Source organism: Lutjanus erythropterus, chromosome 8 (genome assembly GCF_056507025.1).
Source record: "Lutjanus erythropterus isolate fLutEry1 chromosome 8, fLutEry1.hap2, whole genome shotgun sequence".
In the NCBI taxonomy this organism is placed as follows: Eukaryota; Metazoa; Chordata; class Actinopteri; order Lutjaniformes; family Lutjanidae; genus Lutjanus; species Lutjanus erythropterus.
Window position 1 is genome coordinate 6,657,784 of NC_139324.1, and position 144,179 is coordinate 6,801,962.

The 144,179-nt window shown below is 38.8% G+C and overlaps 4 protein-coding genes across 6 annotated transcripts; 2 read left to right on the forward strand and 2 right to left on the reverse strand.

Annotated features, from left to right (window-relative positions):
- Positions 1–460: 460 nt before the first annotated feature.
- Positions 461–25,847, reverse strand: efhc2 (EF-hand domain (C-terminal) containing 2). Its single transcript, XM_084723959.1, has 15 exons — positions 25,725–25,847; positions 23,074–23,262; positions 21,283–21,433; positions 20,868–21,091; positions 19,124–19,375; positions 16,223–16,330; positions 14,296–14,434; positions 12,206–12,371; positions 11,965–12,107; positions 9,540–9,736; positions 9,170–9,303; positions 7,338–7,532; positions 4,230–4,322; positions 3,821–3,920; positions 461–645 (listed from the first exon to the last, which is right to left on the reverse strand). The coding sequence occupies exons 1-15, from the start codon at positions 25,764–25,766 to the stop codon at positions 517–519; spliced, it is 2,262 nt and encodes a 753-aa protein (XP_084580085.1). The 5' UTR covers positions 25,767–25,847; the 3' UTR covers positions 461–516.
- A 798-nt stretch (positions 25,848–26,645) lies between these two features.
- fundc1 (FUN14 domain containing 1) lies at positions 26,646–30,403 on the reverse strand. Its single transcript, XM_084724351.1, has 5 exons — positions 30,248–30,403; positions 29,601–29,754; positions 28,465–28,540; positions 28,224–28,352; positions 26,646–27,426 (listed from the first exon to the last, which is right to left on the reverse strand). The coding sequence occupies exons 1-5, from the start codon at positions 30,264–30,266 to the stop codon at positions 27,349–27,351; spliced, it is 456 nt and encodes a 151-aa protein (XP_084580477.1). The 5' UTR covers positions 30,267–30,403; the 3' UTR covers positions 26,646–27,348.
- Positions 30,404–31,757: 1,354 nt separating this feature from the next.
- On the forward strand, positions 31,758–103,169 carry kdm6a (lysine (K)-specific demethylase 6A). 3 transcript variants are annotated; one of them, XM_084724352.1, is made up of 30 exons: positions 31,758–32,411; positions 32,561–32,624; positions 41,878–41,986; positions 42,793–42,842; positions 46,498–46,556; positions 58,366–58,486; positions 65,908–65,962; positions 66,396–66,430; positions 71,086–71,179; positions 74,568–74,694; positions 78,020–78,118; positions 79,653–79,872; positions 80,245–80,385; positions 82,283–82,375; positions 82,455–82,532; positions 84,468–84,575; positions 84,711–85,097; positions 87,331–88,223; positions 90,821–90,950; positions 91,145–91,250; positions 93,541–93,746; positions 94,076–94,128; positions 94,232–94,306; positions 95,275–95,423; positions 97,725–97,839; positions 97,942–98,129; positions 100,786–100,927; positions 101,025–101,151; positions 101,247–101,417; positions 102,594–103,169. In XM_084724352.1, exons 1-30 carry the CDS (start codon positions 32,242–32,244, stop codon positions 102,618–102,620), a joined length of 4,392 nt encoding a protein of 1,463 aa, XP_084580478.1. In that variant the 5' UTR covers positions 31,758–32,241; the 3' UTR covers positions 102,621–103,169. The 3 variants fall into 3 exon arrangements, with proteins under 3 accessions (XP_084580478.1, XP_084580479.1, XP_084580480.1); XM_084724353.1 differs by lacking the exon at positions 80,245–80,385 and having other exon boundaries at positions 31,759–32,411; XM_084724354.1 differs by lacking the exons at positions 31,758–32,411; positions 32,561–32,624; positions 41,878–41,986; ... (1 more) ...; positions 46,498–46,556; positions 58,366–58,486 and adding an exon at positions 63,879–63,994.
- A 6,998-nt stretch (positions 103,170–110,167) lies between these two features.
- Positions 110,168–111,928, forward strand: LOC146322377 (uncharacterized). The gene has a single exon (XM_084725299.1). The coding sequence runs from the start codon at positions 110,336–110,338 to the stop codon at positions 111,926–111,928; it is 1,593 nt and encodes a 530-aa protein (XP_084581425.1). The 5' UTR covers positions 110,168–110,335.
- Positions 111,929–144,179: the final 32,251 nt, after the last annotated feature.

Genomic DNA, 144,179 nt, shown 5'->3' on the forward strand with positions numbered 1-144,179 from the left:
TATAGTCAACATACAGCACACATCATTCATTCCAGGGACAATTTCTCCCTTTATCAACTTAGCACAGTGCTGGAGGATACAGTGTAATACCCTGTAATCAGAATGTGTGTGTGAGCGCATGCTGCCCACAGCTGAAATATAGTTCTGCTTTAATGCCTCATGCCTTTACCATGTCTCAGAGGGATTCATACCAACTCATGTAAACACACACACACATACACAGGCACATCAAAAAGCATCTGTGTTCTCAGAACTTTTGCCCCCTAAAGCATCAATTTTCCACTTAAGTGGATTGTGTTAGCTTATACTTGAACACACCGTTAGCGCCAGATTATTCATGTACAAGAAAACAAACAAATTGTGCACACACATCACACCCCCTGTAGTTTTACCCACCCCCATCATAACACACAATGAAAACACAGATGCTGGTTAGCTAATGTACCATCTTCTTTAATTGAGGAACAAGTGTGCATGTGTTTGTGAAGCAAAACTGTTTCAGCTCTCACTTTGTGTCTATGTTGAGGCGGCAGCTGCTGGGTCACTGTTGTTGGAGGTAAAGCCGAATACATCCCCCAGAAGGGAAGAGTAGTTGACGTCTTTCACTGTGGTTCCACTGGCGCCAAACCTCACATTCAAATCAAACTGGAGACGACAGGAATACACAAGTAACTACACAACTCTGACAGCATTGAAACACTTTACTGTTCAGTGTTGCCAAAAAGTGATTATTTTAGTCTCCATGTTGGTTTTACAATTTGTTGCTGTCCTTTAAATAGTTTCACTTTGTTATTGCTTCTCTGTGATAGATCTCTCCTCAGTTGTCTTACTCCGTTCTGTACTTTATACAACTTAAAAAGCACCTTAGGATAGTTTGGATTTTCTGAAATGGGTTTGCATGAGGTACTTATCCACAGCCAGTGTATTACCTACAGTAGATGGTCAGCATGCCCCAAGCTTGGAGAAGCAGCAGGAGTAAAACTGTATGAAGCTAAGTAATGTACTACTGTGGACAGGGTCAACAGCTAAATGTATTTTAGCTGCCTAAAAAAAAAAAAAAAAGGACAGTTCACCCCAAAATCAAAAATACATATTTTTCCTGGCCTATAGTGCTGTTTATCCACCTACATTTTTTTGGTGTGAGTTGCAGAGGATATAGAGGATATTTGGGGATATCAGCCATCAAGATATCTGCCATCTTTCCAATATAATGGGACTTAATGACACTTTTTGCAGCTCAAAACACCAAAAAATAAAAATTCTTTCCAAAAATCACAACCTTATTTCTCAAGATAATCCACAGACCTTGTTGTGAGCAGTTTCATGTAGGAAATACTTTCTTTCTACTTGAAAGAAAATAGTTCTGGTAGACTGTAGAAAAAAGAAGTTGAATTTTTCAAATGTATATTTTTGTTGCTTTTAGCACCACAAGCCAAATGCCATTTAGTGTCATTATATTGGAGAGGAGGCAGACATCTCTATGACCAATATCTCCAAAACTTTGGAACTCACACCAACAATATCTAGATGGATAAACAGCACTACAGACCAGGGGAAAAATATGTGTTTTTGATTTTGGAGTGAATTGTCCCTAGAAGGGTACGCTATATGTAGAATATTTTCAGCTCTTCACCTTGCTGTCAGACAGCCTCTTCTGATGTGAAAAGCAGATTGCTAACTCCAAAGAAAGCAGACTCCTTTGGGGAAAAAACATAATTTTACCTCGCAAGAGTCTAGTTGCTTTGAAGAGAGCGATGGTTTACGTCCATTAGTACTCCAGCTTCTTTTTCAAACTGGGTGTTTGCCAACTGCCATCTACTGTTCGTGACTATTGATAAGTACCTCACACAGCCCCACTTCAAAAAATACGAACTATTCCTTTAACCTTGCAGCGAGTATTGAAAGTGCTAAAATTAGTGTTGTCCGTAACCTCCATTAGACTGATTAAACCTTGTACACAGAAAAACAAAGAACCTCTTTTTAACAATAGAGGACAAATGCAATTTAGCTATTTCTATAAAGCAGGCTTTTTTGAATTAGTCCCAAGATTGTTAAGTATAATGAATAGAAAGAAAGACAGGAAGAAAGAAAGAAAGAAAGTAAGCAAGCACAGAGGTAATAAGAAAACTGGCAGTACTACACAGCATCTGGATTGCAGCAAAGTCCAAAAAGGCATCTACAAGGTAGATAATCAATCTGGTCTGTTAACATGATGTTTCTGTTGTGTCCTCACTACGAGACACAATACCTGTGACACCTTCAAAGATACACCAGGATCATTCAGTGGCTATTTTCAGTCTTTACGAGCTGTGACAGTGTGTGGCTGGTCTTGTTTTTAGCCCCATTCAGACATGCAGCCTTTTCCAGAAATGTTCCAGCATTTTCCCTGGAAGGGGTCATGTATGAATGAGAGCCAGAATTGATTTTCTGGGAAATCTGCACTGGCAGTCATGGTAAAAATGAAGGCAGAGGTGGAAGACGGGTGTGGTTCAAGCACGGGTTTAAGTTGCAGATCACTGCATCTTAGTCTCAATCATTCCTGTCCACTGTGGGACATTAGATATAATGCCATCTTGTGACTGTGTGTCTCTGTGTGTCATCATGGCAAAATGGGGTCCTGGAGACATCTATCAAAGAGGCTGTTTTCATTACAGGTGTTAATATGTCTTGACTCATTCTGATTGGTCAAGCGCAGCATTGTAAGGTCTGTTATTTATGTATAACAGACCACTGGTATGGACACAGTTCTGTAGACTCTGGAGGGGCAATAAAATCATTTCAGAATTAATATTTTGTGTCAAATTATTGATTTATTTTGGTAAGTAATCATGTAAAGTTAGATAATGTACAGTGAACAGGTCATTATCGGGAAATAAACCCGATTCAAGACCCCTCTGCTTTTTGTCATCCTATCATGGTTTATTTTGCAATAATGACTTGCTCACTTTACATTATCCCTTGCTTGTCAATATGATAGTGTCACAACCATACAAAATGCAGTCATGAAACTTCACAGGTGTATGGCTGAGATCAAAATGAAGGTACCGAGTACTGAGTACTCATGTAATGCGGTACTACTAATGGGTCAGAATGTCAGCATGTTGCAGCTGGTGTGATACCCTTTGCAAGATGGTTTCTAGTTGTGCAGAGTAGCTGAGCTGAGATTGAGCAACTAGTTTGGGCGTAGAACCTGGCGAGGCAAAGAGCAGCTGGAAACCGTGACAGAGGAAAACAGAGAATTAAGGGAGCACTGTGTCGGCATACACACACTTACACACACACATACACATACAGATTCAGACCACTCTCATTCTGTCCATACAAGCCTTGGTTGTCATGCCGCGGTGTATATCTCTCCTGCTCACCTGTTTCTGCTTAGATCTGGCTGTGGCGAGGCATGCTAAATCACCATTACACAGAAAAGAAAAGATAGAAAAGATACAAATGCAAGAGAGAAGAACAAAGGAGCTACTTCCTCTCCGTTTGACCACCTCTGTGTTTGTGTGCGTTTCTCTCTCTTTCAAGTCATTTTCCGTGCACAATAAATTGTCCTCCAGTCCATTTGACCATTCCTTCCCATCCAGTTGATTCTGCTTTTGGCTCACTTCTCCACTGAGTCATCACAGGTAGGGGCAAAATGTAGATTGATTTTCAATTACAACTATTTAAGAATCTGTGCACACGCTGTGAAATCACTTACTGTGCTTTTCTGATTCACTCTCATTTAAAAACTTTCCCCTTTCCTCTCCCCACTTTCTGCTGTTTTTGGTCCATATATCACATACCATATATATATCCTGCTGTTGTTCCTCTATCTTACCTTTAAGGTGTCTTCGGGCAGTACAGACGGAGTGAGGTGCTCCACCCAGTTAATGCCAGCCAGGAAGGCATGGTAGTCAATCTCATCCCCATCTGCAAACCTACAGCAGACATACATCCAGATTACAAACAGCTATATACTATTTAAAAACTCCAAACTTCAAATAATGACAGCCATCGCTTGATTTAAATGAAGCTATTTTGCCCCGCTTCCAATGCATCATTTTTAGTGGTCTTCAGTCTAAATGCTGCCTCACAGATTTTTCAACCATGCCAAGAAAGATTTCTGGGGAAAGGAATGGGCTAGACTTTGCAATGAATGAAATGAATCATTCAAAACCACTCTGAAAATGCAGTGCGACCTTGGAACTGTTCTACCCTGAACTGCGCAGTGATTAGTGGGCTCTTACTTGCTGAGCAGACCTCCCAGCAGCTTCTCAGGCAGGGGAAGCTGGAAGGCCTTACAGATGGTCCTTGTCTTTTTGGTGGAGAGACGTCCGGTCCTGGAGACACAAAGAAAAGCAGAAACACAGGTATCCAACGTAAGAAAAAAAACCCAAGAGGTCCTAGACTGTGAAACTATGGCCACCTTCACGCTGCAAGTCTCACTGCTCAATTTGGATTTATTGCTTCAGTCTGATGTTTTCTTTTTGGCTGTTCATGTTAGTTTTTAGTTGAAGCATAGATTCATGAGCAGATGATAATGAAGACATGGACAAAGAGAGACTCATTTTTAATTATGGCTTTTTGTGGAATGCTGCTATTTCTGTATAGAGGTGTATGTGGATGTAGAGTTGGAAGCAGGAGTGGTGGAATTGTTACATAAATGGCTTCACAGTAACAGATTTTATCCAAAACTTCAAGATGTCAAGGGCTGCCTTTAACGACATCTGACAACTCCTCTCCACAAGAGTCTTGTGGCAAGACATCTCAGATGACATATTTCCCTGAGAAAGCATGTAGCAGTTGGGTTCTCTTGGCTGCTAACAGGAGTGGGTTACCACACGCTGTCCAGAATGGACCACAATTAAAAGTGTCCCAAATAAGAATTGAAAAGATCAGATTCAGTGTGCTGTTCACTCTGTGTAGATCAGGGGTCACAAACTCAAATTGTCTTGGTGCCACTGACAGTATTATCATATCATAAACAAGGCGCTTTAACGCTCATGCACTGCAAGAAAGTGCAATATTTCGGTAAATGTACTTCTTTTTGTTTCCATTGCTAACATATTTTTGTCACAAAAAATGCAAACAGCTGTTTCTATACATTTCTGTGTACATTAATCAGCCTTGTATTGGATACAAAATTAGCATCTCTTCTGTCCCTGCGCATTAAACAAATGCTAGACAGTGTGCACTGAAAACTGTAGTTTTGTCATGTAACTGATTAGAAATGTCACTTGGTAACTGACTTATCTGCACTGCCACTGTGTATGCTGATAGGGAAATACTGTCAAACAAGCTTTTCTTTTCTGGACATACAGGGTGTCCACAAAGTCTCTTTACAATTAAAAAAAAATCATTACAAAAGCAATTGATGAGATATGTTAATCAGATTTGTTCTATGAACTCAATGTGCTTCGTGCAACTAATGGTGCCCATATAGAGGTGTATTAACTAAGGCAAAAAAACTTCAATATCTGCTTTTCATTTTGTAATAATTTTTATAGATTTGTCTATTCATTTGCTTTTGTAATAAATTGATTGAATTGTAAAGAGACTTTATGAACACCCTGTAAAATATCAGCCAATTGCAACATGCAATCCCTCAGAATACACAATATATTGTTTGTTTGTTTTTTAAACTAGAATTGTGTTTTTAATTTCAGTTGTATGCTGTCGGGTAATTTAAATCAGTATGAATAAAACTAGAAAAAAATGAATTAAGTAATAATTTTGTGGGCTGTATTATATAATATTTTCATGTTGCAGGCTAAAGGCCTCTGGTATAAAGAATACTACACAGGCTCAGGAACATTTTGGAAAACTGTCAGTAAACACAGTTTATAGCTGCATCTACAAATGCAACCGTCCAGAATATCACTTCAAGAGCCAGCGTGATGGTATGGGGGTGTATTAATAACCATAGTATCATGGGTGATTGTCACATCTGTGAAGGACCTTGTAATGCTGAAAGATACGTACAGGTGTTGGAACGACATGCTGCCGTCCAGACAACGTCTTTTCAGAGACGTCCCTGCTTATTTCAGCAGGACACATTCTGCACTTGTTCCAGCATTGCGGCTTCATAGTAAAAGAGTTCAGATATTAGACTGACCTGCCTGCAGTCCAGACCTGTCACCCATTGAAAATGCCATGAAGCAAAAAATACAACAACAGAGACCTCAGACTGTTGAGCACCTGAAGTCAAATATCAAGCAAGAATGAGAAAGAATTTCACTTTCAAAACTTCAACAATTAGTGTCCTCTGTTCCCAAACGAGTGTTGTTAAAAGAAACATTGATGTATCACAGCGGTAAACATGCTCCCGTCCAATATTTTTTGAACATGTTAGATATCAAATTTAGAATGAGACCCCTGATCTAGAAAAAAGCAGATCTAAGTCTCATATCAGCAAAAACCATCAGATTTGAACCACTTTTGCCTGCAGTCTGAATGTAGTAGGCGTCTGGACCCACATCGTGAGGCTTGTGCATTTTTGTTGGGTTATTTGGATGAAGCTCAAAGAAAAAACACATGCTCCTTTGAAGCTAGAATCTACTCAAAATAATCCACACTTCAGGATATTTTTAGAACTTTATAAGAGCCACGGAGCAGGATCTCAAAAGTCAGTGCTGATAACTTGAACGCATAAAATCAGAGCAAAGATGACATCAGCAGCACGGCCTTTGTTTATATTTTAAAAAGCTACTCGTATCGAAGTTATTTACAGAAAAATGTCTCAAACTATATTTGTATGAGGACAGTGTGTGTGTTTGTGTTTGTGTGTATGTGTATGTGAGAGAGAAACAGAGGATGACCACAGTTGTTTTCCACAGTGATTCCAGACGGTCCAGAGGCCCATTCTTGTCATTCCATCTTCATTACAGGGATGCTGATGAACAGTCTGACACTAACTGAGTGTGTCAACACAGCCACATCAACAGCTTAACCTCATGGCTCTGTTGACCATCCATTTCAGCTGATCCACCTCATGTTAAAGGTCTACTACATGTGGATGGGTGAGTCTTTGTAGTGCACATGCATTAGACATGCAATTGTATGCACAAAAAGAGAAAGAAGGTGACAAGCGGGGAGAAAGACACAGAGACAGAAACAGACCAAGTGTGTGTGTGTGTCTGTGTCTTCTGGCCAGCAGAGCTACATGCCATACAGGTCTTCAGGATCCATCTGGTTCCAATGCTCCACTCTCACCCTGCTGGAACTAATTGTTGCTCTGAGATGTGGGGCCACTGGCTGCACGATTGATGTCTTGTTGTGACGCTATCTGCCTGTTTGTGTTTCTGCTGCAACAGTGTTTTGTTTTAAGCAAAACATCTGTGTTTATGTGTGCCTACTTGTGTCGATCCTGGTGTGCAAAGGCTCTGGCCATGTCAGGGAGCTCTTCAAAGTGTTTCTTCTTCAGGAAGTCCTGGGCCACAGCCAGCATCAGGCCCACGTCCACCTCCGGCTGCTCACGCTCTGAGAAACACCGGCCCAGCACCAGCACCTCATGCTCCGACAGATCGCAGTCCAGGCCTGTCAAAAGGCCCCTGTGGTGCGCACACACACACACAAAGAACACACAAAAACTGATTAGACATACTATGCGTTCACCACATCTCATGGTCCTGACATTAAAGCTAGTATGTATGGAATTTCTCTTTGCTTCCTTTTGTCACGTTTTACTTTTGTAATATTTACATTAGCCATCAGCCCAATTTGAAATGTAGAAATCTGCTGTGGCCCACCCAAATCTTTAATCACAACTCTGATCAACACATGAGATTAATCATACCAATGACAGGATATAAGATCTGTTCTGGTGTTAAAGTGGCAGGTCACCAAATACAGTGTAACAACTGTTAAACTAGGTCAAGTAAATGAAGAACAGCACATATTTTAAAGGCAGAGTCAGTAGGATTTGTCCGTGCTGTTTGTGAACACATCAGGTCGTCAAATATTAATGCTGACCTTGTATGAATGCAAGATCACTGCAGATACAGACACTAACACACACTTCGACTGGGTCATAAACAGGCATGGAGAGTAACAGATTACATCTAACGGGATTATGTAATCTGGATACAAAAAAAGTAACTGTATTCCAGTACAGTTATAGATTAAAAAAAAGATGTTATCAGATTAAGGAGGAGGACACAGCTGACAATCCATTATCATGACCTCTAGTGAAAAAATGCTTCACTGGGTTTCATAATTTTTTGTCTTCAAATCAATCAATCAATCAATCAATCAATTGCACACAACAAATGTAGGAACAGCAGAACAAACTAATAAACCTAACAACCAACTTAGAACACTTAGAGCTGCAACCATTAATCATTTTTTAACTAAAAATATCCAAATTTCTCTGATTTCAGCTTCTTAAATGTGAATATTTTTCATCTCTGACAGTAAACTGAATATTTTTGAGTTATGGACAAAACACAACATTTGAGGACGTCACCTTGAGCTTCTTTGGATCAAAGGTCATACAGTGTATATATGTTGAGTTTTAGTGTGCTTCTCCTATAGACTTCAATAGAACTGATACCAAAGTTTGACAGCAAGCAGAACATTGAATGTTCTACAGTGATCTCATGTCCCTTCCTTCTTGTTTAGTTCACTTGGTTGTCCACATGTAAAATTGATCATTATAACTGTTAACAAAAGTAACTGAAAAAAAATAACTGTGCAGTACACTCACATTTATCTTTATGACAGTTGTCAGCATACAGTTTTTGGTGTGCACTTGAAATGCCTCACTGGACTGTGATGACATATATGATGGCCGCTACTCAACTTGCGGCCCGTGGGCCAAATCTGGCCGCTGATAGGGTGCCAGGTGTCCCTCCAACCATTTTCTAATTCACAGTAAAAATAAATTGATTTACACTGTTTTGCCCAGGAAGGAAGGAGGGACACATACAACAATTTTGTGTGACAGCCTGTGCAAAGTGCATTAAAATCAGACGGCGAGTTCTGCTGGAGAAGACAACTATTGGCTGAAGAGAAGCAGAAGTTACACAGAAATTAAGATCATTCTGATCCCATATATTTCATACCATATAGCTTTAATATGCTCTTGATTCTGTCCCTGGTAAGAGCAGTTTTCTGAATCTACATATTATTGCAGGCAGGGACATACTGAACAGATTGAAGTATGCTTAATTTTACAGTATTACTGTACCTGAATGATTCAAAAGGGGTGAATCCAGTGTTGCTGGGGTCACTGAGAGCCAGAAACTTCCTGACCTCACTCTTCTTCTCCTCCGGGACTGAACGTAGTTTACTGAGGATGTTGCCCAAGTTGGCTTTGGGAAACTTTAAAAAATTACACATAAACATTCAGCCATTAATCATATATAGCAATACGTGACACAAAGAAAACATGAGTCTGTCAGAAATGCTTCAGAGTAACACACAGCTAACAGCTGAGAGACCCTGAGCCAGTCTATGTGACTATGTTTGCTCCAAAGACCACCACTGAAAACTTATGATACTATAACCTCCTATAAATAAATGTCAGAAAACCACAGGCAACAGATATTCCTCCCCACCTCCTCAGCATGCTGCTCCATGTAGTTGAGGGTGTATTCATCAGCAGCCAGAAGTTGGAAGAGCTTATTGTTGAAGCAGACAGTCGCTCCAACGAACAGATCCTGAGCGGTGAAGTACTCAGACAGCTCGCTCTTAAACAACTTCTGGCCTGGTTTCTTCACACGACCACGCTCCAGAAACTTCCCTCCGAGCACACCTGGTGCAGCATGTGTGAGAGAGCAACGGATGAGAGGGTGGGTTATTCTTAAATTGACTCATCCTCCTCAAACATTCAGACTTTTTCATTTCACTGAAAATCAACATTGGGGCAGCTGTGTCTCAGTGGTAGAGTAGGTTCATCCACTAATCAGATAATCGGTGGTTTAATCCCTGGCTCCTTCAAATCTACGTGTTGAACTATCCTTCGACAAGATATTGAACCCCAGATTGCCCCTGAAGGCATAGCCCTCAGTGCGTGTCTGTGTCAGGAGACTAGAAAAGTACTTGAGAAATACAGTCCATTTACCATTTTTGAGAAGTAACTTGGTCCTTGGATCACAGTTTAAAAGTCGTGGCATTTATTTTTATATCATGCTCACAATTTGTTTTAATTGTTTAATTAAATACAAATCTAAATTGAATTTAAGACGAGGCACTACCGGCAAAAACATTTTTTTTCATGCGCTGGTAAAATTTGAAATTTTGGGCAAATCTACTTTCAGGCTAGTGGGAAAAAATGTCACATTTAGATGTTTGTTTCAGTTCAGATTTCTGTTCTGGAAATTAGGACTGCAACTAACGAGTATTTTCATAGTTGATTAACTGGTCAATTATTTTCTCGATTAATTGATTAATAGTTGTTGGGTTCATAAAATGTCAGAAAATGGTGAAAAATGTTCTCAGAGTCCAAGACGACGTCCTCAAATGTCTTGTTTTGCCCCCAACCCAAAGATATTTACTTTACTGTCCTAGAGGAGTTAAGGAACAAAAAAATATTCACATTTAAGAAGCTGAAATCAGAGAATTTTGACTTTTTTCCCTTACAAGATTACTTAAGCTGATTAATCGATTATCAAAAATATCTGCCAATTAATTTAATAATTGATTAATCACTGCAGCTCTACTGAAAATGTATGCAAATTTATTAATGTTAAAATAGATGATGCAGTATTTCAATAATTAAAATTTCAGAAAACCTGTAATACAAAAAAAGTCTCAATATAAGAAATCAGCTGGGGAAGTTTCATGGTGATATCAGTTAAATCTTCACTTTAGTTGCATTTGCATACACCACCCCTTACAATTTTATATTCTATATATCTATATTCTGAAAATATTTACAGCAAGGTTTGTTCATATATTATTCATAGCTTAATTTATATTTCTAAACATGGCAAAATGGATCTTTTATGGCAGTTTTTTCTAACTCTAATACACCACAAAATTAGATCGTTTTGAATCTGGCTTTATGCAATATTCAGATTTCTGTTCTGGAGTTTTTAGCAAATTAGAACATATTCAAGTACATAATATACCATTTGCTCCTTTAAACACAGCATTTCAGAAAACTTCTGTTACTCAACTGAGGAAGTTTCATTGTAGTATCACTTTAAACTTCTTTCTTTTCTAAAACAAAATTCTAAAATATATACTGTATATGGAATATTACACAACATATCTAGCTGTTTTCTTAAAATTAGTTTTTTGTCTCATAATATGAGACAGAAATCTTCACCTTTAGTAGCACTTACATACTTCAGCCTTTCTGTTTTATTACTATCTATATTCTGAAAGTTTGTACACAGGGGTTTGTTCATATATACTCAGCCTGATTTATATTCCTAAAAGCTCCACAAAATGGATATTTTATAGCTGTTTTTCCTTTTTTATGGCTGTGATCCCCCTGTAAAAGCATCCTCTCTGATACACCACAAAATGAGACCATTTTGAACCTGATATTATATATATATTCAGATTTCTGTTCTGGAAATTTAAGCAAATTAGCTCATACCTAACTAGATAATCCATCATTTGCATACAGGATTTCAAAAAAACTGATTTCAGTAATCAGCTGGGGAAGCTTTATTATGTAATCTACTTCATATTAGTTAAAAATTTTCACCTTATCCACCTATAGTGTCCTGCTTTAATTCACTGCTCATACTGTTTTACACCATGTCATGTTTGCCATGTTGAACAGTCCATGAACTCATGGCAAACTATCCATCTTGCAATGTAAAAAAATACTGTCAAGTACTGATTTACACTGATGGGAACATCTTAATCCCTGAAAGAGTAGGGCTATGCTCTTAACGTCCTGTTTCATCTGTTTTTGGAAGATGCTGGACGTGGAAAGTGAATTTGATAAACCTGATGTTTACCATGAGACTCATAGATTTGTAACTGGGAGCAGTTCAGGTGCAGCTATGGTCTGACTGCTCTCACCTGAGTTCCTCTGCGGGCGTTCAAACACACTGATGGAGTCATCGCAGAGGTAGAAGGAGATGACGAACACCCTGTCTCTGTCGACCGGGTCGGTGGTCACCATCTTGGCATGAAAATTCAGCACATTACTGTTCAGGCCACATCTGAGGGGACATTTTCACAGCAGAGTTGGTTTCTCTCCTGAACATACAAACCTTTCAGTGTCTAATTTGATTGTGACTGTGACTACAACTCATATGACCTGTCTTTCTCCATAAATTTGCGGAAATCTTTCTGCGGGGGCTTGGGCAGCAGGCCCTTGCAGGAGCTTAGTGAGTCCTCCTCTGAGCCGAAGCCGTTGTAGGGGGGCACAGCACTTGGGGGCTTAGGGGCCGGGGGAGCTTTGTACTGCACCGGGGTGAAGTTCTCTGAGGGGAGGAAGGAGAAGGAGAAGACAAAACACTTAAAAGAAGAAAGAGAGCCAGGAGGAGAGCTGAAACGATCAGAGGGCAGCAGGTAATCCATCCAGCCCGGGTCTGGCAGTAACCCTGAGCTGACCTCTGACTGCTCCGAGTCAGACAGGACCCTCCATCAAAGTGGCCTGTCATGAGGGCCTCTGCCTGCTTTACTGCTGTGACTAATGCAGCGAGCCCCCAAACCTGCCCAGGGTGGCAGACACATACAGGAGTAGCTTGGGTTTCTCCTGCCAGGGTGCTGTGGTGTGCCTCCTGTGGTCCCTGGTGCCTTTAACTGAGGAGGCACAGAGAAACAGCAGTGCTGGAAGGCCTCAGGATCTCAGGATCTCATGAACTCTTATCATTTCTTATATCCATTGACCAAAAAGTAACCGAGAGAACATTTTATGGTCTTGTGAGTAACCTCAGTCCAGTTTTTTATGAAATCATCACTCAGAACATTTCAGTTATTCTAACTATACAAATAAAATAAGGTATCTTGTGCCATCAGTCAGAGAGATCACTTTTGTATGAAGGCAGTAGCTTTTACTGGTGCTTGCTCTTACTGCCACCAAGTGTTCATATTAATGTACTGCAGGCATGAGCAGGTAACAGTTCTTGATTACTAAGATACGCTTAATGAAATTGGGATCTACTTGATCTTCACTATCATCGTCTTTGCAGAGTAGAAGTCTTGTCTTGCACATGTGTTCGCACTTTTTCAGCAGCCAACTTTGCTTTTGCTTTTTGCTTTTGAGTAATGGATTGCATGTAATGGGATCTGGGTACAAAACAAGGTAACTGTAATCCATTACAGTTACAGATATATATAAAAAAATCAGATTAGAGTTACATTTAGCAAAAATGGGGATTATTAGTAGGATTACAATCTTAAAATAAAGAATGATATTCTACCATGCACAGTGCACACACAGCTGTCAATTCATTATCGTGACCTCTAGTGAAAAAATGACTACATTTTTTAACAAGTAATTAGTAACTGTATCAGAATAAATTTTTAAAGTAACTCTCCCAACCCTGAATGTGACATGGTGTACAGCAGGGATGCTCAACTTCCTTTGGCCAATTTTGCAAAAAAACAGGCAGAAAATAAATAAACAAATAATATTTATAAGGCAAAATTAAATAAAAGAAATTTGAAATTTGCTTTTAAATTAACTGATTTATTAACTAATTAAATTAAGAATGTTACCTTGAGAGGCAGCTGGATCATCAAACAAAAGTTTTTTTTTAATTGTTATATTGTTTGTTTTTGCATGAATGTAATTTTGTAGCAAATTTTCTGTTCACTATATATGCAGTTAAAAGAGAGATCAAAAATGAATTTTCTGGTTACAGTGCATGTAACATATTGCTACAAATAAATGTACTACTATTGTACAGTGCCGACTTGTTCCAGTGAACGTTTACTCTCTGGTGAAATCTGAATCTAAAAAGCTCAGCGCCAAACACAACAGCATGCAGCTAAAACTGAAGTTCTTGTATTGTACAGTAAGCAGTCAAAAGAAAAATAGAACAAAACAGAAATTTGTGTATAAAAAAAACATTTCCAGTGTTGACTGTCACTCAGTTGTGACAACTGCACTGAAGAATATTGCAGGCTGTTTAAAAAAAATAAGACAAAATGACTGAGAAAAAACTGTAAATCCATGGAAATATGTGACTTGGAAAAGGAAAAAAGCTGCTGTGAATGTACATATTAGTCAATTAAATTTAGTACATAAAATCAGTTTTTTCTTGCACGGACAAAACACTTTTGAAATCACATTACTGTAAATCAATGTATAATTTCTACAATTTAGTCTATAACACATCTAAACATCTTTGTAGCAATACTGAAATGAAAGCAAATCAATAAGACAATAGTTCTGGTTACCTATGCCATATTTGGAGCGGTAGTAGTCTTTGGTGAAGTCGTCACAGTCAGTGATGATCACTCTCCTGCCCCACACATTGATCTCTGCACCCACAGTCAGATCACAGTCTGTAATAAACTCTTCATGGACAGCTCCTGTCTGCAGGACAGAGACAGGAGAAAGACAGGAGGGTGACGTGAATGACAGAGCACATCTGATTTTATAAAATTAAGGTACATGAATTCTACATTTAGACTGCATTGTTGTGAATGAACCTGGTGAGGTTAAACTTGCAACTGTTTAGTTTTAGTCGAAATGCTGTTCAGGTTCAAGCACTATGTATATGTGACTGTTGATACAAACTATGAGCATTAATATGTTGCTTTGACGGCCTCCAGGCTTTTGGAAAGACTTTCCATGAGATTGTGGTAACTTGGTTGCAGGGGTTTTACTCCTTTCAGCCACAAGAGCATGAGTGAGGTCAGATACTGAGGTTGGGTGTGAGGTCGAGCTCACAGTAAGTGTTGCAGGTCATCCCAAAGGTGTTTGATGGTGTGAAGGTCAGGAAAGTCAAGTTCTTCCACAGCAAACTCAGAATACCATCACTTTATGTATTCATGATTTTGTACAGCAATGTGTTGAAACAGGAAGAGAGCTTTCCTCAAACTGTTATCACTCAGTTAGAAGCACATTATTGTCTAAAATGCCATTTTATGCTGCAGCATTAAAAGCATAGTTCACCCAAAAATGAAAATTCAGTCATTATCTACCTGCCCTCATGCCAACTGAATGTCTGCTTTAGTTTCTTAGTCCACAAAACACTGCTACTGCTCAACTGCATTGAATGGTGACCAGTTTTCGCAAAAAAATAACTGAAAAAGAAAAGGGGGTGTCCAGCTCAGCTGGTAGAGCTGTTGGTCCTCTGCAGCAGCCGTCAGTTTGACTCCCGCCTGCGGACCATTTGCTGCATGTTATCCCCTCACTCTCTACCCCTTCTCTGTCATATCTACAGCTGTCACTAACAAAAATAAAGACAAAAGCTCACAAAATAATCTTTAAATAAATAAATAAATAAATAATAGTGTAATTCAAGTCTCCTAAAGTCCCAACACTCAGTTCACTTGTGTGCACACACTGTCACACCACACACATTCAGTTCAAACAGTGTGCAAACACACATGAATGGGGCTCCAAGCTAAGGATCTACAGTGAAGATTCAGGTTAAAAACATGGAGTAAATGATGTCTTTGAAGTCAACTTGGCATGTTGGGGCTTTAGGAGATGTGGTTTACACCAAATGAGCAGTATGAACTGTATCTTTAAGATTTTGCAACTGGACTTGGACTCCAGCGACTTCTGGTCCTTTAATCAGACATGGAGATAAAGAACGCCACTCACTTCAATTATATATGTATATATAAAAGTAGGTCCACTGGAGGAGGCGTGACCTAGGGTCTGTATTGAAATGTGCCAAATGTCCCATTGAAATGTACCATTTGTTTTTGATTCTAAAATAAAAATTATTGTTGACACTGAATTTTAATTTGACTGATTTTGGGGGGGATTTTGTCAAAGGGTCCAATAACAAAAACACTTTCATTTAAAAAAAAGTGCATTTTTCAGCAATTACTTGATATGACAGACTTTACAGGGTTAACCTAACGTGACCTGGGACTGGTTGGTCTTGTCATGTGAAACTTGACTGTCTCTGCTCAGCAATTGAATAAAAAATTTTACATTTTCTTGTGACTGGCAAAACAAGGACTCAGTTCCACCTCTGCCATGTAGAATAGCTTGTTTTAGGTCAGGGGTCAGCAACCTGTGTTCAGACTGTCTCCCTCACTGCCAGGTCACTTTCTGACCTCTCAGCACTTCATCTTTCATTTGTATTCCTCTTGTTGTCATGTTCAGCATGTTTGTAGCGAGTGTGGCTCAGACAGGACGTACTTTGAGGCTGTCCAGTATGTAGCGGTTTCCCTGATTTGCTGAGGTAAACACATTGAGCACTGTGCGGTCCGTGATCTGTCCAGGCTGCTTCATTTGGGCTGGAATGCACTACAGACAAATAACAGACAACCACGGGTGGGAGAAGGCAGAAACTGTTACACAAAACACATTAAACAAGATCTGAACAGAACTGAATGCCATTCTGCATACAGACACCTGCAGAGAGATAGTGAATTACAAAATTAAGAGACAGCGTGAAGAGGTGATCTGTCCTTAAGGAAAGTTAAGGAATAGTATTATGTGAAGTGGGGTTGTATGAAGTACTTATCCATAGTCAGTGTATTACCTACAGCAGATGACGGTCAACACGTCCACAGTTCAGGGAAGCAGAAGAAGTACTGGTGTGGAAAGTGAAGCAATGTAATGTGGTAGACAGTGTCAGCAGCAAAACATATTTTAGGGCATTTTCACAACTACCTAATTTGGTTCAGACGTTTGGACTTTTCTGGACCAGAATTACAGGAGTGAAACCTCCCTTGGACCAAAAAGAAGAAAAGGCGAAAAGAGGTGGTCTCAGCCCAGATCAAAGTGAACCATCATTCAGTTTGTTTCTGGTGTGGAAATATTTTATGCATGGTTTGGACTTTTGGACCAATTCCAGGAAATTACGACAAGATATCATCAGAGCTGGAAGAAGGAAAAACACTACACCAAAACAAAATGAGCCACGGAAGCAGATGGGGACAGGAGGAGACCAGATGTTTAATTGACATCTGGTTTGATGACTTCATCAGATCAGATCAACTGAAAAAAAACTTTGGGGTTGCTGGTAGTAGTACAATAATAATAATATTATGGTGATGATGATGTAGATGTGTTCATTCATCTCTCTCCATAAAGGGCCCCTGAAGTCAGGCTACCACTATGTAAGGCAGATATCGCCCTCTGCAAACCAACCACACTCTGTAGGTGTAATGAGTAGTTTCACCCTGCAGAACACCAGAGTTTCTGTTCTACTGCTGACTCAAACTCACCCTTCATAACCCTAAGTCAAACAATCACACAAACAAACTAACAGATCGACGGCTGCTCCTGTCCTCTGCAAGATAAAATGAAAAAATTGAGACATTTTGCTGCAGACTCTGTGCACAGCAGTACATTGCTTAGCTTCCTACACCAGTATTGCTGTTTCTCCAGACTGGGACCTCCTGTAGGTAATACACTGTGTTTCATAAAACCCCATTTCAAATACTCTGAACTATCCCTTTAAGAGTATGGTGATTTCCCATTAGATGGTGGATTCTGGTCAACCTTTAGGGCTGACATTTAATAAAAGGCATCAGATGAAACGAAATTACTGGAGTGAAAACATATACACACACACACACACACACACACACACACACACACACACACACACACACACACACACGATTAAGACCCGGCTGTCTTTCAGGATGAATCAAACTGCAGTGAGTAACTAGAGAAGAAAGCTAAAATGCTTGAGGGAGGCTGGATGCTACAGCAGTCCTGTCAGACTGAATGAGGTCTTGGTGAGGACGGGGATGGTGGGAGAGAGATGAAAAGCAGCCACCCAACCAGAAGGAGAGGTATACTTGCAAATCTTGAGACCTCAAAAATAGGGAGGATTTTGATACAAAAAAAAAAAATCAGTTTCAGAGGCTTTGTTTTGGTGACTTTTACAGAATAAAATGACAAAATAAGTACACTGCAACAGCATTTTTATGTTGAATACTCTTAATTTTACTAATAATTCTCAGCAAAGAATAAAGAATAATGTGTCTGTCTTGTGTGAACTTTTGTGAATCCCTGGCATTAACTAATCATCAGTTTTCTTTCATTCTTTTATGTTTTGCCCCTAAAAGAAAATTCATGCAGAGGATTTGACAACATGCATGTCCTTAACTTTCTGTAAGAAATGGGAATTCTTCTTAGGAAATCTGGTTTAGTGCAGCTGTATTGTTCTGTGGGTGGAAACAGTTGACTTTTGGAATAGTACAGAGCTTATACACGCTGCACATTGTCAGAAACAATCTGTGATAATGAAAAGGAAAAAAGGTTTGAAAATTTGTCTGAAACTGTGAGACATACAGGAGAATTGTTATCACGGGAGGAAATAGGGAGGGGACAATGAAAATCAGGAGGGCTGGCAAGTATGAGGAGAGGTATATACTTTATACATAAGAAAAACTAAAAAGAATTTTGTCAACCTTTAATCTTTAGTCAGCATAATTTACTTTTCTACCTTATATAAACTTGAATCTTTGAGGTTTAGCAACTGTGAATGCTATGAACCTGATCTCTCATTATTTGAGTGGTTGAAAATGAAATGGTTTTTAATTGAAAATATTAAAATATCAACCATTATTCAGTTCCACTTCAAAAAGTTTACTCAGTTGTTTTTGAAATACAATTTCTGTTGAGTTTTTCAAAGTCAAAGATTCAAGTTTATCTAAAGATGAAAAGTTGGTTGGTAAAACTTTTTTAAAACGTAAGAGTCTGAGCTGGGCTCAAATTCTATTAAAGTAAGTGGCCTTTAAATTTGGAGTGTTTTCAGCTTTTTCATTTATACAGTGTAGGACATTTTAGTCTATTTCATAATAAACAAAATAGGTACATTTGGTGGAATTAACAGGCTCTTGTTTTTTCCTCTGATCAGTAACACATTTTAAATGCTGTATAAAAGCTGTACTGTAGATATAAATCTTAAACTTGCAGAATTTCTTCCATCGTCTTTTATTTACTATCTACTTATTTAGTGACACCTCCTGTGATCCACCTGTGACCCAGTCTCTGGGAATGACTGGTTTGAAGGACTGGGGAACTACTCTCCACTCACTTAGCCCTAAAACACCTTTTTTTAACAGAACAGCGCCTCACCTTGGGTAGTTTGCTGCGGCGCAGGAATTTGGCCACGTTATCTCTCCCAGAGTTTGGCAAGATAAGCTCCCGTATCTCTATAGTGTCATCAGCCAGGAAGTAGTGCAGTATGAGGTCCCGGGGGTCCCCGAACATGGTCTCCGTGTCATCCCAGAAGCAGTAGAAGCGCAGGACTTTTTGGTCGTTGTCCAGGAACTGTTTCAGTGTGTCGTGCCTCTCATACGGCCGAAGTGGCTTCATACTTTTCTCAATCTGGATGAGGGATCAAGTGACATTAGAAGAATCAATACATCTGATGACATACACATAAAAGACTTAAAATCTTTGTTTTGCCAATTAATTTAAAGCAGTGGTTCCCAAACTTTTTCTGACAAGCAATTGATAAAAAATGGATTGAAAAAAGGATTCCAGTTGAACTTTAGTGAAATAAAGGTCAACATAATAGCATCAGAAAACTCTTGTTTTTTTTATTTTCCTTTCATAAATCATATTCATTTAACTTATTTCACTTCTGATCATCCCATTATTAGAGATTTGGCCATTATTAGGAATTTATAGATTAGATTATTATATTATATTAGATAATTTGTGTTTGGCTGGCAACCTGATCAGTTTTTTCCTGAATCCCTCCATTAACATTTTGCTCATTTTAACAATTCTAAATACGTATCTACTCTTTCTACAAGATTGCTAATGATTTCTTATGACTAATAACTCACTCACTCACTCAGTGAACACTCAACATTAATTTGAACTCTAATTAATGTTAAACAGGCAAACCGTACAGTAAATATACTACAGATTTCTCCTGTAAAGTGAAGGAAATCTTGAATTATTACTGCTAGTTTAAAGACTAAATCATTAATAAATTAATTAAAAAGATAATTTACACATTGATTTACTGTGAAAAAAATATTGTTGTATCTATGATCAGAAAAAAATTTGTATTTAATTACTTCTGAGTATTTTGTATTTTGCTAGGCAGAAGAAACGGCAACAAAATACTTTAAGAGTGTGTATTTTTGTTCTTATACATTATTGAACATGTCACAGATGTACGTCCAAGTCTTTCCTGTAATGTTTATTTTAATTATTGATTAATCTGTCGATCATTTTCTCCACTAATCCATTAGTTCTTTGGTCCATAAAATGTCAGAATGTTAATAAGTGTTTCCCAAAGTCCAAGATGACGTCCTCAAATGTCTTGTTTTGTCCAAAACCCAAAAATATTCAGTTTACTGTCAGAGAGGAGTAAAGAAACCAGAAAATATTCACATTTAAGAAGATGAAACCAGAGAATTAGACTTTTTAAATTACAAAAATGACTCAAATTGATTAATCAATTAACAAAATAGATGGAAACTAATTTAATAATCAATTAGTAATCATTTAATTGCTTAATTGTTGCAGCTGTAAGATCCAGCATATTTTTATAGTTTCAAATTACATATTACTTGTAAATTAAATAAATAAAATTTTCTCTTAGGAGTATTTTGTATTTTATTGTGATACATTTCACAAGTAAATATGTTGTATTTGTAATTTATAGCAAGTTACTTTTTTGATACATCTGTTTCCATCTCTGCCTGTTTCTTGTTTTGTTGATTATTTTTGCTGTTCTACTTTAATTTGAAATGATCTAAGATGGAATATTTGATTCTAATATGATTATTATTATGAGAATGGCTAGGAAACAAAAATCCCAAAACAAGACAATAAAAAAAGCTCTGACTCTGATACCTACCTGTTCCCGCAGGTTGCTGTAGGGGTCATCAGGTACAGTGGCAGGGTCATTTACAATCACCCCAAGTTTTGTGAGAAAGTTCCGTGTATAAGAGTCACAGCTGGTCACAGTGAACGTGCGGGAGTACAGCACCATCTGTTGGTTGATGTTGAAATGGAAAATGTTGTAGAACTGGTCATCATCTGGGGAAGGCAGAGGGATACGCTGTCTGCAAATAAGTGTTCCTGCAACAAGGAAGAACCAACACAGCAGTGGTGAGCTGCAGGCACTAAACTGCTCGCCATGACTCAGTTAGGTGTTTTGTCTGTTTATTGTTAGTAATGGATCATTTAGCCAGCTGGAATCTTGAACGCAGAAAAAGAACAAAAGTAAAACATTTTCACTTGAGGGACATTTGCTGTGACATCACAGACACCTTGAGGGATGCCGCTGTTCTTGAACTCTGGCTCCACCACCTGCATCGTATCATCCTCCAGGTAGAAGTAGATCTTACACTTCCTGATTCTGTACGTCTCATCTCGTGCCTCAGGAACCGCCTCCTTGAAGTACGCTTCAAAACACAGAGCCTGGGGGGATGAACGGGCATTTTGTCAAATTATGGCTTTTAACCACATAAATGTCTATGGTTTAACAGAAATATACAGTTATTATAAACTACCGCACACTGAACTGAGCCACTGTGATTTTATTAAGTTAGTGGTATCAGGTTAAAACATATTATTCTGGAAACACTTGTAACTCTTTATGAATCTTGCTTTATTTTTTGGTGATTTGAAGAAGAAAAACTGTAGAAAAGATGTTGAGAAAGAAAAGTGACATAAGTGTGATAATGCGTCATGTGACCGAGGTATATTTAGCACACCTGTGAGTACTCTTGTGCTTCTGTTGAGCGAACCTCAAGAAGCCACAGGCGAAATGCATTGCTTGCTCCTAATAAAATCAACCGCTTATCCTGATGGGTCACTGGGGTCCGGAGCCTATCCCAGCTGACGTTGGGTGAGAGGCGAGTTACACCCTGGACAAGTCACCAGGTCTATGACTCAGCTTGTGGTGATCAAAGCACCCAAAAAGATACATTTAATCTTTAATCTATTTTTGTTCTATTACTCTGATCTATTTCCTCCATTAATCGATTAATTGTTGAATTGTCAGAAAATGGTGAAAAATGTTGATCAGTGTTTCCCAAAGCACAAGATAACATCCAAATATCTTGTTTTGTCCATAAGTCAAAGATATTCAGTTAACTGTCAGAGAGGAGTAAAGAAACCAGAAAAAAAACACATTTAAGAAGCTGAAATAAGAGAATTTGGACATTTTTATTTAAAAAAATCTGACCTGGTTACTCAAGATAATCCACAGACCTTGTTGTGAACAGTTTCAAGTAGGAACTACTTTCTCTCTGCAGCAGAATATACTGGAACTACTTTAGAATCTGTCAGAACTACTTTCATTTCTACTAGAAAGAAAGTAGCTCTTATGTGAAACTGCTCACGACAAACTCTGTGGATTATCTTGAGTAACAAGGACATCCTTTTTGTAAAGAGACACAGGTTGTGAGTTTTTCAAATGTTTGTTTGTGGCACTTTGAGCACCACAAGCAGATATCTCCAAAACTCGGCAACTCACACCAAAAAAACATCAAGATTGATAAACTGCACTGCAGGCCAGGGGGAAAGATGTATTTTTGATTTGGGGGTGAACTGTCCCTTTAAAATGAATAGCTCAATAACTTAACTGAGTGGAAGGGTACTATACTAAGTGACATAATAAATAGGACATTCACTGTACTGTAAGTAACTTATTAACTTTAAGAGCCAATGCTAAACATTAGCTGGAAATTATTTAAATTATACATGGTATCAGTTTATTCAATATACAACTGATATGGGCAAAAACACAGCTGCAAATTAATCAAAATATTACTGACATCAATTGCAATATCCACACAGAAGTTCACATTTTTTTGATAAAGGAAAAATGCATGAAAAAACAGCACTATAATAAAGTACTGTAGTGCTGCGATGATGAGATGCCCTGATCTACACATGTTGTTCTCCAGAAAGAGAACATGTTTGTTCGGTACAGACCCCGACAAATGTCACACCAGTATGATTTTAATCAGAATCTTCACAATATGACTTTTTACATCACTCCATGCAGTCCTAGGCAAAAAGTTGTGTGTGTATAACTGGGAGAGTCATTTCACCTGTTTGTCAAAGACAACCCATGATGGTAAATCACCGGCCTGTCCTTTTGGGTAGACAGAATACTTTGGTTTACTCTTCTGGCCGACTCGGAGCTCTCCTCCGATACCTGGCTTCTCAGGTCGCACCACCAAAGGGACTCCGTTGGAGTAGTCAAAATGTTTGGATTTGTGAAATCTCTCCTTCCCCAGCTGTAGCAAAGAAGAGAGAAAGTGGCTTTATTCAACTGTCAACCTTGATAGAATTATCACTTTCTACTAAAAACATACTGTAACTAAAGCTTACTACCAGTTTATTTGGATTACCTTTTTGTTTTATGAGTTGCATAAACTTGCATTTCATTACTCAACCCTGTGCTGTAGATAATGAACCTTGTACCTTGTGTACATTCATGACATGAACCTTTTTAGACATGAAACAGTGGAGTAAACACAGGTGTTACCAATGATACTAATTAAGCTTCCATTGTAGAGTCAGGGTGCTGCTGTTGAGCATGTTGACTCACTCTGCTACACTAAATGGATCAGGCCCTTAATTAGTATCATTGGTAACACCTGTGTTTACCCTGCTACTCCATGTCAATATGGCTGCCATGAAAAAAAAATCATTTACGTGTAATTAGTGCATACAAAGCAAGCAGCCATGGAATGACAATTTAAAAGTGATTTACTGCTGCCAGCTATCAGAAACAATACTACTAGAAAGACATATAAACTCACAAATGACATCTCTGATTTTACATTCAGTATTATTAATCTCATCAAAACTTTTAAGAGCTTATCTCCTCACAGAGGCAGGAAACGTACACACATTCTTTACTCAAGTAAAAGCACAGATACTTAAGTACAAGAAAAAGACTGATAAAAGCAGAAGTACTGATTCAACTTCTTTACTCAAGTAGAAGTGAAAAAGTACAGGCTTTCAAATGTACTCAAAGTATAAAAGTAAAAAGTAGCTGTCTTTTACGTTGTTTTCAGTTTTGTCATGTCTTTTATGTTGTTTTTCATCTTGTTACATCTTTTTCATCATTTTTCATCTTACTACATCCTCTTTAGTCCTGTTACATCCATTTTGTCTTTGGAATGCTTCTCATCTCGTTTCAATATTTTTAGTCTTATGTCTGTTACATTGTTTTTCATTTTGTTACTTTTTTGGTCTCTTTGTGTATTTTTTTTTTCTTGTTATGTCTATCATGTGTGATATACACTGATGGATACAACAAAGAATCATCTGTTCTATGTGTTAGTTTTCCATCCATTGAGATTGAAATCAGTCTTGATGTTGGGAAAGTGGCATGCAAGGCAACACATTTAAAGTAATCAATTATTCCACTCAAACACATTCAAACTGGAGCAACAAGCCTGTTTTGAAAATATAAGGCATAGAAAGTACAGATACTTGTGTTCAAATGTAGGGGGTTACAATAAAAAGTTGTCAGAAAAATAAATACTCAAGTAAATACCACATACCTGAAAAATCAAAAGTATCTGTACTTAGTTACTTCCCCCCTCTGTGTCCACTAAAGCCAAATCCATCATTGCAAGTTGTTTCATGGTTTAACTAAGTTAATACCAGGTGTCTGTAAAGTCACCACAAGATCAATAAAAGTAGTGGTGGAAGTAGCTCTCAGATCCTTTACTTCAGTAAAAGTACTAATACCACACTTCACTACAAGTAAAAGTCCTGCATTCTGCAAAATTTACTTAAAGTATCAAAAGTAAAAGTAGCTATTCATCCAAGGTGGTTTTATTAGTTTCTTTGTTCTTCCTTTAAATATTTAAACCGTCACCAAATATGGAGATGTGGTTTTCATTGGGCAGAGAGCATATGAAAAATTGTAATCTGAAAGGCAAATAGTAACTTGAGGTGTCAGACAAATGTAGTGGAGTAAAAAGTACAATACTTGCCTCTGGGATGTATGCTGCATTACTGAGCTATTTTTTTAAAATAATTTATACACTTTTGGGTAGTTTAATCTACAGCACTGCATCCTGTTCTATAAGATCACCATGTTTGGAACCTACCTGTCATGTGAGAACCACATCTTTCTACAAAAATCAAGAAAAACAGTCCTGTTTTCAGCTTTGTGACAATGCATTTTCCAGCTGGTCCAAGGGGTTTTAATTATTAGTTTGTTTCTTTTTTAAACAGTCACCAAATATATGTTTTCATTGGCCAGAAAGTATATAAAAATATTGTAATCTGAAAAATAACAAGTAACTAAAGCTGTCAGACAAATGCAGTGGAGTGAAAAGTACAATATTTCCCTCTGAGGTGTTGTGGAAGTAGAAGTATGAAGTTGCATAAAATAGAAAACACTCAAGTAAAGTACCTCAAATTCGTACTTAAGTACAGTACTTGAGTAAAAGTACTTAGTTACATTCCACCACTGAATAAAACAGTTAGAGCTACCCTTATCTTAGTTAACAGGTTGTTTGTTTTCTTCCACTTGTATCTACAAGACGTTTGTACTTTTTGTATCCGTGTATTATTTTCTACACTAGACACATTATTAGCAGGAGCTAGTCTGCTAGCTAGTCTAACTAGCATAGCCAACTGTGACGTTAGCTACCTACCTTGTATTCACTGCTGAGCTGAGACAAAGTTAAAAGAAAAGTAATAATATGAAATAAACCTACTGAGTGAACCTTACCTGTCTGTTGGTAGAATTCCCGGGTAGAAATGGTAAAGCCATGGCTGTAATATTTAAAACAGTTGATTCGTTTCTTCATACAACTCTGCTGCTGTTAATTTCCATCGGTTTGTTACTAGTCACCATGGAAACGTTTTTGTTTGGGGCGCCTCTTGGCAACATACGAGACAGGAGGAAATATTAAAATATTAATATGTGGATGCACAACATAAGAGAAAAGAAATAAACCCTTCGGGATACTTCAAAATATAAACTATTACAAAATATATCAACATGTTTTATATCATTACAAATTCTGGTCTTTGTTTTCTTATCATACCTGGAAACAAAAGAAGCACTTCCTGGGGACACTGTAAGTGAAAGTAAAACCAAGCTCAGATAATAAACACATACTGTCCAATAACCTGAAGCATCCAAGACTCAAGGTCAGGGAAACTTAACTTGTTTTGCCCAGGGGCCATTTTTAGCAAAATGAAAGGAGGCCAGGGGTCAGGGTTAGTATACAGTAAATATCAATAATAATCAGATAAAAATGAACTGGCCACTGAAATTATGTCTATCAAATTAACTGACATATTAACTAAATTAACTTGGTGCAAAGACAGACACTTGCGTTAGTTACACTTTTAATATACATGCATTTATACAACATTAAACACAGCTCAAACTTCTTCCATCATGTAGTCACTCAAATACTGGAATGATTGATATACTATAAACTGTTCCTGCCATGGACAGAGGAGATAGGATATTTAAGCTCTTTTAGTGTGTTTAGGTTAACAACTTCCCAAGTAACAGTCAAGGGAGATCATTTACATTTTACTAATTGGTATAAACAAGCCAAAAAATAAATACACAAAACATTCCGGCCCACAGGCCATAAATTCTGTACTGCTGCTGCATAAAATAAATGAGAAACAATTCAAATAAGTGTTATTTTTATTTGTTCAAACTTATATAGAACACAAACCACAACCTTCATCACTTAAAGCATCATTTGACTGCTAGACATAACACAATAAAAAAGAGATGCAGGGGAGGCTGAGAAACCCATCAAACATGTAGCTCCTGTACAAAAGGCATTAACAATCACACATCCATCAGCACTCTAACCCTGGAGATGAATGATTACATATCTGGAAAGGAAAAATCCAACACTGGCACTGGTAGAGTCCTATGGGCACCACCTTCCATGTGAGGTCCAATTTAAATCCACTTGACTTGGCTTAATTGTGCACACAAGGCAGCAATAACAGTGCATACTCTTTCATTGTTGTACAATGCCAGTTTGGTAATAAATAAATAAAAATGAAAACATTCTGATGGCCTTTGCATTTTTTTCAATTAATTTAGCATGATATGTATCATTATTTGGCCTTGAGAGTGGAGTATTTTAAGAGGGACATTCTGGTCTAACCAAGAAGCCCATGACAGTGCTCATCACATGGCGTTACAGTATTTAAGTAGACAAAAGGATGTGCAGCTTATGTAGAAACACATAGCTACAAACTAATCTGAAATTGGTTGCTCAACACTTAAAAACAATCCAGCAATTATTGATATTTTTTCCCTAGAGTTTTTCAGTTAGATCCAAGAAACACAGACTCTTGTCATTTGGCAGACCCTAAGATGCCAGGCCGAGCAGGAACCCTCCAATGAAACCACTTGTGACAACAATGTTTTTCTTCACAAACTCTGTGGTCTGAAAAAGACAGAAAATATGGTTCGACATAAAAAGTAGTTACCTTCTTGACTGACATTGAAGAGAAAGTCAGTCATTATCTACTCAGCCTCATGCTGATTGAAGGCTGAGCTTAGTTTTTTAGTCCACAAGACTCTGCTGGAGTTTCACAGGAAAACAGTGTTGCGCAATCTTCCAGACAATTTAAGTGAATCGTGACCAGTTTTCAAACAGAAAACAAAACCAAAAAAAAAAAACTAAAGTGTTTTGTTTTTTTCAGTTGTTTCACACATTTGAAAACAGGTCACCATTCACCAGAGATTCTGCAATGCTGTCTTCCTGTGAAACTCCAGCAGAGTTTTGTAGACTAAAAAACTGAACTTGACCTTCAATCAGCATGAGGCTGAGTAGATAATGACTGGATTTTGATTTCTGGGTGAACTTTCCTTTTAATTCACATTAACATGTTATATAGTTGGTTATTAAGCATTTTTTGTGACTCTATAAGAAATTTTCAAACGCAGGGCTGGCCTCAGTTACACAAAGAAAATAGTGCTGTATTATTAGACTTTTGTGAGCAGATATGGTTGCACAGTGATTACAGTTAGCTTCTTCTTTAGCATGTTGGTACTGATGGTTGTTATTATTTCAACTGAAGCTCTATGAGATAATAATGGATAGTCAGTGTATTACATACTGTACAGTTAAGTTTTCAAAATCAAACCATGGATGTTGCAGTCATCTGGTTAGCTTTCTGACCACAAGGCAAAATATTCTTCATGTGACAATCAAAACTAAACAACACCCAATAATCTTACCTTCTCAACAAATGTGTTGAGCTCTGGGCCTGCCTGGTTGGTGCCCTTCTTTAACTGCTTCTTAGCTTTGTTGACATCCTTCTCTACTCTCTTCCAGTCCACTTGGATGTAGCCACTGTGGTTAGCTATCTGGAGAAAGAGTCAAGCAAATGAAACATGAAGTAGAGGCAGATCCACCTAAATATTTACTTTGTTGAGAGGCATAATGTGTTCACGTTTATGCTGACTGATAAAAGAATACCTGCAACAGCAGAAGACCTCCGCCTACAGATGTAGCAGCAACTTTTCCAACCTTCTGGAAGAGATATCCTACACACCTACAATTAATCAAGACAGAGTATTAAGGTTCACCCTATATAAATAACTGCTTTTAAAATTACTACTATAACCTTTGGTATGATATGCCAAATGCACAATTGACTGGTTAGAGAGCATGGAATTTGTTTTCATGGATCAGTGCTCAAAATTAAGGATGTCACATTGTCCGGGGACAATAAAAATAGTGACTGGGACACAAAGATCTGAACAAAGTAACAATAGTTATTATGTAAATAAAAACAGCTTCAATTTTGTACCATCATTGTCAACTCTTACATTTTCTAAAGTAGAATTCAGGACAGTTGCAGAACAAAAGGATCAATAAAGTTCATTTTTAGCCCTTTTAAATGATGACAAAAGGAGATTTGTCTGCCTAAGACATGGCTCAAGAACAGGGGCTGTTTTGCATTGCACTGTTTGGGTTAAAATTTGGCTATCAAATCTGTATAATCATTATAACAGAAACCCATTGTAACATTGCAATATCACTGTTTGTGTGGCTGTTTGATAGCATGGGACTGTGTGTACTTCTCTCTCTTCCTCTTTATGTGTGTGTGGAGGCATGCTGTCATGGCTCATTGCAGTTGACCAAGTTAGATAAAAACATATTATTTTATGTTTTTCACGCTGTCCCTTTACTTCTTCTTGATATTTCAGGCAGGGAGCAGAAAAAGAAAAAAAGTTTTGCAGTTGCATTGTAGCATCCTATTTGCATTCTAGCCCACTTGTGAATACTTAAATAGTTGTCGGTTATTAAGCTGTATTGAAAAAATGTAACAAACCACAATAATATTACTATTCTTTAAGAATTCATTTACAAAAAAAAAAACACTAAACCAATCTGGCAAAACCGGTCAAGAAGCAAGAAAGGTAGACCAGGAAAAAAAAAATCATTGAGTGATTAAACTAATTTAGGAACTCGAGAATGGACTATGGGACTGAACTATCTCTGAGCCATTCAAAATGTTTTCTGTTATAGCTATCCATAGAAAACTAAATGGGGCCGCTGATGAGCAGCACCTGAAGGCAGCACAATGCATTTCCAAAGAGAATATTTACCATCCACTCACTCCACCTATGGCTATCTGTGTGGCCACAGAGTATTTCTCTGCTACGGGTCCAGAGTTCTTCCCGAAGAGGCGATTCCACCATCGCTGACGTTTGGCATATTCTGTCAGGTCTACAACTTTGTCGTAGATCTCCTCTTCCAGCTCTTTACATACATGGAAAAATAAGGAAAAACAGTCTGCATATATAACGAAGAGATGTCCTGCAGTGGTGACAGGCTACAAGGGCAGTACTAGTAACATTAAGTTAATCTGCCTACAGTTACTAACTTAACATTTTAATTCGCTATACTGCTATCACTTAGTGATGAGCCGTGTCAGTTCATACATTTACCTTACACGAGTTTAACATAGCGTAACAAACGACAACTTCATTAACTGCTACACTGGGAAGTTGTTAAAGTTCTTAGGCCAGACAGTAAGTTAGCATGATAAGATAAGTGAGGCTAAGAGACAGTTGAAAAGTTAGCTATTAACGCTACGTCTGAAGACACCGCCGTTTAAGCGGGACGGAGACACTTATAAGGGCACCCAAATGTAAGTTTACACTTTGAAAACATGTCTCGTGTGCGAGTCATGCTGACAATAGCCGGTATCCCAGTTCAGACAGAGATGTTATGAGTTAACAGGCCTGCTTACCCTTGTCGCGGTTCGCCATTTTGGAGTGAGTTGCTCTGTCCTCAGCCGCCTGTCTGCCTGTGCGCGCGGCGTCATATGCATAATTTTGACCGTCAAAGTAAAACAGAAACCAACACTGGGACAAGTCTGAATATAAATGAATGAATGAATAAATGAAATCTTCACACACTCATAACACTTATAATAATAATAATAACAATAATAATAATAATAACTCATCAATATGCGTTTTAATTTTATGACTTAATTATTCATTCACCCATTTTCCTGCATACAGAAAAATAAAAAATAAGATTAAGCAAAACTGTACATCTGCTGCTACAACTATTAAACAAAATAACTAATTAAAATGTATTTTAATTATATAACTGATTATTCTCTTACCCTTTCTTGATTATATTTCTTATTTTATCATATGCAGTAAAAACTGTAACGTGATTTAATAATAATAATGATATAACAATAATGATAATAACTAATGAAAAATAGTTTTATAAGTATAACCGAGGTATAGATTTTGTTGTTGATTTGACTTTGTTTCCAACATATATTGTGCTGATGTGTGGTGGATGTCTTGGGTGATTTGGTTATTTTGTAGTGTATTTTTCTATGATTGCTGATAACTGAACCAAAGCAGTCATGGGACATTATGTGGAGGAGCCACAGGGAAGTTTGATAACTGGTCTTCTTCAGAAGTGAAATCTGTGGTGTTAATCTTTTACAAACATTTAAGTAGTGCTTTATTCTGCAGAAAAGTTGGCAACACTTCTTGAAGTAGGTACTTTATATGAACATTTAACCAAAGAGTCACTGAGAATTTCTTAGAGACTTTATTTAAATTTTAAGCCACAAGATGGCAATTTTCAAATTTTATTTTTATACTTAAATTTTGTTGTTTTCAAATAGGTTTTAGTGTGTTTATAATTTTCTTCTATTGTCTGAAGGTTTGTGTTATCAGATTTCTTGCATACTTATTGAGATATGTTTTGCTTACTTTAGTCCCTCAGTATAACAAATTGTAGCAGATAGAAAAGATAATTACAATAAAGGATTTGCACTGATTGAAGTACCTTAACTTACCTTAACTAAGCAAGCTTCATTAGGCTATAAAAATGCTCATTCAGTTCAACAAATAAAAATAAAGGCCTTTTTGTGTATCAAAATACACTGGTGGGATACCTAACAACACAATTCCCTGCTTTGCGATATTAATATTGAAATCATCGCACTGTCTCCCATATGTATTTATATGTAATGGAAAGTGTGCAGAACTTATTTGCTAATATATAATATGATAATTCAGTTTCACAAAGTAGCAAACAAACTAAACAAAATGGTAAATTTACCATAAGAACACATAAAATCTATCTATCTATATATATTTCAAAAAGTACTGTGTATGTGCAACGTTGCAACAAACATCCTTGACAGCTGCCCCCCCATAGACAAAAATGACAGCTACTTTGACCAATAAGCTGCTTTAAAACGCAGTTACGTAATCATAATATAGCGTGAGGAACCAATGGCAGCATTCGAGGCGGGTCTTGGATGCCCACTTGATGTGTGCGTGAGCGTGTTCGTCCGCGTGTTCGCAACACATCAACTGGAGACAGTCACGTGACGGCACACGCCAGCCGCCGATTGGTCGGGGCGAGCGGAGGGCGTGCCGACGGTGGCGGCGTGCGTTTGCCTATGTGACACAATTACAACAACTTTGAGCCGATGGTTGGGGAAGTTTGCGATATTATCAAGTAACACTCACTCCTAAAACCCAACATTACATCAACTTCATGCATATATTGGCGCTGGAATACATGCAGTGTTTCGATGTACAATGAGGAGTGTGGAAGGTAACTTGAAGGGATCATTTCCTTGAGGATTTGGCAAGAATTACGCTACGCCCCGTTTTAGTCCTGGATAGGTGTGCAACACTTTCGTTGTCATTGCGTTTTGCCGGAGTTGCTCGGTCCCGTCGATCTTCCCAGTTCTTTTCCATGAAATCGTGCGGAGTGTCGCTCACAGCCGCTGCCTCTGCTGCTGCCCGGAGTCTCGGCGTTGCTGGTAATGACGAGGAGAAAATGGCGTCGGGAACAGCGACTGAAATCGAAGAGGACTTTCCGAAGCTAACAGCGCAAGAAAAAGATAGCTTGGTCGGGACTGACAGGTTAGACGATCTGTTGTGTGAACACTCGCACCCGCTTCTTTTCTGCACTATATTTTTCTCTTCACTCAGTTTGAAACAACAAATATGATTACGATTGCCCCCCCAAGTAACACGGAACCGCCTGTGTGTTGTCTGTCCTCTACTTGCAGTTCACTGTTTGGATTTCATAGGCTTCAAGAAGATGGCGCCAGAACGAAGGCCTTGCTGTTAAAGGTATGCCACAGAATAGGATCACAGTCGCCTCTGTCGGTTATCTCCTCTGATTAGTGCAGATCCCACCTGAAATAAGTGGTACAGACCTCCCAACGCCACTCTCGCTACACGGCTAGTCGCCACATACACAAGCCTCAATTTTCACAACTTTGAATCTGAACCAGTGTCTGGTTAGAACAGCAGCTTTGAGTTATATGGACGAGATTACTGCATTTACTAAGTAACATTTGCACCACTGAGCACAGGACAAGACCACTCCTTTAGCTACCTTTCTATACTTACTATCAATAATAAACAGGCCCAAATGAGCAAACACAACCACAGTGGAACTGCAGGACGATCTGAATCTCCACCCTTGTTGAGATAAAAGGTACCATGCTACATAATAGCATTGTACCGACTGTTGTAAACGTGTTTGTCAGAGCATGACTGTTAGGTACTAGCACGTTTCTTAAAGAGAGACAGGCATGTGTGAAAAAAGCACATTCTAGCTGCTGATACTGTTGTGCTGTATAGTCAAGGGGCTCGAAGGTGAGGTTAACACCTTGCTACCAAGCTAACTGTTGTTACTTGCAAAAGTATGACAACAGACGTGAGAAGAGGGGTGCATATGCACTATTTTAATGTTTCCGGACAGAAGAGACATTAAGTTGACATTTATCTCACTAACTAAACCGTCCGTCCCGTCCTCAATAACGGCAGCCTTTTTGGCTCGTGCGTCAGCTCGCGCTGTTAGCATGTAGCGGCTAACTGTCCAGCGGGTTTCTCCCTCCCTCCCTCGCACATATAGCGAGCATTACAACGGCTGCAGTTGACTGACACTGTCGAGGGAGAAACAAACACATAGCGGTAGTTTAGCTTTGCAAAATAATGGCTGCTTGAATTGGCCCAAGATGGCGGGGATAGGAAGAAAATATCTAGCAAACGTTTGCTAGCTAACATAAGTAGCAGCAGTGGCTAAGCTAATCAGTATCCGCAGAAACCCCACATCACGACGGAGGCGTCCAGTGTTTGGAACAAAGCTGAGTGATTATAAGTCAGGGGCTCCCTCTGAACTCACGGTGTAATAATGCTTGATGCACACATCAAACGGCAGCTGTGTCCATGCAGTCTGTGTTACCACCGTTAACGCTGCTTGTGTGTCTTCAACATGTGGCTTCTGGGCTTCTTGTTCAAGCTTTGCCTGTTAAGTGTGTTGTTAGCGTGTACTTTTCAGATTAGGTCTAGCAATGCACTCAGTTGTTGCCATTTTAGTATTGTTGTCTGGTTTTATTTAGTTCATTTAGAGAGGGGCAGTGCAAATTAATAAACACACAGTCACAAAGATATTTTAGATGAGTCTGTAGTGTTAGACTAGTCTTAGTATTTCTCATAGATTAGATTGTTGCAAGTAAAACCATTCCATAAAAATAAACGTCTTACCTCCTGGCGGACTTAGGTTTAAGACCCATGTTACCATGTTAACAATCAGTGCCATCAACTGATCAATACCCCCTAACAACAAAAAAAGGGGAAAACATGGCTCATAATTTGTGGTTTGCTAAGATTGTTATGGAGAGAGCAATGATTGGCATCTTGTACCATATTTTTCTATCATTTGGAACGTCTTTAATGCTCCTCTCAATGGTGGGATTAAGCCTGTTTACTGTCACTGCAATTGTTTTCTGATATCATATATATATATTAATATATTGTAACAGTCTTGGCTAAACTTTTCTAGTAAAATGTCCTTGTAACTTTTGAATTTCTCCAAAAGACATGTTTTCTGCTGGGGTAAATGAAGCTGGGCAGTTGGATGCAGTCACTCTGAGGACCATTTTTTTTTATTAAGAAAAGGGTAAAATTCATTGTGCCATAGTCCTACTTAAGATAGTCAAGAACTAAACTGCTCCGTGCAATAGATGAATTTAGGCGTCTAACTGAATCTGATTATCTTTTCTCTCTAAGCCATAGTTAGTCAGTCTGTGTGAAACATGCCTATGGCAATAAAATGGCAAAAGAACGTCCCTTATTAGTGTGTTTTTCACTCGATTGTTAATTATTTTACACATGCAGTTTTGTGGTATAGTGATGGATGCTGCCCAGAAACAGTGAAGCAGTTGCATGTTCGGTGCCTTGCTGAAGGGCATTCTGACAGTGCCCAGGAGGTGACCTGACACCTCTCCCGCTACCAGTCCACTCTGTACTTTTTGGTCCAAACTGGACTTGAACTGGCCACCCTCCAGTTCCCAAGCCAAGTCCTTACAGACTGAGCTACTGCAACCCTTGAGAATTTTAACTGTTGTCCCTGGCCAAGGTGTTAAAAGGCTTCCTAAACTACAGAAAAGCAAACAGGACATACAGTTTAAAGATAGGTAAAGGACACGCAATTGTTAGACACAGTAAAAGCAGTAGTGGCATGCAAACAAACAAAGTTTGGTCTTAACATGCATGTATAAATCATCCAGTGTTTTCAATTGGTTACTGAAAGATGTGTAAGTGTTGGTGTGATTTGGAATTGGACTTTGGACTCCACAACAGCTTTCATCAAATGACACACTAAAAATGAGCAACCTGTTTTAATTAGATTAATACTGGTTGTCTGCTCTAATATAAAAGTCCTACCTGACAGAAATATCTACTTCTGTTTACAACATGTTTGTGCTCTTGCTTGTCAGTTTGGTAAAACTGAATTCTGTGGCATTTTAAAGAATGGATCAGGCTACTTTTCATAAACGCAAATTAATCCTGTTGACCCATTTTTATTTGACAGAACAATGTAAGTTTTGTTTAAGAGTTTGAAGCCAATTTGACTTTGTTTCCAACATATATTGTGCTGATGTACGATGGATGTCTGGGGCTGTTTGGTTCTTCAGCATTGTATTTTTCTGTGGTTGCTATAATGCGGAGACAGTTTCAGAGGTGTCACACTGGAGTTTGACAACTAATTTTCTCCAGAAGTGAAGTTACAACAGATGAATGTTGAAATCATTGCATCACCTCCTAGGGGTACGACGATACTTCAATCTGGATCGATAGATCGACTCAGTGTTTATCAATCCAATACAATCTATATCGTTATCTTTAAGATATGCCTTTATTTTGAAATCCCTATGGCATTTCTGTGTCACAAATGTCTGGAAGAGTTCAGTCATAAAATTGTCAATTCATAATTTAGTTGCTTCTCATGAATGTAACTGAATGTGTTAAATGGAGACGTGATATTGTTTGAGATCGATCACAGGCCTCTGAATTGAATCAAATTAAAATCATATCACGGCAGACTTCGTGATATCTGCAAATAAAATTTTTTTTGCCTAAAGAATCTGTATGATATTGTGTTGTGATGAAACCTGTGATTTACAACCCTACCACCCCCCATATGTAATGACTGTGTACAGAACTGCAGCTGGGCATAGAGGGGTCATGAAAAATAAATAAAATGTTTAAAGTTTTAATTCCATAAGTTTGAAATGGCCATAAAATATTGATGATTGATTAATTTTAAATAAAAGTAATCAGAACTAATAAAATTAAGCCAGGGGATTTAAATCATGTTATTACTTGTTACTTTTCAGTTATCTGATTTAGATAAACAGGTGTTGCACTAAATTTGGTGACGTGTCACATTAACACTGGAATGGAGCCTGTCGTTGGTCTGATTAGTCTCATGTGTTGACCAGAGTTGTGATTAAAGGTTTGGGTGGACTGCAGAAGATTTTCAGAGGCATTCTTAAGTTTGGGAATTGCTTATCTATCCATCTATCAATCTATTTTATCAATTGTATCTATACGGTAGCAATCATGTTGATACAGTCCATATTACCACTGTTGGTGGTACCTGTGCTTCATCTGTGTCTTGAGCATGTGGCCTCTGGGTTTATGGTTTAAGTTTTGTCCTGTTAAAGGGATAGCTCACCCAGAAATGAAAATCCAGTCATTATCTGCTCACCCTCATGCTGAGTGAGGGTCAGGTTTAGTTTTTCAGTCCACAAAACACTGCTGGAGTTTCACAGGAAAACAGTGTTGCAGCATCTCCCAAACCAAGAAAACTCCATAAAACACTGCTCATCTGGTGTAATTCAAGTCGCCTAAAGCCCCAACACGTCAAGTTGACTTGAAAGATGTCATTTACACCATTGCTTTAGCCTAAACCTTCACTGTAGATCCTTAGCTTGGAGCCGTGTTCCCGTGCACACTGTCTGAACTGGGTGTGTGTGATATGACGATACACGCAAGTGATTGGCATGTCAGGGCTTTAGGAGACTTGGATTACACCAGACGCGCAGTATTTTTTTGGTAGGGGAGATTCTGCAGTGCTGTCTTCTTGTGAAACTCCAGCAGTGTTTTGTGGACTAAAACACTAAACCTGACCCTCAGTTGGCATGAGGGTGAGTAGATAATGGCTGAATTTTCATTTTTGTGTGAACTATCCCTTTTAACATTGTTTGTTTGGGGTGGCCTAGCCATGCCCACAGTTATTGCCATTTTGTTGTTGCTACCCTTCATATTGTGCTGGATACCTGAACAGCCAGGCAGACCTCTCCACAGCATGTCATTAATGTTCCAGCTCTTCATCGTAAGATCACATGTATGAGTCACATTAAATATGTTTGTGTTACTGTGGTGGAATAAATCTCTATTGATACCAGGTTCCCTTTTATATCCTCTTTCTGGACTCTACCATTTTAAAATGTGGGGGAAGGGAGGGTATTAGTTCAGCATGAGGCACTGAGTCAACACAGCTAAATGTAAGAAACATAGATTCATTGTGGTCCCCTCGCAGTACCTATAGTTTTCACAGTTGGAGGATGTGTGTGTAAGCGTGTTGTTTTGCATGCTGAATCACTCTGTCTCTGCAGGGTGCTCTGTGGGGCCTTAGCTAACCTCTGTGGCACACATTCATAAGTAAAAGAATAGCTTGGCATTGTCCCAACACTTCCAAAGTGTGTGTCATAATTAATTTTTTTTATTTGCTGTTTGATATGGAAGTGTGAGGAATTGTTATGGTAAATGTTCATATAAAGCCACTTGCAGCTTTAGAGTCAAATTTTAAAAAAGTGCACCTGCATTTTTTGCTGTGTGATGTTTCTTCAAATGAAGCAGTTTGTTAAATAAAAGACACTTTTTATTGTCAGCCACTCAGATTTGTAGATATGAAGAGTTATCGAAGCAAATGTGTGACATGTGCCTGCTGGTCCAAGGAGAAGTTGCCAAACAACTTTTGTGATTTTTTTTCCCTCAGAAGAGAACATTTTTTGCATATTTGTACTCCCATTTTTGCTTAGTACTCATTTATTATCAAACTTAAAGTGATCAGAGCTGTCAATAAGACATTTGTTAGAATATTATATTAAGAAGAGAATGTTGTTGCTCTTAAAATCAAAATGAGTGTTTACCTGAGAGCAAACAGACCACACGCTGCATCAGAACAATAGCTGCTTAATGTGGTTTAATGCAATGACATGAAGCGTGATAAGCATGGATAATTTATACATTTCTGTGCTGTATATATCATTATGCTGTTAAATAGCCAATAAATGTGCAAATGTGCATTTTTACTTGGTGGGCTTAAAGGGGGCATAAGCTAAAGAGCTAAGAAATTACAAATTTGAATAGAACAAGTTTGTATTAAGATTTTTAAAAATATATTTTTATTTATTAGTATGATGTGTGAGATGTTTAAGTGCCAGACTTATGACATATTTAGACAAATTTAATTATAAAAACATTAGAGATGGGTGTAAATGAATTATTGACACTTCAAATGAGAGATTCAAGTTTAATTTTAACTAAAAAGTTTTAATTTAAATTGGGGCGTTATATATTAAAAATGTCTGAAAAGCAGATTTGGTGAACTTAACAGGGCCATTGACTCCATATATGTTATTTATTCCTCCTGTGGATGTGAGCATAGATGATTATTCTGATCAGAATCAGTGTTTCCCAAAGCCTTAGATGATGTCCTCAAATGTTTTGTTTTGCCTGCAACCCAAAAATTTTCAGTTTACTGTCAGAGAGGGGTGAAGAAACTGGAAAATATTCACATTTAAGGAGGTGAAATCAGAGGCATTCTTAAGTTTTTTTCTCAAGAGATTTTTGACTTTTTTCTTAAAAAAAACAAAAAAAAAAAACGAATAATCGATTATGAAAATAGTAATTTAATTATCAATTAATTGTTGCAGCTCTAGTTAGTGATATATAGAGATGTTCCTGGCAACCCTGATGATTAAACAGGAATTTTAAAATAAGGAAACACTTCTAAAACAGTAGAAACACAATTTAATAATCACATTCTTCAATAACCAAGTCACGTTGTAAATGCAGCTAACATGTGTGGCACTTTGTACTGTCCATCATGAACATTGCACATTATCCTACAAAAGCAGTTAATGCATTATCCTTCCAGACTGAGCAGGATCACAGTGTCTGTGGGTAATTTTCATTTACTTGAAGCTGACATTAGCTGCTTCACAATGTGGCTAACATTAGCAATGCTAGCAGCAGCAGCAGTCTGCTCTGCTTGCAGGTTAACGCCCACATGTCTGTGCTGAATGTGGTTACTCATTGCTTCAGCCGAGTGGTTATATACCAGTTTATTCTGCCACAGCCTACATACCTTATTTTAATTTTCTAGATCAGAACACTGCCAAACCACACTGGTTACTTGTGATCTGTTCCACTTTGCTGATGTTGACACCCAGGCCATCGGGGCATTAGCACAGGGAGAGAGAGGGGCTGCTGTGTGCCAGAGCTGCAGCACCACTAGTAGCCGGTGACAGTTTAGAGGCAACACTCAACCATCACTCTACGTAAAACAAAACAATGAAGTTAGACACACTCTTTTAGTAAGTATACATGTATTGATATATTTAAATGCCACATCATTAATGAAGATTCAGCAAAAGAGATGATACTCATTAAGCTAGCTAATAAAATTCTCTTCTCTCATATGGGGTTGTCCAGAGAGGGATGTGACTTACTAGTTGTTTTACTAAAAAAAAACCCAAAAGAATTGTTTAGTGGAAAAAATGTGTAAGGAATTTGTGTGGAATCGTGTGATAAGAGCCAGAATCAATTTTCTGAAAATATGGCTTAGTAAAGTGTGTATTTGCTCTATTGTGAACAAATATTCCACTTACTTTGGTGGCATACTTACAGTACTTGCTGCTGTGTGCTGTAAATCAGTGCCACCAATATTATGCTCACTGAGTGTATTTAATGGTTTCTGTAGCTGAGTAGATGGTAAAAACATTTGATTCAAAAGCATCAGATGGTTCTTTTAAGTTCCTAAAAACATAGAAGCAAATACAGGCTGACTATGAGCCTATAACCAGGAGCCGAGTGCACCAGCTGGGTTTCAGTAAGAAGCTCTTAACTTTTAAGCCAGACTTAAGTATGTCTGACTTTGTGATTGGAATTTACACCGAGTGCACCAAGCCTGACTGACAACGGTCATAGCTGCGCCTGGTCTTACAATGCAGCACACTTCAACAAAAGAAATTCATGCATTTGTCATGTCTCTCATAGTATTTTGAAAGGCTCCATTGACATAAAACTGAGTGCTGTCAGTGCCACGTTTCTGTCCAACAGATGCTGCAGTTAAGGGGAGAGCACTTTAATTAACTCAAACAGTGCTCGTCTGCTAAAATGAAACCTCTCTATCACTTTCTGAATATATTGAGCAGATTTGTCCTGTCATGGATGACTGTTTCTCTTCTGAATGCCCTCTTGTTAATCATCCTGTAAACAAGATGAGCTGCTATCCTTGTTTCTCTTTTCTGGCTGTGTGATTCCCTTAAAATTACCGTGGATACAAGTCTGAGTTTCTAACTGCGCCTGCTCCACACTAGGTGTAAAAGTTACACCCAGGCGGAACACACACAGAACTTAGGTCTAACTTGTCCATTCATCTTAACCTTAAACTGGTCTTAACTTTCTGTTTGTTCTAAGTTGGACATCCAAATAACGCCCAGGCGTACGCCCAGCTGGTGCACTCGGCTCCAGATATCTAAATGTGTGTGAGAGAGATCCTCAGCTTCTTTTGTAATACTGAATACTTGAGTGCATCACTTATCATTTTACAAATGGAAGCATGACATTGTTAAAGGGCGGGTGCATTATTTTTGTTGTTAGTAGTATTATTTTCAGGTCTCTATGTCATTCTCTAGTTTCCCCAGTTGTGTTCCTTATGTATTCAAGTCCAAACATTCAGATTTTGGTCCGAGTACATATGTTTTAGAATCAAAATGCTGTTCTAAAAACAATATTGATAATCAGTTAATTGGTTTGAGTTTATTTTTTTCTTTAAGTCAGAATTCTCTGATTTCAGCTTCTTACATTTAAAAAAAAAATTACTTGTGAACTGAAAATTTTTGGGTTGTGAGTACAAGATGTTTTAGGACGTCATCTTAGGCTTTGGGAAACACTGATAGACATTTTCCGCCATTTTCTGACAACTTAAAACTTGAGAAAGTAATCTTGACTATGAAAAGAAATCGTTAGCTGCAGCTCTACTACTTCTAAACCCCTAGGTTAGGGAGGGAAAGCCATCAGCACTGTAACCTACATCACTGCTGTTTTTGCTAACGGCTTGGCGTGAAAAGCTTGAAAAAATGGTTGAAAAGCCTAAAAAAGAACACAGATGGAGTCACCCTTTTTTTTTTAGACAAATGGGATGTAGAAACAGAATGGATGCTTCCCATTGAACCCTGCAAGATCGTACCGTACTGTACCAGTGATTTCATGTCTTAGGACAAATAGATTGCTGAGTCATTTGATGTTAGAAACTTGTAGTTGGTATCGGTTTTAATTTTTGTGATGGCAAAGCTCAACATTAACTTGCATTGAAGGTGATGCTCTGTTCAACACAAAGTGACCCATTTTTATTAATCTAAATAGTAATTCTATTAACACACATTGCATCCAATGTAATTGTTTTGTTGATTCACACACAGATGTACACACACATGGCCGCACACACTAAGGATGCCTCTTCATGGTTGCAGTTTGGGTTATCAAGAGTCATTTGTTTAGCTGTTGTTCAAATACCAACCGACGAGGTCCATATTTGGGCATACAGCTGGTATCATGCAAATCAGGCCTGGAAGGCTGGAAAAATGCACAGCCAGCTGTGTCATCACCTCTAATAAACCTGAGCTACTGGCCTCAGCATTAAGGTCAAGCTAACACTTGTCTTCATTTTAACTCTGTTCTTCTTTGCAGCTATGTAGCAGCCCTGTAACCCTAACCCTGCTGCTGTTCTGTCCTTTAGGCTGTTAGCTGCTATGATGCCCTCATCCTGAAAGCAGAGGGGAAAGTGGACCCTGACATTTTCTGTCAGCTGGGCCACTTCAACCTGCTGCTGGAGGACTATCCAAAAGGTGAGAGTCTCTGTCTCCATGTGGACATTTATTTTCTCCCTCTCCAAATCTGTGTCTCAGGATCAGTTGATTATTTTCTGATTTTTATGTTGGGCTTGTTTTTTCTTCTTTTGTTTTATTGATATGGTGTGATTTTAAATTCTTTATTTTATTGTTATTTTGATGTGGACTGAACTGATAGCTAGTTTTTCATGGGGAGTAATTTGATGTGTGCTGTTGTTGCTTTGATTTTATGAACTCAATTTTTAGTTTAACACTGCCAAAACTAGCACGGAAAAGTGGTTGCTGTTATTTATTATTATTGAGATTAGGGGTGTGACGATAACTGCATCGCCACATTAATGGGATGCAGACAAATGAGACTTTTCTTAGTGTTGAGAAGCCCCAGTGTTTATTAGCTGACACACTGTAACCTGAACTGTACATTTACTGCCACACTGACAACTGTGAACATTATTGTCACTCGCCTGCTGCTCACACTCCCTCAGTTGCACACCGCACACACTTACCAACTGCCCTGTTCCTTACAGGACACACTACACTAATGACAGTATGCTTCCATAAATTCCAATAAAACATAATTATTACGGCAGTTGTAGTAAACCACCATTGTGCAGTAATACAAGGCTTTGTCACTGTGTTAAGAAAGAATACATACCATCACAGAGATTGAGACTAGACATTTTGTGCTTGTCATGAAAACTTTCACAATAGGAAGTGTTGAAAATGCTGCTGAGTTGTATATCTTGGGCATTTAACATTGTCACTAACTGTTCATTATGTTCTGTGTCTCTCCCTCATCTCAGCATTATCTGCATACCAGAGGTACTTCAGTTTACAGTCGGACTACTGGAAGGTGAGTTGGAGCAATGCTCCATTTTGGTGTCAAAGATCCGATATTAAATCTTCTCAGATAACAAGTCCTGGGTTGCCACTATTTTTTCCGGCCATCTTAACTATTGTTTCCGCGGCCCAGTGATACCCTGATAGAGTGCTGTGTGGCCCCCAGACCATTTTCTAATTATCAGTTAAAATAAACTGATGCACAGAAGAGACGGAAAAGTCTGGTTTATATGGGGACATCCCCTCAAAAATAGTGGTCAGGGATACACTGACGTGGAAATTAGAAATTCCAGTATCTGTCATTAGCTGTAGCTGTTGCACAGCTCCTTTAGCTCCTGACACAGCCAGATATTAAACCTGCTTGACTTCTCTGTGGGCGTCGGTGAGGCATCAGTGAGCTCTCTGAGCCATGTTTCTGAACAGTTCACACGTAATGATTCTCATTGACAGGGGTGAAAACCCATTTGCCTCTGTTCTGGGGGCTTTTGTTTCCAAAATCTGTGAAGGAGTGGACAGTGAGGGTAAAATCATGTTGTGTGAACTCTGCTTTGTTCATTCGCAGCAGTGTGTCTCTCTATCATGGCATATAAATTAATATTGCAAAAATCCATATTTAATTTAGTTGGTAGTTTTTTATTTTTTTTTGGTTTGGCTTTTTCAGCCTTTATTAAGAGGATAGCTTAAGAGTGTGAGAGGAAAGAGTCTCACTGAGCTCCAGCACATGGGCTCACGCTCAACCAAGCAAGCCACAGGGATGCCCCGTTAAATTATCTGTTTTTTTTTTCAGATCATCCAAGCTATGATTTGAATGATCTGGCTGCTAAATAAAATAATGGTCTTGTTTTGGCCCTGATTCGTATCCAGTTTCGATCATGTTTGCTTTTGCTTAACTTAGCTAATATTTTGCTGCTCAGACAAGCTTAGCTGCTTAGGATTTTCATGGGTGTGATGTGATTTTATAAGGAAATAAGAGTGTTTTGTCATTATATCCAGAAGTATTTGCCTCAGTTTAGATTGTCTACAGTTCATGCTCATGGCCTGGATTTAAATTGTCCAATCAGCTGTGATATGATGGCATCCAGCCTGTCCTCTCTCCATGCTCTGTGTGGATGAATAGGCCCGTTTGGTTTGATGTTTCACTGTTTGGAGTGCCCATTAAACAGAGGTGCTGAGGGTTCGATCGTGATCAGACCTGACAGCTCTGGGCTCCTCGGGATTACACACAGTGCAGTGAGGGTGTGAGATCCCACCCTCTGTTCCATCATGGTGTGGACCAGACTTCTCTTGGTAACAGCAGTGATGCAAATAGCAGAGTTTGGAGCCCAGAAGCGGGGCTCCTTGGCCAGAATGTGGCGTGGTTGTCAAAATAGGCCTGGTCTAACTGGTCTTTAAGTGGGAAGGGGATACTTTTAGGGCAGAAAAGAAGTGACAACATAATTATGTTGATGAAGAAAATGCATTGATTTATGCTCATTGAGTCTGTATGACTCACTGACTTGAGTGCAGCTGTGTAACTCGACTCACTCTAATTCTAATATGATGTGTTTTGTCTTTTACCTGGTTATACACTTGAATGAAAGAAAAGTGAATATAGACATTTGGAAAATGGACTGGGAGAAACAAATGTACTCTATACACCGATCAGGCATAACATTATGACCATTGACAGGTGAAGTGAATAACACTGATTATCTCTTCATCATGGTACCTGTTAGTGGGTGTTATATATTAGGCAGCAAATGAACATTTTGTCCTCAAAGTTGATGTGTTAGGAGCAGGACAAATGGGTGAGTGTAAGGGTTTGAGTGAGTTTGACAAGGGCTGAATTGTGATGCTAGACGACTGGGTCAGAGCATCTCCAAAACTGCAGCTCTTGTGGGGTGTTCCTGGTCTGCAGTGGTCAGTATCTATCAAACGTGGTCCAAGGAAGGAAAAGTGGTGAACTAGTGACAGGGTCATGGGCGGCCAAGGCTCATTGATATACGTGGGGAGTGAAGGCTGGCCCGTGTGGTCCGATCCAACAGACAAGCTACTGTTGCTCAAATTGCTGAAGAAGTTAATACTGGTTCTGATAGAAAGGTGTCAGAATACACAGTGCATCACAGTTTGTTGTGTATGGGTCTGCATAGCTGCAAGCACCAACAATGGGCACATGAGCATCAGAACTGGACCACAGAGCAATGGAGGAAGGACTGATGAATCAAGTTTTCTTTTATATCACATGGATAGCCAGGTGTGTGTGCGTCGCTTACCTGGGGAACACATGGCACCAGGATGCACTATGGGAAGAAGGCCAGCTGCTTTGGTCAATGTTCTGCTGGGAAACCTTGGGTCCTGCCATCCATGTGGATGTTACATTGACACGTACCACCTACCTAAGCATTGTTGTAGACCATGTACACTTGTTGTAGACCATGTACACAGTATTCCCTGATGGCTGTGGCCTCTTTCAGCAGGATAATGCATCGTGCCACAAAGTAAAAATGGTTCAGGAATGGTTTGAGGGGCACAACAACAACAAGTTTGAGGTGTTGACTTGGCCTCCAAATTCCCCAGATCTCAATCCAATCAACCATCTGTGGGATGTGCTGGACAAACAAGTCAGATCCATGGAGGCCCCACCTCACAACTTACAGGACTTAAAGGATCTGCTGCTAACATCTTGGTACCAGATACCACAGCACACCTTCAGGGGTCTAGTAGAGTCCATGTCTCGACGGGTCAGGGCTGTTTTGGCAGCAAAAGGGGGACCAACACAATATTAGGCTGGTGGTCATAATGTTATGCCTGATTGGTGTATATAAAGAGTTAACTATCCACATCTGTTAGCAAGCTATCAAGGCTATAATTAGCTAGCTTTTAGTTGTGGACAGTAATCATTACAGTGTGATAGACAGAGTTGTCATGATATCAGATTTCTAAACTTGGTACAATTCTAGTAGGGATGAATGATTTTAAAATTATATCCAATTGCAATTATTTTGGCTGTTATTGAAATTGCAATATGATTTGGGAATTTTTACATGATTATTCTCATTTTAATTGAAAAACATAAAAATTATTAAACTAAACCTGATTTTTTGCTCTAGTTGACTATTTTAAATCCCTCTTCATTAACGTAAATGAAATAAAAAACAGTAAAAGTCAATTTTCAGAAATATTGTGCTTTCTTGTAGCAAGAATGATTCAAAGTGCTTTACAGCAGCACATAAATACATTAAAATGAAATGTTAAAAGAACATTTAAAAAAATGCCTTTAAGAGACCATAAAAATGAGACCTCCATTGGGATGACAACATCAGCTGTGGCCCCAAACCAGTTTGAGTTTGAGACCCCTGGTAAAAGAGAAACAACACTCAATACCTCTTTTGATGCCACAGCATGAAGAAAAAAGTCCTAGGAACACAAAGTAGGATCATATTTATTTACTTTTATTAAACTGCACACAGTGGTGGTACAGAAAATGTCCCTGAGCACTGTCAGGCAGGAAAATAAAGACTGACCTGAACTTAAATGTTGAATGAGCACTAAGATCACTTTTTATAGCTTCAGCTAACAGACATTTTATCATTTTAAACAAGCAAAATTGAAAAAATATGGATACTTGGTGCCAAAGAACTTCAGTGTTGCTGTAATAACAATTTTCCATCACTCTTTTTGTTTTTCAGAATGCTGCCTTTTTATATGGCCTTGGCATGGTGTACTTCCATTACAACGCATTTCAGTGGTAAGTGCTTTTTGAAAAAAATCTTTTTCATTGCATGCATGGTTTCAGCAAATGTTATAATGCCTATGGTGTTTGCTGTTGATTTGAAACTGTGGTGGTCAAACAGTCTTGAAGAGAAACTTTTATGCTCATTTACAGCTCTACGTTTTCATGCTGGGATGCCACGAGAGTAGCTTTGCATGATTCACAGTTCAAAAACATCTTTATCTTACACTGTCCCTTTATGCAGCCCCTCTTTTCACCCCTCTGGTTTGAAACAAGCTGTTTTAGCTCCTTTCTCTCTAAGTGCGCTTTCCTCTGGCCAACTTCTCAGAAGCCTGCTGAAGGGCTTGACCTGTACTCATGTTGGCTGCTGGACGAAACTGATTACGATATTATTAACTGAATTTGGTGAAACCAGATTATATTTCGTAGAGGAAACATTTTCTGGTCTTCACTGTAATGTCCTCTGGCTGCTCTGCCCATCCTGAAACTTAATGAATCCCTTAAAGTTGAGGCAAAGGTTTACTTGATGTTAGCGGTTGTCTACTTTAGCCGCTAACTGCTAGTTAGCTCCATGCAGCTGACTCTGCCTGGGCTGAGAGATCAAACACCAGAGGAGTGCACTCTTTGGCTACATCAGCAACAACTAGAGACACCTACCCATCAGACACTGTAAATCACGGAGAGTTGAGCATCAGCAGGACAACAGAGAAAATCAGAAAATATCAAACTCTTCATCAAGTGAGTGATTAACGAGGCGCATCACTTTCTTTGCTCTTGTTAACCACACTTATCTGGATTAATGTGGCTTATTTGGTGGTATTCATCATAACAGGCAAAGCACAGGTGTAATCAATACAGTAATGAGTGAGCTACGTCCATTTGTACCAGAAAACCAGCAAGGCCTTGGATTTTGAACACTTAAATGAAATGCAGCCTTTTCCACCTGTCAAAAGATGTGCTCTTCACCAACATCTGTAACAGCAGCACTGGCTCTCCATGCGTGTGTCAAATGTATGAATCAATATCCTGGTGGAGTGAAATCATTTCTGATTAATGTGGATGGTGTAATAAACCACATGTAGCAGACACAATTAGAAAGTTTTCTCTGTTTCTGTATCTTAATGACTTTTCAGTACAGATACAGTGTTAGTCTGTGTGTTGTATTGCTTGAATGGCCTTGAGATGCCTTCTCTGCGTGACTGTAGGGGGTGGGGCAGATCTCTTTGTAAGCATCACACATACAGAAGTGTCCTCAAATGAACCTTATTGTCAGAGTAGTGGAACAGAGGAGGCGGCTTTCCAATATGTAGGGCTATAGCAGGTGGCCTGGCAATATCTGTCTTCGCCTGCTACCTCTGGGCCTGTTGAGCATGTCTGTTTTAGTAGGCTACCACACTGGAAAATTACTTCAGTCTGTTTTTAGAATTAGTCCAAGCCAAATCTTTTAAGCTTTAAAACCATACCACTCATTTAAAGTTAACTTTAAATTGATCAACTTATGAAAGTTTTTCCACACTAGAGATTTGCCATGATGTAAGTTTTGCAATACAGTCATTACTATGGTTAAAGTTTTGGCTTATTAAAAGTAATGTGCTTTACTGCAGAAGCTAATGCTACAAGTTTAATAATTGCAAGAACCAACACAAAAGTCCTCCTCTACTCCCACTATCTGGGGGCATGAAGACCGAGTGGATTAACTTCATTTTCAATGGAAATGTCCCCAAAACCACTGGAAAACTCTTATGTGTGCGTTAAGTTTACCTTTTACTTCAAACTGCTTTCTTAACAAGGGCCAGTACAAAGTAAGTTTTGAATTGATCAGTTGTGATACTCCAGACTTTGAAGCTGTAAGTTTCACTTTTTTTTAAATGCTGCTTTACTGTTTCATGTTGCGTTTACTATTTTGCTGGTTCACCTGATAAACTTGGTGTTAGCATGTTGAGGTGGCTAGCACCTCCCACAGGCCGGAATGATGAACTCATTTTGTAATATTAAAGGACAGTCAAGAGAAATTGTATGAATGTTGAGCCTCATTTAAAGGCACTTAACTGACCAGAGTAGTTGGTTAATGTTGGACATCATGTTGCTTTTTGTGGAACCCTGTGGTACGCTGACAATTATACTTCATCAGGGTTGAGATCTTGATGAAGACGTTTAGTCCATACGTCTGTTTGTTTGCCTTTGTGTGAAGAATAACTTCATAGTGTCATTTCACCAGAAGATGGAGTGCTTTAGTGTTTTTTCCTGGATGGTTGTCTGTGTAATTTTAGCAAGACTTCCTAGATTTGGTCATTTTGTACTTTTTACCCGCCTCACTAAAGAGCACCTGTCAGACAAGTCATTTGAGCCATGCAGAGCTTCCTTCCTCCATTATGAACTAGTGTACTTATATACTATGGGTTTTCTGCCATATTAATTCTGTTGAGATTCTTAATCCAGCCCTCGTCTCTGAGAATGAATCACATTACATTATGGGGTAGACCACTACTCCCAAAACACAGCTACCTATCTTATTTTCACTAAACAGATCTATGTTTTTAATAATTTCTTCTTTTATAAGATGTTCCCTTACATTGCTAATAGAGTGAAAACCAATAGAATCATGTTTTTGACTGCAGTATCCTTATTATTTTTGTAATTATGATGTAATGTTATAATACTGTCACTGAAAAATACAGTGATATAAAAAAAAGTGAGGTGTAACCTCTCCCTCGACACAGTCTGACACTAATAAAAACTTGTGTGCGTGACATCTACTGCTTCATAAATGGAAATGTATCCTGGGTTGAATCATCACACTAGGGCTGGATGATATTCTTTGTCTACTCTTTAACTCCTTGTCATTTTGTATTTTGGGTGTATACTGTTGGCTGTCTGACATGTATTAGAGCCGATAATTGCACCTTTGGAAATTATAACGTGGTCCCAATTATTCAGCCCAGGAGTCCAAGGCACAGAAAATAGGATATTCTTTTTTTTTTAATATGAAAAATCTGCACACAGTGCTGGTACAGAAAAAGTTACTTAACAGTCTGGTTCCACTGCAAGCCAACTTTGTGGCAGGACAGAAAAGACTGAACTGAACTTCATGTCTTGAATTAGCATTTAGACATTTTTTTAACAGCTTTGGTACTTTTGCTACTATAATTAACAGATATATCATTTTAAACGTGATGTCGAATAAATGCTACTATCAATACTAATACTTAGTTTACTTTTGACAACCTTAGCAGGTGCAATAAGCTAGCAGACTGACAGTGCACTGCCTCTGAACCGAGCCACTTTACATCCACCTTCTAATACCTCCTTCACCTCTGCTGGCTTGCGACTCTCCTCTGTTTTGCCCACTGCTGCCCTACTACAGCTGATATTATACTTAATACGGCTTTAGAGGTTCTATGTGTTGGCTCGGTGCCAACATCCATGTGCCCCCCAGTTTGTTGTGGTCACGCAGACTAGCGCATGTGGCCACAACAGAGACTGATCTACTCTGCGTGTGTGAACGCATCCTCCAAGCAGACTTAATGAATCGAGGTCATTTATTATCATTGCAAAACACGGGTTATGCAGCAAAATTAGTATTGTAGTTCCCTCATGTTTCACACAAAATACAACTTGGAGATAATGAATTTAAGTCAGAATGAACAAGGATAAAATATATAACACAAGTAAAATAAAACAATACATGCAGCGATTTACATATATACATAAACAGCAGCAACAAGATGGTGATGATAATATGGTCGACGTCTTCACATTAAAAGGCCAGTATCTGAAACACTGTCGATCAACTGTGACCGCGTTAAGGCACAAAGCATCATCATTGTAAAAACACAGAGTCCTCCTCCCCTCATTCTGTCGGAGTCTTGTGTGTTGCATTGTGTCAGCTCAGAGTATGATCCACCTGTTAAGTGCAGCAGCTCCATGATGTTGGGGGTCTCTGGAGGATGTGCCATTATTTCCCAGCTGTAGCACGGCTCTTATCCTCATGTTTTAACTGTCAGGTCGCCGTGAATAAATGAATGTATGGGAAACACTGGCGTTCACGCCATATTTTTATTCTCAATTCTGGAATCGTGCGCACAGGTATAATCAGAGTTGTCTTGGCTTTTAACTGCAAGCTAGCTAACATAATATCTTACTGAGGAGAGTCAGAGTCCACGTCGTCCACATGTCCAACATGCCTCCTCTTCAAACTTTCGTGCATTACTGACGTGGCCCCATGATAAAAAAAGGTCTGCCTCGAAAATCTTGCAGGTAATCCTTTTCTTTGCTGTGTTGAGGGAGGAATGCTCCTAGAATTCAGTAATTTTGCTGTGGTTTGTTTACCTGTTGCTTCCTGGTTGCTATTGCGCAAGCAGCACAGATAGGAAGGAATAAGGAGATGGCTAACTAGCTACTTCCATCAGCTCTGGAAAAAATCATGTTTAGTTCTCCTCCATGGGGTTAAAAACATGTGCAAATGCATGGACTAATAGTTGCACCCCTGGCCTATTGTATTTCTATAATAAGTGATGCATGATTCAGCAGAAAAGCTGAAAAAATTACAGTTTAAAAGAGAAAAGTAGCGACGTTTGAAGGAGCTGCTGGCTCTACATGTGCAGCCGTTGGCACAGGAAGTCTTCAGTGGTATCCGCAGCTGTCCGTGTGTGCGTCTGTTTGGAAGTATAATCCAGCTCTAACTCACTCATGACCTTGAAGGCCTCCACTGTTGTTGCCCTACCAAGTTTGACTGTCCCCGTCTCTGAGGCCAGGGGAATGTGTTGTGGTGGGGGGAAGGGAGGGTGCCATGTCGGGCTCTCGAGGATGGATTACGTCACCCTCACCCAAAGGCCCAGAGGAATGCTGAGCTGTCAAATGGTGAATGTTACTTCACAGGGCTGAAGCAGTGCTCACCTGAAGAGACACTGCACCGACTAATCCAGCTGAATGTGTTCCATGGTCATTATAAAAACCCCCAAGAAAATATCAGGTTATAAACATCATGCAGAAATTCAATGTAGAGCAAGTGAGCAACATGTATGCCATAAAATCTCAGAGTTAAGTAATGGCATCTGTATAATGGAGCCAAATTTTATTATTTGCGTGGCCTATTTGGATCTTTTTTGCTGTCAGGTGCCCTTTTCTGAAAGAGAGGGTAGTTCTTGGCTCATCTGTTGGCTGGAGTCTGCCTTACGCTGTGTGTCACAACCCATTCTGTAGAGGAGCTGCGCTCTCCAAGCATTCACTTTGGATCCTGCTAGTGAGGGAGAGGAGGGCAGAGCACAGAGGAAGGGGAGGGGAGGGAGGGAGAGAGGGAGGGACCAGATAACGAAGAGGAGGAGACAGGGAGGAGGGGATGGGGGCAATGAGTTCAGTGTGTGTGTGTGTGTGAGTGTGTGTGGCACACAGTCAGCAGTGAGCTCAGTGCTCGGCTGTTTCATACAGGAGAAGAGCTTCATGCTGACATGCAGTTGCCATTGTTGTCATAGCTACACAGTGAGTGGGTTCAATTGGAAACTCATGTTTGTTTTGTTTTAATATGCTCTTGTGTCTGCAGCACTGCTAGTTTATGTCAGTATTGTTAAGACAGGAGTACAAAGTTTTCTGCTTACTTTTCAGCATTTCAGCTCGTGTCTTCCAAACACCACACATCTGAAGTCAACCTCACAGTCAGCGACTGGATAAACCTCACAGACACATTATTCATTTTTGGCCACAAATTCAATATTAAATTAATCAGCAACTATTTTGATAATCAGTCAATCTGTTAGCGGCATAAAAAAAGAGGAAAAAATCAGCTTCTTAAAAGTGAATATTTTCTGGTTTCTTTACTCCTCTCTGACAGTAAACTGAATATCTTTGACTAGTGGACAAAACAAGACATTTGAGGAAACACTGATCAACATTTTTTGATATTTAATGGACCAAGCAACTGATCAATTAGTGGAGAAAATGGTCGACAGATCGATCTATAGTGAAAATGATCATTATAGGAAAGACTTGAAAAATGCTGTACATCCATGTGCTCCACATGTTTGCACCTATTTTTCAGTTGACAAGATCCTGACAATTAATTGAGGAAAAAAGTTGACAGATAAATAGACAGTAAAAATAATTATTAGGTGCAGCCCTAGTTGTAAGAGCCACCGTTTTAATTGGGCGATAACAGGGATTCTTTACTATCTTTTAATAAGCTGCAAGTGATGAAAGAGTCATCTTGTGATTTTGCAGACAATAACAACTATCAAACACATATTTAGTCAGCTGGAGCTAATCAGCGTTAATTTCAGTTGACCAAACTCTTGGCGCTTGTTTGGTTAATTTGTTAATGTTGCTTTACTCATGACTGCGTAATTAATTAAAGGCCAGTGATGTTTTTGTTAAAAAAGGAACAACACTCTAAGAGAGATGAGAGTGGACTGTGTGATGCTGTGGTGATTCTGTTTCTGAACAGTCTAGCTGATGGTTTAACATCTTATAGACAAGTAGTTAACATCTAGCTTTTTTAGTTTGGACTGTAAATGACTGACAGCTGGTTGATGGGGGACAAGATGTTTAATCCTTCCTGTTAAACTTTTAAGCACATCTTAGCATTGTCATAAGCTCATCATCTTAAAAGCCCTGAATCAAGACCTCAGGGATTTGTGGCTGTGAAGTTATTGTCCATTCTAGGGATGTTCCTGGCAACTAATGTCCCTATTGATTACACAGAAATTTTAAAATAGACTTGTCAACACGTCTAAAAGTAAGAAAACACTCAGACAACATGCAAAATTGAGCACAATTTATTACTCAATAAAATAAAAAAAAAAGGTTGAAAAAAATTGCACTTATTAAGAGCCACTTGAAGCCGTTAATCACACTCTGCGACAACTAAGTTGTATTTTAAATGCCACTGAAATGTGTGACACACTGCGCTATGCATTATGAAATGTTGTGCATTGTCCTACAAAACATGACACCAACTCACTAAATGCATTTTTTTTTTCCAAGTGTGATCACAGCATCGGTGGGTAAACGATGACATGACACCGTGATGTAGCTGCCACACAGTGTGGCTAATGTTAACAGGACTGGCATCAACAGCCTGCTCTTGCCGGTTAACGTCCACCTGCCTGAACTGAATGCGAGTGGTTATATGCACAGTTTATGTATAACTTTATTTTCATTTTCTAGATCAGATTACTGCCAAAACATGCTGGGCTGGGCATCTGGGCTATCTGGGCATTAGCGCAGGGCGAGGGGGTCTGCCCTCTGTTGGGGTTGTAGCCCCACTTGTGACAGGCGGATACATAAGGAGGCAACAGTTGTTTTACATTACACTAACATTAATTTAACTGACTTTGGCTAAACTAATAACAGACAGGTGAAATGGTAATAAAAGAGGTGCATTGGTGTCAGAGGTTAAGATAAGGTGACTGTGGGTAAGAAAATAAGTAAATTAAAATTGTTTGAGAAACTTTAAACAAGACAGAAAAAAGAAAAGAGAAAGAAGGGGCAAACTTATTTTTTGTTATCTATGACCAACTCAAACTGAGGCATATGCAGTTGTGTGAACCCTCAGGTAATGCCTTGTCCCAAACTCATAATACGCTCGAAAAACAGACCACGTCTTGTGAAAGTTTCCCACAGAGCCTCTTACAGAATATTTGATCTTTTCCAGCTTGATGTGAAGCATTACATTTTTCACTCGTCTGCAGTGTGTGGGAGGGAGATGCATTTGAAGAGAGGGTTGTACATGCAGTAATATTGTAAACATCCTTACTCAGTGTGTGCTGTCATCCAGCCTCAGACTGAATATGGCCATGAGTGGATTTGGTTCAAGACCTAAAATGTCATTAAAGGACTTGGGAATTTCAATCCAAACTTTTTCTAGATTTTGGTAAAGCCAGGACAAGTTAGCCAAAATACATGGAGAGAGCTTGCATCTATTGCAAGCAAAGTTGAAACCTGAATAGATCCTAGCTAGCTTATTATTCATAACATGGATCTAAAACTGGATAAATGATGTATGCACTGAATGGAGAATTCCATCCCATTCAACATCAGGCACATACACATGCAGCTCCTGCTCTCAGGCTTTTCTTACATGATCCAGCATTTTAGGATTGATGGAGCCAATTATTGTGTAGATAGAGTAGACTAGGCTGTTGGTATTGGGATCAAAATCTAGAAGGCTATCAATTGGATATGCTGGGGAAAGAAACTAAAGCTGTTGTACAGATCTCTAAAAAGTGATAATTTGAAATAAATTGGGTTTATAACCTGAAAATTTGCTAAAGGTCTGCAGAATAGGGAGAATAGGTGGCCCAGAAAAAAATGGGGTTGGGTGGGGAAAAGTAAATCATCCACATATAACGAGACCTTATCCCTGGGTAAAAAATGAATACAATTAGTATTGTCATAATTCAAATGCAGTAAACATGTCTTTGTTTTATATGGAGCTATTATAAAAACTGTTTTGTTAATAGATTCTTTTTGAGCCAAATCTCAGAATTGTTGTGGTGTGTCTGTCACAAGCAAACAAACATAAGTTGCAACTTTTATAAATTAAAAAGAGAATAAAATGTTAAGAAATACCCCAGACATAATTTTACAAATGTCTGTTATAGTAAATTTGAGGAAACTTCATGAATCACCTATGTTCCCCAAGGCATACAAAGGCCTAAGATGCCTAAGATGCCAAAGTATTTTAGTAAATGGCAATCATTTTTTCATCAGTATACTTTTAAAAGCATGGGATCGTGATACATTTTGTCACTGAAAACCTCCTCTGATGTGACACCATATCCTTATTTCAAATCAGGCAGTTCCACAGAAGACTTTATTTAGCTGAAGGACCCCACTCACAATCATGGTACTGAAGCACTCTGTGAAGTATGTATGAAGTATTTGACATTTTCTGTTGAGTAAAAAAATCTTACCTCTCACTTTGTCTTGGATGCAATAACTACCATTTGTCCTTTAATGTGACATAATGTCCTAGGGTGTGACCCGCAAGCCCAACAAGTCATGGGAAAAACTGTGTTATTTCTAATCTCATATGAAATAAATAACAATATATGAAAATCATCCATCCATCCATCGTCCGTAATCGCTTATCCTCAACAGGTCATCCGGGGCTGCAGCCTATCCCAGCTGACATTGAGTGAGAGGCGGGGTACAGCCTGGACATGTCGCCAGTCATCTCAGAGATGACGCATGGAGACAAACAACCATTACATGGTGGTGCAGTGGTTAGCACTGTCCCTTCACAGAAAGAAGGTTCTGAACTCTCCCAGCTGGCTGGGGAGTTCGTGGCTGGGGTGGGACCTCTCTGTGCGCCGTTTGCATGTTCTCCTTGTGTCCGCATGGGTTCTCTCCGGGTACTCCGGCTTCCTCACACAGTCCAAAGACCTGTAGTATAATAGGTTAATTGATAACTCTAAATGGCCCACAGATGTGAGTGGTTGGTTATTTGAAAACAAGTGTCTAACAATTAAGATAAATCACTCTCATGTAATTTACAAAGAAAGCATTTTTTACTGCATATTTGTCAACTACCCAAACATAACCAGGAGTAGAGGTTAGTAATGTGGATCTGAGCCTGAGGGAGATCATACAGTGGGTTATGTGTGAGTGTGTGAGTGACCAACTGGAACATGAGCCAAATATTTTTTATGCACATTATGACTGTGTACTCGAGGACCCATCATGGTTACAATGATTCACAATTTCTGTGAAAACCTTTAGAAACCTACTTCGTTGACTGCTCTGTTTTATACCAACTGCTGACTTCTCACTCCTTTTAAGGGGATGCTTGACCACTGGATGGTGGCTGATATTTGCGCTGATATTTGTGATACTGGAGCTTCCTGACCAGAAAAAACTGAGAAAAAGGGCTGTGGTATTTTGTTTTGCTTCAAAAGTGGAAAACCTGCAACAGCTAGAATGCACTGGGCTTGTTGACTTCCAAGGCCACTCCCAGGCCATTCCCATTGGATAGACTTGAGCAGGGCCTCAGGTGTGTCTCTGTTGCCCTGCCTTAGTCTGCGCTGCCAGCCAACATTGTCCCGCTGCCCGTAACTTCAAAGGAGCTACAGTAACCTGATTCAGCAGCAGCTTCTGAAGCAGATAGACCTCTGAATGTGCTGGTGGACTGTGCAATAATGTGCAATAGTTCAGTGAATCTCAAACTTTTTTGGCATGTCCCACGTCAGAGTAGGGCCACATGATTAATCATGCCAACCAACATCTATGCAGTCTCATTTTTAAATGACAACAATTCACACGCTTCTATAGGACAAACAAACCAGGTCACAAAATCTCATCTGTCAGACCAGACAAATCTCAAAAACACAAACTTTCTGTAATTTTTTTTTTAGATTGAGCAGTTTTTAAGTTGATCGCTTAAAGTCTTCTAAAGTAGAGGGGAAAAGAGAGTTTAGGGTTTTTTGTTTGTTTGACTTTTAAGTTGAAGTCCAGCGTTTTGATATGTTGTGTGTTTATGTTGTCTGTTTAAAGCCCCTATCTGAACAGGAAGCATCTCAGATCAGTTTTTTTTACTTTAGCAACTAAGTGTGCAAGAAATGTTTTTGTTGAACAAATAAGAATCAAGATCACAATTTTCACCCATAGGGGGAAAAATTTGGATTAACATTTAGCAAGAACTTGGTCGCATCAGACGGCAGCCCCTCTCACCATATACTGTAAGCATGTGTGCCCTGATTGGCCCGTGCAGCACCGGTTGTTTTTATCAGCAAAGTCAGACAGATGACAACTCATAAAAGCAGCACAGCTTGGCAGTTATGTTTGATATAGAAAATGGAAATAATGTTGATTGTGGACTATGACTGAATAAACTGATATATAATCACTCAGCTGGAGGCACATTCAGCACAGACACGGACATTAACCTTTAAGCAGAGCAGCTGCTGCTGTTAGCACTGCTAACATTAGCCACACTGTGAAGCAGGCTGGCAGCTCACTTCAGCTCCGATTCGTTTATCCCCAGACACTGTGATCATCTTTGATCTGAAAATGGCGAAGCATTTAGTGAGTTGTCATGTTCTTTAGGTTGAATTGCAGTGTTTGTATTGCACAGTGCAAAGTGACACTAGACTGTGATTAATGACTTCAAATTGCTCTTAATACACACAGTATTTTTCCATGGTGTTTTAACTTGATCAAATTATACATTGTGCTCAATTTTACTGTGTTCTGAGTGTTTATTTACTGTAAAACTAGTCGACTAGTCTGAATTAAATTTTTAATTTAATCGACAGGGAAATTAGTCACCAGGAACATCCCTAATGGATCCATGAAACAGAAGGTGATAGATTATAAAATTAGCTACTTCTGAGGTGATAAGTCTTACACTAGGATTACCAGTTTATTTTTTTCATTAGTGTAATAACCATGTTAGCATAAAAACATTTGATGTCTTGGTTGGTGTGAAAATCACCTTTTCACCACATAAAAAAATAGCTATTGCCGTCATTAATTCTTTCTTTCAAATTCATTAATCTAAGAAATACTGAGTGCAAAGAGACTCATTGCAAGAAGTACAATTAAAATGAGGTCAAAGGATCTGAGGTATGATTGTGAGATTGTCACAGTCATTCCTAAATCACCATATTATCAGTACTGAAATAATGAGTCATATTGTGATACTCGAGTTTGTCACAATCACACAGTTCTGGTGAATGTTTGTGAAACCACCACAGACTGCAGCTGATTAAAACCCAGATAATCTGGTGGTAGGAGAAGGAATCATGATTTTCAGATTTGTTATAGGTCTTAAGTATTTGTAACCATTTCTGTTTTTATTAAACATATTCTGTTTTTCTGTGTTTTTTTTCAGGGCAATCAAGGCTTTCCAGGAGGTGCTTTACATTGACCCCAGTTTCTCAAGAGCTAAAGAGATTCATCTGAGACTGGGACTCATGTTCAAAGTCAACACAGACTATGAGTCAAGCTTAAAGGTAAATCAGAATGTTGTTTATTTTGCTTCAGGTGACGCAGGGCATGATAAGTTTTAGAGCCAGTTATTAGGCTCGCAGCCAGGCACAGAAGTTTAACTTTGTTACAGTATTCACTATAGATGGACTTGGTCAAGATAAATATGCAGTAATATGTAGGGGTGTCAACTAAAATTAACTAAATTAAAAAAGGCAGGATCACAGATTCTCCCGATTGCACATATCCGGCGGGCATCAAGACGGAAAAAGAAACAAGACGTAAAAGACAACCGAGTTTAGCTTTCTGGTAGCCAGCAGCTCCACTTTTCACTCGTCAGAAATATATCTACTTCTTTGATCGTCCCTCGCTGTCCACCGTTGCTATGGTTATTTACCATCTAGCTCAGTTTTTCTGTGGGTAACATTTTATCTGTGTTAAGTTGCGTTTAGCTTGCCTTGCGAGGCAGCTGGATTCTCGTGTGATTCAAGAGAATCCATTCAAGATGGATTCTCATGTGATCTTGCAATCTCACGAGAATCCATCTTGTAAGGCTTCAAGTTATCCCTTTGTCTCAGTACCAAAAGTGGTGGAGGCAGTCAGCATCCTAGGAGGGACTACTGGCAGCTAAGGGCATGGTTTTAGGTGTGACGACAGCGAGAAACATCTGTGGAAGCGACGTGTCTCGAACAAACAATGGCGGCTCCTGAAAAGGTTAGCGTAGATACTGTGAAAGCATCAGTTATTATTATTATTATTATTATTATTATTATTATTATTATTCATTGTTGGGTAAATCGACAACTATTTTCATGATTATTTTCATTCATTCATTCACTTGACTGTTTAAACTATAAAATATATTTAAAAAAGTCAACAATTTCTCAGTGCCCTAAGTGGTGTTTACAGATTGCTCCTTTTGTCCAACCAACAGTCCAAAACCGAAAGACTCTTCATTTACTGTCATAAATGACAAAGGAAAGCAGCAAATCCTCACATTTATGAAGCTGAAACCAGCAAATGTTTGACATTTCTGCCTAAAAAATTAATGACTGAAAGAAAATTAAATAATAAATTAACCGTTTCAATAAATTAAATGTCACAGCTCGAATGTAAAAGACGCTTAAGGTGTGAAAAAAAGGCAAAAAAAAAAACATGACTTGTTGATCCTCACAAATTGAGACTTGAAATGACACAGCTGTCAGTGCTAAAAAATGTTTGAATCGAATCGTGACCTTAAGATCAATAGTCAGATGGTGTTGTGGAGTTTGAGAATTATTTCTCCTCTACATGCTGTAAATGTGAACTTTTTTTTTTCTCTTCGTAACTTAATAATCAGAGTTTTTGTGGCAGAAGAATCTGAACCTGTCAGTGCGCTCGGTTCATGCTTCAGACTGTCGTCCAGTGAATGATGACAACATGAACCCAGTGGAATCATTTTCCATTCATGCCCGTCTGTATTGTATGCCTGATGTGTAGTCATAGAAGCCTCCTTCCTGCCTAAACAGACGTGACCTCCCTAGTCCTCAGGCTAACAAAGGCTGGTGGATCATCTGTCCCGTCTGTCTGAGCTAAACCCTGTCTTCTATCTCCTGACACCTGTGCGCCATAGATGTCCAGGCAGTAATGAAGAGCTCTCTGACTGGAGCCTATGGATCTATTGTTGTCTGAGAGTCCTGCTTCCCTGTAGGGACAGACTGCTATCTGATCCTGGCCTTTGTCCTACACCAGACATTCTGTCACAGGAGTTTTTTCATAATACATTTTAATGCATTACTAGACAGAGCATTATTTTACATTTAAACTTAGAGGCTTTGTGATTAGTGGAGTAATGCCTGTTAATTCTGGTACTTGTTTAGAGGACTTTGTTGTTATAATTCCATTTTAATTCTCTGGCACAGTTTCAACAAGCAAAGTGAATATTCAGAGCTAGTATTTATTGCGAGGCTGTTACAGTGCATTGCATTTGACAATAGTTTGTCAACCCTGTTACAATAAAATTCAAGTTTGTGTTGTGTCTGTGACATGCTGATGTACATGTGCAGGGCAGGAACTGTTCCACAGCCAAACAGCCTGCACAATGGATCAACAAATACACAAACTCCTGTTGACCATTGTTTCCATCATCACGCTGGACCAGTAGTGCAGCAGCAGTAGTAGTAGTAGTAGTAGTAGTAGTAGTAGTAGTAGTAGTACAGTAGTGCCAGATTTTTCTCACTCGCAAATACACTACATATCAACATTAACAGCTAATCACATTATGTGATATGCACAAGCAGCTTAACACTGTACAGTGTAAGTATTAAAGTACTTGTAAAGGTTGTGTTTTCAGGTAATAGTAGTATTTAACACTGAGACAGTGGAGTGGACATGCCCCCCATGTTTCAGAGCAGAGAAAACTGCTTATTTTTCCATGATTGTGAATTTTCCCTAACAGATAGTTGAAAAAACTAACAATTGATTAATAATTAATAAGGTATACAACACTTGTTTTTCTCTTTTTTTCCTCATTTTAAGTTTCCTTGTTCATCAAATGGCTCCACCACACAAAACAATGTCAAATGAAGTGCAATTACTGACATTTCTAGACTACCAAATAATTATCATTTAATGCATTTTTAACCAGTTAAATTCTTAATGGCAATTAGAGATTATGAAGGGTGCAGTGATTAGTCAACGTAGCCAACAAAAATCGATGACAAAATTAGTCTTAATTGTCGACAAGTTGCATGTATGTTACGCATGTTTTGAACACTGTGGAGCTGAACTAAATCCGGAGCTGATTGAAGTAGCAAGTGAGCCATCTTCCCGTTCCTGCCCATCTCTGCTGAGAAGTGCACATGCGCCCTAGCAACCCGGAAGCAACAGAAAAAAAGTATAGCAAAATGGCTTAATTCTGGGAGCTTTTCACCCTGAGCACAACAAAGAAAGGGGTTACCTGCAAGATTAGTAAGGCGGACCTTGCTTGTCATGAGAGCATGTTGGTAATACACAAACATTTGAACAGGAGGCATGTTGGACATGTGGATGATGCAGACTTGGACTCGCCTCTGTAAGATAACTCTTTAGCTGGCTTGCGGTTAAAGCCAAGACAACTGTGTCTATGCAGGAATCCACAATCAGGAACAAACATGGCTTGAACGTCAGTGTTTCATATACATTCATTTATTTGTGGCCTCCCAACACAATTAAGGCTTTGGCTGCCACGAATTGATTTTCTGTTTTCAGTTGTGGCTACAAGATTTGTACTGATCGCTCTTACGATCTTTTGCTGGTCTGGTGTTATATTTTTTTAAATTGTTTTAATAATTGTCCTTGGTACTCTTTACATTTTATCAAGTGTGTCATTTTATGACACAAGAAATCTGTATTTATCAGAAGCTGGAGTGGCCTTGTTAGAAAAATGATTTAATTCCAGGCCTGTATGTGTGTTGATGCTTGTGCTGATACAGTATTGAGCTAAGTAGGCTGCACGTGCTGCACGTCCTCACTCTGTCTTGGCTTTCACCCCTCCCTCTCAGTCCTGGCTCATTGCCAGCAACACACACAAACACACTGACAGAATGTCACACACGCACCACACACACGACTGCCCCAGTTATCTACAGGGAGGGGTGTGTGCACGTTCAGAGGAGCAGAGATTGAATAAAGGTACGGGAGGGAGAAAAGAGAGAAGAGGAAATAGAAAAGGGAAAACAGGAAATTGTTAGAAAAGAGTGCTGCAGATGGTGAGTGTTGGGAGGAAGAAGGGACTGTAGAGGCAGATTTTTATGAAGGATGCATGTTTCATGGTGCTTCCTCTTGATTCATCCTTCTCTCCTTTAGAGCACACTGGACAGAGGAAGAGGCATTATGAGATGTAGTGTAGGGCTGCAGCGGTTTTTATTGCTGATCAGTTTGCTGATTATTTTCTTGATTAGTTGTTTTGCTTATAAAATATTTTTAAAAACTCCCAGTGTCTCAGAGTCCAAAGTGACTTCTTCAAATTGCTTCATTTGTCCGACCAAAACTCCCTACATTTGAACACAACGATTTAGACTGTCTGCTCCTCACATTTGCAAGAGGCTTGTTACTTTAGTAACTAAAGCACCATGAAAAGACATTACAGGACAAAAATAGTGCACAAAATGTAACGAGACAAAAGCGGCATAAAAGACATAACGAGACAAAAACAACATAATACAACATAAGATGAAAATGACGTAAAACACAGACGAAAGACGAAAATCATGTAAAAGAAGAAACGGGAAAAATGATGTAAAACGGCAAAAACAACTTAATACATAACGAGATGAAAATTATGTAAAACACATTGCAAGACAACAACGGTATAAAAGATGTAACGAGACAAAAGCAGCATAAAAGACGTAACAAGATGAAAAAGACTAAAATGCATAACAAGATGAAAACAACATAAAAGGTGTTACCACATGAAAACAATGTAACAATACATAAGATGAAAACGACGCAAATGATGTAACCAAAAAAATCTAATCTACATCTAAAATCTAACAACAAAAATAATGTAGCAAGACAAAAATAGCATAACACTACAGAAGAAGATGAAACCCGCGTAAAAGACATAACAGATGAAAACGACGTAACAAGACAAAAACAAGGTAAAAATACATAAGATGGAAATTACATAAAAAATATTTCAAGGCAAAAATGGCATAGCAAACCGAAAACTCACGCTCTTTATGTACTGTCAAAAATAACAAAGATAAGCAGCAAATCATCGCATTTAAAAAAACTGGAACTTGCAAATGTTTGACATTTCTGCTTGAAAAATGACTGAAATGTGTAATTGATTATGAGAATAGGCAAATAATTTTCTTCTGATTGACTACTCAATTAATTTTTATGAAGGTGCATGTTTCTTGGTGCTTCCCGTAGAGCTCGTTGGACAGAGGAAGAGACTAAGAGACATTAGGTGAAAGAGAAGAATACATTGTAACCTAATTAGGAGGCAGCTACTGCAGTTTTGCATTGGACTGCACCTGGTTTATGTACATACATAGACACTCACATTCCATTAGTGGCTGCTAATTTAACCAATGAGAGAAGGGGAGATGAGCCTGGTGCACTGTGCTGTATGTTGGTGAGGTGATGAGCTGGCTGTCTCCGTAGAGCCGTGCAGCCACAGAAGAAGAAGAGCTGAGAAAGGAGGTGAGATAGAGGGAGGGGAGGGGGGGGGTGCTGCCTGTTCCAGCTTTGAGGTATTGTGTGTCATCTCTCTGCACTCTCCACTGCAGCCGTCTGCTGAATAGTAATCAGTGACACCAGGATAGGAGAGGGGGGGGAGAGAGAGACGGAGAGAAAGAATGATAGCAGGGAGAGACAGAGAGAGAGAGAGAGTGAGGAAGGAAGGCGAGACATGGGGAGGGAGGTGGAATGCCAAGCTGACAATCCTGCTGCATTATCTGCCTGGTGGTAGAGCAAGTGTGAAAGAGAAGGAAGGCAAGGATAGGAGAGATCTACAGGAGGATGCAGTGGGGTTCCAAGAGAAGTGTGAGGATGTGCCAGCGATCTAGGTAACGCATTAATGTGTCTGTGTATGTTTGAGTGCATTCTCTAACATACAGGCATCTGGCTGGGATGAGTGTGTCTGATCTTTTGTGGGCTCATAGCTCTGCTTAAAAGGAGTTTATTCCAAGCAGAGCCCTGTGTTTCTGTGTGTGTGTGCGCACGTGCGAGGCTCCGCCGGCCCTGTGTGAAGCATGCAAAGAGAGATCCGGCTGGACTCTTCTTGATTTTTATCTGCCTGACATTGACCGTCTGTGTAGCTGCTGCTGCTGCAAGGCTACAGGTTTCTCCTTTAGGTGTGTGTGTTTGTGTTTGGAGCTATCTTTAGATGACAGACGCTGATATTTGCCTTTAAGGTTTACAGCATTTCTTCTAAGAAATCCACTCCAGTTGGCCAGTGGAGTACGGCAACACCAGCAGTACAGCCTGTTCTCTGACTGTGTGCTAGATTCTCGTGCGTTTCAGGAGCTGTGACTTTTTACTGACTCACACGAGAGACACCGGTGGCGCCTTTTTAAATGCATGAAGCTGTGCGCGACTGCACTAATTGTGCAGCGTAGTAACTGCAATGAAACCTGTCACCTTGAAGCCACCTATGGGTGCCTGAGGAGTCCCTTTTACAGATTTAGCTGGCTGGAATTTAGTATTTTTCACTGCAATTCAATGGTCAATTAAAATTAGTAAATTACTTGCCTATTTTAATAATCATTTATATGTGTCAGTCATTTTTCAAGCAGAAATGTCAAACATTAGCAGGTACCAGTTTCTTAAATATGAGGATTTGCTGCTTCTCTTTGTCATTTATGATAGTAAATGAAGAGTATTTGGGTTTCTGAGTGTTGGCTGGACAACTGTTATTTACATTAGAGCTGCAAAGATTAGTTGATTGATCAGCTGAAAGAAAATTAGATTACTCATTTCATTAATTTTTTTAAGCAAAAAATGTCAATCATCTGCAGGTTCCAGCTTCTTAAATGTGAGGATTTGCTGCTTTTTCTTTGTCATTTATGACAGTAAATCAAGAGTTTGGGTTTGGACTGCTGGTTGGACAAAAGAAGCAACTTGTAGACATCACTTTAGACACTGAGAAATTGCGATGAGCATTTTTTGGCATGTTCAAGAACACAGTCAGCAGATTAAAAAGTTAAAATCGTTAGCTGCAGCTATACCCTATCAACTCAGGTTCCTTTCACCTGCCAGGAGGAGAATCTAAGTTCTGAGCAGCACACGTGACCTCAATAAAGCCTAAGTTTAAATTTGTGTTGGCTTGCTAACATGTGAACGTCTGAGGGAAGTAATTGAGTTGTACAGAAGTCTGAAGGTGGTCCAGAGAAAGCCAGAGGCAAGTTCTTGCCTCTGTAGCTGTGTGATGTACTTGGGGTCTAATCTGCTCAATGACCCTAGATGGGAGATATTGGCCAGTAGCGTGCCACGCCTTGGCAGCCACACTAAGCCTCTGCAGACATCTGCCTTTACCCAGCAACGCTGCCTGTAGTTCACATAAATGGAACAGGAAGCTGTTATAGCTACTAGATATCGGCATCTCATTTGGAGGACTCCGTCTTCTGGTTGGGCAGGAGGGAACGAGGCAAGGTTGGGGCATGAAGAGTGATCCAGAGACCAGAATATCTATGGTTCAGCCCCTCCAGCTATCAGTGTCCTCTCATGTTACAGTCAGCAGGGTTCATTCATGGCTGTTTGTAGATCTGTTGGGGCTTTCAGTGGATGTGATTGAATGGAGGAGGAAAAGAATTTCTTCCTGATTTCCTTAAAAGCATCAAGACTTAGAAGCAATCCAGTGCTTTATGTGAGAAATTGTGATATTTCTTTTTGTCTTAGTAGCATACATGTGCATATTATTGATCATGTTGAGGTTTATGTATTTCTGTTGCTAATGAAATGCTTCTTTTCTTCTCTGCAGCATTTTCAGCTGGCTTTGATCGACTCCAACCTCTGCACTTTGTCCAAAGCTGAAAGTAAGTATTAACAGTTAGAATCAGCAGAGGCCACATGGAAAGCAGCCATATGCTGCTGTGTAATGTAATGTTAGATTGGATGTACCAGGTTGTCAGCAGTAAAGAGCACATATTGAAAGGGCACAGGAATATTTCTACAGAGCATTTTTTCCTCTCTGCTGCCGTTTCCCTGCTGACTCTGCCCAAGACTGGGGTTGCCTAGGAGACAGCGCATGGAGAGAGAACTGGAAGTGCTTGCAAGCACATTGCACATACACACTGTGATTTCAGATTACATGTACACTCTGGGGAAACTGTCCCACTCCCCCTCCCATCTGTGCTCCATACTGTTTGCAATCTGTACCCACTGAGGTCCACAGGGTGAATCTGTAATATATGATGGTTGTATAATAAGATAAACACTGATTCTTCTTCCCTCTGCTTTTTTCCACAGTTCAGTTCCACATTGCTCATTTGTATGAGATCCAGGTAAGCAATCAGCTACAATTTCTCTTTCAAAATTCAGGGCAGTTTAATTTGTGACACCAGTTGTTGTACAAACAGCTCTATGGACTGTTTTGGGGTGTTTGGGTTTTATCATTCAACCTTTTTCTTCTCTGGAAGTGTTTGCAAGATTTTTTATTCTTTATCCTTTTTTGTCATCATTGGTTTTGAGCAAAATGGGTCATGGGATCTTTAAAATTCTCAAGGTCCCTGTCGTTAAATACTCAATTAGATTAGATCAGATTAGTTGAGCTTTTATTGTGTCCCTTAGGAGAAGTTTGTCTTGAGCATTTGAGAGAACACAGGCGACACAGCCACAGACATGTGCAATAAAACTACAGTTAACATATACAGTATTACCTCCAGATCCATGCACCCAAAAAGCATATAGCCCGAGAATATTGCACAGAAGCCCTATACAAAATTATCCATATTCTGATCAGATTAGACATATAATGCTAGAGGAAATAAATGAAGTTGCTAGTCACTGAGCAATAATTTATCTGTCATTCCCTTTTTAATCCAGCAATAAGTAGAGTTGGGCAATGTGTTAAAATTTGCCAACTGGCCACTAATAGCCCAACAACCAGAGTATATATATTCAAGCAGGTGTGTGTGTGCTAAGTGGATAGTGTGCAGCATTCCACAACCTCCCTAAATGCTTTTAGTCTATTAAGTAAACAAAATGAATATAAACATATCTTATTACACAAATATTCTGGCTCTGCACGCTGTTGCTCCCCACTTCCTCTGAGAGTCTGTCACTGAGCAGTGGCTCTCACTCATTCTTTGGAGGCAGACTGTTCAATTAGCAAAAAAAAATTAGAAAAGTCGGCCATTGTAGAGAGCTGATGTGTTCATTCAGTCACTCTCTTGACTCAGGTCACTTAATTAGGTTATTGCTCTTTCTCTTTTTTCAGTTATATACCATAATGCACCATAAATGTCTTTTAATTTTGATTGTATATAATAGTTTTTTTTATACTGCATATAGTAGTCGAGTTCAAACTGCAAAATGTATTATAAATAGAATTATCATAGGATGTTTTCCTACTTTTTTAAAAATATTCTATTTATTTTCTATGTGCTCTGTGATTCTCAGTGACATGAATGTTAGCATCATTTACAAAAGCTTGATGTTTCAGAGGCTGCAGTTCTCCCCGTTAAGCATTAATGTCTCTTTTTGAGTACTTTGGAGCTTTATACAAAGGAATATTCCGTTCATAATCTTGTAATAGTTTGTTGATCAAATGAAAAGTTTGTCCGTCGATGAAGATGTAAGTAAAAGGTGTCACCAGGTTGTTGCTGCTGGCTGATTAATGAAAACTGACATTTCTGTTTTTATTAAGACATTTCTGGCAGTCAGTCGACATTTTCAACTGTATTTGGATTTTTATGTCAGACAAAATAGCTTTGTTAGCAAGGCTACAGTTGTCCATTTGCACAATGTAATGTGATGGATATCCACTTTACACACCACTTTTTTACTGTTTGATTTGTACATATTTGTAATATTTTATCTTTATTTTGTATACAGTGTGTATTGGTGTTTAGTTAGTATTTTTGATTATTTGATAATCACAATCAGCCACTTAGCTAGCCTAGCTGGCTGCTAACATGAAGAAAGCCACAGTAAAGGTTTATGAGGAGGGCGGTCAGCTCCTCAGAAGCCCTTTTACTCAGAAATTCCACAGTATCGCTGCAACGAGGGCTCGCCTTTAAGCCAGCTTTGTGTTTTTACACTGACTGAGCAGCACCGGCACAAAGCCGCTCCCGTGTGTCCTTACAATCAAATGAGGCGTGGAATAACAAACCAGCACACCGGTCACCAGGTGATTCCTTCACACACACAGAGCTGATAACCTCAACGTGTTCCTGATAAATGGGCCGACACTTCCTCTGCTGCAGATAAGTTAAAAACAACGCCCTGTATCATGATCGGTGGAGGATTTCTTTCCTCCTGCCTGTGTGTGTCTGTGTAGTGCACACAGCTCTCTGCCAGCGCCGTAAAAAGTGTCTGCTCGTCTCCCTCCCTCTCCCAGCTTAAAACAATTGACAAATGTGGAACAGGTTCATAATTTAACACAAACAGCAGCAAACTTGTTATGTTTGTGTTCACAAGGTGGTGTACTGCAGTCAGTCTCATTTTGGGCAGCACCTCCACATTGAGTGAAGAAAAAAACAAACCAGATGTTAGCTTGTGGCTAGCTAATGTTGCTAACGCATATCTTAGTGTAGGGACTTTCTGGGTACCTTTCAATTCTGATTCAGAGGACTACGATTCAATGATAAAACAATTCTCAATGCATTAGAATCGTAAGCTGAAGCCAGGGGCTGCCAATTGGATTGGCTCTAATATCTGTAGCTGCTCACGTTCAGCCTCAACAAAACTCAAGAAGTTGCATCATTTAGAAGTGAACATGATGCGCATGTTACATTTTATCTGATTTGAGTCAGAATCTGATTTTTACTGAATGAACAGAAAAGGGGGCACAATTTTCAGTCTCTTGGTCCAATTTCCCTCAAGTACAATAAGAAACATAACTGGTAATGAAATGGTCTGCAGCCTTTTTATTTTTTAAAAAATTAACTGCTTTAATTAATGAATTAATCATTTTGAAAGCATAACAAAATGAGGGGGAGGTGGAGTGCTCCGCTGTGTGTCATTATTCTGGTTGTGTTTTTAGCAGTGGAGAGCAGCCTCTCTGCTGCACCGTGAGCTCTGAGGAAACACATCACTGTCCAACATGCAGAGCAGGTACAGAGTTTTAGAGGAGAACAGACTGAGCGAAGAGTCGTTTTCTTCACCCCAGCGGTGTTTTAAGTTGCGTAATGCAGCAGTGTAGGTCGCTCAGCTGCTCTAATTTGTTACAGTTTGCTACTCCGCTCTTCATGTCTTAATGTCTCTTGGCGATGGTAAAAAGACAATACACTACACGTTTGTCTCACAAATGCAACTACACAGACTAAATCAGAACGTGACTACACTTGCTGCCTTCAGAGGAGATGCAGTACATCCCTCTTTGTTAACTGCTGATCTCGCATGTGTGCACTGTAGACTGTTGGGTTGCTGCGCTGCCCTCACAGCAGAATCCCACCTTTTTCTTTGCATCAGCATCATGTTAATTTACCTTTAGAAAACTGATTTCTAATTTTGATGAATCGATTCAGAATCATCCGCATCCAGACCATGATGGATCCAAGAATCAAGTATTTCCCCCACGTTTAGGGCATCTACATACATTTAAAAATAATCCAAAATACTAACCAAACACTAATACACACTGTGTACAAAGCAATATGTACAAATCAACCTTTAAAAAGCGAAGGTTTTTAACTAATTTGCTAGCCTGTTGCTAAGGTGATGGTTTTGGAACACTGCAAACGTGTTTGTTGCAAGTTTCAACTCATCTCATCACACGTCTTTGGTTTGAACTGAGCTTTATGGGAAACATTTTTAAAAACATCCTTAAGTCAGAGTGTAAGGAGTATTTGACTATAGGTTAATACTGCTATGGTAAGCTTGGGAAGTGACATGTTGACTTTGTCCATATTTTTCACAGATTAATTGATTATAATTCAAGTTATCATATCAATATATTTTGTTGGTTTGTGTTTTTTAAACTAATAGTTATTTATAATTGTTAAAACATAATTGAAAGTTTATTGTTTTAGTGTCTCGATGTCATTCTGGATTTTATATGATCCAGTATCAGTATAAAGGAAATGGTGTTGAGCTACAGTGCTGCTGGTTTTACTGTGCAGCTGTTGTTGTCTCTTCTGTTGTAGACTAAAAAGTTGACTTAAAAATGAATGACTATTTACACACAGGCATATAGGGTTCACCTTTTTCAGGAGTAAAACAGCTAATCAGATATTCTGTCATGCCAGTGTTTGTTGTGTGGCTCGATGACAACCATTAGTCCAAGCAGGAAGGAACCACTAAGAGCCTCGCTCATTTATGTGCCCCAAGTGTCAGTATTTACCCTGAGGTGTCTTTATTGTGAGCAGACAGGAAGAGTCCAGGACCAGACTGTGTGTGTGTGTGTGTGTGTGTGTGTGTGTGTGTGTGTGTGTGTGTGTGTGTGTGTGTGTGTGTGTGTGTGTGTGTGTGTGTGTGTGTGTGTGTGTGTGGGGATGTGTGGATGTGTGGAGTTTTAGGGTGTGTAGAGATGGGGGTGGCCTCTCCTCAGACAGAACACTGATAAGAGAACATTCAGCCTGTATGATTGGGTTCAGACCCAAGGTCAATAAGGTCGCTGAGTTAAAATAAACAGCGGGCTCACCTCAGACCAGCCAGCTCAGGTTTCCTAAAAATACAAAGTGTGCACTGCAGCGGACACACACCTCAGCACAGACACGCACACACTTGAAGCTGCCAGACATGTTGAGTCTGGCCTGTCCTCTTCCACACTGACCCTCCCCCGTGTGTGTGTGTGTGTGTGTGTGTGTGAGTGTGTGTGTGTGTGTGTGCACACGTCTGGTCATTACGAGTGTGAGGAGGTCTTAAGACTCTTTGTGTCTGTCCAGATAGAACCATAAAACACAGTGACCCTCCTGTCTGGCTTACACAACCTCTCTGTCTGTCTGTCTCTGTCCTCCTCTCTCCGTTTACGTCCCTCCTCTCATTCTGCCTGCAGAAGAAATACAGAGCGGCGAAAGAAGCGTATGAGAATCTGTTGCAGACGGAAAATCTTCCTGCACAGGTGAAGGCGACCACACTGCAACAACTTGGTGAGTATCCCGTGTTCATTCTGTGTCATGATCTACTTTGTATGGCAGTGACGGCATCGTGAATAATACTTTGTTACTCTGCTGCTGGAGATGGTATTGTGTTCCGCTGCGTGCTCTGGAGACATCCTCTCAGCTGACCATCATTTTGTGCAGTGAAGTTTGTTCAAAGTAGTTCACTGCTGTTTTCTACCTGTTTTTCAAAGTGCTGATTTGAGTGAGAGCGCTGCAGTGGAGCATTGTTTTCTCTCGTTCCCTTCCCCCACACAGGGTGCAGACGCGCACGTGCAAGCAAATGCAAATTAATTTTCCAATTGCATTTAAGAGGATTAAAGTTAATTTAGAAAACTGTTTTGCAAATTAATATTGCGCTGCCAGGGTTCTTACAGCAGCTGGAAATCCTTGATTTTAAAGTAGTGTTTTCAAGGTTTGAGAAGTGCTTGGATTTTGGATAAAGTGCTTGAAACTGTTGAAATTGTAGTTGTATGGAATCAGAGTATTTTGACTTTTTTTTCCTTAAAAAATGACTCAAAGTAGTTAATCAATTAATTAATCTTGTCACAACCTCCTCAATTGAAAAATAATTTTTTTCAACTCTGTCCTGTAACAGTTCTTTTTATTTTCTGCTAATATGTGGACTGTTTTCTCCATTAATGAATTAGTTGTTTGGTCCATAAAATGTCAAAAAATGATGAAAAAATGTCTTGTTTTACTCACAATCTAAACATGTTCAGTTTACTGTCAGAAAGGACTAAAGAAATCAGAAAATATTCTCATTTAAGAAACTGAAACCAGAGAAATTCTTTTCTTTAAAAAAAATGAAAGAAAAAAATGATCACCTACACATTATCAGATTTTTTTAAATCATATGTGTGTTTCCAGTATTTTTCCTGGCCAAGTATAAACATGAACATGTACCTTTCCTGTCCTTGCCTTCTCTGGTAGAGGTCCTGGTTGAAAATGAAAATATATAACTGTTCTACATTTGGGTCAAATCCGGGTGCGTGATTTCAATCACTTTTTTTTTGGGCTAAGACTTTGGAATTCACCCCTCAGGTTGTCCCCTGTTTGTGCTGCTTAGCAACCACCCACAAACACCATAGCAACCAAGTGCGCTCTACTTACAGCACATCCCGTTTGTCGTCATCCCATAGTTGAGTTAATTCAGTTGAGAAATGGACGAGGGCAGACTGATTGTCGAGGTTGAGAAACATAAAGAGCTGTGTGACCTGCAGAAATGGCTTCACTTCTCTTCCACAGTAGTTGGTGGGCACACAGACAGAGCTGCTTCTGTGGGTTTTGAATGGAGTTGGTGTAAAATGACTTGTAGCTTGACGTGCCGCATCAGACGTGCTTTGTGCACATCGCTGCTGGGCTGCATGAGGTGTGAAGTAGCTGTTAAAAAACAAAAAAAAAAGTGTCGGCATATATACTGTGTTTATTCTACAACATATGTGATGCTGTTTCTTTTGTGAAAGTTTTTGCAGAATTTTGTTTGTTTTGGAGGGATTTCTCTTATAATGGAAAGAGGAGCACATGCTCAAATGCTCATCTTCCATTTCATCTTCCATTTTTCATCTTCCAACTCCACTACCCATAAATCATCACTAAAAACCAAAAACAAATATTAGTTAAGTCACCATTAACAAAACTGTCAGCTGGACAGGACTAACTTCTGTCATACGTGCTTTTCATGAGGTAATAGAGTACTAGTAAATTGCTGTGTTTTTAAGATGGTACTTAAAAATTAGATAATGATGATGATTATGTAATCCCAATTACGTTTTATGCATTAGTACCCAACCCAGCAACTGTGGCAGTACATAACTTGTAGACTGTGAACCTGATAATGCTGATTAAGTGGCTCAGAGGCTGGGCGGAGGAAAGACAAGTTAAATCATAAATCAATTTTGTCCATCTTATCAGTCTATAGTGGGTTATCAATCCCAACTACACAACACTGCAACAGTTACAACAGTTTACTGGAAACAAAATGGTTTTGCTTTTTGTTACATCTTAATCCAAAGAGTCACCAATGAGCTAGAAGGCTGTTAGGTCAGCTCATCAGGTAGACCATCATGTTTATTACCTGTTAATATGTAGTCAGTAATGTAATCTGAGTATCACCATATTAAAGTAATGTAACTTTACTTTCCCTTACTTGTGGATTACCTCAATATAAAATATGGTGAAATTGTTTAGCCTAATATAATGTTACACAACAACAATTATTTTCTCAATTAATTGATGACTTGTTTGGCTCATAAAATGCGAGAAAATGGTAGAAAACATTGATCAAAGCTCAAGGTGACATCCTCAAATGTCTTGTTTTGGCCACAACTCAAAAATATTCAGTTTACTGTCAGAGAGGAGTAAAGAAACCAGAAAATATTCACATTTAAGAAGCTGAAATCATAGAAATAAAAAAAGACTCAAACTGATTAATGAATTATCAGAATAATTGGGTATTTATCTGATGAATTGTTGCAGCTCTAACATTTTGAGCATGTATATGTATATAAATATCATTTATCAGAGCTTTAAAGGCTTGAACAGTGCTTGAATTTGACTTCAGAACAGGTGTAGGAACCCTGCTTATACTACCTGTTTTCAGCTATGATGCACTGTTAGTTCTCAAATTGTGGTCAGCTTTTGTATTGAAAAATGATAAACAGGAAAGATGGGTTTGCTGTTGTGACAATTTATTAATTAATGTTGAAGGTCTCTTCTAAGTGAGAGGTGTGAAAGCAGCAGCGGGAAAGTTGCATTCACACCTTTGCAGACATTTGTCTGTGCAAATGCAGGGAAATTTCCCATTTTCTTCCCCTCCGCTATGCAGACAGCCCCCCACCCGCTCACCCAGTTGTAAAAACCATTTCCAGTCTAGCCTGCTGAGGTTGTCATGGTGACCTGTGGAGCTTGTCACAGGTGTATGGGAGAAGAACCGGGAGGTCTGTGCTTGTGTCTGTCTGAGTTGTTGGAAATTGCCCATCACTGCCCACTGTGCGTCTGCACTTGTGGAAATGGTTGTAGAGTAGGGAGGAGTTGTTTGTAAAGGCTGGTTCATGTGAGACCGTATGTGTGTGTGTGTCCCTCCCCTCTTTGTCTGCCTGTTTGTGTCCTTCCTCTTTGATTACAGCGCTTTGGAAGGACAAACCATTTGTTTTGTTTATGAGTCCATTTGCACATCAGACAGTGGTCTTACCTCTCTCATTGCACATTTTGTCTTTGGATTCAGGTACTTGACCACCCATTTTATGATCCACACCACTCTTATTCTGCTGTTGAGTGCCAAAGCTGCTACTTGGCACCTGCAAAGCCACCTGATTGTATCTGAGGTGTTAGAGCCAAATCTTTAACTTGCCCCTGATGTTTCGCTCTGCTCCTGCAGGCTGGATGCATCACACGGTGGAGCAGCTGGGGGACAAAGGCACCAAGGACAGCTATGCCATCCAGTGTCTGCAGAAGTCTTTAGAAGCAGACCCAAACTCTGGCCAGTCCTGGTACTTTCTCGGCAGGTAAGGCAAACAAGGGTGTGTGTGTGTGTTTGTTTGCTCTACAGGGCCGGCCTCCAACCTGGTCCTGATTAGACTGTTTGTTTAACCCAGAACCCATCTGTCAGTGTTGTTGTGATGATCTGGCTACATGAGCGTTTTGTTGGTTGAATATAGTGTGTAGTGATTAAGGCTCCATCGGCCTGATGGCCCATAGCACGTGCTTCACACCAGATTCACTTCCTGTGCTGTTCATTTGGGTTTCTCCTGTGGGCAAATTGGCTGAATGCACACAGGCGCTGGAGTGGATAAGCATACAACCCCTCCTTGAAGTCCATGCTGTTGATTATTATGGGCTGGGGGAAACATTGATTCTTAGATACATCATGATTCTTTCTTGAGTATGAATGGATGCAGAACAGTCCTGAACAATCGTGCAAGAACTGGGCCTTAGAGGCAAATTTTAAGAAAACCCAAATTATGATCTTTCAGAAGAAACCCAGATATACTGAAAACAAATACAATGTTATTTTGAATAACTCCCAAATTAAACACACAAACACATTATACTTACCTCGGCCTGACCATATCTGCGTCAAGAAATTTCAATTTGGCAATAAAAGCACTGAAAGAAAAAGCATGCAGGGCAATGTATGCATTAAAAATAAAGGAACTCGACTTAAATGTTCCAGTTAGAATCTGGACAGTAGGGCTGTACAAATAATTGTAATTGCAATAAAATCACAATATGGCCAAGTGGAATATCCAAACCACAACCAGAACCAAATTGCAGTTTTTAGAAAAAAGAAAAATGTGTGAGAGAAGGGCATTATAATGAGGTACTGTAGTGCTGCAGAGATGACCTGGCTTAAAAATCTTTGTTTGTTTGTTTGTACAGACCCCGATAAATGTCACATCATCACAATTTTAATAGTTTTTCTGTCAGTGAACATGAAAATTGTAATGCAAAGCTGATAATTTCCACTAATTGTGTCGCAGATGCACTTTCAGTGATCACAAAATGACTTTTTATACCAAGTGGTGCAGTCCTAATTAACAGTTGCTGTATATGGAAGTGAGATGTGGGCCTCGCTCAGCAGATTGGAGCATGACACTTGGGACAAACACCGAAGAGAGACCCTCCACACTGAATTCTGTTGAAGGCTTCTAAATGTTCAGGGGAAAAACGCCAAATTATTCCTGCAGAGCAGAACTGGGATGTTTCCCATTACTATTACACATTCAGAAACAGGCAATAAAATTTTAGGCACATCTAAAATCAAGTCCAAAAGACACACTCCCATTCAAAGCACTAAAAACCCAAGAGTCCCCTCAGTCAGCTGATGATGACCAGGCTCCCATCATCTAATTCAAAACAACACAACAGAATAAAACAAACAAATAAAATGAAATAAATGAAAAGATCTTTATCTAGAACAGTGGAGAAATTAAACAAAAAAACGGACAGAAAAAAAGAGACTGATCCTCCCCAAATACAGCTCAGTGACCACCACCTGGCTGTAGAAATGGATGAGGGACAGACATGGCTGCCCAGAGAAGAGCGTGTACAGTATGGGGTCACTGCTCAACAGATCTCTACATTAAGAGGTGTAGAAACTGAGAAGGACTTCCTCTTCTGTTCTGAGAAATTCTCTTCACAAAGGGACTTCCACCATGGAGAAATAATGTTATCCCCAGAAGAGAAACTGGCTGTTCTCCTGGGTGACAGGACCGGCTGCTCAGGCAGCTAAATATGTATCAGTCTGCTACAGCCTGAGGGACTCACAACCATTATTATAGTTAAATTGTAATATACTGCATTATATTATATTATATATAACCTATGTGTATGCATATGACAAATAGCTGAACACTCTACTTAACTCTTTCCCCATCAGCATTTGTAAAAATAAAAAAATCACTGGTTTTTCAACACCCACAGAACATTCAGTTCTATGAATATGTTAATATGGAATATATGAAAGGAAAAAACAGATCTGATAGTTTCAGACACTGATAAAACGTTTTGTTGTAGTGTCATTCTTTTTTATAAGCACTTGAATGTTGGTTGGTTGCCTCAGAAAATCCAGTTTTCAGACAAAAAACTGAGAAATCAGCGTTTTGTGACATTTTTAAGCAGAATACGGACTTCACATTTTTGTGGTTAACATTAGGTGTGTATGCCCTCCACCCAAGACACTGAGTCCGAGAGGCCCGGGGGCTGGAGTGCTCTCTGCCCTGGCTGGGGTGTGGGAGTGTGAGCAGCCTTGCTTGTCCCGGCTGCTGTGGAGGTCCAGGGGCTGCAGTATAAGTAGCCCGCTCTGTGGTGCCGTCATGATGCTCTCTGACTCACGGATCTGCATCTGAGCACTCTTTCAGACAGCAGACTGAGAAAACGATATTTTAAGGAGACATTTTTGAGTAGAATATTGACTTTGTATTTTTATGTTTTTTTCACTTCATATTACGTGTGTGACATTGCTGTCACCAGGGTGGCTAACATTAGGTGTGTGTCCTGCACCCGGTGTGACTCCCAGAGGCTGCGGTCTGAGCAGCCTTGTGGAGGTCTGGGGACCGCAGTGCGAGCAGCCTGGGTCACGGTGCTCTGTGCTTCATGCAACATAAGCTCTTCGTCTTCTGCTGATGAATTCCGGCAGTTCTCTTGTTCTCTTCTTCTTTGAGGAACAATTTTTTGTCAGATGGTTTATCACCTTGTCTCCTACACTGTGGGAGTGAAAACAGCGACCGATGGAAAATCCCATCATTGTCGGTTAAGCATCCTCTCAAATGACAGGAAATCTTGTTAATTGCGAGAAAACAATTTAAGGACAGTAACAAAGTACTTGTACTTAGTTACCTCCTACCTCTGCTTGGGGAGTTACAGAAACACCACTACTGAATTGTGGCTGAAGGGGAGAAAATATTCATTCTAAAGATGCTGCAAAATGAGAACAAGTACAAACAAAATGTGAGCCAAATGTGCTTAAAAATCCTTTCATCATGCAGCTGTCACAGCCTGGAGTATTGTGGACAACAGTTGCTCATAATGTGACGCACTGAGTGTTTTGTTTAAGTCGTGTGACATAGGGTATTACTAGTCATAGGGTTTTATGAAAAGGGTCCCTAAAGGAACACTTGTGCTCGGTGTAAAAAGAGTTACTGATGTTAGAGAAACCGTCAGTTTGAGAGATGACAAAAATTGTTTTGCAGATCTAGGAATTCATTTCAACACAAAGGCTTTTCTCTGCTTCAGCTGCTTTGTATTTATACATGTGAGCAGATGTTTACAACCACATTGTCTCTTATGTCTCATGTCTTTCTTTTTCTCTGTCCACCCTGTCTCCTCCAGGTGCTATTCCAGTATTGGGAAGGTGCAGGATGCCTTCATCTCTTACCGTCAGTCCATTGATAAGTCAGAGGCCAGTGCTGACACCTGGTGCTCCATAGGGTAAGAACACAATCTACAGTATGTTCATGAGTATAAGAATGCTACCATATTATCATATATTTAATTGTTTCAGATCTTCAAACAAACTTAAATATGAGACAATAACAACCTGATTAAGCACATTTTTATAAGATAGTTTTATTCACTGAAGGGCAAAAGCTGTCCAACACCTGTATCACCCACGTGAATGCCCCACAAACTTAACTGGTCATGCCACCTTTTATAAAGCAACAACTACAGCCAAACACTTTTTATAACTGAAGATCAGTCTCCCACTCACTGTGGAGGAAATTTTTGACTCGCTCTTTTGAGGCTTATTTCAATTCAGCTGCATTAGAAGGATTTTGACCATGAACTGCCTATTCAAGGTCGAGCTTTAATTGGGCCAGTTGGGCCCGACAAGGCCACCTGACAAGGTGGTTAAAGGACCACCTTGAACATCAATATTTCAAACGTTTGCTGCTTTACTTTGTCGTCAGGTAGCATTTTCCAACAATGAACTGAATCCGCAGTCTCTGCTGTCTTTAGAAACACCCTGACTCCATGGACAGAAACAGTGTTTTTACCTTGCAGGACATTAGAGTTGTAGGAGTTTGTGTTTGTTAGTTGGTTTGTTTTATTGTTTTACTTCAGTGTCTCTTCGATGTTTTAACATGTTTGTTTGGGTCTGAATTAATGTTACTTGCTGCAGATCGAGGCAGCGGTAGACCAGCAGCTCCTGTGTCCTGCGAGAGAAAATGTTTTTTGTTTGTTTGTTTCGTTTTTTCTCAGTGGATTTTTGTGCGAAGAGAGCACAAAGAGCGGCTTCAGTTCAGTGTCTGTAAAGGCTGTCCAACAGTGAAGGAAAGTGGTGAAAATATAGCGGGCACTTAAACCGATATTGATTTTGGCTGGGAAAAATCACTGTATGTATTAAAGCAGTGATATAACATTGTTGAGTTGGCTCAGACTCACAGCTGCTGCAGCAGCAGCGGCAGCAGAGAAGTTTTGTTGCACCCACACAGCAACTGACATGGATTTCTTTGATTGGTTTGTGGAATTGATTGCGCAATTTTTCGTAATAAATCAAAAAACCCAAAAGAGGAAAGTGTACAAACACATGACAAAATTTGGATTAAATCTTAAATACCTTGTATATGCTTACTATTATGTACATGAGACCCTAACTTACATAGTTAGAGGTTTAGAGGATTTGGACGTACAGAAGCATTAAGTGGGGCAAATATGGAACAAAGAAAAAAAATCAGGAAGGGGGCAAATACTTTTTTGCAACACTGTAACAGTTGTTCAAGGTTGGTTTGTGCTCAGGGTGGCTGTGGTTCTCCAAATGCCTCATGGAGATTCAGCTACTGCAGTGCGACAGGGGACATAAGGTTACTAACAGAGCAGTGGGAGACTGAGGAAGGATCTATAGATAGTGCATGAAGGGTGGGTTATGCCCTCTGGGAGTCGCCAAGAGTTCAGGTGGCTCGGGAAGATAAAATCCTGGAAGCTGGTGAAAGAATCATGCCCCCATCTCGATCTCTGCCCTCAGGGTGCTCTACCAGCAGCAGAACCAGCCTATGGACGCGCTGCAGGCGTACATCTGTGCCGTTCAACTGGATCACAGCCACGCGGCCGCCTGGATGGATCTAGGCACCCTCTATGAATCCTGCGGCCAGCCGCACGACGCTATCAAGTGCTACATCAATGCTACGCGCAGCAAGGCCTGCCTCAACACCACTGCACTCACACAACGCATCAAACTGCTGCAGGTACAGCTGCCGTTTCTATCGTTGACGCCCATCAGCCAGCCCCGTTTGTTAGATGTTGTGGAGTATTTTGGTGTGTGTGTGTGTGTATTGAAGTGCTGTGTTTATTTGCCAAAGCAATCAGCTTTTTAAAATGCAGATTGTGCTTCTGTCATTTTGATTTCTGACCACTGAGATATGAATAAATATTCATATTGGTGTGTTTAAACACATTTTTCTCACTTGTAATTGTAAAGCATACCTTCATGGCATTGAACATTTCTGTTATATTCTGTATATGGTTACCTGAAACACCACCTAGTAGTCTTTGCAGTGCCTTTCTTGTTAAACCCAGAGTTCAGCACTAAAGTTTGTGTTTTACACAATTTCTCCTAGGCTCAGTTGTGTAACCTACAGCCAGGTAGTCTGCAGAATAAGAGTAAAATGCTTCCTAGTATTGAGGAGGCGTGGAGCCTACCCATTCCTGCTGAGCTCACGTCCAGGCAGGGGGCCTTGAACACTGCACAGGCACAGCAGGTGAGATCCAGCTCATACAAGAGTCTCCAGCCTCTTGGAAATGACTTGAACAGTAGATTTATGAGGACTGTTAAAGCTGAGGCCTCGCTCCGATACTTTCAGTTGTTTTTATCCACATCAGATAATACTGATGTTTCTAAAATTCTGGTTTGCATCCATGGCCAGTATGGACTTCTGGACTGCAAGATTAAAGGGGACACAGCCTGAAGGAATTGGAGCGAGACCAATATTTTAATAATCTAATTACTAGAGTGTAGTTGACCTTCATAGTGCCTCATTGTGTCACATGTTAAAGTTATGAAGCAAAGATACAAAGTACTCTTATCCGTAATGCAAAGATGCCAAATTTTGTGCACTCATTGCAGTATACAAACTACAAGGCTGAAAATGCATGCTGTCTAGATGTAGTATATTGAAGGGATAGTTTGGATTTTTTGAAGTGGGGTTGTATGAGGCAGTTAAGGTATTACTACAGCCTTTAGTGGTCAACATGCCCCCGGTTTGAGGAAGCAGTGGGAGCAGTAAAATGTATTTTAGCCACCTTAAAAAAAATCAATAAATGTACACTATATTTAGACCATTTTCACCACTTAACCTTGCTGTCAGACTGCATTTTGCAGTGTCTCCAAACTGGGGCTGTAATAACTGCCACCTGCTGTAGGTAATATGAGTGTGACCGACGATGGATACTTGACCTTACACAACCCCATTTTAAAAAGTCTAAACTTGCCTTTTAAGTCCAATGAATACATGCATTGTTGTGTCATGTATTTGACACTTTTTATCTCAATTTTCCTTTTGGAAAAAAGGTTAAAACTGGCAAATCAAGACAAATCTTAGCTGTGTACATTAGCTCTGAAGGCTGAACTCCACCATCAGCACATCACTTTTATTTAGTCCTCTTATTTTCCACATCTAATGTGTTTTCATGCAGTTTTTTTGGTCTATTATAATCTTAAACACTGACATCATCCTCTTTTGGCTATGAATAACATCATTTCCATCATTAGCACTTGCTTGATCTCCACTATCACCAAACATAGAGGAATGGGAGCAACAGAAATGTAGTTAAAAAAAATCCCAGAAAACATTTTTTGGTTGTTTTTATTTGCTCCAGTATTGAAGTTTGAGGTTGATTGAGTACATGTAACTAAATGTTTGTTTTAACAATCATTTTCTCAGTTAGTTGATTAATTAATCCTATCAAAATCCTGTCAGTTGAAAAATATGTCCAAACTGTTTTTCAAGTCACAGCAATTATTTTCATTATCAATCAATCTGTTATTATTATCTCCACTGATCAATTATTGGATTATATGTTTGGTCCCTAAAATATTTCTATCACTAAGTCCAAGATGATGTCCTCAAATGTCTTTTTTTTGTCCACAACTTAAAAATATTAAGTTTACTGTCTAAGAGAAGGAAAGAAACCAGAAAATAATCACGTTTAAGAGGCTGAAATCAGAGAAATTTGACTTTTTTTCCTTATAAAATTATTTTGACAGTTGATTAATAATTGATGAATTTATGAATCGTTGCAACTTTACAAACAACCCTCCACTAATGCAGCTAAAGTTGCATTATCCCACATTCCAATCACAGCATGAATACTCTGATTATGACCTTAATCAACCTCTGTCAGTTAGATTAAGGTGATAAGACAAAGCATATAGTAATCGGAGTATTGTCATTCGTGCAACCTTTAAATGCTCAAATTGTTGTGCATGTAAGTGTAGCATCAAGTGTATCCTCTAGTGTCATTGTGTAGAAAAGTTTGGATTTCTGGCTGCATTTTCCCCCTGTTTTGTGACAGTACATTAGGGCTCATTTTGAATTGTAGTTTTTATCGTCAGTCCAGCATGTCCTCACACGCTCTGTCTCTGTGCCGGCTTCCCAGGCCTGTAAAGGGGAGGGAGGCCAGTCTGCCAGCAATCACACAGACCCACAGGCCAGCCCTGCCAAGAGGAAACGCACTGCCAGCCCAGCTAAGGTACGCTTAAGAACATTAACATTACTACTCTGATGCAATAGTTGAGACGGCGAGCCACATTTTTCTGTCATCCTTGCAGGGTGTTGCCGACTCGTGGGCAAACAGCCCCAATCAACAGCAGATCCCCAGCTGGTACCTGACGCCACAGAAGCTACAGGTAGGAAACGTCTTAAGTTCATATTTTTTGCATGTGTAATATTAACGGTCTCATGAAAAGCTCAGTATGCACTGAAACTTTCCAAACTGAGTCAGAGCTGTTTTATTGAAAAAATGCTCGAAGTAGTAATGAGTCTGTCAGATCTGAAGCTGGATTTATACTCATGTGATATCAGGTTTACACATGGAGCCTCCCGAGCTGTGAAGTAGCTAATGTAAATCTCCTCAAAAAGGCGTCTAAATGTATTGATGAGCAGGCTTTGGGAGTAACAGATTACATGTAACAGGATTGCAGAATTTGGATACAAAAACTGCTCCATTACAGTTACAGAAAAAAAGACTTAATCAGACAGACATAACAGACACATTTAGTAAAAAGGGAGATTATTAGTAGGATTACCATTGTAAAATAAAGAATGATATACTACCATGTACAGTGAACACACAGCTTCCAATTCATTATCATGACCTCTAGTGAAAAAATGCTTCACTGGGTGGACATTTTGCCAAGATTTTGTTAATAAATTGCACACAACAATGGAAGGAACAGCTGGACAAACAAATAAACCATAAAACAGCAACAACAAACATAAAACACTTAGAGCTGCAATGATTAATCTCCTCATAATCAACTATTAAACAATCAGTTCAATCAATTATCACAATAGTTGCAGGTTAAGTAATTAAATAATTTAAAATAATCCGAACTTTTTGATTTACTCCTCTCTTACTTAAACTGAATAGCACTGAGTGATATTTTGTGGAGCAAATTACAAATTGATTAATCAAGAAAATCATCTACAGATTAGTCGATGATGAAAATGGTAATTTCAGGAAAGACACGAAAACTAGGTTTAAACATGTGGAGCACATGCTGCTACATCCTGCAAAACCTGGTGAAAATACAAGTTTTTATAAAATCCCTACCTTGAGTAACCACATCTTGATTTCTGAAGAGACATTGCTTGTTGACTTTCTGAATGTATTTTTTGGGCACTTTGAGCACCACAAGCCAAGTACTATCTAGTTCCATCTCCATCTACATCGTTCCATCAATACATGGACAAATAACACTACAGTTAAGAGGAAAAATATATATTTTAGATTTGGGGCTGAACTGGCACTTTAACCCCTTCATTCCAAGTTCCTTCATAAATACAAAAATTAGCTCTTTTCATCCACCCTTCCACCTCCTCCCATCCTCTCAAGTTTCAGCTAGGAGCATCCAGTTAACGAAATAAACTCGCAAAGTGTCAAGAAATCAAACCTTCTCACACCTATTTTCCTTTTTTAATAGAAAACTACAACTGTACACCTGAATTCAAGATTCTCTGTTTTACCAAACTTAGAGGAGCTTAATTTGGCTTGTTAACTCCTCGTAAAACACACGTCATTCAAACTTGACAGAAAAACATAACTCAGCTCAGCTAGACTGTCTTTGTTAGTCTGTCCACTCTTCCAACTATCACCAACTCTGGTTTGGTTGAAATAAATCCTTAATTGACGGTGTGAAAAGAGTGTAGAGTCTGACTCTACAGGCTATTTTCCTCTCACTCCTCACCCAGCTCAGAGCACCCTGTTCTGGCTGAGTGTCTGTCTGCTGCGTCGCTGGATGAGAGCGTCTCAGAGCAGCAACTGTCACTCTGCAGATCATTACATTAGCAAAATAGAAGGACAGATATCACCCTGAAAATCAGCTAAAATAAACAGCCAGCAATTGAATCAGCCCATCATCGATAGCTGATATAATCATTCGATTGCCCAACCCCAGCTGTTACACAAATCAAAATTGTCCTGACAATATCTATGACTGAACTGATATGTAAACACAATAATGTTTTAACATGAAACAAAATCTTTGTTGTGTGTTTAACTTTGCTAATTACAACTGATTGTGAGCTGCTGAATTAATACGACACTGTTGTGAAACGTGCAGCACCTGGAACACTTGCGGACCAACCGAGCAAACCTCAAGCCCCCCCAGGTGCAGATGCTGGAGCAGCTGGAGAACCAGTTCTCTCTCATGCAGCAGCATCAGCAGCAGGTACACACGTGCAACCTTGAAGAATTGTGTATCTGCTATGTATAGCTCTTGTTTTTAAGTTCTAATGTAGCTGCATGGCAGGTTATTAATAGCTTATGTAGTTTGAGTCTTTTCTGCTCCTCCCCTCTGTGTCAGATGAGGCAGCAGGCAGCGGCGGGTGGCCAGCCGCGGCCCGGCCTTCCCAACGGTCCTTTGGCCGAGCCCTCTCACCACCATGCAGGCCTCTCCCGCACCTCCCCCCTCAATCACGCAGCCATCCGGCCCCCGTGTGTCACCCAGCCCACAGCCAACGGATCCTGTTCTTCAAGCCCTTCAGCAGGGCTTCCGGGACACCTGGACAAAAATCATGCCCTGGGACTGGGAGGTGGTGGCGCGAGCAACGGAAACGTGCCTTACCCGCAGCAGAACTCTCTACCTCACAACTGCACAGCCGCCAGTCACCCCAGCACCAGCAGCACTACCAGTAGTCCCAGTCATGCAGACGAGACCTGGAGGAGCCAACAACGCAACACTACCACTCAGGTATCTGCACGGTTCTTTTCATCTTTGCATTCATGCTGTTTATTTTCTGGCATTCTCTTTCTGTTAACATAGATGAGAGCCACACAGCCATCATGCCCCGCCCCCTTTTTTAAAAGTGAAAGCAGCCCCTTAAATTCGAGTGGTTGCTGTGGCTGTCGAGCTTTCCATTCTGCACTGCAAATATGCAGTTTCTGGTGACAACAGTGGCAGATTTAATATCCAAATTGGCAGTAATGTTTTCAACACGAAGTCGAGAGAGAAGTAAACAAAAGCAGCTTCTTGTTTTTAGCTGATGAATGTGGATTTTGTCAGCTAAAATGATGACACTCACTAGTGGATTTCAATCAAAGATGATGCTAATGCTTGAACTCCTTGAGTCAGTTGAGAAGTCCGTCCCCAGCAGACTTTTTAATGTTTCCATCTGACGCATTTTAAAACGAAAACCCTGCTAAATGCTCTTAAAAATGGAAATTTACTTAACAGCTTTGTACATGATACAACTTTGATGGTTTGAGCTGCATCCCAGCAAACATTGGTTGGACAGTGATATGACATGTCTGTGTTTTACGTTAATGATTAACTTTGGGAAAGGAAGCCTAGATTAAATCCAGTGCAGACCGTGAAATGGCCACCCGGTCAGACCACCTGGGTCGTGATTGGCTCAGGAAGAGAGAGCTGGGATAAGAGCTAAGCTAAGCTTTCTTTGTGCACCAGCCCACATCCTCCTCAACTCCCCACAAAACACGTCCCAATGTACCCCCCTGAATAAAACATAGATTTTTGTCAAACACAGTGGTATCTGATACAAGCTAGTTAGCATGCTAATATCTCTGCCATACTACACACTGCTTGTGATTCCACCAGCAATTAGCACAGAGTAGATGGAGCAGGCAGGAAGTCAAACACACACCAGTAGAGAGAATCCAGTCTCTCTTCAAAATAAAAGACCCCATGCAGACATACAGATAGAAAAAAAAGCTATTCAACTATGTAATCTACTCATCCATGGTTGAAGCACAAAGAGCAAGAAAAGAGGACCAAAAAGCAAGTCAACATGATCAGCCTGTGATTGTATCACAGCCGTGATGATATTCAGTCCTCTGTTACTCACTCTTGTGTCATATTGCTTAATCATAAACTGATTTTTTTGTTTGTTTGCTAAGCAGCCAGGGACGTGACGTATGCCTGCTCTCATGTGTAGATTTACCTTCAAAGAAATCATTGAACTGTTGTTGCACCTAACAGTTATTTTTCAAATGATTAAGCTAACGATTATTATTATTATTGTCATTATTATTGAATTAATATGACAATGAATTTACTGAAAATAAATATCAAAAGCTTGTCTCATTAATATTTCAATATTTTGTTCAATCATAGTCCTGTAAAACAGACTCATAAAGCACATTAGAATAATGATGATAGTGCAGTATTTTAAAGTTAGTCTAATTTCCACCATGTTTAATAGACTTGATGGACATGTCAGATGCCTGATCAGAAAAAAAAACTGGAGCACAAATGCAAAAGGAGCTGTGATGCATGTTAATTTAATTACTATGTCAGCCCTGTCCCTGACCTGGAAAATCACTATTTTTATCACACCTTGACTTTAAACTTAAATCACTAGAGTCATATACAAGTGAGATGATCACTTGTAGTGTATTTTTACATCAGTGTGGGGCAAACAGAATTATTGAAATGGTCTGTAATGTTAATTTTAATCATTTCTCACTCATATACAGCTGTTAGATTAAACAAAATATAGAACAGCTGAATAACATTGAGATGACGCATGGTGTGAAGTTAACAGCAGCTTTGCAGACATCACTTTAAACACATGGGTGATGAAGAAATGTCTATAAAATCCAGAAGCATGATCCACATGTTGATAGTGCTCATATATCGTGCTTGGGTGCTGACAGAAAGTGAACAGGATGGTGCCTTTTGTCTCGCTGCTGTAGGACAAAGCACTCAGTGCTTCATTTCCAGCACTCGTGTGGAGCAGCAGCATTGCTGTGTAAGTCATGTCCCGTTTGTAGAGCTTATAGAGAAGCACACTGTTGTGTCAGTGTTTCACAGATGATTTTTTGAAGTTGATAACATCAACAAACCCCAGCCTTCCTGTTTTTTGAACGATTTTGCTGTTGATGTATAAAACAGACCTGTTTTTGTTGTTGAAAATGTTGCTTTGTGTGTTTCTCACTGTGTATTTTTTCTCCTCCTCTCTGTCCAGGGGCTTCACAAAGGTCCAGGTTCACATTCGGCAGGTCCCAATGGAGAACCCCCTTTCTCTTCCTCCTCCTCCTCCTCCCCTCAGACCTCGTTCTCTTCCTCTGGCATTCTGAATCAGGTTGGACATTCCTCTGGGCCCTGCACTGCCTCCTCCTCAGCCTCCTCTTTGTCTCCCACCTCCCCCCAGACCACACCCAACCACTTGTCCTCACCTCCCCACTCCGCTACTACCTCAGGGGTCCACACCAAAGACACCGCGCCTTCAGGGGGCAAAAACGGCAGCAACGGCGCAGCTGCCACTTTGCCATCAGGTCCGGAGGCCACCGTCAGGCATTCCGCAGGGACGCCCCTAAGTCCCAGCGCCACCCCCGCACAGAGATTGACTAATCACGTCCAGCTGCGGGTGACGGACAGCTCCGCTAGCCCGTCTCAGCCTGGCTCTCCTTCCCCCGGCGCGCTCAGTTCAGACAATCCTCAGCTCTCAGCCTTGCTAAAGGGAAAAGCCAATGCTACCGGTAATGACGACAACAATAACTACAGTAACCACGGCGGGCCTTCCTCAGAGAAAATCAACAACGTCCACCCGGGTCTCCACAGTGCTGCCAAGCCGACGTCAGAGCAGTCTGCGGCACCCTCGCCACTTTTAGCCGCCGCTACGTCCTCTCCACGCTCTGCAGACCCTCACACCACCAACAGCCTCTCCTGCCTTAACAGCCCGTCCAACACCAACAGTCAGGGGCCCTCAGTCAATGGGAAGGGGCCGGAGGACTCCCAGAGCCCGCTGAAGGTAGAGCCTTCTGGGGGAACTCAGAGACACACTGTCCCTGCTGGTCTGGCTCCCTGGTCCTCGGTCTCCATCTACCCCAGCTCCAGTGAAGTGCTCAAAGCGTGCAGGTAAGAGGCCTGCAGGGTGCCACGTATCAGTCACACCGTGACCCAAGAGTGTGGGTCTGAGAGAGACTGAATACAGAGATGTGTAACATTTATTGGGTTGTTTTTGACTTCTTTTAGTCGTTTATTTTCGCCTCGAGCTGCAGCAAGTAATATTAGTTCAAACCCGTATAAAACAATAACACAAACTAACTAAACACAACCTCCTACAACTCCTGTGTCCTGTGAGGTAAAAAGACTGTTTCTGTTCTTGGAGTCTGGTTGTTGTTAAGAGGACAGAGACGGTGGCTTCAGTTCCCTGTTGGAAAACACTGTCGAACAACAAAGTAAAGCAGTGAACTTGTTCTAAATATAGCTCACACTTAAACCCAGGTTTATTTTTTTTAGATTCTCCTTTGTTTAGATGCTAAAATACATTCTGCTTAAACTTTAATATCAGCATTTTTACTTTTTCAAGCCAAGTTTTTTTTTAACATCACTTGCCCTAAATCCAAAATTCCAAACAGCAGATGATGATCCATTTCAAGGGAGGAGTTCTTTGCCTTCTGCTCCAAATCTCCGTTTTGCACATCTGCCCTCTATCGTATATCACTCTTCTTCTCTGGACTGCAGCTGCAGCATCCAGAAAATTTTGCACAGGCTGCTAATGCAGGTGGCTGGCTGCTGAATTGCTATTGCTAATTCTAACCACTTGTTCCTGTGGTTGAGATTGCAGCAGAAGCTGTGTTATTCAGGGAGGTGTGTGCATAACGCCACTCACACCAACCCATTGACAGTTGAAAAGGATGAGAGTGTGTGACCCTGAATGTTTGTGGCACTTAAGCATCATGTGTAGCTGTGAGTAATGTGTTAATTCTTTGGGGCATTTGGAAAATGTTATGACTTTTTGACCCTGAGCTGTGGGCTGAATGTATTCATCATCATCTTGTTTGGATTACTGCCACTTGATCCACATGCTTTGACTGTACTATAATGAGCCCTGAGCTGATGTCGGGCTCTGATTTGAGTCCATCTTTGGGTGTGTTTGGATTCAGCTACTTGGATTTTGAGTCTAGCAAGAGATGTTCTGCTGCTCTAAATGTGTTTTTGTCAATGTGTCTGATTTTGTTCTTGTTTGAAGATGTTCTTATCAAGTTTTTTTGCCCCCAGATCTAATCTGACTCCTGTGGTCAAAAGCCAGTCCTCATGCAGGGCCTCCCCTCTGTTACATCCACATCACAGACCGTATTTATCAGCAGTTGAGTCAGAAAAGACATTTACGTCAGCATTCTAGTTGTAATTCCAAAGTCTGACATATCAAGGTTGCTGACAGCCACCATATGTGTCAACAAAAACCTGAAGAAATTACCTTTAAAGTTATGGTCACTAACAGATACATTTAAATAAAATCCTTTTCCTCATTTAAAACGCGTTATCAATTTAAATTGAATGATTCTTTGTATTTAAATTATGTAATTACTTGAAAGGGAATGAAATCTGGGAAAGAAAGCCAAATCAAAAGGGTAAGATGGAAATGTCTATTCTCTTTTACTCTGAATGCAAAACATTTTCTCCACACATACAACCCCCCAAGTTACATATCATCAAGGGAATCAGGCATAATGAAGGGACATAGTAAAGGGATAGTTCACCCATAAATGAAAATTCAGTCATTATCTCATGCCAATTTTCAAACAAAAAAAACAAAAAAAAAACAGAAAAAGATGTATTACTTTTAACCTGAATCTTCACTGTAGATCATTAGCTTGGAGCCACGCTCACGTTCACACTTTCTGAACAGTGTGTGTGTGCTGTGATGGTGTGCGCGCGCAAATGAACGGCATGTCGGGGCTTTAGGAGACTTGAATTCCACCATGAGCAGTATGGAGGCATTTTATCTTCAATGGTCTTGTTTTGTCCAAAAACCAGAAAATATTCACATTTAAGAAGCGAAATCAGAGAATTTTCACTTTTTTGTTTTTAAAAAATGTCTCAAACCGATGAATCAATTTTTAAAATAGTTTCGGGTTAATTTAATAATCATTGCAGCTCTCAGTGTAAACCAGTTATCATTAATAAAGTAAGTCTGATTCTGATACTCTAAGAGCAGTTGTTAGAAAACACAGGTTTGTAAGTGGACTGGATGCAGCACTTGGGCTGAAGAATTCTGAAGAAATATCTATTTGCAATTATTTTTACTGATATTGCAATTGCGATATGTATTTGCAATATTAGTGGAAAGGATCGTTTTTACATTATTCTCATTTTCATTGAAAAACACATTATAACGGGTTTGGTGTGTTATTTTTTTCAGGGATCTGTTCTAATCAAAGATGTTTTCTGAAGTCTAGAGAACAATATGTTGCCCAGGACACTCCTGCAACACCACAATATTTAATTTAATGATATTTTGACACACATTTCACCTTTAACAAATTATGTGCATCCTGTAATATGCAGTAGACACTGCAGTGAAATGATAAAAGATGAAGGTGTGAGGTTACGTGGGTCAGAGGCTCACTTGTGTTTTGCTCTCCTCACTACCTTGTGTTGCATATGTAGAATTACCAGCTTGTTTTTACCTGAGCTGACCTGATCTCTGTCTCCTGCTCCGGCTGCAGGAACCTGGGGAAGAACGGTCTGTCGACGAGCAGCATCCTCCTGGACAAGTGTCCCCCGCCACGACCCCCTCGCCCGCCCTCTCCTCCACTGCCAAAGGACAAACTCAACCCCCCGACGCCCAGTATTTATGTGCGTGCAAACACACCGTAGAAGGAGAAATATTCATGATGTTGTTGTGTGTGGTGTTAGAGCGACAGTATCTTGGCTACAGCGCTAAACACAAACACTGTCCGTTTAGCTTTTTAATGTGTTGATTCTCCCGATCAGTCTGGAGGCAGTCCACGTCCCCTGACCTCCCTCTCTGTCCCCTCTCTGACACACAGCTCGAAAACAAGAGGGACGCCTTCTACCCTCCCCTCCATCAGTTCTGCACCAACCCTGCCAACCCGGTCACCGTCATCAGAGGACTGGCTGGAGCGCTCAAACTAGGTACGAGGCTGCTGCACTGCACCACACGCTCGGTCTTTGACTTTGTACCATCTAAACGTGTTTGATTTTAGCTCTAACGTGGTCTCTGCTGCAGCTGTGAGCACGAGCAGCTGGATGTTGCTGTCTTTTCCAGCCTCACGTGGCTCTGTGGGTGTGTCGCTGTAATCACAGGAGGGAGAGTGTGGATGAGTTTGACATATATGACAACAGCACCACCTGCAAGTGGAAAATGTTACTGCACGTGTTTGCTGTAGAGAGAATTAGTCTGACTTGCCAAGAATTTACAAACATCTGCTCCTCTATTACAATGACTGCTCGTCTGTTATGTAAAACTCTGATCTGGCAAATTGTCCCCTGCTTATTCTCCTGATTTTTATTTTTATTTATTTTATACACAGTTCATACACAGTCTTGAAAGTGAAGTGAAAAAGTTAAGTAAAAAATACTTAATCTTAACCTGAATGTTTTTTTTTTAATATGCTTAAATTTTATTATACTTGGAAAATGTATAATTTTCAACATAATTTGGTGTTTAATCGACTAAATTACTTATGTAAACAAAAATCTGTTAATATTTGAAATGAAACAGGAAAAAAGATCTTATTGTGATTAGTTTGACTGATATTGCAATTGCAGTATAATTAGCAACATTAGAGGGAATGATGATTTTACATTATTCTCGTTCCCATTGGAAAACATTAAATGTATGGTCAATAGTAAGAGCAGAATCTCGACAAATAATGAAGGAAGAAATTCACTCAGGCGGCATCGACTGAGGAACATTTTATCTTTGTACAAAGCACACCTGTGGAGAGCCACTTGAATTTCCCTGCTGCACAAATACATCAATGTACTCATGGTCCTACTTGAGGACCATGAGTACAAATCATATGATGTATGATGGTGTGATTTATGCAGAGATCTGTATCAAACAGAGATGCTCTCTGAGGTCTGCAGAATATGACGTGTAGAACAGGACATCTCTGCAGCATGACAATATTTAATTTAAAAAGATATTTTGACACACATTTCGTCTTTAACAAATAATCTGACTCCTTCGATTTGAAAATTGCAGTAAGCCATATTGTGATTTCAATACAATTATAATTAATTGTTCAGCCCTATTGTGATGTATTCATAGCAGGATAAATCCTCTGATGATCCCTTACTCTGGAAATTAGTAGGTGCTGCAACTAAAAATTATTTTCATAGTTTTCATAGAGAATTTGAACATTTTCTCTCAAAAATTTACTCAAATCAATTAATTGATTGATTATTAAAATAGTTGGTGATTAATTTAATAATAAGCGATTGATTATAAACAGATAAATACTGATTCATCTTTGTAGCTCTGATGCTGTTGATGACTGTAGTAAGAAGTTTTATAGACCCAGCTGAGACAGATGTGTTAATATGCCGAGGACAGTGAGGGCAGAAGGATTAAACATTGTGATGCTGTTTTTTGTGTGTTCACTTTTCACTTTATCACTATATCATCATGTCAGAGCCCCGCTTTCATATTTGTTCATTTTGGAGGCTTCATTGCCACAAAATATCAGGATCATTTATTAGGCCTAATAAGTTGAAGACTAAAGTTCACTTTTCATGAACACTTTTCTTCTTTTAACTGATTTAATTGTGGAAACTGAGAGGAGATCATCAGAATTTCATGACTTGTGACTTGCATGACCTGAGCAATGACTTGACTTGACTTGCTTGATTCTCACCACACTGACTTGGGACTTGCTTCAGTCTGACTTGCACATGTGTGACATACTCCCACCTCTGCCTGTGTGCATTTTGTCTCATTGTAATGTTGATTATGTACAGGGTTCATTTTAAACATTTTTCAGGCATTTTCAAAGTACCTGAACCACAGATTTCTCAGACTCTCAAAGCATTTATCATCACGTCTGAACTGTTTGTTCAGTTGGTAAAGTTTTGACAGATTAGTCGATAATAACAGATTAATTAATAATGAAAAGAATTGATAGTTGCTCTCTGGTCTCCTTAGAAAATGTAAATATTTAATCAAGTCAAGTCAAGTCCTTTCAAGACATCTGTGTCAAGTCTGAAGTCATGAACACAAAGTCAAGTCTTTTATCACCTGTCCACCTCTGTGACTCACCTGGTTCTCCTTCAGTCAGTAGATGAACGTAACAGAATATTTGAAAATGACTTTATTTATGAATATGAATGTTAGTGATTATAAATGAAATCATGAAATCTTGAATTTAATTATCTTTTTAATTGGCACTTGTCTCTAACTGCTCTTCTTCCTGGAGAACAGATCTGGGCCTGTTCTCCACTAAGACCCTGGTGGAGGCCAACCCGGACCATCTGGTGGAGGTGCGGACCCAGCTGGCTCAGCCCACCGATGAGAACTGGGACCCCAGCGGCAGCAAGATGATGTGGCGCTGTGAGAGCAGCCGCTCCCACACAACCATCATCAAATACGCTCAGTACCAGGCCTCCTCCTTCCAGGAGTCTCTGCGGGTCAGTGAGACATGGACACACACACGCACACACACACACACACACACACACACACACACACACACACACACACACACACACACACACACACACACACACACACACAGTAATAGTATAGTAATATAGAGCTGCAGCAATTAATTGATTTTCAAGTTAGTCCCCTACTATTTTGATAATTGATTAATCATCTTGTCAGTTTTTAAAATAAAATCTTTGATGTAAGAATTATGCCTTAAATGTAGTTTTACAAACTGAATAACTGATGCTTCGCTTATTCCAAAGTGTTTCTCTAAAAGTTTACAATATTTTCGATGCTTTTGTTGTGACAGGAGGAAAATGAGAAGAAGAAGGAGATGGAAGCAGAAGCAGGTTCCTCAGACAGGTGAGTTTTCCCTTTTCCTTTCAGTCTCTTCAGATTTTGAATTTCAGCGTCTGCATTTTTGTTTTTGTGTTGCTAACTGGATTCTCCTCTCGTGCTTTGTCAGCATGATGCGACGCAGGAAAGGTCCTTTCAAACACATCAAGTTTGGCACCAACATCGACCTGTCTGATGAAAAGAAGTGAGTGAACTGTTGAAAACATCAGACCACATTTCCCTCAAAATATCTGGTTGCATAAATCATCAGATATCCTTTACTCACATTATGTTGTTTTTATGTTGTATGTCCATCCCATTCTTTTGAAAGTGATATCTCTATCTTTGGTTCTGTGATTTGGATATTGCACTTGGCAATGTTGCAGTTTTGACCATATTGCAATTAAATGTGCAGCCCTAAAATGTATTTATCAATAATTAATTGATAGTCTAGAAATTGCAGTGAATGTGCCTCAGGTCACTGTGACATCGCAACACATTTTTGGCCACAACTCAAGAATTTCTACACTAATGTTATGACATATTTCACACAAATGTCTGCTACAATAAACTGATGAAGTGTTGATGTATCCAGAAGGTCAACTTCATTGTTCTAATTATTTTCTGGCCATGATTCAACACTATAACTCAGGAACAGAAGGGCAAACTGTGACCATGTTTCACTTAATTGGCACCTCTTATGACCCCAAAGTTAAGGGGATGAGGGGAGAAACAATGTACAATAAACTGAGGAAAAAGGAACAGGAAGCTGGAAATAAATGCAGCAACCAAAGATTTATTCACCAAAAACAAAATGTACTTCCAACAAAATCATTAAATGGTTAACTAAAGGCAAGCTTACAAAAAAACAAGGATAAGCTGAATGAAACTAATGAAAAACTTTAGCAAGTAATGTTTCACCAAAAACAAACAAATAAACAGCATGTTTCTTACTGGGAATTATTCACTGGAAACACACAGGTCAATATGGTTCTAACTTACATTTCAGCAAAAATACTTTGATTAAATTCCTTCAAAGTCTTTACCACATACATTTAAGGGTCAGATGTGGATGTAAACTGTAACCTGACTGGTTGGTCGCTGCACACAGCCAGCAGGGAATAATGTGCTTATAACTGTTAGATGCTAATCTGTAATGTTTGTCCTCTACAGGTGGAAACAGCAGCTTCAGGAGTTGTCTAAACTTCCAGCTTTTGCCAGGGTGGTGTCGGCCGGTAACCTGCTCAGCCACGTCGGACACACCATCCTGGGCATGAACACTGTCCAGCTCTACATGAAGGTCCCAGGGAGCAGGACACCAGGTACACGCGGACAAAATAAATACTGCTGTTGTCTGTTTTGTCATTCTGCTACAGATGAGTATTATGGACAGACATAAGGGGAGAAAGGGGAGAGGAGGAATATAATCTCCATAGGTATGTTTCCATTGAGTGTTTCAGGTGTTTACAGTCTGCAAGCTCACAACTAGATGCTGCTAAATCCTACACACTGGTCCTTTAAGTCCAAAAGTCAAGAATAAAGTCAAACTATCAGTGTTAGTGCAGGTGTGGGTGCCACAATATATTTGTCTCGACAGCCGTGGTGTTTTTTATTGATAGCATGTTAATAATTCAGTGCTTCTTGAGCACAGTTTTGGTTACAGACTCTCTCTGTCTCCCCACACTGATATTTTTAGTGTCATTCATTTGTCAGAAAAGAGACAAAATGCACAATAAACAAAGTTAAAGATGAATTTGATTGGTCAAACTCAAACAATCACACTTTATTTGCGTGACACCTTTCATACAGGTTAATGCAGATTGACTGAAATGTAACAGATGACTGACAAATCAATCCAAGACTGAGAACTAGATAAAATCATTACGGAAAACAGACAAAACAAAAATAATAAAAACAAATCAAATAGATAAAAAGGATAAAAACAAAAAAATACAGACAATTCTAAAAAATATACATAATGTTGAATAAGATAAAGTAAAATTGAAGAAATTTAATCAAATAAAACAAAAATAAGATTAATGTCTGAGCATTAATGTCACAGGATAATATTGTTATTATGAATTCTGTTGGTCTGATAATTGTAGTTAAAAATCTGAAGTTGTGACAGGTATAAGAAAAAATAAATCAGAGTATGAATGTTTGTTTTGTTTTTTAATTTGAGATTTTGAGAATAAAGTCAAAAATAAATAGTCAGAATTAAGTTAAAATAACATTTTATATTAATGCTCAAAATACAAAATAATGTTTTACATTAACAGATAGGACCTGTGGGATGTAGCACCTCATTGTCATGGGGGTCCTATAGACACAAATACAAAATAAAACAACAGCGTTACATAACAGATGTACAGTATATACACACAGCTCCCCCTCTCCCACTCACACCCCCAGCCCACTGCTGCAACAGAAAACCTGGACACCATGACCTGGATAATAAATCAATAACGGCAGCACAAAGAAACAATTTTAAATACAAATTATAAGCATAAGCCGTTTGTTTTCCTGATGAGGAAAATAAAAAGGTCCTGAAGCAGCAGGAAGAGATGGTAGAGCTGAAGAAAGGAGGAAGATTATTCCAGTCAGATGGAGCTTTGCAGTGTTCAAAGAGCGGCGTTCATTGAACGTGTTTATATTTTTGGTGAATTGAACGAATCAGTTTGCAATTAATGAATAAGAATGTGAGTCAGTTGTCTTCTAGATTTAGGCTGCATACTGAGATTTTGATGTAGTTCCCTCTTTGTCATTCATAAAATAACATTTACATATATACAGTAGATTGGTTGAAGAGATAAAAGTTGTATTTCTCTGGTGGAGTGCTGAGGATGAATGTATCAGTGTATCAGTGATGCTCTGATGGTAGAGGGACACCAATGATGCTCGGGGCTGTTTTAATGACCTGTCGGAGAGTCCTCCTGTCCTGTCCTGTCCTGTCCTGTCCCATGATGCCAGTTTGTGACGTTTCCCGTCAGGATGGATTCTATTGATCCTCTGCAGAGATTGTCAAGAACTCTGCAAGAGAATTTTACCTTCTTAAGTTTCCTGAAGAAATCCAGCCGTGTGTTTCTGAGTCTTCTTTACCAGGGTGGAGGTGTGTGACATCCACGACAGGTTTTCTGTGATGTTGACTCCCAGGAACTTGAAACTGTTCACCTGCTCTACTTCAGCTCCACTGATGTAGACAGAGCTGTGCATTTTCACATCCTGTCTCCAAAAAAATCAACAACCAGCTTCTTGGTTCTGCTGTCTTTGGTTGTTTTTTGTGTATCTCTCTGCAAAACTGTCGATTGTCTCCTGATTTGTGGTCTCATCGTTGTCTGGATTCTGGCCGATGACGGTGATGTCAGAGTTTTCTCCATGTCTGGGATGCACAGCATGAACAGGAGTGGGCGGAGCACACAGCCCCAGGGCTGAGGAAAAGTGTCAGAGGTGTTCTCATAGACAGTGTCAGCATAATCAATACTAAGTCGTATCAACTGAGAAATAATTCTTTTTCTGACTTGATAAAATTCTTCCTCCTCTCTTTGTTTCTCCTGATGCTTGACCCTGATACTCGTCTGTTTTATTCCTGATGATGATGGTAATTCTATCCTTTTGTCTTGTAGGTCACCAAGAGAACAACAACTTCTGTTCCGTCAACATCAACATCGGCCCTGGGGACTGTGAGTGGTTCGCTGTACCTGAGACGTACTGGGGCGTCATCAACGACTTTTGTGAAAAGTACGTCACCGCAAACAATAACTTTAAAGTTTCCTCAGCCGATCCCCAGAGTTTGATACTGACGTCTCTGCACGTTTCTGTTTTATTTACCTCCTCTCACAGGAACAACATCAACTTCCTGATGGGTTCTTGGTGGCCCAACTTGGAGGACCTGTATGAGACCAATGTGCCTGTTTACCGCTTCATCCAGCGTCCCGGGGACCTGGTGTGGCTCAACACAGGCACTATTCACTGGGTTCAGGCCATCGGCTGGTGCAACAACATCGCGTGGAATGTTGGTCCCCTCACAGGTGAGGAAGAGGAGGGACATCACTCAGGCCGGGACAAAACTTTTATCTCCTGATTCAGTACTATCATGATACTTTATAATATCCGATATGGATTACAATTCTACAAGTATGATGAGTCACTGTTACCATTTATTGCGATTTTTTTTATCACTAGACCATACACTCCAAGAGACTGTATATGATGAGTCATATTTCCAAAAGCAGTGCACCACGTCAGTCAGTCTGTCTGAATTTCAAATCCAACAGCATCATCACTGTAAATAAAAATAGTTCTGCGACTTTCAAGTTAACACACTGCAATAGATTTTTGAGTTTTGAGCCCAACTCAAACCTTAAAGTTTTGAAATAAACTTGAAAAACTTTTGCTGACCTGTAATCTTCAGTTGAGATAATTAACTTTTTTTCTTTAGATAAACTTGAACTCTTGATTTTTAGAAAAAAAAAAAAAAAGGTCACTGTGTGCTGCAAACCTGATTCATCTTTTTTATAGTGGCTGAAAAATTAAATAGTTCTAATTGAAAATATACAAATTTCAACATTTACTTTCATTTACTCAATATTCTTTTCAGTCCAGTGTTTTGAGTTTCTGAAATTCAAAACGCTTCAAGTGTATCTAAAGAAGAAAAGTAAATTATCTCAACAAAAGATCAAACTTTTTCAGAACTTAAGAATTTGAGTTGCGCAAAAACTCAAATCTATTGCAATCTGTTGCCTTGAAATTTTGAGTTTTTTAACTTTTTTTTTTTTTTTTTTTTCAGTGTGTAAGCATTGCTTAGTTTTTTTTGGTTATAGTTTTAGTCATAATCCTCTTGGACAGATGATCCTGTCATGGAGTTTGTTGGAGGATATTTCTCCTGGCTGTAAAAACTCCAATGAGATGTAAACACAGCTTGAAGTGTGTTTAGTCATCTAGACGGAGAATGTGTTACTGACACGTTCTTTAGTATCATAGAAAAAGGTCATTACTGATGCGTCACTGGTTATCAGACACCGATCATGTTTATTACCTAAAAAAATAGATTTTGAATACATCACTGAGGTCGTCTTCTAAATCCAACATCATGTTTCACTCAGTTGAACTCCGTTTTAAACAATCAGCAGTAATTAAACTGCATGCAAACTGAGAAACATCACGTTTATTCACTCTACATAAAGTTTAAAGTAATACAGAGTTATGTTAAATGTTGGTTAAATGAGATGGTGTCTGTTTGACTCGTAAGAAATTTAGATCTTCAACTAACGATTATTTTCATAGTTGATTCATCAGTTGATTATTTTCTCAATTAATGGATTGTCAATAGTTTGTTTTCAAATGTCACAAAATGGTGAAAATCCAATGGTGAAAGTCCAAGATGACGTCCTCAAATGTCTTTTGTCCACAACTCAAAGATATTCAGTTTACTGTCAGAGAAAAGTAAAGAAACCAGAAAATATTCACATTTAAGAAGCTGATCAGAGAATTTGAACATGTTTTTTTCTTTTTAGCTCTGTGTACATTGTTAGTTTTGACACGACTCTGTACTGCGTTATGTCAGTACATACCTGAAAGTTACTGAGTGCTGACATCCAGCAACAAGTCAAGCTTCACCAGCAGAGTGATCACACAACACTTTACTGCACTTTCACACCCTCATATTGTGATGCAAGTCATCTCATTTCCACTGGGTGTCCACACCTTGTAGTCTCACAGAAGGACAGTCATGAACACAGCGGTCCTCCCCCATTCATTTTAAATATATTAAGTATTAAAACAGCATGATAAATAACTAAATAAATATATAGTAGATAAACTATCAGCATGTGAACAGGCTTGTTTTTTTTTTTAACATTTAGCAGGCTACTTCTGAAGTATGACGTTTGTAATATTACTTTATATTAGTTTGTTCATGAGATATTCTTTACATAACATAGTATTCAAAATGACATCATTCTATCAGTTCTACTGTCCACATTCTTTAAAAGCATGAGTCCCACCTAGCAAAGGATCAACCACACCTCCTCTCTAAGATGAAAGTTTCTGTCTCGTCCTCCTCAGAGTTTCTCTGAGAGTTTTCCTAAATCACTCCTAAGCTAGTAGGACTCCTTGCTAGAAGTCTTTAGGCTAAGTTAGGAGCTCTCTGATAATCTTCTCAGAGTGTTTGTGAATTTAACCCCCTGATGTTTTGGGGTGTCTTGTGTTTTTTCCACACATCTTTAACAAGGTTTTTAATCCACAATGTGGTCCGTCCTTATCAGGAATGACCTGCTCAGTATTTGTTTGGGCTTGAATATAAGAGAAAAGTGTCCACAGGTCGTCTCTCCTTTCTTTTATCTTCTCTTTCTTTTCTTCCCACCTTACTTGTCACTGCTGATGATGATTTTGATCAGAAATGTTAATGTTAGTTAGGTTTATTGGTGCTCTGAGATAGCTGATCACTGTGATGTGGAGCATTTGTCCCATGTCCAGAGGCTGTGACTCCTCTGCAGCAGCCGTGGGTTTGACTCCCGCCTACGACCATTTACTGCGTGTCATTCCACCACTCTTTCTCCCCCTTTCCTGTCATATCTTCAGCTGTCCTATATAATTAAACACATAAAAGCCAAGAAAAAATAAAGAAAAAGCATAAGGTTTGACTGATGTCCAGATAAAAATGTCCATGTCTGTTTTTGTCCTCAGCCCATCAGTACAAGCTGGCAGTGGAGCGATACGAGTGGAACAAACTGCAGAGTGTCAAATCCATCGTTCCCATGATCCACCTCTCCTGGAACATGGCCAGGAACATCAAAGTGTCGGACCACAAGCTCTTCGAGATGATCAAGTGAGAACTCAGATTGTGATGTGACTGTTAGGACTGCTGGGTGTGTTTTTATTGTTATCCTGACACAACTGTGTGTGCGTGTTTGTGTGTGCGTCAGGTATTGTTTGTTACGGACTCTGAAGCAGTGTCAGATGCAGCGGGAACTGCTGTTGGCTGCTGGGAAAGAGCTGGTGTGGCACGGGAGGACCCAGAACGAGCCGGCACATTACTGCAGCATCTGTGAGGTGAGCGCACCTCTCCTTCATTCTTTCAGTCTGTGTTGTGTTTCTGACTCTTTCTGACTCTGTGTCCTCCCTCTCTGTGTGCCTCTTGTGCTCAGGTGGAGGTGTTTGACCTGCTGTTTGTGACCAGCGAGAGCAACAGCAGGAAAACTTACGTGGTGCACTGCCAGGACTGTGCCCGTAGGGGGAGCACTAACCTGGACAACTTCGTGGTGCTAGAGCAGTACAAGATAGAGGACCTCATGCAGGTTTATGACCAGTTCACACTCGTAAGTATCAGACACAGAATCACCAGCAGTACTGGTGTCATCGTACAGAGGCTCATTTCTGCCAACGTGATGGAAACGAGATCCTACAATACAGTAGAATGACAAACTTTCTCTAAATAAAAAAATGACTTTGTATGATGGGAAACTTCTGCAGTATCTCAAATAAAATACATAATATCACAAAATAATGAGTTAGCATCTCAAAAAAAGGATTTAATATCTCTAAAATAATAAGAAACCTGCACAAAATAATTACTTAGTATCTCAAAATGATGTCATAACACAAAATAGGGACAATAACGATTTAATTCAAGGATGGACAATTATTTTTCATGGGGGGCCACATGAGAAATTGATCAGGCTGCTGTGAGCCAAATACAAATGATACAAGGTCCTAATAATGACCAAATCTCTAATAATGGAATGGTCAGAAGTGCTCTGTATATACTGTTGGTTACCCTTTCTGGTTTGATGAATGAATTGTAGGTTAATATTTTGTTGCCAGTGTCCAAAACTTGATGTTTTACAGAGTACCATGCATGCTGCATACAGGCTGCTACAATAGTAGCAGCAAAAGTGGAAGGACAACATAAACTACATGATGTACAACTTTATGTGAATAAAGTTACAGTTTAATATAAAAGATACAGTTCATTATCATTACCAAAGAATACAGCAATGATATGATTTAACAACACAAAATAATGACTTAGCATCTCAAAATAGTGATGTAGCAACACAAAATATCAAAAATAGATCTAGTATCTGAAAATAATGACTTAGCATTTCAAAAATTGACCTGGTAACACAAACTAAAGACATGGTATCGCAGAAAAAATCTTAACATCTTAAAAAATGACTTAGCATGTCAAAGTGATGATTTAACAACACAAAGTAATGACATTGCAAAAAAAAAAGGTCTTAGTCTTAATAACAAAATAATGACATAGTATCTCAAAAAATACTTCTAATATCAAAATAATGAGTTGGTATCACAAAATAATATGAACTTTGTAAAATAATTGCTGATTACTTTGATATAATACCATTACTAAACTATTTTTTGGCAGAAAATGGCTTCAGTAGCCTTCATGATGCCCACTTTAATGTCACATATCAAAGTTTGTTGAGATTTGTGCGCAGAGCTGAGTGTGTTCTTTCTTCATGTCCCTCCAGGCGAGTCCCCTGCCTTCCTCCTCTTGATGGTAACACTGTTGTTCTGAGGACAGTTAGAACCACAATGGACTCAATCGGAAACTCTCCGGAAAAAAACTTTTGTTTTTCTGATATTCAGGAAGTAAGCCGGCAGTCCTCAAACGGCGCTCTGTAGCTATCCCATAAGGCAGCTGCGTGAAAGCTGTGTGTCTATGCAACCTGCCCAGAGTGGCGTGTCTCCCCCCAGTGGACTGGAGGGGGGCAGCCGCTCCTCCCGTCATCATGACCAGACTGTTCTACTGCTGGCCCAGCTGGACTCCACTAGAAAATAAACACAAAATCCCACATAAAAATGATGAATTAAAGTTTTGTACATATTATGTTTTAACTGGCAACATCGTCATACAAAGACTACTGACTTGATAGTTTTCTTTTTCCATTTTTGTATTCTGTTTGTGAGTTGACACAAGAGCTTTGTTCCCTCCCCTCCATGAGATGAGTAATTAGCATAGCTGGTCTTTTGTATGTTAGACACCTCCTTGGTCAGGAAAAGAAGATAAAAACTGTTTTGTAATGTGAAAAGTTGAGTGACACATTCTTTCCCCCCCCATTTTTTTTTTTTTTTTTTTTTTTTTTTAATCAATTAAAACATTGGAACTATGGCGAGTCTTTGGTTACTTTGAGGCGAGGGAGAGGAAATCATTTGTAGACAAACAGCCAAGTCACAGAGAAAAAGGGTTGCACATAGACAAAAGAGTGAACTTTAATTTGTGTTTTTTATTTTGATGTAAATTTACACTATTTATAAATGCATATTTATTGCTTGAAAATATTTGTTGATGGAATGCTGTAATTTTTTTCCAGAGTACCTGCCATTAAATTTGAAGGAGCCTTGTGATTTTAAGCTCGGCCCCTCATACGTTTTCTATATAAATAAAACTGCTTAGTAAGCATTGTACAGAGACCTTACCTTGAAATGGTTTTATTGTTTGAAGGATGTTTTATGAGTCAATAAACAAAAACTGTCTTTATTTAAATCTGCAGCTCTGATGTACTTTTTCAGGATTTGTGCTTTTACACTTTTGTTGTTTATGCAAGTTAAAGCCAGGAGGCTGATCAGGAAATCGGAGTTTAACGCTTAAGTTGTTCCACTAACCGAATTTCGTCTGGTCTAGTCCAAGCTAACTTAAGCCAGGCTTAAACAAGCTGCATTGTGAGCATGCAGAACAGCTGATTGTTGAAAAGACGACAGTGTCACAAAACAATAGAAAAGCAAGAGTGGTGTCTAGTGTAAATTTAAATTTGGACTTAATTTAATTTTCACAGCATCGTCAAAATGACTGAATGCATAAATCACTTCAAAACAACTTATATTTTTCTTAAACTGTAAATTTTTAGTTTTTGAATAACCATGTTCACCCCATGTCAAATTGCCAGTTGTCTTTTAAAGACTTTTATTTAATTAATATGTTTGGAACTAAAGTTAACATGTAAGTTCATACTTGGTCACACACCACATGTTTGGACATAGTACAGATCTAAAGGTATTTATTCAGTGTGGATGAGGAGTCACACTATATATAATCCTCCATACTTTTTCTTCTTATTATTTTTCTTCTGCTGGATTTTCGGCGTGTAACTTGTCCCGCACCATTGGAGCACGTACACGAAAAAGCACATCAAAATGTGTGGAAAATTCAGGACGAGTGTGCTATGACTTTTGTTAACGATTCGCTAAACCGTTGAAAAACACTCAAAAATCGCGTTTTAAAAAAACGGTTTTAATGAAATCACAGTTTTCGTTTTGGGAGATTTTCAGTGTGTTTCAGACTTTATAATGGGTGTGTATTGCGTGCAGTCATTAGAGCTAGAGTAGGTGATGTCATCACTAGAGTGGAGAGGAGCTGTAAAATCATCTAGGAATTTTCTCTTAAACTCACGTCCACGGCCACAGTGTTCACTCTACATACACAAGTTATACATCAGATTATAGGAAAAATCGAGCTGGTCACAGAGGTGTGAGCGCCGAAGCAAACAGACAAATGGTTTTGGTTGGCCGAGGTCCAAAATGACAATAAGTCCAATCAACTGCCCCATTCACTCCCATGTTAAGTGAGAGCCAAAATTTCTGGAAGAAAGCAGGTGATCCCAGTTTTTTCCATCGTGGTGGTGGCCTCAGTTTTCACACCACAGAAATAAAATTTTCACCATCGTGTTCATCAACCTGTCCTCTCACTCACCGTATGTGGTTTTTAGCTGTAGCAATAACGGTGTTTCATTAAACAGCTGTAGTTTGAGAGGTACGTTGTCTCAACTTTTGCCTCTTTTTGGAGTATTTAAAACTGACTGTCCCGTTGCTCACAGGTGATTGGTCAGTTTATCAACCTGAGTTTGCAGTTAAAACCTCATACAGAGACAATTACACCTGAAGCAGCTCAAGGTTTGAAATTATTAACAGATTAAAATGACTGTCTTTCTGTCTGTCTCTGTCTCTGTCTGTTTCTGTCTGTCTCTGTCACTCTGTCTGTTTCTGTCTGTCTTTGTCTTTCTGTGTCCATTTTTGACATTTTTGTCTGTGGTCTATTTCAACTGTTCATAAATTCAACCCTTGATCTGCTTCAGGTTAAATTCTTTCTTTCTTTTGGTCCTTTCAGTATTCATATTTCTCTGTGCTGTAACATACAGGTGATTGGCCAGTCCTGTCTTCTGATTGGTGGATTGACCTAACGCTGTCTTTTGGCTGTTCAAACCTCATACAGAGAGAATTACACCTGAAGTGTCCAATTTTGACATTGTAGAAACTTTATATACACACACAAAAGCTGTTCTTTCTATCTGTAAGGGGACTTTTACTGACATACACAGAGACACACACACACACAGACACATGCAACCTCTGATACATCTACTGCTATTAATTCTGCTGGCATTATGGTGGGGATACTAGTTGTCAGTGAGCATCAGGCACACTCAAAATTTTGTGTTTGAAATTTTCAAGTTATTGTTAACATCTTGTTGTTTGCATGTGTTTTGTTGTTGTTGTTGTTGTTGTTGTTGTTGTAGGCCATGTCTCTCCCTGTTGTGGTCATCTCTCATGTGTGTCAGCCGTGAGATGAGATGGTTTATGACTCGTAAGAACTTTAGATCTTCAACTAATGATTATTTTCATAGTTGATTAATCAGTTGATTATTTTCTCAATTAATGGATTATCAATAGTTTGTTTTCAAAATGGTGAAAAATCATCCAAGATGACGTCCTCAAATATCTTGTTTTGTCCACAACTCAAAGATATTCAGTTTACTGTCAGAGAGGAGTAAAGAAACCAGAAAATATTCACATTTAAGAAGCTGAAATCAAAGAATATGAACATGTTTTTTTCTTTTTAGCTCTGGGTACATTGTTAGTTTTGACATGACATTTACAGTGGAAACAACAACTCACTTGTAAATTTAGTTTAAAATAACTAAATTATTAGTATTATTACATTTTTAATTTCCATACTTTAAGTACATTTTATTGGTATTACTGATTTTACTTAAAACTACTACAAGGAACTTGATTTTGGAGCCTCCTGTGGACAAAAGCGGTAGTGTTTCCACCTTAACAACCATCATCTAAATGTAATCTAAAATATCTCCTGCGTCTCATGAACTACTCACTGTAAGTTTGACAGTAAAATGGAAATACTGGTCTGTTTCATTTGATTTCAAAAATGTATCTGACCCGGTGGCAGACATGAAGAATAAAGATTATATAGAAATTAGAGCTGCTAATCCATTAATAATTGATGACCAATTATTTTCATAGCTGTTTTTAAGTTTGAGTTTTGTTTTTTCTTAAGAAAAATTCTAAATTCTGTGATTTCAGCTTGTTAAATGTGAATATTTTCTGGTTTCTCGTCTTCTCTCTGACACCAAACTGAATATCTAAAACAGGACATTTGAGAATGTCATCTTGGACTTTGGGAAACACACTTTTGAACTATTTTCTGACATTTTATGAATCAAACAACTAATCAAGTAATCAAAAGAGTAACTGACAGTTGCAGCTGCAGCTATAGTAGTAAAAATAAGTTTTTTACTTTTGATACTTTAAATAAAACTTGCCGACACAAATGTACTTTTACTCAAACTATTTTTCAAGTATGGTAAATATTACCAGTGGTGGACAGTAACGAAGTACATTTACTTAAGTACTGTACTTAAGTACATTTTTTGAGTATCTGTACTTTACTTGAGTATTTGTTTTTTGGAAACTTCTGACTTTCACTCCACTACATTTCAAAGACAAATATTGTACTTTTGACTCCACTACATTTCTAGGAAGATTATTGTTACTTTTTGACTGAGCACATCGTTGAAGTCAGCTGTTGCTGTTTTTTCTTTTCTAAAATGTAATTGGTCACATGTTGTGTTCCTCACAGAAGGAAACCAATCACAGTAGCTCCTCTCAAATGGGATTGATGTAAAAGCAGAAATACGTCCAGGCGCGCTGTAACAAGAACAAGCAAACTCTCCCTCTTTCATTCAAACAAAATGTGGTAATGGTGACGGCAGGAGAAAGACAAAATGAAATCTCAAGATGTAATTATAATTATTAATTATTCCAGGTAGCTTTTAAAGTTGGATTGTTTTTATCAGGGTGTAAAATACAGCATAATTCATGTATATATACTGCCTCTGAGGACAGAAAGAAATCTCAGTTATTTAACAGACTTGTAGAACTCCTCACAGTTATCTTCAATCTAATTTTATGATGTGATTTTAATACAGTTACATCAGAAAATGACAATAACTGTCCTTTTAGTTTTTGATTGTATTTCTATGCTGAAGTTTTTATAGGTGTTTCTATAAGCTTTGTGTAGCAGAGTGGTTCTACAAGCAGGTCAGTGCATCATTAGATGGTTTCAGAGAGTTACAGGCATAGACATATATACTTAGATGCCTCATTGAACGGGTTGGCCCGTTGCTGCGATACGTCGGCGTGTCCACCATGTTGGATGTGGCAGAACTGCCCCGTAAACTAATGCAAGGAAATGGACCGAACTTTATAAAGTGCCTTTCTACAAAGTGATTTAAATTAATGCCCTTTATTCACCCATTCACACACACACTAATATATTTGGGAAACAAATAGGCATCAAAAACAACGTATGTAACTTTTAATGTGATGATTATAAATGTTTATTCCTTATATGTTTAGGACATAGGTAAGCACCAAACCAACATATGTATTTTTCTAATGTTTTTATGAGTTTTTACAGCTATCAATGTACGTAACACTGTTATTGTGATGATAAATATTGAAATATTAATATTAAACATCTGTGTTTATAATAACCAGATCCTGAAACGTAGATGTGACAGGTGGGTTTTCTGAATAAAGTGCATGGATGTTTACATTTAACTGATTTTGATTAATCATTTTGATATTCAGTGATTGATGAACATATATACATACATCTATCTATACAGGGGGGCATTGACGAACATATATTAGGGGTGCAACGGATCTCAGTTGATCCGTGTCCCGTACGGATCGCCATCTAAGGTTTTACTGTCACTGTTACTTTTGTATAAGTTATAATACCCCAAATCTCAGTGCAGAGTTGCAGTGAACAGACAGGACAGATGCTGCTGTGTGCAGCTCATCTCTGTGAAGAGCGACTGATTTAAAAGCCGTCACATCACCTTGAGTGAAATCCAGACCATAACTTTTTTCACTGATGTAACTATGTTATCACCAAAGAAACAGATCATCAAACTGTGATGTTCATTGAAACTTTGGTGATATCAGCTGTCTACCTGTCTGTGACACAGTGTCTGCTGATTGATCATGACTTCTAACTAATCAGATGTGCTGTGCTGTAGGTGGGACATTGAGCCAGACTACAGAGCGTAGTCTAATATATGTATAATATATACATAGTACAGCACTGTATAAGTTTGAAGTTTTTAATATATTACCATTATCATTACTATTATCATTATTATTACATTACATAACTATGGTGATAATTACAGACAAAGATTAGAGACAATTTAAACCTAATCCCACCACTTTTTTATTTTTTGCTGAGCTGAAAAATGATCCGATCCGTGACTCAAAACTGTGATACGATCTGAACCATGAGTTTTTTGATCCGTTGCACCCCTAGGTAATACTGCAGGGAACTAACTAACTAACACTGCCTATCATGTTAGCGCCATTTGCCTCATTGTAAAACCTGCTATTACTAACTGTTAACTGTTAATGTTAAATGAATGTCTTCTCATGCATTACATTTAGATGACCATGATGAGAGACAGAGTCTGACTGGCTCAGAGGCTGGCAGTACTCGCTCCAGTTCACGTCTAGCTTCCTGTTTGTTCTCCATTTTTCTAAATGAGAATCGATAATAGAATCAATAAAGAACCGAATTGTTAAGCAGAATCGAAAATGGAATTGGAATCGTAAAAATCTTATAAATTCCCATCCCTATTCTTGAGAGACCACAAAAAAGACTCATGAAACACTGAGTATCACTCTTCTCAGAGTCTCCTGCACTACTTCTACATGTAGATAAATGGAGAGCTTGACAGCTCTAGTTACGGCCTAAATCTGCTGAAAATAAACTGTCCTGCTTTAAACTTAGCGTTTTGTCTTACTCATCTTGCATTCATGTGCTGTCGTATAATTGGAATATCTGAAAAGTGGCTAAATTCATGTGAACGCCCTGTCAATATGGAACAACAACCTGAAAAGTCAACCAAAATTTTGCTGCAACTTTCCAAGTTGTCTGTTGACGTCATATATGAATAAATAAATAAATATAATGGAAGAAAGTGAATATTTCATTGATAACTTTTTATTAATTCATGCATCATTTTTTTTACTAACATGTAAATTCTTTAACTCATTCTTAACTTGTACTGTACTGTACTATTCCTATCATACTCGTATCTTTTGTCTTAATGTGTACAATATTTTTATTTGTGCATAATTCTTTAGCTAGGAAGTGGCTAAATGCTAACATTACCTATGGTATCTAATGGGTTATCAAATGTGCTGTTTTGACTTGAAATATAGCATGATGTCTCTTCAGATTTTCACTATCAAGTGTGTTTAAGTTGCAGATCAACAGGGAAATGGTGAAATGATAATAATTTGTCAAATTCCCTGTTTATGCGACTTGTAACCAGGAACACAGGTCAGAAGAAAATGACCACACAGTAAATATGGTGAATTCAGTCCAATATCAGGCTAAATCAGGCTTTGTGCTAAACTTGAAAAAAATGACTTTAAAGAAAATTTGAATAAAGTTTGAAATTTAAATAAAGTTGAAAAAATGAAAAAAAAAAAAAAAAAAATAGAATGTTCCCGTGCTTTGATCTCTTTAAGTGCTTTGATCTGTGATGTCACATTCTAGAACACATCAGTTTACCTCAGGACCTGAGAGCAACATTCACTCAGAGCAAGCGTTTGGAAGTACAGTGTGTCGTATTCAAGTCAAGTTCGAGTTAAACAAGTCAAGTTCAAGTCAAGTTCGAGTTAAACATTTACTACAACCATACCTCATTAGCGTTCGGAAGTACAGTGTGTCGTATTCAAGTCAAGTTCGAGTTAAACAAGTCAAGTTCAAGTCAAGTTCGAGTTAAACATTTACTACTACCATACCTCATTAGCGTTCGGAAGTACAGTGTGTCGTATTCAAGTCAAGTTCAAGTTAAACAAGTCAAGTTCGAGTTAAACATTTACTACAACCACACCTCACTACAGACAGATGGATCGTAGGAATAATCCAAGGCCCAACCAAACAAGAGTGGAGACCTTTCCTAACACTGACAGTCAGGATTTTACTGCACCCACTTCAGACACCATCCCAATGGAGCAGCAGGAAGCACACCAGCCCCGCAGCAGGCACGTCCAGCACCTCATTAAGAAAAACGATGATCTAAAACGCAGACTCACCTTGTCTGAAGGTCATCGCTTGGAAATTTCTGTAGAGAATGACAAGTTGCGGGAAAACAACAAAGCTCTGGAGGAGAGACTTCGAGAGTTGATAGACAAGATTAAGCAGGCTGACCAAAACCATCAGGCAGGAGTCGTCTTAGACAACGAAGATTGGGAAAATAAATATAAGGCTCTGGAGGAAAGGTTTAAACTTGAGATGGCAACAAAAGACAACATGATCAGATTGCTTGGGTGCCAGATCTCTGATCTAGAGTACCGTCACAAACTGCAGAGGGAGCCGGTGGGTAACAACCAGTCACGGAGGAGAGCCAATCATGTCCAGCAGCTGAATAAGAAGATTGAGGCTCTGGAACAGAGGCTGAAGGCGTCCCAAAACAGTCTGGAGAAGGCACTTGCAGAAAAGGAGGTTTGGCAGAATCAATACAAAACCCTGGAGGACAAATTTAATGATGCAATGGCTGAAGAAGAACAGGTGACCCAAGATCTCCTGACAAAACTGGTCTCACAAAACCAAGACTGGGAAGACAAGTACAAAGCTCAACAGGAGCAGTTCAGCAACGAAATGGCCGAAAAAGAAGAGGCCACCCAAGATCTCGTGAGAAAGCTTGTCTCAGAAAACCAGGACTGGGAAGAGAGGTACAACTCTCAACAGGAGCAGTTCAGCAAAGAGATGGCTGAAAAAGAACAGGCGGCCCAAGACCATATGTTGAACCGGTGTCAAGCTCTGCAGCAGAAATTCAAAGAGGAGCTTATGGAGAGAAACCAGAGCTGGCAAACAAGAACAAACCAGCTGGAAGAAGAAAATAAACAGCTAGCTGAAAAAGAACAGAGCTTGAACACAAAAGTAAACCAGTTGGAGGCAGAAAACAAAGAACTGGCTGAAAAATTGGAGAAAATGGACAGAGCCTCTCAAAAGCTCACAGAGACCACAGACCAGCCGTGTACCAACAATGTGGAATCTCTCCAGGGAGACAAACCTCAGGATCCAGAGCCTAAAGACATGCCAGAGGAGTCTAGAGAGGAGCAGGTGGAACAGACCAAAAATGAAAGACTGGACTCAACCACTGAACCAACACAGATGGAGACCAGTGAAGAAGATGAGACAGAAATAAAAACTAAAAAACAGGAGCAGAAGGTGGGGAAGCGCAAGAAAAAGTGGAATTTTCTGAGCCGGATGTTCAGAAAAAAAGACAAGAAGTGTGACGACGACAGTAACGTGGAGGAGAAGGCTGCTGGTTGTTCGTCTGACGCCCAATTACAGCTCCCTCCTCCTCCACCCCTCACCTGTCCACCTTCCTCACACTCCCCCACCCCCACTCTGTCTCCTTCACCTTGTCTCTCTTCTCACCTCTCCTCTGATGCCTCCTCCACCCCTCCTCCCTCGCCCCCTGCCTCAACCTAACCCAACCCCCAACTGACCCCACCCCAAACCACTCCACCCCACCCCATGACTCCACATCCCCTTTTCTTTTCTTTTTTCCCTTTTTGTGGGTTTTCTCCTGGTGCTCAGGTTTCCCCCACATCTAATTCAATCAATAAAAATCAAATAAAAATTCAATCATATTTCTATGTGTTTCTTTGAATAGAGATTTAAGGTATAAATAAGTATGTTAAGACATCATGGTGGCTATAAAGTACAGGTAGTGTTACCTGTCATCAAATGTTGGTTTTTATATTTTGATTTAACACAGAAATCCAGTTAGCTAGCTAACATGTCAACACTAATACCACTACTGCAACTACTGGGCCTACTTACTGAAAAAACATGTTGGACTGTGGTGATTCTGGTGACTGGAATGGTGATTAATAATTGTATTGGTTGGTTTTAATTGACCATATTACAAAAAACAATCTATTATCTATTAAACTAACTATTAATTAAAATTTATTATTATTAATTAAAATTGTAAACAGGGCAGGAGCAAAAAACTCCTTGACATTCTTTAATTATGTGCATAAAATCCAAACTAACATCAGGGCACTGAAACAGTACGCTTTCACTGGTATCTTTAAAAATCATAAATAACTATACATTAAAAAAACTCAAATACAACAACTTAAAGAAGAAGGGTCAATTATAGATCAACTTATGGCTATAACATTACGAAAAAATAAATAAAAACAACATGCATTACGTTCTATAAAAGGGTCAGTGACATGACATTCATTTTTTTTGTGTCACTATATTTACGTTAAATTTAAAATAATTAAAATTTGAAAATAAACTTCCACACATTCCCCTTTTGAAAACCTAGTCTAAAATTTCTGGTTTGAATCAACTGTGAAAACTTTGTACCAACTGATTCAACTTGTTTAAAAAAGGTGAACACTCAATAAACCAGTTAATATTAAATACAAGTAACAGAACATCATTCATGAATACTATAATCATGTGAGTGAGGTCACCTTCCCAATTCATTTTTTGTGTATTGTGTAAAAAAACCATGTGACAGGAAATGATATGACAGAGAGGGACTGACTGCTGCATGACAAGGTTATAACGTCTTTACAGTATAATGTGACATTTTTATGATAAGGTCAGGTATGCTGAGGTCTACATGTCAAATGGTACGACCCCAAGAAAACAATGATAATTCATCATAATTACAAAAATGAGTATTTACTTTAAAAAATGTGTTATATGAAATATTTGGCTCATTGAGGATGAACTGCGCCTCACCTGGAGACTAGACGAAAACAGGTGGAGGAGGACCACTTCTACAGGAGGCAGAGACAAAAAGCTGCAGCTAAGTCTGACAGTTTCCAGCAGACTTCAGAGAATATACAGGAAGAGACACTAACTTCATGTTAGATCACCTGTAGGTGACCTGTAGTCTGCAGACAACGTTCATCACTGACAAATAAAGTGTGTTCTTGATCGCTGATTGAAGTTGAAATAGAAGACAGTTCCCTTCTGTTACATGGAACCTCTGTTCTTTTATCTGCCTTCTAAAGCACTTTGTCATATATAACCTTTATTATTATTATCAGCCACAAAATATCTGCTTGTTAACAGATTAAAACCTGTTTGCATGACAGAAGACTAATATAAGGTGTTAAATATTCCAGTCACAGAAAATTAGTAGTTTACATGTGGTGTTTGTAAATTAAGAGCCAATCAGAGCCTGTGAGCTCATTAATCAGGTGACAACGAGGTGCTTGCAGTTGGTGCCTGATCCCAAAAACTGCGGCCGCCATGATCTCGCAAGGTTATTGTTGCCCATGTGTCCATGGTGTCAGAGCAAGTTGGGATCAAGGCAGAGACATGTCTAACTGGCATGCATTGTGCAGTGATCGCCGGTGATCGATTCTGCGCAGGCCTGGCTCATCTTGAAAGCAACTGTTGTTAGTCTTGTGTAAGAAGACCATGTGACAGGAAGTGATATCACAGAGAGGGACTGACTGCTGCATGACAAGGTTACAAAGTCTTATGGTATAATGTGACATTTTTAGGGTAAGTTCTTGTCTTTTTTGTCTTGTTACATCATTTTAGGCCATTTCCGTTCATTTTAGGTCATTGGAGGTCTTGTTATACTAAGCACCTCCCTCCTTAGTTACTGTTGCTAAGCCCTTTGATTCTACATCAGCCCACATCCTCCTCCCAAACCCCCACAGAACAAATGCAGATGCAGTGGGATCTAACAACTTTGTCTGGAGGTAAAGTTACTGCAGCTAGTAAGCTACTATTAGTTAGCTGGACATGCTAACGTTAACAGTTTATGTTAGAGCAGATGAAGACAGAGTTTAATCCATTCACCACATGTGTGCTCTAGTGTTTCTTGAGTAGGGATGGGAATCAAAAACCAGTTCTTGTTGAGAACTGGTTCCCAGTGTTTCAGTTCCTTGGAATCATTTGCTAATTTTGCAAACGATTCCCTTATTGATTCCAGTGGGCGCGAATGACATCACCACGCACGTTGCGTATTGACATCATTCACCAGTGCAGCCAGCAGGAAACATGGTCCCCAAGCGGCACAAACGCTCGAAAGTTTGGTTACATTTCACGAGAAAGGATGACAACAGGGCAACTTACAATACTTGCAAAGTGGATATTTCATCAAAGGGAGGAAATACTACCAATATGTAGAAACATTTTCACACACAGAATGCGATAACTTTGAATGAATGTCACGTTTTCGATCCGCTCCAGAGTGAATCTCAACCCAGCAGCAGCGGCAATGTTAGCACATCCTCTGCTGTTAATACTAGGGGTGCAACGGATCGCAGTTGACCTGTGTCCCGTATGGATCGCCATCTACGGTTCGGCACACATGTGATCCTTGGACCACATGTGAGCATCATAGTTTTACTGTCACTGTTATTTTTGTATAAGTTATAATACCCAAAATCTCAATGCAGAGTTGCAGTGAACAGACAGGACAGATGCTGCTGTGTGCAGCTCATCTCTGTGAAGAGCGACTGATTTAAAAGCCGTCACATCACCTTGAGTGAAATCTAGACCATAACTTTTTTCACTGATGTAACTCTGCTATCACCAAAGAAACAGATCATAAAACTGTGATGTTCATTGAAACTTTGGTGATATCAGCTGTTTTAACTTCTACACAGCTCCTCTCTGCTCACCGGTGCAGCTCTGTCTCACCCTGTCTGTGACACAGTGTGTCTGCTGATTGATCATGACTTCTAACCAATCAGATGTGCTGCTGTAGGCAATCACAATCACAGTAAAATCACAATATGGCCAAGTGCAAAATCCAAATTGCAGAACCAGAACCAAATAACAATTTTTTTGAAAAAGTAAAAATGTATGCGAAATCAGTGTTATAATGAGGTAGTGTAGAGCTGCAAAGATGATCTGACCTAAAAATTTTCTCCAGGTCAAAGAAAACATGTTTGTTTGCTTCAGACCTGAATAAATATCACATCATTCACTTTTTTTTTAGTGAACATGAAAATTGTGATGCAAAACTCATAATTTCCTCTAATCATATCATATCACATATTGCAAATTCAGTCAAAATAATTGTATTTGTACTTCTCTGCCACATCATGCAGCTCTTGTAGGCGACTGAAACACTTGTAATGTCAGGTGGTACAGCTGATGAAAAAACAGTCAAAAGTTATTTTATCATAAATGCATGAACTTCCTAGTAAACTTACTTCATTAGAGATTGTTGACTTTTTGTGTTTGAAATAAAAATGCAATAATTCATCATATTTCCTGTCATTACTGTCAGGTGATACAACTGATCACAGTCAGGTTGTGAGACCAGGTCAAATATTTCATATTGAACTTAAACCAATACATAACAGGTTGAAGTGAACAAATTTTTGATAACTATGATGTTAATAGCTATTGTACTGATACATTCATTTACATGTTTGTAAATTATTTGAGGTATTTAAATGTAAAATTGGATGCTAAAAATTCTAAATACCTGGCCAATAGAATAGACAATAGCCTGTAACATATTTTAAAACGGGACAGGAAATTAGAGATCTCACCATGTAAAATCTATAATATCATTAAGAGATTTAGAAAATTCAGAGAAATCGCTGCATGTAAGAGGTGACATTCATTGTCTGTGACCTTTGACCCCTCAGTCAGCACTGCTTTAAAACCTGCATTTGACTGAAAAAAAAAACTATTACAATCATGATGATGTGGTATTTGTTGGGATCTCTACCAAACAAACTTATTTTTTCATCTGGAGAAGAAGATTTGAAAAAACATTTCATTGCTGACTGTTCACAGCGGTACGTTGCTTAGCTTTCACGCTGGTGACCAACTCTTCTTCTCAGAACTGGGGGCCGTTGTACCGCTGCATTTACAGTTATATGTATAATCAAAATTAACAGTAGAAAGTGGACTAACCTGAAGACTCCTCCATAGTTTCCCACAGACAGTGTGAAGACCAGAGCAGTCCACCTGGAACCATCTACAATCAAACACTCTCGCGAGATCTGTCGCGGGTCTGGGGTTCCCTTCTAGACTCGATCGTTCGATATGCGCTTTCGCTCATTACTCATGTACAGGTGGCGTTGATTTACTCTGACAATAACAAAAGGAAAGCTTGACAAAAGTGATATAAAACGACATGTGACTTCCACAATAATCTCACATTTTTCCCTTCATTTTAAATTTTTACTGTCCTTCATCTATTTGGGTGGAATGGCCGCTGTGCAGTTTCTTTATCCGCCTCAAACTTAATGTACCCACAAATGTTGTTAGCTTAGCTGTTAGCCACCTAGCAACGGACGCAGCGACAGTTTGTGTTTGTTTGTCCATTCAGCCTCTGACTTACCTCAAAACTTCAGTTTTTGTTGGTGTTTCCGTCCATTTGGTCTCATTCTCCCTCTCGTACTCCACATGTCTTCATTAAACAGGTATTATCCGCTCAATTTGCAATATTTTCGGATATGTCCTCAGATCACTTCGCCGACACCGAGCGACGTTGCGCCCTGGGCAACACAACCGCCCCAGGCTTTGAGGACAAAAATAGTGAAATTTCCACCCAGTGAAGCATTTTTTGATGATGAATTGGCAGCTGTGTGTGCACTGTGTATGGGAGTATATCATTCTTAATTTTAAAATTATAATCCTACTAATAATCGCCATTTTTAATAAATGTAACTGTAATCTGATTGCATCTTTTTTAACTGTAAACTGTCATGGAATAGAGTTACCTTCTTTTTGTATCCAGATTACATAATGCCATTATGTAATCTGTTACTGTCCAAGCCCAGCAGAGATAATTAATCTTGAGGCTCCAGCTGTCAGATGATCTACAGTGTGACACTTCTGTGTTGACCTGCTCTCTCCCCCTAAAGATCCACTGCTCTGTTCAGAACACAGAGAGACACTGGCAAGTTCATGTCTGCCATTTGTCCCTCTCAGTTGGTCTTCTCGTCTTGAGCACGCTGCCAGGACAATCTCAACTTTGCCAAATGGATCACCAGGAGGACCATTAAAACAGTTTCTCACATACAGCACTTCAGTCTTTCTCTCCTTGTGTCACATGGCTATGGAAATATCCTGGCATTGTACTGGTCAAAGTATGGCTTAAAATGTACAGTTTGTAAAATCAGATCCTAAATTATATAAAGTTTCATATTTGAATGTGAGCGAAAATATAGAAAATCAAAGTACTGCTGTGTTGGATCTGAACCAAAAGCAAATGAAAGAAGAGTTCTGGGCTACTGAGCAAGTGAGAACGGTACAGATGGCAGATGAAAGATGAAAGATATGGTATCCAAGCAGTGATACATGTTTAGTGGTCTTTTGAGATTTAAAAAAAGATTTTGCGCCCTGTTAGTTAAAGAGTTATATGAGTGAAATAATTAAAATTAAAACCATAAAAAAATGCAAAAAGAAACAAACAATAAAAAACAGATTACAAAAGACCTTAAAACACACACACACACACACACACACACACACACACACACACACACACACACACACACACACACAGTTACACCAGACACCACGAGGCGAGACAAAAGGCAGTTTGAATAAATATTAGTCTTCAGCTGCTTTGGAAAGGAAAGGGGGGGGGGGCGAGGAGAGGAAATAAAACGGAAGGAAGAGGGGGAAAGGAAAGGAAATGAAATAAAAGAGAAGGGAAGGGAAAGGAAAGGAGAGGAGATAAAAAGGAAGGGAGAGGGGGGAAAGGGAGGGAAAGGAAAGGAAATTAAAAGAGGCGGAAGGAAATTAAAGGAAAGGAAAGGAAAGGAATGAAAGGGAAATGAAAAGAAAGGAAATACAAGGGAAAGAAAAAGAAAAGGGAGAAAGGAAAGGAAAGGGGAAAAAAGGAAAGGAAAGGGAAAACTGGAAAACATTTGAACAGACTGAGAACTATGTAGTACTGAATTGTGGCATCAGACTGGTAAACTGTTGTTCACCATTTCTGTTTTCAGGATGTTATGGGCGGAGCTGACACATGGTTCGGTGACGTGTCGGAGCCATGGTCCATATAAACCATGAGCCAGCACACAAACCACAGAGTCCGCTGCTCGCAAGTCTGCAACAAGAGACGTGTAGGGACCAAGTGAGACAGAAGAACTCCGATCTTATCCGACAGATGGGAGGAGAAGCAGTCCAAGGTGCTGCCATAGACACCCACCCACTGCCTCAGCCTTTCAGTCAGGATGCTGTGGTCTACAGTATCAAAAGCCTGGCTAAGATCCAGAATCTCTTATTAAGAAGTTAAGACAGGGGAGACCTGGGACAATTGTAACATCCTAAAAAAAAATCTTCATAACTCACATACTACTTGAAATACACTAGTCATTTTTGACATGAGGAAACATATATGTGCCCTAATTAATAATACATTTGAAATATTTTCACCAATAAGAACAAGTCTGTAATATTAAAATTTATACAAGAAGTCAGACTGTTACCATTCCCCCAGTCAGAACATTGAAAATAAATTAACCCACTGTGCCTCAAATAAAAACACACCTTAAAGTAATCGCATTACTGTGGTAGTATCTAATAAATGTTTTTAGTTTTACTACTATTCTAAGATTTTAATTATTTGAATTGAATTAAAACTAATTTTACATTTACAAATAAAATAAATACAAAAACATGAAATTGCAGACCATGTAGTAAAATGTCATTAGACTCCAGTGTCCCTGGCAGGACAAAGTTCTATTTCTAATTAAATTTTAAAAAACAAACAAACAAATGGCAGAAAAAAATAAAATGGAAAAAAAATATTTTGATCTAGATCATTTTTGACACTGTGAACTTGATTCAAATTTCCGAAATGTGAATTATGAACATGAACTGGTTCTTTTTCATCTCTGTGAACTGAACTTTGAGCTCGCTCTTTTTAAGTGTGAACTTGTACACTCTGTAACACAATGAAGTGATGTGTTGAATTTATTTAAGTTATTAAAAAGGATCTAGTGTCATATTCAGACAGCCACTATGCAGTTCAAAGAGCAACAATCTGATTTCTTGTTTTTTTTCATGGGAGCATTATTTTTTCAACACAGTGGACGTGTCATCGGCTGGTCTTGTGCACAGCATGCTGGGGGTCCTGTGATCTCTGCAAACTGTGCCCTGAATGTGCACCGTACACAGTCCACTGCAAACATGCCACAGTCAGATCCCTGCACTGTTACAAAACCTCATTAAATGCCCCAGCGGTGCATCCAGTTGACCAGCTCTGGCGGGGAACTGTTTTTTATCTGAATGAAGTCTGTGAGCATAGAAGGAAAAAAAAATCTTGGAGAGAAAATAATGAATCAGAACAAAGTAGCTGTGAGAAACCAAAAGCATTTCTGATGTTTCTGTCTGTGATCAATCAAGGCTTTGTGTTTTTTTGCCCCTCAGTAGGTTATCGTGTGTGGTCATTTAACAGTGCGCGGCTCAGTTTTTTGGATCTGATGCACATTTACTAAAAATAGACCCAATGATGGCAGGATTTACGGGACATGAAAAGAGGAACTGACAATTGTCGGTTTGTAAAAGAGGAACAGAAAGTATTTTCTTCTCCACGAATGACTGGATAAAAATGATGCAACAAGCCTAATGAATAATTATGTGATTGTTTGTACATTGTGACTACTTTGTGGCCAGTGTGGAAAAGTCTCCTGCCACGATTCAGGATAATAAGACCCTATCACTATGTTCTGATGGAAAAGCTGCAGAGAACAGCAGCACTGCATGAACTCAGTCATCAGTCAAAGGAAAGTGTTGTTAGCCTTGTTAGCAGCAGCATGGCTCTGGGATAGCAATGTCAGTCCATCCACCAATTTGGTCCAGACTCAGATATCTCAGGATTATTGGATGGATTACCATTCATGGTCCACAGAGGATGAACCCTACTGATTTAAGTGATCCCTGAATTTTCCTTATCTTATGAGGCAGCTGGATTTGCAAGATCATGTGAGAATCCATCATGCCAGGCTTCAAGATATCCATTGGTGTCAATCAGCCAATCGTCCTACAGGGACTACTGGCAGCTTTGAGCGTGGTTTTAGGTGTGACAACAGTGAGCGTCCATAGAAACAACTCGTCTTGAACAAACAATGGCGGCTCCTGAAGAGGTTAGCATAGATACTGTGATAGCATCAGTTCCATCAGGACTGGAGGGTATCTCTTCATTAAAAGAAGAGCAAAGAACAACACTGAAGGCTTTTCTCCATGAAAAAGATGTTCTCACTTTCCTTCGGACCGGCTGATTAGATATGATAGACAGATGGTTCATCCAATCACCTACAAAGTGTTTTTTGAAAGTGCCTGCCCTTTTCCAAATAGTTTCTAAGGACGACTTCCCAGATGGTTCTGTTTAACAAACCATCTGGCGTGTCAGGTTAACAACAGTGGCTTTCCCAGATCAATATCAGTACATTTGATGATTTACACCTGCCCACACACCTAAGCATGATTTATTTGTTTGAGAAGTAATTTTCATTTATAACATTTATTTTTTTGGTCTTGAAACCATTGTGCTGATTCATGTCCTAAAACCAGAAACCATTGTTAAGACTCATGTTTTGTGGTTGTTGTCTGGTTGTTGTTATTATTATAATACTATGTTAATAATGCTATAACATACCATTAAAACAAAGGATTCAACCAAAAATGGAGCAAAAAGAGTCAAGTTTAAGGCTCTCCCTTTTAAATGGAATCAGACAAGACTCTGTGTCATGTGAAATTAAGAAAAACAATTTAAAGAAACACATTGATGATGGTGTGTGGAATAATGGCTTGTCTTGCTTTGGCCAACTAACTGTCACACGCTGCATTTTAAGAGGGTGCTCAACCTTTCAAATGGAGCCAACAAGTAGCCACTCAGTAGAGTTTATTTTCAAAAACTGATGCTTTTGGCTCGCTGGGATGAGACAACAAACCAACCTGGTGTCAATCCAACTCCCCTCTCGCCAGCTAACAGCCACTTGTGCCATTTCAGCTGTGGGACTGTCATTTTATTGATTCAACTAGATTTTCTTTTCACTGTGGTGCAACAGGCTGCAGCAAAGTGCTGGTTTCTCCCCCCACCGATGTAGCGAGTTCTTTGAACAGCAAACTCAATTGTCAACATGTATATTATGTTTACATGGTGCTGCTGAATGGATGGATGGATCATTGATTGATAAGTGTATCCTTGACTAACCTGAAATGCCAGATGGTTTGTTACACACAACCATCTGTGAAGTCCTCCTTAGAAACTGTTTGGAAAAGGGCAGACACTTTTCAAAAAAACACTTGGCAGGTGATTGGATGAACCATCTGTCTATCATATCTAATCAGGCGGTAGAAAGAAGAGTGAAAACATCTTTTTCATGGAGAAAAGCCTTCAGTGTCGTTCTCTGCTCTTCTTTCAATGAAGAAATACTCTCCAGTTCTGATAGAACTGATGCTATCACAGTATCTATGCTAACCTCTTCAGGAGCTGCCATCGTTTTTTTCAAGATGAGTCGCTTCCATGGATACTTCTTGCTGTTGTCACACCTAAAACCACACCCAAAGTTGCCAGTAGTCCCTCCTAGGATGGTGCTTGGTTATACCACTTTTGGTGCAGACACAAACGGATGACTTGAAGCTTGGCAAGATGCTTGCAATTCTAACTGTCTCGCGAGGTAAATCCTCGACTATGACTCAGAATCTTGCAAACTTGGTGTGATTTTTCTAATCTGTCCTTCATCTCATTATCAAGTACCACAGTGATGCAACAGTGATGTCCCAACATGCCAAGTTGACTTGAAAGATGTTATTTACATCATGTTTTTTAGCCTGAATCACTGCAGAGCTTGGAGCCACGTTCACATGCTCACCATGTGAACTGGGTGTGTGTGGTGTGATGGTGTGCATGCACCAGTCAACAGCATATTGGGGCTTTAAGAGACCTGACTAAAAAAACTTAAAAATTTATATCAACCAAACCATTAGACATTAAACCTTAAGAATATTTCAACCTGAGCTAAAATTAAGACCAATATGAGACTTTGACCACACTTCACACTTCTTAAATTTGTCTCCCTAAGATAAAGCCTCGTCTCGTCTCAGTCTGAGACTGATTTAAGCTTAAACTGTTCTTTTTTTTGTCTCACTGCACTGATCTTAAATTCGTCTTAAATAAACAGCTCTTGAGATAACAGTGAGATCTAAAAGAAAACTTGGTGATCTTAAATGAGATCTTTAAGTGGTGTTGCTCCTTACAGTCGACCTGGAGAAAACTTTGAGACACCTGCGAGCTCAGCAACAGATCTCCCGCTGTTCTTTTGTTTTGCTCCCTTTTTCTGCTCCTAGGAAAAACAGGTGAAACTTCAGTAAATTCAAAATTTACTGAAGTCACATTTATTTCTAATAAGGCAAAGGAAAGATGACTGAGAGAAACTAAATTTTCCTCTGGGTAGACATCATCTTCAAAATCTTATTGATGTTTCTTTACATTCTCTTCACATCGATAATTTTAGATGTTTTAAAATTCTTACATATCGCTCCCATAAATAGCTTTCAGCACAGTGAAGTTTCGCCTGATCGTGGCATAAGATCCTATAGGCCTTATAGCCAATCACCTTATAGGCCTTTCAGCTGTAGAACAGGCTCAGAAAACCTATTTCCTCCTGTACATCCCTGCTCAAACAAAACATTTTTATCTAAAGCTTCCTCCCAAGCTATGGTTTGGCCCTTTACTTTTGCTACTGTATTAGTTTTCATACGTGTAAAGCTCTTTGTAACTTTGTTTTAAAAAGTGCAACAAAAAGTTGGGCTTAGACAAATGTATTTACATAATTATTGTTTATCTCTACGTGTGTGAAGGGTTATTTTCCATTAAAGCTATTAATGCATCTCACCCATCAGTCAACCCAGCAGGAGGAAAGTGTTCAGTCCTGAGTTGCTGGTTCACATCAGACACACTGCTACTGATGGCAGATTTTTTTTTTTTTTTTTTTACTTTATATTCAGTTGAAGCAGCTCACTACTCTGTAAAATTATTTTGCTTGTTTCTTACTTTGTAATTATCCCATAAAACTAGCATTTTTAGTTAAATATTTAGTGTTTCATTCAGCCAAAACCAACCAAATGATTCCAACAAATACTGGCCAAAGCCTGAAAGAGTCCTGCATGATGAGCAGAATTATCTCCACCACGTCTCCTGGTGGTAGTTTGATGTCTGTCCATGGTAGTTTTATTGTCTCTTTATGGTAGTTTTATGTCTCTTAGGGGAGTTTTATGTCTTTTTGTAGTAGTTTTGTCTACTTGTAGCCATTATGTGCCTCTTTGTGATTGTTTTGTGCTGTTTTTTCTCTCTTTGTGGTTTTTTGTGTATGTGCTTTTGTGCATCATTGTAGTAGTTTTGTGTCTTTGTGGTAATTTTGTCTCTTTGTAGCTATTTTTTCTCTCTTCATTTTGTGTCTACTTGTAGTCATTTTGTGTCTGCAGTTGTTTTGCATCTCTTTTTTGTAATGTCTCCTTTTTGTAGTTTTGTGTCTCTATGGTAGTTTTGTATTTACTTGTAGTCTTGTGTCTCTTTACGGTCATTTTGTGTCTATTTGTGCTACTTTTGTGCTGTACTGTGTTTTTTTAGGGTAGTTTTTTCTTTTAAGTTTTTTGTCTCTTTGCTTCTAGAAATGTTAAAACAGATGCTGTGGTTCATGGGCCCCCTGACTCCTAGGGCCCCTGAGCCTGTGTCCAGTATGCCTGTTCATTAATCCATCCCTGACACTACACTGTGTTATAATGCTGGGTTATTAAGCCTCTGAGTGGTCACTACTGTCCTTTATCTTCTGCCTTCTGGATGGGAAAGGAAGCAGAAATACCTTTAAAATCTGGCAAATACTGTGTGGACTGAGTTGGTGTGACAACCTTTTACATGAACACTTAGTCACCGGGTGTGAAACGCATGAATAATAAGCTCATAAAAATAACATTAAAATAAGGCTTTTTTTTGGTCCTTTATGGTGCCAGAATCATTTAACAATACAGCCCTCACCTGAACCTGTTCTCCAAACTTTAGAAAATATTTGATGGGGGATGTTCATTGTGCTCGCTAGATGACATTCATTGTGCTCCTGTAACAAAATGAGTCATAAGTGTGGGATCATTCATCTGTAGCGGGGAACGTAGGCATTGTGCTTGACAGTTATTTCATTATCACAACCACAGGTGGCTCCATTGGTCTGATGGACTGACAATCACTTCAACCAATACACCTTTAATTTATTCATGATCCCTTTTGAAATTTTGAGTCTAAAAAAAGTGCTGGCAGGTTGTGTTTTTTTTTTTTTTCTTTTTTTTTTCTCCATCCCATTTCCACTTACCTTCAAAAGTGAGGAGGGGGAGGAGGTTGACATTTAAGAAAATATCAAAGCTGGGAGCTGGGGCACAGCCTCGTGCAAATTTCCCTGTTTTATGTGAGGCCGTTTACATTTTCTAAAAGGAAGACGCAGTTGGACGCCTGTTGATGTGCTGCTCGCAGGAGCTGCATTCATAAAGTTTTTAGTACAGTATCTCCCATAAGACGTGACAAAATGCTATGAAAAGTCTTAGATTCATGACATTCTTCTCTGAATTTATCCTTAAAGTTAAAAGTACATCCTGGTAAATTTTACATTTATTTACAAAGCATCTTAACCCTTAAAGCTACAACATGGAGCTTTTTGATAGGTTATGAAACAGCCTAACTTTAAAAGAATCAACAATAAAAAAAAAGTGGAAAATGATATTCATGTATAGTATTTTTATAGCAGGTTTAGGAAAGAGACATTTTTGTCATCTTTGTGTAAATTTGGCAGTATTTTTAAAAAATCTGACATGATATGATATGGAAAATAATTTATTTTCTATGTTGTTGTTTCATAAAAACAACAGAGGCATCATGTAAAATAGGGGGATTTAAAGGGTTAAAATTCTAAAGATTAATGAATATTTTGTAATAATATGTATTAATATTATGTAGTTAAGATCAGGACTGAATGTGGTTAAAAGAAAGTTGTAATATAATATAAAAATATGTTTTTTTTTTTTATACCTTTTGTAACCTTGGGGACTTTTCTATTCTTGGGTGTAAATTTTGATTTTGATTTATCGCTGGGTTAATACCACCACTTCTTGATGTCCCACATAAGATGAAATGAGTCTGTGTTTACATTTTTCCAGGCAAAATTACAGTGAGTGGTATGATAGCTTGTCAAAAAGAAGGACATTTTTAATTTAGATTTTTTTGTGTGTGGTTATTACAGTGGGAACACTACCATTTTTATTCACAGAGGATCCAACAAAAATATTCCTGGTGGCAGAGAGCTGTTAAGGTGACAAAGTGAGCAGGGCGGAGGAGTTTTAACTGGCTAAATAGTTCATCTAAGCAGAGGAGAAAATGGCAGAAAGACAAAGAGGCGGAGAAATGTTCTCCAAACACTGAATGACAGTGAGTTAATGACACGCTGCAGATTAGATCGAGCAGAGACGATGTGTGTGGTCGATCTCATTAGAGATGTGCTAATATAATAATAATAATAATAATAATAATAATGGTGTGGTACAAAAGAATTCAACTATTAAACTATTTTGATAATTGATAATTGCTTCATGGTTAAAATATTTTTTAATGTAAAAATGGCAGAAAATGCTGTTTTCAGCCTCTCAAAGAGTTCCTGCTTTCCTCCATTGTTTGTCATATTATATTGAATATCTTTGGGTTTCAGACTGATATTTCAAGATATCACTGTGTTTCATTTTTCTCACATTTTTCAGATGTTACAGATCAAACATGACAGTTAACTTCAGTCTTATTGTTATATTCATTCATTCATTCATTCATTTTCTGTAACCGCTTAATCCGTAAGGGTCGCGGGGCTGCTGGAGTCTATCCCAGCTGACATTGGGCGAGAGGCGGGGTTCACCCTGGACAAGTCGCCAGTTCATCACAGGGCTGACACATAGACAGACAACCACTCACACTCACATTCACACCTACGGACAATTTAGAGTCACCAATTAACCTGCATGCATGTCTTTGGATTGTGGGAGGAAGCCGGAGAACCCGGAGAGAACCCACGCACACACGGGGAGAACATGCAAACTCCACACAGAAAGGCCCTGCCCCAGCCGGGGAGCTGGGGGATCGAACTCAGGACCTTCTTGCTGTGAGGCGGCAGTGCTAACCACTGCACCACCGTGCCGCCCCTTATTGTTATATGATAACAGCTAATAAATCAAACAGTTTGCACAGGGACGAGTGAACACTGGCTTTGGGCAAGTAGATTTTCTCTTGGAAATAAAGGTGCTAGCTAAAACTATAAAGGTTCTTTAGCTTGTCACCATGAAAGAACCATTTTTGTTTTTTGGGAGAACTTTTTGTAAAGTTTCAACTGGAACCCTTTCATAGAGTTCTACCTACTGTAGAACCTAACACACAGGGTTATAACCATCTGTAAGAGGTTTCACTCAGAATCCCCTATGAGATGTTCTACAGAGAAGCGTTATATGGTGTGATGCTTCCACCCAAAACTCTCGCTGGAGGTTCTATCCAGAACCTTTCCACCTTCTAAGGGTGGTAATTAGAACCTATCCAGGGGTTCTATCAAGACTCCTTTTAATAGATATGTATCCTAAGGGCTTTATCTAGAACACACTCAGGGGTTCTACTCAGAAGTTTTTTTTTTATATTCAAGAGTTTTATTTAGAATCCACCAAGGTGGTTCCACAGAGAACCTTTGAATATTCCAAGGTTTTTATCTAGAACATACTCAGGGGGTTCTATATATTCAATGGTTTTATGTGAAACCCACCAAGGTTGTTCTACTAAGAACCTTATTATGTTCTAAGGATTTTATCTAGAACCCAGAAAAGGATTTCTACTGAGAAGCTTTTTATGTTCCAATCAACCCCCAACAAGGGGTTTCTACAGAGAACCTTTTTATATCCCAAAGATTTTATCAAGAACACAATCATTGGGTTCTACCGAGAACATTTTTTAATATTACCAAGGGTTTATCTGGAACCCACCCATAGGTTCTACTGAGAACCCTTTTTGTACTATGGTACGAAGAACCCTTGACAAACCCTTGATGAAAGAGTTATTTAAGGATTTCAACAATACTAGAACTCCATCATCCAGAAAGGATTTTTTTTTTTTTGCATGAAAAGGGTTCTTAATGGAACCTTCAATCCTATGAAGAACAAGTGACAAACCCTTTTATTGAAAAAAAAAAAAAAAAAGATTCTACAGAAGCAAATGGTTCTAAGTAGAACCTCACCCTTCAGGAAGAAACATTTTGAAACTTTTATTTCTAAGAGTGTAACATGTCGACTCTGTAGTCTTTCTAAATCAAAGCTAAATAAGAATTATGGTTTAAAAATGTGTATTTTGATTAATATTAAGAGACTCTGAGACAAAAAAATAAAATGGTGGCTCACTACAACTCTGCTGTGAAATGAAAAAAATGTAACATTTTTTTCAACTCTGTCAGATTTTACATCTGATGGAGCCAACGTCTGCATTTAATAAAAAAATTAATCACTAGAACGTTGGCCTGTTACAAGGTTTAATAGCCAAGAGTTTGATTTTTTAAAATATATTTTCCAGCATAATTAAAGAGTCAAAACCAAAACCTCCTCAAAATACAGTTTTCTCCCATCCTCCAGAATGAGTGAAACATTTTGTAGGCTACTTTTAAAGTATGGCTTACAATTTATTCGGCAGAGAAGTTCTTTAAATACATGAAAATAGAGAACTCTGCCTCCGTCTGTTCCTCATGTAAGAAGCTCAAAAGTCTGACAGTTTTCTTTAAGAGCCAGTTTAACCTGGAGCCAGCAGATGTCACTGTAGTTATGAAAGAGATGGATGCTAACTTATGGCTGTAACACACACACACATACACGTACGTGCACACACACACACACACACACCGACACACAGACTAATAAAGAGGATCAAAGCTGTTCCTAAATCCTGAAGGTGTATTCCAGATGTGTTAGTCACTTGTGAGTCAGCTTGTATTTGTTCCGTTCGTATTTGTTTTTACTCTTAAACCAAGTGAGTCACACTTTAGTTGACACAGAAAACATATGCAAGTATTTTAGAACAGGAAATGGATGTACAGAAGGGCAAAAATTATATTTCTTGGACTGTGTGGCTTGAGTGCTTTCAGCAGCCAAGAGGAAATCATAGTCATTTGTGGAAGTGCTGGGTTTGTGAGGAATGTGTCTGAAAGGAGCGCAGACTACCGTTAATGCAGAGAGCCAAATATCTGCAGTCTGACAAGGCAATGACAGGCTGGTTAAATGAATGCCACCCAACAGTCTGAAACTTTCTCATGTTGAGAGGAGCTTGTATTCATTTTTCTTTTTTTTTCCCTTTGGGTTTATTAATTTATTTAAATAAATCAGAAAAAGTTCCAGTTTATATTCAGCTGCTTCAGTTTCTATCAGCCCACAGTCTACCCATGTGATTACTGGCCCTTATTGAAGTTGGAATAACTTCTCAGGGCTGCGTCTAATGATTACTTTCATTATTGATTAATCTGCCCATTACTTGCATGATTAATCATTTTGTCTATAAAAGAAATGTGACAAATGTTCGTCACAATTCCAAAGTGACGTCTTCAGATCGCTTCTTTTGTCCAAACAGCAGTCCAAAATCCAAAGACTTTTCATTTGCTGTCATGAATAACAAAGAAAAGCCGCAATTCTCACATTTAGGAAGCCTGAACCAGAAAATGCTTTTTGCATGAACATTTTTTTTAAATCAAAATAATTGCATCAACTAATTGATTAATTTACTAAGGAACGCTCTACATCTTATGCTGGTCAATAATTATGATACAATCTTTGATTCAAAGTCAAGTTGCAACATTTATCAGTTACAAAATGAATTGGAAGAAGCCAATTTAAATGAAATGCTCATTCTGACAGCTGAACAAAAGACGTGTTACAAAAGAGGAGAAGTCCTTTAAAGTTTGCGTAAAGCAACAATAAATGTGTTCTGAGTTTGTCACATCACAGAAACATGTTTGTTGGTTTATTTAAATAAATCAGGCAAAGTTCTAGTTTGTGTTCAACTGCTTCAGGGAGCATCAGCGCACAATCTTCTCATATGATTATTATCTGTATACTGGCCCCTGCTGAAACTGGAATAACTTCTTAGGGCTTCAGCCGATGATTATTTTCATTATCAATTAGCATGCCCATTATTTGCATTATTAATCATTTAGTCTGGTCCAAAGTGATGTCTTCAAAATGCTTCATTTGTCCAACCGACAGTCTAAAATCCAAAGATTCTTCATTTACTTACATAAATGACAAAGAAAAGCAGAAAATCCTCACAGTGAAGAATCTGCAACCAGCAAATGTTTGATATTTTTGGTTGATAAAGGACTAAAGTGATGGATTATCAAAACAGAAGCAACATAAATGTTTGTCCTGAGTTTGTCACACCACAGAAACATGTTATTAACCACTCAGCCATATTCGAATGATTAAAAAATCTCTAAGTATATAAAATTAGGTCTCAAAATCATGAAAAAATGAGCCCGTTGTCTCTGTTCTGAAACACTGGGGGTGTGTCCACTCCCCTGTCTCAGTGTCAAACACTACTACAACCTGAAGACGTCCTCAAACATGGACGCTCCGTCAAGCAGATTGAATATATCCAGACATGTTTGAGCCACCAGAGCCAGAGGACAGTGACAGGATGGGATTTTTTCTTCTGTGTCGGGTTGTTGGAACTGAATTGAGCTGAAGTGAAGTGCTGGACTGTCCTTTATTTGTCCCACAGCAGGGAAATTTGCAGTGTTACAGCAGCAAAGAGGACAGTAAAATTGAAAGAAGCATCAATAAAAAACACACAATCATAAATAAGTAAAAAGTAAAAGCAATATAAACAAAAGGAAATAAAAGAAGAAAAGAAAGAACATAATAGAAAACAGACAATATAAAATAGAACAATATAAACAGGAGAAAATATAAAAATGCATAATCTATAATGTGTTTAGAAGAAAAACTCCCTTTTTCTTTTACATGATCTTTAAATGCTCATTCTGAGAGTAGAAAAAAAAGATGCGTTGCAGAATTGTTAAAGTCCCTTACTACATTTAATAAAAATGTTATACAAACTGAGATAAAAAAAAAAAATCTTGTATGAAGCAAGAAAGACTCCCTATAAAATTTTCTATTAAATGCCAAAGTGAAAAGTCAAGTACAGTTTGAAGGCTGCACCTCAGATGACTGTTATAGTAATGATTTTTCAACTCAAATATTTCCATTTCATGCAGTCTATTGTAAACATGCCTCAGTTGTACTCCACTGCATGTCAGAATCACATAAGTTGGATTTTTTTTTATTCAACTATTTATTTAAGAGCTGCTGCAGTGTCAAGGAAATTCACACACAATGATAACAAAGAAAATGTTAAAAATACATGATGGGCTCGTTAAATGAGATGAAGACCTGCTGTACTGACTGGTTCTCACTTCATGTTCCACAAGTTAGAGCTGAACTTTTAATCCTAGTACACCTGACTCCTGGATCAAAATACAGCAACAACTTTTGGACCTTTTAGACATTTAATCTCAAACCTCCCAAAGTTTACTTGTAATTGTTTTACATAACTATAATTTATGTCACATTTTAATGATCTTAACTCACCTGTTCCCTAAACGGGGTGTTTAAATGTGTTTTTTTATGAGTTAACTCTGGTATTGTCTGTTTTCTATTAACATTTCACGTTCTTATTATTTTTTTTTCCCTTTCTTTGTTTCTTTTTTGTACATCTTTTTCCAAAGACTGTTATGTTTGTATGTTTACCTACTGGTGCTGGTTATTGTACAGAGTATAATGAGTATCCTCAATGATGAGATGAGATATAAATTAATAAAAAAAAATGTATATAAAAAATATAGTATAATATAGTAATAACATATAGATTAAACACACACACACACACACACACACACACACACACACACACACACACACACACACACACACACCTTAGTTCTTACTGAGCTCTGATTTGTTTCTTCATGTGAATTTAATTATTTGTGTAGAAGTTCTACTAACTTAAAAATGTGGAGTGGCGGTATCTTTCTCTTCTGTTTCGCCTTTATTCATTTTAGAGTTTTTGACTGATATGAACTTTCCTGAACATGAAATTAAAATGGCGGGTTTTTATACTTAAAAATATTCACTTCTGTTAACCTACTGCAATAAGTCAGGTGGTGTATTTACTGAAAATATTTAAGTTGGCTCCATAAATCATTTCAATTTAACTGTAACCAAATATTGCATGTGATACTAACTGCTTGTATTTTAAATTGTGGAAACTGATTTACAAGATAGATAGATAGATAGATAGATAGATAGATAGATAGATAGATAGATAGTAAAACTGAAGAAAATTAAATTAAAATTAAAATTGTAATAACAAGTGAAAACTTACTACCACCCTGTAGATAATAAGATATTTATCCCTAAAGTTAAAGTTCTCTGTCTTTTTTAAAAATTAAAAACGCAGTGAGGTAAAGATGTAAATGTATGTAGGTTATATATACATAATGATGCGGATGTTGAATGTCCGTGATGATGTTCAGCAGCAGCACCTTCAGTTCTGTTCTGCTCTTTATATACAGAGCAGAAACCGGCAGCAGCCGGTGCGGTCTGTCCGGTGACTCGTGCCTGACTCAGACACGTGACTCAGCGCCTCACGGCCGGTGGGTCGCGTGCGTATTGCGGGGCGCGAGGAAGCTGCAGTTTACTGCGGGGGCGATGAATAAAGAACCACAAACATGTCAACTCGAGACGACCTCATGGTGCTGTGTGGACCCGAGAGGAACTGAAAGTCTGCTGTAAATATAGAAAATGGACAACAACTGACCGAAGGCAGATGAGATGACATCAACAGATGAAAAATAAAGATGTTCGCATTTAAGGCGTCCATTCATAAAATTAAGAAGTGTGGGAAAAGTCCCGTATGACTAGTAGCCTAACCAAAATAGTGACTAATTTCCTGTGGAAGTTATTAGTTATTTATGTAGTCCATGTGATAAATGGGTGGTGGAACAGTTCAATCCTTAGGTCACAGTATAAACAATGGAAAAAATACTGCATAAAGCACACTAAAAAATGTCTTGTTTCCACTAAATGCTCCAAAAAATAAAGCATTGAAGAATGTCCACTATCAGTGTGTTCAAATGTTTAAATCCCCAAACAGGTGGAGACATGATGCTCCACCCTGTCAGGCAAAAAGACTCTGATCCCCACATGTGAAAACACTACAATATGATCACCTATTAGGTTTTAAAAATGAGATTTCAAACAGATTTCAGTTCCTGGATGATATCTGTCCTCTGTTCACTGATGATCAATGGTAGGAGAAGTAGGGAAGAGCAGGGCATCTCGTCACATGGGTAAGTTGTCACACTGCTTATATCCCCAACACCAGAGTTCTGGTCATGCTCATGCTGAAGTCTTACTCAAGACAAGCTGTTTTTGTTGTGTAGCCTGATTTGAGAACAAGTGTCATATTCTTAAAAAAAACAACAACAACAACAAAAAAAACCTCACTAAGTAAGTGTGAATTTTCACAGAATATAGAGGAAAATATTATTTTCCTTATTAAAGCTAGCTTGTGGTAAATTGAGCATTAGCACACATCTGGGGAAAGTTGTGTCAGTGCAATTTAGGCAAATCATCACATGTGGTAATTTGCCCCTGTATACACTGAACGACATTATCCAGCTGCAGCCCTGCAGACAGATACTGACTTTGCTATCTGCTAAAACTGCTTCATGAACTGTCATGCACTTCTTCTTTTATTTGTTGAAAAACTAGAATGTGACAACTTACCTGGTGATGGGGGCAACCTGTCACAAATGCACGCTCTGTCAGCCAATGTAACGTTAGATGATGTGATGTGATGAGGAGTAGGGATTAATATTTTACTCAGAAATTAGACACTTTCTATCCTAGGAACAGAGGCACACTGGGAAATGCATTTTAAAAGTATAATTTAGGCTTTATGATCAAAACACATTGATCAGGCAAAAATGTGTGTTCCAATCTGGACCACCTAAGTGTATAATCTGGTGGTATTAATAATAACTGGGGCAGAAGAACGCCATTTCAACATGAATCAGCATTATAATGAACATACTATAAATTGCACATTCAACTGAACTTCGCCATAACTGTGAGGATGAAATGCCAACTTCACTGCCTGTGATCTGTAACTGTCTGACTGAACAGCCTCATGAAAGTGAGATTTTACAATTCTTCAAATCATAAACTAACAAAATCCATTAAAGCAAGTCATTTTGTGCTTTCAAAGTCATTCTGTTAACCTGAGACAGATTCCATATTCTGTTTTGTTGAGAGGCTGCTGGTGCGCTCAGCAGACGGTTCTCACTGTGCGCACGGCAGTGTCAGATATAATGGGCCTACTCTTACTCACTTACTTACTCACTTGCTTACTCACTTGCTGTGAGATTTCGGGTGGATTCTTCAGGAGATTTTGGCCGTCTTTTGTTAGGGAGAGGCGCATTTCGCCCCAGCCAACTGTTGAATGTAAATTCATCATATGATGCCATCTCTACCAGTATTTCACCCTTTATCCGCTGTTCTGGATGTTGTATAATCCCAGTGTTTTTGCAGGGTCTGGCCTTTGACTCGGACTTTTGTCTGAGATCCCAAACATGGCAGCAAACCACTGGTCAAACCTCATTTGATCCCTCGTTTAGAGCGCACACTTTACATCTTCACTGTCATGTTGTGTTAGTCTAATTTAAATGGTAGAGCCAAATGTTAGTGTACGAAGTGCATTAATGGTCAGAGGTGTTTGAATTCATGGCTCGTTGTGCTTGTTAATCAATTAACTAAAGTGCTTGGTGTGCTTGGCTGGTAACACATAGGAGCAATAAAACACACACTACACCTCATCATGTAAATTGCTTATTAAGAGTAATAAAGAATACGCTACTAATTTATTTTTGGTCCTTACAAACACCAATGAAATATGTTAGTCTGTGGCAGTTGTAGAACTGAGTTTTTTCCTGCTTTGCCTCAGGATTTGGGGGTCATGGCACCCCCATCTTTAACGTTGCAGGGGAATAAAATCCAATGCCCTCATAGACTGGGGGCTGTCCCTTTAATATCAATATCATTGTAAATATAACAAGTCTTAATTCATTTTTGAATAATGTAATGGTGAAATAGCACAAGTTAAAAAGCACTTGTCCCAACACAGAATAGTCTTTCTTCCTGACTGTTACTGTTATACATTGTACAATGGGAATATTAATGCAGTATTTTGACATCGAGGTGGGGTTAATGTTAATTATAAACTCCTGTGTGTCATGTTTTATAGTTAGTCATACAAAAATCTCAATCTGTAATCACTACAGCTGTTGAATACATGTAGTAGAGTAAAAGTATCATATTTCCCTCTGAATTGCAATGGACTAGAAGTATAAAGTACTTTCTAATTGTATTTACTTGAGTAGTGTTTAAGTAACTGTACCTTATTACTTCCCACCCCTGCTGATAATTAAAAATGATGTCACACCTAAAAGGCAGCTATGGAAGGAGGAGGCACATGTGGTCTGCTGGCACCGTCACATCCATCTTCACAAACAGGTGGACTGGATGTTTCTCACATGTCTCCGTCCTGCTGTGTCACTGGAGGGGACAGAGGGAGCTCACCTGTCTCGCCCGCCGAGTGTGTGCAGGGTTCCACGCACAGCTGACTTCCACATTATGTTTTCAGAAAGCATCCATTTTGTCTGTGCCAAGGCAGCAACAAGGTCTCCGTGTGGTTGAAGTCCCCCAGATTCCTCTCGGATGAGTGTGAGGCTTCTGGAGCTGTGAGTCACAGGAAGCTTCGGGTTAACTTGATGAACGTCTTGTGATTTTGAACACAGACACACAAACACACTCAGTGAGGTGTTGTTTTTAACAGTATCATACAGGATCATCTTGATGGGAGCTCTAGAACTCCATTCAATGTCCCCAGTGTTTGTTCTCAACTTGGCAAAACTACAGTTTTGCAACACGCAACCTGGATATGAATAATCATAATAAGAAGTTAAACTTTATTAAACTTTAATCAAATGATTTATGTAGGGATAATAAACAAACAGGAGCTTGCAGATGCTATCATTCTGACTTTTATTCCCCTAAAATTCAACTTTTTTTTAGTTGCTTCCCCTATCATTGTTACTAGAAGTATTCAGTTGCACAAAATGTTAATAATGCAGTAAAGAGCTGGTACCGTAAGGGAGAAATCTGTAAAATATTTACTGTACTGTTCATAAAATTACTGTGACATGCTGTCAGAGATTTAGGAAACATGCTAAGTTAAAATACTAACACTATGAATTTATACTCTGGTCCTTAGCTTGTGTTATTTTTTCCCCGTTTCACTTTAATTAGACTTTAAATTTATGTTGAGTGTTTGCTGAATGAGTAAGTGTCTGTTTATGAGTTGTCATTAAATCATTAAATCATTAATAGTCTAAGAGAAGGAGTAAATGTTTATAATGGTTAAACTGAGCGATCTGTTAATGGAGTCAGACAGAGAAAGGCTCCGAGTGTGTCTTTCCAGAGCAGTGGGCTTTTGTTTTTGCTCTTTGTGTGTGTTGGTTCGTTGGGCTTCTGTAGTGTTGGGGGACGGTGGCTCCGGCACATCATTGAGTCATGTACCATGTCCACCCAAAAACTCCTGAGGACAGAAACCATGAGCAACAGTTTGAAGGTCCATAGTTCACTACTACATAGTTCTCAGTCTTTTTTTTTTACGTTTTCAGCAACTGTTTTCTACCATGTTTAATGTGTTTAGAGCAAAAACTCCCTTTTCCCTTTACAGGAATATTTAATCACACTATACATGGCTGCATATAAATATGTACTTTTGCAGAATAATTATTTTGATTAGCTATTAAGGGCAAAAATCATTGTTTTCACATTGTAATTTGATATGTTGTTATACTAGAAATATTATAAGTATGTAACAAGATGCTGCAAATTGATTTTTATACCATCCAGAAATTTATGGAAACAACTGGATGCATGGAATGGTGTGAAAGAATAATGAAAAAATTCAGACCAGTGGTTCCCAGACTTTTTTCCTCCAAACCCCCCTCTACTTGTATAATGATTTATTCCAAAGATTTATTGTCAGAAGTTAACATCAATTATACTTGTGTCCATTCTAAGAAGCTTTATATTGATAAAACTTCTATTTTTTTAGTGGAAGCATATAACATCTTTTCTTTTAACAACCCAACAGAGCAGGTTTGTACACTCTCATCCTGACCTAAAGAATAATAAGCGTTCATTATCACAGAGCCTGAGAGGACACAGAGGTGTGTCCTAAGTAGTTTTTGAGTGAGGACAAAATATATCCCTAAAAATGTATTTTAAATATTTTTGTGTATAGACTTTTGCATAATTTGTGATTTTTAGTTAACGTGCAAATCTAATTTTGACAGCTTCAGAGCAGACAAAGTCTTGGGGACCCCTTGTGATTCTTGCCGCCTCCTTAGGGTTGGGATCCAATGCATTAGAGTCACAGTGAAAGGCAACTGATCTGCTAATCACTTTCAGAGAGTGAGAGCAATATGATTGCAATCATTTCCTGCTGAAGTAGCAACTCCTGTGTTTTTCTTAATCCAAGTCATTCCAGTTGAAACATGAATTCATCACGTCTCCTTTACTTTCAATTTGGTGGGACTGCGTGAAGCCTACAGGCATGAAGACAGTTTGATCTCTGAAATGTTAACCCAATATTTACTTCTCACGATCACTGGCTCATAGCTCCCCCAGAAACAAAGAAAAGTTCATTTATTTCACAAGAGGAAGATCTGTCATTCTGGCATGTGGCAGACAGGACATCATAGCATTGTCTCTTATCAAGCTCCTGGAGATGGCTGTGATAGATTTATTGAAATGTTTTTTCCTGTTAAAAATGATCAACCATTAGATCATGAGGTTGAACAAGTGGGTGTTGAGCTCAGCGCTGAATCATAGTTTAAAAATGTACAGGGGGAAATTATTTGGCTGCTCATTCTGTTGTGCTTGTTGTTTTCCCAGTCACAGGGCTTCTGTTAATACCACATATTAATCATATTATCTTAGTATTAATAGAATTAGTGCAAGATGATCTCTCCAAGGACTGAAACTGGGAGAAAATTAAATTAAATCTGACATTGTCCTAAACACCGGCTATAAATATATTAACATCCATATCCATGAATGCATGCAAAAATGTAAATTCAGACATTATCTACTCACCCTCATGCTGGTTAAGGTTTTTAGTCCATAAAACACTGCTGGAGTTTTACAGGAAAACAGTGTTGCAGACTCTCCCAAACAATGGAAGTGAATGGTGACCAGTTTTCAAATGAAAAAAAAAGTCTCCTAAACCCCCCGACATGCTGTTCACTTGTGCACACGTCACACCACACACACCCAGTTCAGACGGTGTGAAAGCGCAAGTGGCTCCAAGCTAAAGATCCACAGTGAAGATTCAGGCTAAAAGACGTCATTCAAACCAGCTTGGCATGTTGGGGCTTTAGGAGACTTGGATCACACCAGATGAGCAGAATGGAGCTGTTTTATGTTTTTATTTCATTTGAAAACTGGTCACCATTCACTTAAATTGTTTGGGAGATTCTGCAGCACTGTTTTCCGTGAAACTCCAGCAGTGTTTTATGGACTAAAAACACTGAACCTGACCTTCAATCAGCATGAAGGTGAGTAGATAATGACTGAATTTTAAATTCTTGTGAGAACTATCATTTTAATTCTCTCATAGCCATTTTAAACATACAGAAATGGATTACTATGTGCCTGTTCTCCATTATGCTACAGCTCTGCAGTGCCCATCCTGAAATAGTTCTATATTTCATAAAATTAAAAAGAAAAAAGAAAGAGTGGTATTTATTAGCGAAAAAAAAAAACACTGATGACAAAGCTGCACACTGCTTATCTGATTTGAACTGTAACTGTATGAGATCACTTCACAGTCAACGTCTCAGAAAATATTAGTTATGGTATGGTAGTTATGATATCACAGTATTAAAGATTCAAAGATTTATCATTTACAACAAGGTTATAAATGATGTTTGAGTTCCCTCTTTGATTAATTGATTTATTGATTGGAATTGGTTGAAGAGATAAATAAAAATATAGAGCAAACTTATTAATAAGGTAGAGTGCTGAGGATGAGGGAAGAAGCTGCTCTACAGTCTGGTGGTTCAGCAGCAGGTACTTCTGTATCTCCTGCCTGATGGCAGCAGGGTGACCTGCTGAGGCTGGGATGGCTGTTTGTTTCCTCTGGGCTCTGCACCTCCATGTTATCACTGATGCTTGGTACATGGATACCAGTGATGTACTGCGTTTTCATGTTCCGTTGTGCACATCCCATGATGCCAGTTTATGATGTTTTCAGTCAGGATGCTTTCTGTTGCTCCTCTGTGGAAGTTAACAAGAACATGGTGGGAATTTCGCTTTCTTAAGTTTCCTTTATAAATACAGCTGTTTCTGAGCCTTCTTTGCCAGGGTGGAGATGTGCGATGTCCATGACATGACGTGTGTGATGTTGATTCACAGGAACCTAAAACTGTTCACCTCCTCTTCCTCAGCTCCACCGATGTAGAAAGGGTTATGCGTCTTTGTCTCCTCTTCCACAGCTCCTTGGTTTAGCTGATGTTGAGCAGTTGGTTGTTTTCTCTGTACAACTCTGCAATTCTGTCGATTTCCTCCTGATATGAAGTCACATCACTGCTTGAAGTCTGGCTGATGATGGTGGTGTCTGCAAACTCTGCAAACTTCGCCATAGACTTCTCTCTGTGTCGGGCTGCGGTCATGAGTGTAAAGCGTGCAGCCCTGGGGAGGCTTCTCTGGTGCTGAGCACTAGAGTGGAGGAGGTGAGACTGACGACCCAAACTGTCTGAGGTCTGCTTGTGAGGAGGTTTTTAACAACATTATTGGAATTCAATGCCGTGGATAAGCAAATGTACATTTTCATTCATTTTCATACCATGAAATAGTATACTACTGCAGCCCTAAGTGTAGGTATTTGCTTATTCTTTGCATTTCCATTGGTATGATTTTTTTATTTCATATCAAAATAAATTGTACATATGTTGACATTTTTGAATTCTAAAACTAATAACTAAAATTTATCATCTAATAACTTAAACATTTAATATATTTTTAAAAATACTTTTAAATAATGTATTTATTATATTATTTTTCCAAAGGTTACATAGACAGAAAAGAAAAAAAACATCATGAAAAGATCTATTGTCTGGAAGCACTCAGAGTCAATTTAAAAAAAAAATCTGGTGATCCATTTTCTATTTCTGATCCATATTGTTTTGTTCTTATTTTTTGTCAGGATTATTTTAGCTCTTATCCTTTGAGTTAACTGATCCCGATCATACAGCATCTCCATCTCTCCATGATGGCCCTTTGACCAGCGCTGTATGCAAATGTTTTACTTAAGTAAAAGTAGTAATGCTACAGTGTAGAAATACTCTGACACAAATAAAAGTTCTGCCTTTGAAATATTATTTAAGAGCACAAAAGTATTTGCATCAAAATATGCTTAAAGTACCAAAAGTAAAAGTAATCATTATGCAGATTGACCTCTTTTAGAATTATATATATTATATTTTATATAGGCCCAATTATTGATGCATTCACATGTTCATCACTTTAATATTGCTGCTAATAAAAGAGAAGTTGATTTACTGCTGGATAACTTGTGAATGTCACCAACTGATCAATACAGTTGTATCTCTATCATAATAATACATCACAATTATTTGTTCAATACAGTTGCATGTTTTGTATTAATAATCTGAATGTGCTAAATGACTAGTAACTAAAATGACAATGGAAGCACTTAAGTACAAGTATCTCAAAAATTTACTTAAGTATATTACTTGAGAAAATGTATTTAGTTGCTTTCCACCACTGATTTTTACAAGCTGCTAACAAGACTTTTAGCAAATATCAGTCTTCTTTTAATACAATATTTCCTGTCTGATATTTAAATTGGTAGGTCACCCCAAAATCAAAAACACACATTTTTCTCCCTGGCCTGTAGTGGAGTTTATCCATGTAGATTTAATGGTGTGAGATTTGGAAATATTGGTCTCTTTCCAAAAATCACTCCCGTTTAACTGAAGATAATCCACAGACTTTGTTGTGAGCAGTTTCATGTCTTCCCAATAAACAGAAAGTAATCCCCATGAAACTGCTCACAACAAAGTCTGTGATTATATTAAGTAAGTGGTTCATAATTTTTGGAAAGAGACACTGGTTTTTAATTTTCCAAATGTATTTTTTGGTGCATTGAGCACCACCAGCAGAGTACCATTTACTTCCATTATATTGGAGAGAAGGCAGACATCTTTACAACCAATCTCTGCAAAACTCACACCAAAAAAATCTAGATGCATTAACAGCACTACAGGTCAGGGGAGAAATATATTCTTGTGATTTTGGGGTGAACAGTCCCTTTAAGTTGCATCTATACAGTTCAGTCTAATTGAAATCTTTTGTTACCAGTAAAATGAAGACACAGAGAGATCTCTCCTCTACTCACTGTTGGTTGTAATGAAGCTCTCAGGTTGGAGGTGAGCCACATGGTGGCAGTGTCCACAAATACTGTCAGCTCGTCTTCGATGTCCACACGGAAACAACCTCCTCCTTGAAGTTGGCTTCCCCACTCCCAGCACACCAGTCCTCCAGCTACGATGTCTCTGTGAGCTGTGAAAACCACCTCATATACACAGAGTTTGAGAGGAAGCCTCTGCAAAATACAGATGGCAACCCAACTGGCACTCTGGGCATGGGTCCAAAATCTTTAAATTCTTTCCCATGTTACACTTGAGTCACCGTGACTCTTCCGACAATCATCAATCAGCAGAGAGGTCAATCTAACAGCCATTTGATGGTTCACGTTGCTAATTTGAAACAGTGGTCAAAGTGGCCCACAGTGGCGCCGTTTAGTCATGTTTCTGTCACATTTTGGTGCCATGAATATATGGAACGTCACACAAAGTAAACTGGGGGAAAGGTCAGCGCTCTGGATGTGAGTGATAAAGATGAGTAATGATGACTTTATTTGGGCAGCACATTAAAACAATAGATTTTCTTAACAGGCAGCATGAAGAATCAGGTGGATTAAATGTTCTGTTTGTTTAAGTCATAAAGCAACGTTCCCTCGAACAGGTGCTGTTCTACCTGGGCAGTGAGGGAAACTCCACCGTTCCAACGGATGTTCCTGAAGGAACACTTTTTATAGACTCTGTTGACATAACCCAAACTGGTACCACTTCACAAGAATATTCCCTTATACACGACTTTAAATAGTTTACAATCAGATTATTAATTAGGTTCTAAACACTTTATAAACACTTCATAAACAGTTATAGACAAGTTATTACACAGTTTTACATCAGAGCGGGCTCTCAATATTTTGCAACATCCAGTTGCTTCTTAAGACTCAATAATCTTCTGATGACTAACATTTATAACAGTCAAAGGGAGCCTTTTTTTTTTAAATGATTGCACTGCTTTGCTAAATACTCAGTTTCGTAATACTGTGATGTGGTTTGTCGCTATAATAACCAGGCTGCTGCTATGGACACAATTCTGCTTAAAGCAAAAAAAAAAAAATGATGATGGGTGATTCAAAAGCTTCACCACCTTGTCAGCATTTACTTCGCAATAATGACCTGGTCACTGTACATTATCCCTTACATATACAACCCATCATTACTTATCATGACTTACTACCATTTATGACTGGCTTATTGTAAAGTGTAAAATACATTACCATTTATTAATGAGTTACTAATATTTATAATAGGAAAACGGAGCCCTATTATAAAATATTACACTGCTTTGTTAAATACTTGATTCTGATTGGTCAGTCACAGAATTTTATTACACAGTTTTCATACACTGAAGTGGGCTCTCATTATTTGGCAAGACCCAGTTGCTGCTTACGACTCATTACTCTTTTGATGACTAACTAACATTTATAATTGGAAAAGGGAGCCTTTTTGTAAATTGTACTCTTTTACTAAATACTCAATTCTGATTGGTCAGTTACAGCATCCCAAGGTCTGTTACTTCTGTAAAGTATATCGTTGCTATGAAAAACATGGACACAGCTCTAATTGAAACAATAAAATCATTTTCAAATTAACATTTTGTGTCAGATTAGTGACTTTTTGACTAAGTAGCTGACAGGATAATGTTGAGCAGATGTATAAAAATAATAATTATGTAATAATTCAGGATGGTTTATATTGCAATAATGACCTGCTCACTGTACATTATCCCTCACATATGCATGCCATCATCATTTATCAGTGACTTACTACCAAAGATAGCTGGCTTATTGTCAAGAGTAAAATTCATTACCATTCATTAATAAGTTACGAACATTTTTAATAGGCAGAAGGAGCCTTACTGTAAAGTGTAAAACAGTGTGTACTGAAAACTGTACTGTCAAAGCCTCAGTGTGTCTTAATTTGATGCCAAATGAAACGTTTTGATTATTATGCTTTGCTGATGATGGTTAAAGTTGTAATATGTAAAATTTCTGTATTAAAATGTCTAAAAACACTAGAAATGTTATACATTTTGTTTAGTGTATACTGTGTATATTATCCCAAATGTTTCTAACAATGTTCAAACACAGAGAAATCCATAATTTATTCAACGTAACCCTTCATTTCCTGCTTGCCACTAATTGCTCTACCTTCAGTGGATATGACTAAACGTGACGTGACAAATAAATAAAACTTCAGAAATGACCTTGTCCATGAACATGATTTGTGCCTGAGTCTCATCAGATAGATTATCTTCTCAGCTGGTGGTTCAGCTAAGTTCACCACAGAAAACAACTTCCATGATCCCACACTACCTCAGATGACAACAAACCACATCTTAACCCATTCTTCAGAATTAAGAAAAATCATGTCCTACCAAAACCCAAACCTTAATTCCAATTTTTTGGTGAAAATGTGTTATTTAAGAATTCATGTATATGAAATGTATGTAATTTATGAAATGTTTTGGTTTTCTTTTTACTTGTTCTGTACCAGAAAACATCCTTGTCCCAATTTAAAAATGTGTTAAAAGCCTTTAAAATCCAAAACTAACAATACCTACTGATAACATAGGTATAAAAATGTGCCCTTGTAATCATCCTTGTTTATTTTTTTTGTAAAAATGTTGTCCCCTTAAAGTTGTGTCCCAGATTTCCATCAACTGCATCATATTTTGTTTTACAAAATTGTTGGCCCATTTCATTGTTTTAAATATATTTTCACAGTATAATTGAAGGGTTATGGGTTTACCCCAATTCTCAAGTATGAGTATTGTTTTAATGTGAGAGAGACCCCTCGCAGGAGAAGTTATGTGACGTATGTGATGAAGCTGACAGGTACAAACGCTGCTGTTGTTGTCAAAGAAAGCTCAGTAAGCAATGAGATCTGAGGCTTAAACAGTACAGATAAATGTGGGCTCACAATTTGACGAGAAACTGATCACTGATGCCCTTCTTATCTTTTGTCAGGGCTCTTAAGGATGCTGGAAATCCTTGAAAACGCTAAAATTTTAATGTAGTGTTTTTAAGATTCGAGAGGTGCTTTGATTTTGGATAAAATCCTTGAAACTGCTTGAAATTGCCACTGCATTACATTCA

Coding starts and splice junctions, on each gene's coding strand:
- efhc2 (XM_084723959.1), bottom strand. CDS start 25,766: ATGGCTTTACCATTTCTACCCGGGAATTCTACCAACAGACAG. Junction 7,533..9,169: donor ACCCCTTTTGAATCATTCAG/GTACAGTAATAC, acceptor TGCGCACCACAG/GGGCCTTTTGACAGGCCTGG. Junction 646..3,820: donor TGCCCGAAGACACCTTAAAG/GTAAGATAGAGG, acceptor TGTCGTCTCCAG/TTTGATTTGAATGTGAGGTT.
- fundc1 (XM_084724351.1), bottom strand. Junction 28,353..28,464: donor GAGGTCTTCTGCTGTTGCAG/GTATTCTTTTAT, acceptor CTCTTTCTCCAG/ATAGCTAACCACAGTGGCTA. Junction 27,427..28,223: donor TCAACACATTTGTTGAGAAG/GTAAGATTATTG, acceptor TGTCTTTTTCAG/ACCACAGAGTTTGTGAAGAA.
- kdm6a (XM_084724352.1), top strand. CDS start 32,242: ATGAAATCGTGCGGAGTGTCGCTCACAGCCGCTGCCTCTGCTGCTGCC. Junction 94,307..95,274: donor GACCTGTCTGATGAAAAGAA/GTGAGTGAACTG, acceptor TGTCCTCTACAG/GTGGAAACAGCAGCTTCAGG. Junction 95,424..97,724: donor CCCAGGGAGCAGGACACCAG/GTACACGCGGAC, acceptor TTTGTCTTGTAG/GTCACCAAGAGAACAACAAC.
- LOC146322377 (XM_084725299.1), top strand. CDS start 110,336: ATGGATCGTAGGAATAATCCAAGGCCCAACCAAACAAGAGTGGAGACC.